This window comes from Poeciliopsis prolifica, unplaced genomic scaffold, assembly GCF_027474105.1.
Source record: "Poeciliopsis prolifica strain line A6 unplaced genomic scaffold, Auburn_PproV2 SCAFFOLD033, whole genome shotgun sequence".
NCBI classification, from domain to species: domain Eukaryota; kingdom Metazoa; phylum Chordata; class Actinopteri; order Cyprinodontiformes; family Poeciliidae; genus Poeciliopsis; species Poeciliopsis prolifica.
Window position 1 is genome coordinate 4,941,388 of NW_026562408.1, and position 143,399 is coordinate 5,084,786.

Below are 143,399 nucleotides of genomic sequence, written 5' to 3' on the forward strand. Positions count from 1 at the left end.
TGAAATCAGGAAATCATTCATCGTGCTCCGTAAATATCAGAGTGGTTCCTCGTCTGCAGGCTTCAAGTGGTCAGAACAGATAGTTGTGGCTTATAAGTGTAAAGGAAGAGATCACTGGGCAGACATCTGTCCCTGCAGGCGTCCGGAGCCTTGTGAGGTTTTTACACAGGTTAGTGATTAGCCAGCTGGGACCCGCTACCAAGGTGACACATTCGGTTGAATATGTGGGGTTTCTGGAACTGCTTCAAGGCAAGACTGCTCCTAAATGAGCGTTTCCAGTGTCTTATTAACATATTCCTTCGTATTTTTGCTGGTTTTAAATAGCTGTCACGTTCTGACTGTGCTAGTTAGTTAGACACACTAAAGGTCTTCTGTTGCTGTGAGAGCAAAAACATGGGAACTCTTGTGTCATGATGCACATGCCAATTAGAGAGAGTTAAAAAAGCCACCCAGGGGACAAGACTGCTGTTGACGTTTCCCTGCACTGATGAAGAGCCACGTGTCTCTCCCTGAGGAGAAAGGGAGAGACAAAGTAAGAAGAGGAGAGATAAAAAGCCAAAGCTGGGGAGTTCCTATGCTCAGGTGTGATGTGGCCTTTTGGTGTCACGGTGATTTATGAGGAACAGAAATATTATAATATTGCCGCTTCAAATCACAGAAAAGGGGAACAACGGGGAAGCTGAGAAGAAGGTTAAAAGTGTGTGTGAGCATTGTGTTTGTGTGGATCTAAGACATGTGGGTCAGACAGGGGGGTGAAACACACAAAGGGCAGCACCGATGGGGTAACTCTAACACTACTGTAGATGGACACAAGCCTTAGAGAAAATGCATTATGTTCCTGATCTACAACAGTTACCAACTCTGTAAGTAGTTTATCTTTTGTGCTTGTCTAAGCTCATTGTGCTCCCACATACATAAACACCAGGATGTTTTAATGCACATAATGTGTTTCCCACAATGTAAAGGTAGGGATCTCGCTAATGGATTTTTGCAGCAATGACTCAACAGACTTCTCTTGCATTAGAGCTGAAGTCACTTTATATTCCAGACATAAAACAGAGAAAACTCTAATTTGATACATAAATAGATAAATAAACCTGAGACGGTGAAGCAGTTAATCACTTTTCTAAAATGTCATTTCAATTATGATTATTGAGCAAAAAAGAAAAAAGAATCAACTGGGCACACACATCGTTCAACCAGACATAAACCTTTTGTTTTCAAACTCCACTGAAGTTTATTTCACACTTCAGGTTGCAACAACACACTACAAATCATCTTTACAGTGAAACATTACGGTATAACTGTTCTTTTCTTTTATTATTCTTCCATATTGCTTCCCAAATATATTTTTCACATTAACCTACTTGTCCACTTTCAGCCTCAGCCATTGTGATTATTCACTCTTCTGAATGAATATAGCCCAGGTGAAATCAAATCCATTGGGCTGCACATAACTTTTTTGTTACTCCAAGCAACATAAATTATGTCCCTAACCTTCCGAGATCATTTCCTGGTCAGCTGTGAACATTTTCTAAAATCCACCTTTTCTAGAAGAAAAAAAAAACAATATTTTAATTTATGGTCTACTTGACAGCGTGCTTCCTTCATATTGTAAAAAAAATGCCTTAATCCTGACAGAACTGCTTTAACTTTGAGGGATTTAGATGACATTACATTTGCATTCTTATAGCTGTTTTTTAAAATGCGATCTTAAATGCACGTCTGTTTACTATCATATATCTGGATTGTGTTTCAGTAGTGCAGGAAGATGAGTTGCTTTGGTTAAATTTTGTGCTAGCATTTGACTTTCCAAAGCATTTAACACTGTAGCATATATAATTTGATCACCGTTTCAGCCAGAGTGCATTTGATGCTTTTTTCACACGTGATGAAAAATTATCCAGTATTTAGCAGCTCTGACATGCAAAAATTTTGACTGCAGTTGTGCGCTGCAGCATTTAAACAAGTACTACTCAAATATGTCAGCTCTAACCTAATAATGAGGAATGGATTGATACATTCACCTCAGGATGCTGGATGCTTGACCTTGCAAGTGACACTGATGGCGCAACCTTATGATACTTAGATATAGAAAAAATGGAAATCTATGATGACACAACATTAATGTGACCTGTCCTAATGCAGCATGAATTTCCCAACCTTAATCCCAATGCACATGCAGTATTTAAAGAATGATTTCTCCTTTTGACATTTTCAGTGTTTATTTTTTTTATTTCAGATACCTATTAGCAAAGGCTTTAGACATTAATATTTAACTCTTGATGAAATCTTGAGCTGTAGAAAACCAGTAGATGTGATGTAAAAATAGATCAACCATAAAAGGCATTTTCAGCTTTAGGATAGAAGGGCAGTGTCTCCTGTTTTTATTGGGTCAAACCAACCAGCAGGACTTTAAAATACCTCCCCGTTGCATCATCCATCACAGCTAATTCCTCTTAAATAAAACATCTACAACAATGCCTCCTGTCTTTAGTGATGGATAATAGGTGATGAGAAGGGAGGAAATTTAGAGTGTGCATTTCATGATGACGGCACCGAGAGTCAGAGAGTGGAGAGATGTTTAGAGCGATGCAGGAGCAGAGCGAGATGAAATAAAAGGGGGAAGAGAGCAGATTAGCAACAGCTATTAGCAGCTTCTAAAGTTATCACACTCATTAGCTGCAATCAGATTGGGCTGGTTATAAAACAAAAGGAGCAGAGAGATACACAGCTTCCAACCAACTTTGCTTTTCATTTCAGCGTACATTGAGGTGCTGCATGTTAATGCTAGAGAAAATATTAATTACTAAACAAAATGTCTTTGTAAAACAACAAACTTACAGTGTCATTTTATTGTCTGTTTTTTATGCTTAAGCTGGTTACAGGATGCTTTGCAGGTGCTTTGTGCTGCATCCAGTTCAGTTCAGACATGTGGGAACTATGTACTGCATATAAAATCAGAAACTAAAATCCTGTGCAGTAGTGCAAACTTTCAGCATAAAAAGTAATACAAATCTGTTTTTGATAATATTTTACTTAAGAGTAAACGAAAATAAAGCTGAGAAGGAAAAGCGATAGGAAACAAAATGTTAAATGAAGAATTTGATTTGAAAGTACCTTGATATGTCACTGAAAGTAAAAAAACATGGAGGTTTAAACTGATGGTCTAATTTGAAGCACAAAACTCCATTTGTAAAGAAATATGGATTTTTTAATGTTATTAGAGGCAAAGGAAAGCTTTTTGGTTCACAAACTTTGAGTGAAAAACATTTCATTCACATCGGCTTGTAATTGTTTGGTGTAAAATTGGTTTTTATCTTTTACACCAGAAGAGGAATATATATATTTTAAGTATGTAGACGGGTAAGTGTACAGGATGTCCTATTTTGATTTTGTTGCCATGGTGTTCTTGATAATAGTAAAACTCTTTTCTGAACCATCTTTTCACTAATATCTTTGGTTGCTACCTAAAAGGAATGTTAAAGTAACACATCAAGACAGACTCAGAGTGACAGATGCTTTCAGTGATACAAAAAAAGTAGATGTATTTTTGGAGGAAAAGGTCAAAAGCAGGACAGTCACCTTATCAATGATGATATTAGATTTTTTTCTCATGTCGCTCTCTGATAGCTGATTGGTTCCGCTGTTAATCATGCAGCGCTGCTCGGGTATTTTCCCTTCTGAAAAATGTCCAGCTCCATTCATCACTGTTTTCTCTGTTGAATTCTTGTTCTGAGAGGTGATGAGTCTGAATTCAGAGCTGGGATATGAGGAGTGACTGTGCATGATATGACTGCATAGATGTCTTTTCATGAATAATTTTCAATTTATCCAACAGTGTGGAAAACACATGGGGACAAGAAAAATAGGTGGAATGGGAAGCAGAAATTGGAACATAGTACTGCAAGCTTGTGTGAATTATCCTTCTTTATGCTTTAATAAAGACAATCCTTAATTACTTTATGAAATAGGTGTCTATACTGATGAGCCGCTGATTAGGTCAAATTTTAATTATTTTTTAAATCTAACCTAAACTGTGCAGCCCAATATAAGGTATTTTGACTGTTTTTGTTTTTTTTAGATTAATGGCATTTGATTGTCTTGCAGTTTGTTGTTTAACAGTTTTGTTCTCGTGTTCCTCCTATTCAGTGGGAGGATGTTGGTCTAAAACTCAACACCCACATGTCTTAGCAGAGGCTTACGCTCTCCCTCCTGTGACGGTTCCTCCAGTCATTTCTCACTATTTATTTAATTATATCTCTTTCACACCAGCACATGACATACTGGATTAAAACAATGAACATATTTGGTAGGACTTATGTTGATCTGAGTTGGCATTTATTTTGGGATTTTTCTTTCTTTTTTTTTATGTCTGAGATATTTATTTTTTTATGGATTTTAGTTGTTTAAAAATTAAACAAAATATTTTTATACCTATGTTTTTGCACCTTCCTGCTTGATTCCTGACATGAACATCTTTGTTCTTTACTGTTCTAGATGGTTTTGCTTCTTATTGTCTCAGCTATGTGAAATCCAGTTTTTCTTGGCACTTGTACATTTACAATGTGTTGCTTTTCCAGCAGAAAATTATGCTTTCAAAAACAAAACTCTTACAAACAATCAATGTTGTGGTGATCCTTTTTTGTAGCAAATTATCTAGTTTTGAGTCTCTTTTGAGTCGATGTCTTATGTTTTAGAATCAGAAATGTATTCTCTTTTTCACTGTAATAAGATGCTGTCACATAAACTTGTTTTATATTGGCACAGAAAAACTGGCAGATGCAGTGAGTCATCATTACTAAAAGGAAGCTTTGAAGACGTGATAGTTTAAATGGCATTTAGGAAGTTTACGCACCACCAAACCAAGTGGACATTATTATATCTTAACAGATTTAGATTTTATTTGTCATGTTCATATACTGAAAAAAACAATGCATTTCAAGGTAAACTTATAGACTCTACACCTAAAAAATGCTTCATTAAGCATCACAGCTATCAAAAAAAAAAATCTGACTCTCAATCAGAATTGTAGCAGCCCATAGTTATTTATCTGTAGAAACATTAAAATAGTAAACATTGGATTTACGTTACCATCTAAAACAGAAATAAAACCCCATCAGAATGATAATTTCTCTTGCTGTCAGAAATTTGAAGACTCAGTAACAATGCACTCAGATTCAATTGAAGCCGTTTTTTCCTGAATTATCATGAAAATAGTAAAAAAGAAAGTCTGGGGCCACATTTTGTCACAGTCACGAGTCAAAAGCCCAAATTTGTCACAAACAATTCTCAATAGAGCCTCTTCTTCTCCGCTGACTGAACTAAAATTGCCTAATTTTGTTCTTACAAGAGAGACAATGCAGCTGTCAGAGACAGAAATAAGAGCGAGGATGACAGCAGTGCAGAGGAACAGAAAGGACTCAGTCGTAATTCAGGAAGGGGTTGGGTAGTTTCACCACTGGAGGTTATTCTGCTCTTGATTCTATTAGGAATGCGTCTGGTATTTATCTGTACTTACAATCTACTCTTGGCAGAAAACATAGTGTTGATTACAGTGAATGCAGTACAGATCTGAGGCCGGTGCGTTTGGGTCAATACAACTGACAAAAGTGAAGACGAAAGGCGGTTTGGTTAGTGCTCAGTCAGCACTTCTATCTTTTTCTCCTCACACTTAATTACTCTGTGACAAGAGGTCCGAACACTTCTTGAGCTTCTGATTGCTGTTCTCTCTTACTTCAGCTCTGCTTAACCTTCTTGATCCACTTACTCTTATTACCTCACGTTAATCTATACTTTCTCTCATCTTTACAAGGTCACCTGCTGGTTGCTACACAAGTAACTAACATCTGTTCCTGAGAACAAAAACACAGATAGGCTTATTAAAGTATGTCACCTTAAAGTTAGAGTACGTAACTTTTATAAAATAGATGATTTTTAAATATTTGTTAAAACCGTCACTATATACTATAAGATAGTCTCCAGCCATCAAACAGATCACCCTGCCCCCAGAAACTGGCATATTTTTCTCAATATTTGTCACATGAGAGAAAAATGTGATCTTAAAAATTGATCTACTATCAAGATTTATTTTCTCTCTGACGCACAGCATTTAATAATAGACATTTGTTCACACTGAGTCCCAGCCTGGAATTACATTAAAGTCATAAAATCAATGCGCTATATTTTTTTGAAAACTAGGTAGTGCAGCATTTGGATTTGGTATGTCGCAGTCTCCAAATCTATCTTGAATTGCAATATAATCTTAAACATGTTGAGTTTAACCCCCCAACCCATCATAAAAACTTCATCTATGTTGTGATGTGGGAAAAACCAACAACATAGATTGATAAAACCTTTACTTCATGCAATTCTTCAGTTATATTTGAACAAAATATTTTTTATATTAGATGGAGTTGAAAAACTCCTTTTATGATTGCTCTCCTAAATGTGGGAACACAATGTTGTTTTTCAACATCAGCTTTACGTTTGATAGAGTAAAAGGAAATTAAAGAACAGAAAAATGGTGTCAAGTAATGTGTACAAATTACTAAATGCCAGTAATGTCTCATCTGTTGCGGAGGCACACAAAGTGCTGCTTGCGCATATGGTTAAAGACTGTGTAAAAAATTAAGGTCAAAACTGTAACAAAGAGGGGGATTTTAACATTTGGATCCATGAAAGGCATCAAATAATTGAACCATGCATGATGTGGAACATAATAAGTACAAAATTATCACTCTTTGTGGGAAAAAATATACTATGATTTGGCAACAGTCCATAAGTTATGTTCTTTGAAGCAATATCAATATAAAATAAATGCATTACATTTATTTTATATTGCATCACATATCAAAGAATTGATCCTTGTCAATTCCTTCCATTTCCAGAAATGCTTCATGGACTACTGCTGCAAAGCAAATCTTACATGCTCTTTGGTTTTCACCCTCACAATTACAGAGACAACATCACTTTTTGGCGATATTAGGTACTTAGAGATTAGAACATTGTGGAGGAGGCTAATTACAGGAAGAGACTGGGAATTATGTGAATTATAGCTGTTTGCTCTACAGTGTGACATTTATGTATTTATCAGTAGAAAAATAGGTGGAGCAGTTGGACACTAAATGGTCTCTTGGCACTCAGCTTACAAATGTTTGTAAGAAGTGTTCATCCTGGTAAATTATTTCATGGACCAACAGTATTTAATATTAATTTTATTTAAGGTGACAATTTTACACCACTTTGTGGGGTACACAGGCATATTTAATAAATCAAAAACACATTCCAATGAGTCTTGGCTGTCAGATCAAAAATAACAACAGGTATGAAACATACTTTTCAATAAGCTCACACTTTTGAATTAAAATGGATTTCTATTGATCTGATGCAATATCCTCATCTTAAATGTCTAGTTGTAAGTGGAAAATCAAAACAGCTGACAAAGGCTTTGTAGCATTATGTTCAGCAGAGTCAGTAAAAATAAGACTCACAGTCACTTTGTTGTTTAATTCTCACATTAAATGGAGTAATTTTAATGCAGCTGATTTCTACTAAGTATATAAAGTTGAAATAGTTCAATCTTTTCTGATTTCTCAGCAAAAAGACTGATTAAAGATTTAGATACATATTTAGTATTTTGTTAATAGTTGCTATATATACAATAAGTGAAGTTACAAAACAGCTGAGTCTAATTTAATTTCAAACATTTCAAAATTTGGACCTTTGAAAGAAATGAGTGCAGTTTCAGAGGCTAGTAAAAATCTGATTGATCCCAGTGTAATCTCACCAACACTTTTAGGGCAAAATAAATTTTTAATATCATGGCCAAAGGATGGATTTTGTGACATAATCTAAAAGTAAAATTTCCACTGCAAGTTTAAACAGCTTACTAAGAAAGTTAGACATAAAGGTTTCTGCTCTTTTCTTTTAAATAAGTGTTAGTGCTCCTGGTCAGGTCCTTCATTGGTTTTGAAGAGTTTGGTTTCCAGGTTGTTCTGCACAATTTGCTTCCTTACGAACCTCTTAAACCGCTGCTGCTTGTTTCAGTGTGTGGGCAGGAGCATGTTTGTTACTATGCACACAATCCAAGGTGAAGGCCAATGGGCTCTCCCACAGGGACCCAACAGACACATATTGCTTTGGAGCTGCAAAGTAAACACAGCACTTTGTCTCCCTCTCTCCATCTCGCTCCCTCCCTCTGTATCTCATTTCCCCAAACCCTGTAAAACAAGATGGACAGGTATAAAGTACAACGGGGAGAGCGAGATAAACGATGAGACAAGAGAAAGATTGGGGAGATAAAATAACTCCTTCATTCAGAGATTGTCCCAGAAGAATGGATGTAGGGTGAGGAAGTTGAAAATTTACTATCTACACTTAAATAATCACTCACTCTTTAAATTTGAAAGCGTTGTACTTTGATTATCAGTTAACCATATTGCAAATGCTGAATGAACATCAACTCGTCATTGTGTTTTCTTATGTTGTTTGCAGCAGCATTAAAGAAATAAGAGATATCACACTCTAATGAAAAAAAATCACAAGGACGTGATGCGTGTAAGAGAATGCTTTTGAAATGTGGCCAACAATAGAACCTGAAGAGTAATTGAAGAACACACTCAGGCTGGAGTCCATGATGAGGACACAGTGATTTGTGGGCGAATGTGGCTACAAATTTGCTGTGGTTAACAACATGGAGGTCGATAAGCCTCATCATGTTACCCTTCAGAAGCAAAAAGGGGAGACGGGAGATGGCCTGCTTGAGGTGGAGTGTTGCAGTCCGTAAGTGTGTGTGTGTTACTTGGCCGCTGCAAATGAAGGGAGTGGAAAAGACGCAGAGCGAGAACGGAACAGGCGAGCAGACCTTTATGATGAAAAGGTCGTCCAAGTAACTTCAAATTTTCAAACTAATCAGTGAGGGACGAGCTGGACACTAGCCGGCTGGTCAGAAGGTTGTGAAAGGTCGCTAAAGGGTTAGAAAGGTCATAACAACTCAGCACAGATCACCCGTCTATCATATCTGACTGTGACCTATCTGTGCTCGTGAGCAGGGGAGTGAGATGAAAGTCTCTGTGTTGCATAAATATTAATATAAAATGAAAAACTGTATTTGCCAAACACATGTCAAAGTAGAAATTAGTTTCTTAAGAGAACATAAATTGGGCTATTTATAAAACAAAAGTAACCGAATTGTTTCAGAAAAATTGTTGGAAACAAGCAGAAAGTCATAGAGGATGCAGCCACATGCAGTAATTACCAAAGCAAACAACACAAATATGAAACATCAACATAGAAAACATCATGGGATGATGAACATGTCTTTCTTATTAACATTTTATACAGTTCTTCAGGGTCTTATGCAACATTACCGTCATATTTTCATTTTTATGTAATTTATTTACTTGGTTGTGTTCAGGTTGTTGGGTGACTGGGGTCTGTCCAAGCCATCACCATAGAAGGGGTTGAGCTGCGGCACACAGAGTCGACATGTTTTTGGATGGTTGAATAAAAAAAAACGTAACGTAATGTTTGGACAAAACCATGCAAACCCCTTACAGAATTTAAAATTTGCAGGTTGGACAAGGGAGAGATCTGTTGTTTGGATGACTGTTTCCAAGTTTAAAGTAGTCATCAATGCTTAAAATGCCAGGATTTTTTGGAGTACATATTGTTTTTCTTCCAGATTCTGCACATGTGGCAACACTGGATCACAGCACAATGATGTGAGTTTTCACAATTCCCCCATTCAGTCATAGATGTAGTTATCATAAACACATGATTCTGGGTTTTTAACACAACTGAATACACAAATCCCTTTTGTGTATGTGTGTATGACTGAAGGACTGGATGCAGCATGAAGCGTTTGGGGTTGATAAAGTGTTATCCAAGTACAGGCCATTTACCACCGATCATTTTTTATTATTAACTTGCAGAATCTATTCCTACATAATACCTTATAAAATGTGAAAAAGATAAGACAAGTATGAAAAACCTACAATAGATCACATCTCACTAGGGGGAAAAAAATCGATGTATTCATAACTCGAGAAATGTTGGCATCTTTACTCTGTCTCTCTCCGATCTCTCCCATCTTCACTCATTGTATCACGGTTCCAAGGTCGGATCCATTCCTGCTGGGCTAACCCCCCAGCTGCAATTCATCAGCTCATCAGGTTTCCTCAGGAGGTGAAGACCAGTCAAACTAACACTCCCTGCCAGATTGCTCTTCTATGGTTGTGACAGTTCTGGACTTTTGTCGCTAAAATGGACCCCCAGTATTTGTGGGAGTGAGGGGCCACTGCTGCATGCAAATATTTAATATCTGTGATCCCATCAAAAAACGGGAATCAATTCCTTTTAACATCAAGTATACCTAGATATAGAGTATGCATACAGACTGCTGCAGGAGATATTTTCTGTCACTCTCCTCAATAACTCTTTGATTAATCTAAACTAATGAGTTACAACAACATTTAATTTTCCTTTGGGATTAAAAAGTATGATCCTCTACAGTCCAGTACTCTTTAAGTTGTTGGAAACACTGAAGAGATGTTTCATAATTACAAAGTAAAGTGGCTTTATTTTATATGAACCATATTTGTCTCCCTATATCGTTGTGAAAATAAAATCCTCATGTCTTACACAGATTGATGTATTTACCTAAGGGTTTTAAAACATTTTTGAAGCATTAATCAGTTGCTGTGGGTTGCCATTACCGATAGTTTTCCATCTAAAAGTAGAAGAAAACAACAAATAATAAATGCTATAAAACAAAGAAAGCCTCAGGCTTAATGAGATTTGTGGACTGACGGCTGCACTGGAGAATTAAAACACAAGAGAAAATTTATATCTCTTGTTAAATTATAAATATTTGTGATATTTCAAGTTCACAGTATGAGGCCCTCTTAACTTGAACTTGAGATTAATTTCCCCAAAGTTTACGGCTGCTCACCAACATTAATCAATTTATTCTGCAACTCAAATGAAAACAAAACATGGTTGTGCTCCAAAGCAGCTAATTTGCAAGTATTATTTGCTCCTGCAACAGTTATTTCCTTGTTGATTGAAGTGGTTTATTTGTCCACTCAAAGCTGCTTTAGCTATGGGGCATTTATTCAAAACTATATGAAATTTAAATGAATTCTGATGAAATGGGCTGATACAATGTCACTGAAGTGTTCGTTTTTTTTCCACAGATCAGAGAGGAATTAACATTTGTCTTTTGCATTCGGGCACAGATGGCGTTTTGTTGTGACTGGGTTAGGATTTTCTTTTACTTTCTACAGTCTGCGGGTTTATGATTTACTGTCTGTTGGGTTTGGATTCTAAAGATCCATCTGTTTTGGTAAGAAATCACATTTCTGTTATGAAAACCGTTAGAATATTTATGTGAGTAAAAGAGGCAGAATTCAAAGAGCATCAGAGTTGGAAAACAAGAAGCTCAAAGAGCAGATGTAAAGAATAACAGTTGTATCATTGCGTAATTGCTAAGCAGTGTGTATCATTGTGTGTGAATAGTTGTTTACCCTGGTCTTTTTTTTGGCCTTTTCATCAATTTGATCAAAGTCATTTTAATTATAGACAAAGATAGTATCAGCTATCAAAACCAACATCGGCAAAAGTTGCCTCATTTGTTAAAAAAAGTAATTAATTGTAATTACCAACACTTTTTACAATCGTGAATTCAAATGGTCTTGAATCACCTGAAACTGATTATTGTCACATATAGGATGGAAAGTGATCCAAACAGAACCTGTATAACAAGATGAAGTAAACCCAAAGACCTCAAGAAGTAAGAATGTCTGGGGACGCTTTGCTGCTTTGGGACTTGAGGAATTTGTCATAATTGATGGGAAGTTGAGGAAAATCTCTTTTCTACCACAAAATTCAGAAAATAATTCTGCAAAGTAAAAGTTGCCACAAAATTTCTCAAGTGACGTAAAAGACTTTCTGTCAGTTAACGCAAATCCATGACGGCAGAAAGGTCACGCAACCAAATGAAAGTCTTCCTTTTCTATTAACTCAGTTGATCTTTGACTGGTATTAAAATGTGTTTGATCTGAAGAAGCAAGTGTGAAAAAAAGAATAGAACAAACCTTTAATAGGATAGATACTTTTTCATAGGAATCTCATCACTGCCATGATCCACTTGTCGTGACTTTGATGTCAACCTCACTCAATTTGCTTTTGTTGCATACCTTAGCAGATATTTGCATTTCTTTTTCTCCAGAGTTGATGGATGCCCATCAACTCTGCACATGTAAGACAGCAAATCCCACGAGAGCAGTATTAATCCTTACTAAATCTTTGAGCTGCATGCAACCTACACCTGACTGGAGGTCTTATCAGTCAGGGTAATGGAAAACCAGTGTGCGTATTGAAGAAGGACTTGGCCCAGTGCACATTTACAAAACACCAATTAAAGCTCTTATGTTAACAATGCCATTTCATACGCTAATCATTTATTAATTAATGAAGTGATTTATGCTAAATGATTGTTTGACAATCATCTTTCATTTTTCAGCTCTTGCTGTTTTTTTCTGGTATTTTGCTTCATACACCAACAGGATTTATGTTCATTTTAAATCTACATCCATTTAGGTATCCAGGTGGGTTTAATGTCATGTGATAATGATATGACACTGAATGATAATTGAAAGAGAAGGTGAAAGATCAGCTCTATACATCCATGCATCATGCAGTCGAGGCCCGAATGGTGCAAAATAATAGCATTTTTTCAAAGTTTTTTTCTAATCTTCACTAGCTTGATGGATTTTGACGAGATTAATTTATCCTTTCAAAAATTTAGGAGAGTTAACAATAGGTTGTTTTTATTTTTATGTTTCATTTTTGTAAATTTTGCTGAACAAGAACTGATTTCATGCCTTTTTTGCTTCATCACTAACAATAGGTCTGATGGATAGGCTGGTTTACTGCTGGCATGAAGCTAAAATCTTAAAAACATCTGTTACACGTAAACTATAGTTCATTTTTTTGAGAAGCAAACTAAAGTTTGGTGTAGACTGATTAGCCATGATTTTCCCATAATTTCACTTCACAATCCTCATTAAAACTCTTAATTCCTGATCATTTACTTTTCTAAGATAACATAATTAATGTTATATTTATGACTGACATATGATTTAAAAAAATACACCAATGTTCAACCAGCACCAGATTTTTTGTCAAGTTTGAATCTGCTGTAGTCCCAGAGGAATAAAGTCCTGCATAGATAAAAGCTTTGCTTGATGCTGCCGACTTCCCCCATGGTTTAATTAAACGTCCCCAGTTTGATCATCCAATTCTCCACAACAGCAGGTGGCTTTTAAGTCATAATGGACCAGCTAACACACCTTTAATGATATCAGTAACAGTCCTTCCCCATCTTCTAAGAAAAAAAAAGAGGAAAATATAAATATTTCCTTGCAAAAGTCTTAAACCCAACTTGATCCCTATCACATTTTGTCATGTATTTAATGATAGACACAAGACATAACTGTGATGCTGAATTTCACTTTGGTTTTACTAAAATATGAGATAGCCTGTAAAGTTGGGAGTGCGGTTGTATTCCACTCTCTCCTGTTTACACATAGATAAAATCCATTACCTTTAGAGGTCAAGTGGATAATGAACAGAGTCTGCTGTGTAATTTATTCTCTGTTCAGATAATCTGTGAATGCCTCAGAGGTTTTTTTTTAAAGAACATAAGCAAACAAACCGCTAGAAAGCTGAGGGGGATGTAATGGGAGGGTTAAAGATGTGATGGGTTATAAAACAATATCCCAAGAAGCATTTTTATCATCTAAAAATGGGAAGATCATGGCACCAACACACATCTGTCAGGACATGGGCATCAATCTAGACCTGTGGTGTGAAAGTCCTTCAGGGCTGATGTCTTGCAACTTTTAGATTTGTTCCTGGTCCAACACACCTGAATCTGATGACTGAATTACCTCTTTTCTACAGCGTATGCTAATGACCTAATTTTCTGGTTCAGGTGTGTTGATTCATACAGGGAGCTAGATGTGGATGAGGGGTCTAAAAATGATGGAAATGATTAAAAACAATGCCAGTTTTCCTTCATAGTTTGTGCCTAAATGTAATCTGAATGATTTATACATTTTCACCAACTGACTCATTTAACAGTGAATTTCCTCTGACAAACTTTGTCTGCTGACTATCGTCCAGAAGTGACAATAAATAGCTAAGTGAGTCTATTATTTTTCCGTAGCAATCAAACATTTGGCCAATTACCGTCAGTGAAATCCAAATCTTTGGGGAGCTAGAAATTTCACCAAAGTAGGGGAAAGCTTTGACCAGATTGTCAATCTTGAATCACAATGCAGCTTCTCCAGCTGGCAGGTAAGCTGTAGCTTCTGTTCCTGTGTGTTTGATCAGTTTTAGCTACAGTAATGCTCTTTTCTGCAAATACTGCTGCTGATAATCATTTATGATGCTGTGGTTTATATGATGCTCTGGTTAGCAAAATGCTAATGCCTCTGTAAATAAATGTTAGTATTTCTTTTTTTTTTTAAAGAAATATTGCTCCTGTTAGAAGGTTAATGTTCGCTTGACATGATGCTTTCTGGGTCATATCTTAACTGGTCTTGTGGAGCAGCTCATATCCTGTTTGGTGACTCCAAGGTATGAAGATTCATATGTGTCAGATTTTGTTGGATAAATTCAGTGGGGTTGTATTGTTCAAGTTCTACTAACATAAGTGGAAGAAAAAAAGCGCAGAAAATAAAATTAAAACTCTGATTTTAGTGTCAGAGCAGTTATATAATTGCTCCATGACCATACACGCTTCTTTCCTGTCATCCACAGCAGAGCCTGTTTGTATTTAGCGACGGCGGAAAGAGGAGAGTGACGCTCAGGCGTCCATCAGCCACATCTCGCAGAGGGAGGGGGCCTGAAGACGGCACTGACTCACGCAGCACGTTGTTGGACTCTTCCAGACCTGCAGCTGAAAACCCGACGGGAGGACGAGGAGGAGAAAGACGCAATAAGAACTTTTATCCTGTTTTTCTTTCCTTTCGAAGGGGATATTCTCTTTAAAGTCCTTCCTGGACAGCATCGTTTTAACTCTGAGCTCTAAACAAAGTCAGAATGTGTTTTAGTTATTCATAAACAGCAGATGGCGGTGATTTTAAATGTTATTTGAGAGAGTGTCGGGACGGGAGCAGGTGTTTTCCCCACCCCGCCGCTTAATTACTCCAAAAGAACTGCAGAAGATTTATTTTTTTGTCCTCGATTTTGACTCATTTACTCAGCTCCAGTTCTTGTTCTTTGCTTCCACCACCAATCGCCTCCACTTGCTTAAAAGCAGCCACCGAGGGGACAAGAGTCCACTCTGGTTCCACTCTGCCTGCGAGCGGCCAAAGGAAACCCAAACACTGAGCTGAAGGATGATACTTCAATAGACGTCCTAACAGCCGCTGTCAACATGTTCCGGCGAGGTAAGACCGAGACCGTTTGTTTTTCTTGCTTGTAAAGGTTTGGCTGTTTGAGTGTGAGCGTGTGCTATGAGTTTTTTTTTTTTTCGAAATGTCTGTTTATTTATATTATTATTATTATTATTTATTATATTATTATTATTATTATTTAGGTCTCAGTTGAGAGGCAGATGCGTCTCGATTGTGTCTGTAAAACTTGGCCGCCCGCTGTCCTTTATCCGCTCAGGCAGCGTCGGGCTGGAGAGGAGATTAAAAATGTATTCACTTCATGTAAAAATTATTCTTAAAATAGCGAATCGCTGCCGCACTGCAGTTTGTTCAGACTTCCCCGCACGATGGGCAGCCGACAGGACCGCTGCTGCGCGCCTGCCTGCGTATTGGAGAGCGTGAGGAAAACGCGTAAAGCAGGAGGAAAGTTCAACATCTAGCGTGTGTTGGGGAAGTTTTTGAAGGCTTGTGTACTACTTTTGGTGTAGGCTCGTGTGCGCGCGCGTGTGTGGATACATTTGCGTGACAGAAGGAGGCGCTGAGCCCAGCAGCGCGCGGGGATGTATTTTGGACTCCTGTCTGCAGTCAGTGCGTGTCGGGAGACGGTGGCTTTCCCAGGTCCCAGGGCCATGAGAGATTATAAAGCGGAGCGTGGAGATCCGCCCGGAGAAAAGCACAAAACAAGCTGTTTACTCTGCCACGTGGTTGCTTTTTGGCTGAACAAATATCAAGTTTCCCCACAATGACCTTGCCTCTCCGGGATTTCACAGTAAAAGCTCGAGTCTGTGACAATGAGGAGGAAAACGGCTCTTTGTGGAGCCTCGTTCATTTGGCTTAATTCACTTACAAAAATCATCAGTCTTTCTCAGCCCAAGCTTGTCTGAGACTCGAAGGACAGCTTTTGTTTTTTCTTTCTTAAGCTGTGCAAACAAAACAAACTATAGTGCATTTTGACGTATAGGTCTGCACAATACATTGGAAATTTTACATGATGAAAATATCACTGCACACAAAAGCAATATAATAAATCACTAGTAATTAATCCATGCTTCCTATATCAGTAATGTTTTCGGTGATGGTTTAATGCTGCACTTTTCTTTGGAGAGCAGTAAAATAGGTTAATAATTGCATGTTATTTTTACAAACTATATAACATGGAAGAAGTTAGACGGGGCCACGTTGCCCACTCAGGAAAAATGTAGTTATTGTATGCCCTATAAGTCATGAAATGACTTCATGACCCAATTTGGATGATTGGTCTTTCTTTAGGTGGACACCAACCAGTGGCTCCACACATAAACAAATGGGACAGATGGCATTAAATGGAATCTGACATATTTCTCCAAGAATAGCCCTATTATTCCTGCTTAGGAAAGCTGAAGGATATTACATCTCACCTTGAACAGAAACATTAATAATGAATGAATGAATTAATAAATAAGTAAGAGCAGAACAAAATTTAAAGTTTGGTTTTCAAACCAGTTTCAAAATATATTGACACAGCCTTAAAACAAAATGACCAAAACTGCAAAAGAATGAAATGGCAAAGTGGAAAAATGTTCATTAGTTGGTCAGAATTTATTTTTATTTTTTTGCAAAGTTAAGCAAATGAATATTGAAAATAACATACTCAAAAACTTCATTTTGCCTTTAACAAAAATGTGACAGATGTTCTGGCAGCTAAATTTGTATTGTATGCTAAGTGACAGTTCGCATTCACATATTTATTGGGGAAGTGTTTAATACAGACCTGACTTCTGTTTATTATAGTAAAGCTACTATTTAATTCTCTTTTATACATATTTTTCATAAATATCTAGATAATTATTTTGATATGAAACTCCTTGATGATTATTAAAATCCCAAAGTAAGAGCTCTGTTACATAGAAGTCTAATAACATATCCTGTTTCCTCTGCATTCTAACATCCTAAACATGCAGAGTAAAAAAAAAAAGCACTTCCCAAACAGGAGCTGATGCAGATATGTAAATGAGCCAGCTCGCTGCAACAGGTACATCAACACACAGCACCTCTTTGAACATGCAATCAAAAACTGCTCAGACTTACTAGCATCCTGTCATTTCTGAAGACCTTAGGCTCAAACTTGACACCAGCACCAGTTCTGTTGTGGTGATTCGAACGTTGTATGACATAGGGTAGGTCAGTTGAAGCACAGCAGTGAAAGTGGTGCACATAAAAGTAAAACTGGACGGACGTGGGCATACTCGGGGGAGAAGGGCGGGGGGAAACAATGAAAACACTGACTAACACGCAGACGTTTTGGAAGGACCTATTTGTGGTGTAGAGTGGTGACTCATCTGACAGTTTTGCCCCCCCGCCCCTGTCACCCCCTCTAAAAGAGAAATAAAAAAAATTACATTTGGGGTCTGGTGAAAGGCAGCCTGTCAGAGAACTGCTTTGTGATGATTACATAGGATCACCTGTTCAATCCTGAGGAGAAAAACATTCTTCATAAGAAATATTGGAAGTCTGTCATTTGTCCTGTCAGAGCGGCGAAACGATACACACATCTGTGTACGTCACGATCTCCGGCCTGCTTGTTTGGCGCGAGCCACAAGCAGAGCGACCTCCTCATTAAGAGGGGGACCCGATCATCTTGATGGGGAGCCGATTTTTCCCGTCATCGTGCGTTTGTATAATGGAAAGATGGGCAAGAGTCCCACAACCTTTCTTTTTAATCTTCCTGTAATTTCAGATAGCAGCCACCCACCTACACCCACATTAAGTCAGCGCTAGTGAAGAGCTGATGCATTGCTTTGTATCTCCTCCCACAAATATGTTGCTGTCAGTCACAATAATAAAATCGAGAGTAATTGTGCAGTCAGGCTGAAATACAGTCATCTATATCTGTCACTTTTACCTGTAGTATCTCACTGTGGTGAGATTAAACCAGATCCAGAGAGTGAAGAGAAGGAGGATAAGTGTTTTTTGTAATGAAAACTCCCCCTATCATTCTCCTCTTGTCTGTCTCTCATTTCTATCTCTGTTTCTGTGCTTGGCCGGTTCTCGCTGCCAGCATCACTCGGAGCAAAGAGAGGCCTGGCAGGCTGATTGGCCACTGACTTGGCTGATTGGGGAAGCTCCTGAAGCTTTGTCTCGTAGTTTGTTTGAAGCCAGATCGCTTTCTGTGACTTGACATGGTCTTCATCTTCCTACAATGCTGTTGTTTTACTTGTCATTCATGCATATAGGCAATGTTAGAACAAATATGCCCTATGTTTAAGTCAAAGAAAAGACTCTGCGTGGTAATATTTCTCTTTTATTTGGACAGCTTTTTGCCTTTCACCTTTTCGTCGTCATTGACGTTTCTGTCTATGTAATAGTAGATTTGTGACTGTTTTTCCGGCATTACTGAGTCAGGACAAGCACCAGATGTCAAACAAAATGCTCTCATACTTTGATGGTGAATACTTTGTTCTACAGAGGAGTTAAAAGTTGACTCAGTGGGTGCAAGCTGTCAGCATCGTGTAGCTGAAATTCTCACTCCTCCACAACTTCTTAATGTCCTCCTCACACCGGATTGAAATGTCAAAAGTCAACCAGCATGTGATCAATCTTGGTCCTCTGTCAGGTATATTGGGGGTGCCTCATTCACAAAGTTTTAATTTTGACTTTTTGAATGTTTACACATGTCCTTTCTTTGCCATGTGGCAGAGTTAAAGGATCGGTTGTTAGTCTGAGTCCAGTCACTTTAAAACCACACAGATTTTGGACCTGGTCTGCATGGCTCAAAGTGCTATTGTACATAAATTCATATGGCACAGGCATTTCTGCTATATAAAATATATTCCATACTGTGAAAAGATGCAAGAAAACATTGTATGGTCACATATTCAGAACTAATAATGGCCTTTATGCTCACGAATGTTTCCAAGGATTTTTGCTTCCCAGATTTGCTGGAAATGGAAGTCATGGAAATTCCTGGATTATTGAAGAGACTGAGTTTTAGTGTGAAGGGGAGCTAAGCTGTCATTAGGTTGTGTGAATGCAACACTATTTACTCCTGTTAACCAAGACATTAGTTTCAGCTGTCTAGGGAACATTGTTCAACAAGACTTTTTATTTGCTGTGACTGAACGTTGCAAACCTGAAAAATATTAGCTGGGATTACATCAAACAAGTTTTGCTTGTTGAGCATTTGTGGAACTGTGCTGTTACAGTTGTTTTTTTGTGCGTTTGTTTTACTTAGACAATTGGACCATAGCTATGCAGTCATGGTCCAGCAGTTGCCAGTCGACTGGTAACTGACTTGAGTGCTCTTCTGTGCTTTTTCCTTGTGAATAATCCATTTTGCTGCTGAATGGCAGACTCTAAATTGTTTTAAAATGTCCCTTTTACCCTCTGCAGATTGATAGGCAGCAACTCCCACTTCCATAAGATCTGTTACTGATGTGTTTCCTCCGAGGGCATTGTGTTTACACACCTGAACACTCCTGAGTTGCAAACTGGCAAAACTTCTGCGTTTAAAGAGGCACTCATGCTTGCTGATGATCTATCAGTCAAGTACACTTACCTGGCAACACTGCCCTGCTCCCTGCCATTTTTCATTCCTCTTGTTGCAGTCGGTGGACTTTTTTTTTTTCATTGAGTCTTTGCACTCCTAAGTTTTTGGTGACTAAATAAAAACACACTTTAGGTATAGGCTTAGATATTTTATAAATAATGTTTTGATGCAAAAAAAAAAAAAATCCTGGATCTAAGTTGATGTACTAATTTTCTTCTTCAGTGAAAAAACTAAAAAGTCTTTGAAATTTGTTGTGTTGATTGAAGTTGTTACCTTCCATTGCACAAACTACAAAACTCTTAGATAAGGTATGTAGGTACGTTTTACTGAGAAAACACTAATATTCCAGGGGGTAAATAAACAAGGACAGCTATTACTTGTAATTATTTTAGAAATGGTTGAAATATTTACCCTGCAGAACTCTCATTTGGCAATCATGCAACATTTAAAGCAGATTTTTTTTGTGTGTATCTTGAGGATGTAGAAATTATGGGTTTGGGAGTAACAATAGGTACTTTAACAGGACTATTGATTGACTGCAGGTCCTGGGTATGGCAGCATTTAATGACATTGGTTGGTTAATCTGATTGACAGCCTTGATTATTTGTCTGTGCACTTTGTAAATTTCCAGAGTCCAGAATGCATTATTTGCCAGTGGATGTAGAGAAAACAAATTATTAAATGAGGGCAAGAAAAATAAAAAAATGTAATTATTGCTGTATTAATTTTTCCATAGTGACTGAGCTGATTTGTGGATATTGATGTGCAGTGACAACTGAGATAATGGCACCCTTGGGAAGTTTATGTCATGCTGAATCTTCATCCCTGTGCTTCCAGTGAAGGCAGTGGCTCAGAGGTGTACAAATGTTGAGCCATTTTTCTCATCCATTTCATAGATTATCTGTGTCTTCCACAGTTTTCTTGTTTTGTCTTCTAATCCATTCAATTCACATGGACAAAAACTACAAATGCCATGCAATGGATGGATGAATGAATCCCTAGAAGATGTGTTGATTTTTAATGTGGTTATAAAAGCGATGCAAGGCGAGTTTATTTGTACAGCAGTGCTGTGGAGGAAAATATGGGAACTAAAGTAAATTCCATTAACATAAAAATGCATCAAAAGAGTAATAGAAAAGACTAAGCATTGCATAAAATGAAAAGGTTTAGGAGGTTGATTCAAAACATGCAAAAATAGCAAAGACCTTATATAGTATAAGTGAAGAAATCTTCAATGATGGTAGGAGCATGAACAAGATTTTAAATTTGTCTCCTTTAAATCCAGAAAGGATTAAGGTTTCTATGCCTAAATATTGTTTTACTAATAATTGAATCAGTTTTATCTGTATACTGTTAAAAGATGTCAAATATTTTTTAACTTTAAGGAGTACTTGCTGAAGGCAGAAATAACCATTTATTCATATTTTAGAAGCGTGTTAATCAGTTTTACATTCTGCCACAACCAGCCCATTTAAGGGGATTCATGATCTTGATATGATCCAAAATGTAGAGGAGTTTGACATCCCTGCGCTAGTAAAACCACTTCGGATAAGTTGCCATCGCCTGACTGAGTTTTATTAAAAATATGGGATTACCACCATCTAATCTGCGGTCAATAAAAGCACACATCAGTTCTTCTGTGTTCAATTTTGAAAGGAAACACTTTTGAGGGTAAAATAGCTGGTTGAGTCCATATCGGCACCAAAGTTTCTTGCGTTTTTAGCCCTGTAAAGTCTAACGCATTTGACTTTATAGGGCTAATGTGTTAGATTGGTAAGATTAGCTATTACCAATCTTTAAGGTTCCATTTGTGGACCAAAAACAATAGACCCATTCACTCACTGATGTTTCCTGCACACAGACTGTGACCATTTAGTGACAGATATAAAATGGTATGCTGTCAGCATACATATAAGTCTTGCTATAAAATGAAAAACATGGCGTTGTTTGCTTCCCATGTTATGATTCTACCTTTGCTATTCTACTCTCTCCCAAATCTGCAGTATCTAAGAAAGTGGCCATGAGATGATGAAGACATGGTAATCTGTTGGGAATTATAGCCCTTTGCTGAAATCCAAGGATCGATATATACGATGGTAAAACTGGGAGTCGGTGTTTATTGCTTTAGCTTAGCTTAAGGGCAAGTGACTTTCTCTTGACTCAAATGTGAAAAACGTCTCAACTGAGCAGAAAACTTCATCTGTGATTAACAGGTTCTCCTGAGTAAAGCATAAAAGCAATTTGACAACAGGATTGCGTTAATTTCACTTATATTTTTACATCCGTTGCTACATACAAACCAATGCATGTGATTGCGATGTGACAGAAGACAAATGTCACATCCTCTTTCCTCCCCTCAGTGCTGACAGCTGTATTGGCACGCATACATTTTGCCTGCAGGCCATTGTCAAATCCAGACTCAAACAAGCTGCTGTTGCTTTTTTGCGTCGCCCAGAGTGTGTTTACTAGCGTCTGTGATCGCCCTGCTGGATGATAATAACATATGGATTTGTGACAGAGTGTTTATGCGGGTCATAAAACACCAAATGGTGGAGTAATTGAGTGCTGAGATTGATCCAAATTTGCTTCTGCAGTACCAACATCTCGAGGCCATAGACGGATAATATGGGGAATATTGTGCTTTGGTAGTACATAAATCAGCAAGAAAATATTATATGGGAGAGGTAAATTATGCTGGATTTCAGATGATGATCAGTTACCTCTAACGCAAGTCACATTGGGGAAGAGGATGCAACGCATCGCCACACACACAGCGAGCGCTCTGTGTGTCAGCTGTGCATATCAATGACCTTTGCAACCACTCCTCCTGCTTCATTTCAAGGTTACTCAGACTCGTTCTGTCTACTGTGTCCTCAGGTCAGGACGCTTTGCCTTCTCAATCCTGTTTTATTTTTATTTTTTCTTTTAGCTACAAGACCCATTTCTATTTTGCATGTACAAGTGATCCACCACTTGTGAAAATTAATTACTGCGAGTTGCGTGTTTCGGCTCCGAGCTGCTAAACCGGTGATCGCTCGCAAACACGGCGTGGAAGAAAATTAATGAGCAGAAACTGTTTTGATGCTACATAAACAAACAGAAACTGCTATAAATTATGTTGTTCAGAGCTTGAAATGACATTTTCTAATCGTCCTAAGGTGTTTTATTACTTCTATAAGGGAAAAAAAAATGCAACTTAGATTTGAACCATCTTAAAAATTAAGGGCTTTGTATTAATTTGTTCTGTAATCCAACACATGGGGATTAGATTGTGTCATTATATGAATAAATAACAGCAGCGGCCCAAACTTCATGATTCAACTTGAAGTGAGCTGAAGCTTGATTGGTTTTGACACAATTGGGACATTGCTCATTGGACACACTGCATTATGAAGATTAAAGAAACACTGTTGTCAATTATTTTGATAGCGCCTCTGTGAAGTTTGAATATGTAGAAAATCTGTTCTCACCATTTGATTATAATAAATGCATGTGCTCTTGTGTCAGTCATCTACAATTTAAGCTTTCTTCATATTCAGATTTAGTGCATTATTCTCAGATATTTTTGCTTCATGGGTGAACTTCATCAAGCTGCTCATTTAAAAATAAGCTCTTGGATTGAAACGGTCAGCAGGCTCAACTAAAAACTTTGATTCACAGTTTTGGCACTGGCTTGAACATTTTTAGTTTGAGTTTTTTCAAATTGCTGCAGTTGCCTAAAACTAACCACTAACTTCCAAGACTAAGGATCATTTTATGTCTTTAACAAGCTTGCAGTGATATGACATCTTTCCACTTCAGGTAGGGGAACTATTACCAATAACTCTGCAGAATATCTATTTAAATAAAATACAAACTAAAAGCTTAGTTTAACAAAAAGGGTTTGAAACGCATATGTGTTGCACTTACAGCTAATTAATGACACGGTAATTGCCTGTAACTTGTATGAAAGTTATCTATATGACATTTTTTGCATTGCTTGCATAATTTTTGTGCATCTACATTTTAAGTCTAATCTTCAAACAATTTCAGCTTACTTGATCTAATATCAGATGGTAGGTGCAAGCCATGTCTCTGAATAGATGTATCGTTGACTATAGTTCAGTGTTTTGCTCTTAAAACATAAAAAAAAAAAAATAATAATAATTTTTTTTGGGTCTTTGTCCTGTTGGAAGACGCATGCCCTGGTACCGAGACCAAACTTTCTAATTCTACTGCCTCAGTTTGGAGTTCACCTTCAATTTCCTTGGAGGTCGTTTTGGGCTCTTTAGCTACCAATCATATTATTCTGCATTTGAAGTTGTCTTTAATTTTTCTCCCACAGTCATGGAGGTTGTGCACTTTACACGTTCAGAAGTTAACATACTTGTATAAAATTGTCTTTTTATCAGCTGGGACAACTCTCTCTTTTGCTTCCTGTGGTCCATGTTTGGTGTTGGACACAGCATGTCACCAAGCAGCACAGTGGCGACTTGTCACCTTTTAAAAAGGCAGACTAAATTATTACATTGCCATGTGGTCTAATCTTTTCTAGAAATAACACTACTTTTATACAGGCCTTTTTCTTTCGTGACTTTTTAAACTATTCTGTTCAACCACTTTTCTCATTTTTATTGGTTAATTATAAGTCAATTTTTATTGTCAGTTTCAAGTTATTTTAGCAAAATTGTGGGCTTTTTGAGCATCAAATGAAGGGTACCAACTATTTTGTCCATATGTGTAACTCATAAAGCAACTGATCACATGATCATAAAATGATAAGGTCACCTAAAGTAGTGATTTGAACCTTTGTGTTGTGAATGTAGTTTTATTCTAACAAAACAATTATTACATTTGTGGAATTGGTACAGCACACAAAGGGGAGGAGCTGTTGAAGACGATGTACTCCATTTCTCTTATAACACTTCACATGATACTTGCCAAACTGCTGCAGTGAAGGTGTCCCTAATTTTTATTATTTTTTTTTCATTAAAAAAAATATGGTTAACTAATTTGAGTACTCTTCAGGTGCTGGCTGTGAAGCCAGTAGGAAAGTCCTGAATAAAGTGCCCAATCAAAGTAGACGTCTCTCCCATCAGGAACATTTCTGATTGCAGGTTCACTTAGCAACAGCTGGGGCGGTTTGTGCATTTTAACGAAGCAGTGTGTGTGTGTGTGTGTGTGTGTGTGTGTGTGTGTGTGTGTGTGTGTGTGTGTGTGTGTGTGTGTGTGTGTGTGTGTGTGTGTGTGTGTGTGTGTGGGAGAGGCAGAGGGTGTGTACGTGTCGATGAAATGGATACAAATTTGCTAAATCACATACTGTTGCCAGAACATGGTGTGCATTTGTTTGTTTGCCTCAGGGATCATTTGGGGTAAATGTCAGGGCTGCTGCATCTGAGAGGAGCTGCACTTTAGTTCAAGCAGATGCTGTTACAGGGATGCAGGACAAAAAAGGGCAGGGAACCAGCCTAAGAAAGAGATGGGAAACAGTCGCAGGAAGGAAATGAGTGATTATTTGGAGACAGACTTCACCTGGGGGGGAAAAGCTCTGCACTCAGTGGAGGCAGAGAGCCAGTGGCAGGTGACTGTAGCGGGGCTGATGGAAGCTGATAGTGTGGGTGTGTGCTTCAATCTCTGCCTCTCAAACTCAGGAACTTTAGTATTTTCTTGTCACCACAGGCGGGAGATGGTTGGATGAAGCAGTCGCTTGCAGCAGCATCCTCATCTTACGATTAAAGAGAATGAGCCTCAGACACTTTTTTTCTTTCTTTTTTTGCTGTTTTTTGAGACGTTTTCATCTGAAAGTGACATGAGAGGATAGATCTAAATTTTATATCAGTGTTTCAAGTACAGAGAGAGAGAGTGGCTTAGCTTAGCATTAAGAGCTGGAGGCAGCTTGGCTCTGTTTAAAGTTTAAAAATACACCTACCCACATCTCAAGCTCCCCGAATAGCAGGTTATGGAAAAGTGCAGTTGTGATTTTCAGAATGTTGATACATTTTTTAAAAGCTGAATTAATTTCAGATGATAACTAAAGATTTCACAGATCCAAATATATGTTCAACATATTTACTTTTCAATACAATCACTTGCATAGAAGCAAAACTGCTGTAAAGTGTCAATATTACAATAGTGGAGATGAAACGGTGGGACTAAGTGACAGAACCTTTGTCTGTCACTTCATTTTATTTACTTAAGTACAATAATACATCAAATATAAACATGCAACAGATGTTTTGATAAAAAAATTAAGGTATTCTAAGATTACAACATGCTGCAAGCCTTTATCAAATTTTTGCTAAACTTGAAAACGTGCATCAAGCTACATGATGCTGGTTGATGTTTATAGACCTTAAATGGTGGGAGCATTCATGCCAGACCCGCTTAGTCCACTTTAATTGAACTCCAGTTTGTTTGCCTAAAATGTCAGGCTCGTTTGAGGGGGTGTGAAGTTGTAATCAAACTCTGATGCAGACCAAAGATGTTCTCTGGTCCAATTAGGAAGCAAACTGCAGCAGAGGGCATTCTGGGTAAATGGAACCAAAACAAATGTGTGCCATCAGGGGAAATGGATCCTGATCAGATGTGGAATGAAGAGCATGTAAAGGTTTTCATTCAAATAAATCCTAAAACAGCTGAAATATGATGCCACTCCATTTTTTAAAAACTTTTTCTAATGAAGGAAGTTGTGTCTTGTTCTCCAGATGTTTTTGTTGCTCAAAGGGTTTGATTCATTTGACACTGTGCCGTGTGAAACCACACCAGAAAGGAAAAGAACCACAAACTTTGCAAAATATCTTACAGCTTGACTGGACTTGTTGGTATATCAAAGCTCACATATGACGTGAAGGTGTAGTGCGAGGTTGGAGAAGTTAGCGGTGGAGGTTAGCCACGCTAACTCGAAATAGAAGGGCACACCGTTGAGGTATTCCACACCTTTCAATTTATTTCTCCACGTGCTGATATTTAAATCTCATACATGAGATAAAATAACGACAGGAAGCCGCACCGCATCTCGCCATCACCGATCATCTCTACAACACGGGAGAGAAGTTCTTCCTCTCTACAACAACAGAACACACAAAAAGGGAGTAGGCGCCCCCTTGTGGCGATACCCATCAATCCCCAGGAACCAAGCAATACATTGACTGTTACAACGTATCGGTTGTTTATAGATTGGCACAAAAGAGAAATACCTTTAAGAAAGATTCAAATGGTTTGTGTCCATCACCTCTTTTACCACATCTTCTCTCCTATGAGGAGACGCTGGTTCACTCTGTACCTGTTGAATAATTGATAGCTGTTTTGGTTTTCCGATAAGGCGTTTGGGGCTCACAGCAGTGTGGGCTTGCTGCAGCCTCTCCCACTAACCCCGCCCCTCCTTTCCTTCTCTTTATCTTGTCTTTTTCCTCTCCATGCCAGTTGTTCTGATATGCAGCCCTCACATTTTCTGTAACATGTTTTTTTTTTTTTTTTGCACAGTTGGGTTGTGGCCAACAACTCCAGATCCAGGTTTTATTTGTGATAAAAACTGACAATAATCCTCTTGTCCTATTTATAAAGAAACATGCAAAACATAAATTAAAGATCCTGTGCATTGCCATGGAAACAGAACTTAGAAATGCATAAAAAAAGTTAAGGCGGGAAGCTGTTTAATATGCCTGCGTAAAAACTGGACTGTGATGCAGCAGTCTTACACTCTTACTACTGTATGTTGCAAAAGACTTGAGGGGCAAAATCAAACGCGGTCCAGGAGGATGTGCAAAATGTTGCAAGTTCAAGGGGCTGAAGCAACATTCTTTCAATTTAAAAACAAATTGTGTTTTACAGAGCAAATTGTGCTCTGTAAAACAAACAAAACATGTCATTACACTCATCACTTTCATATTAATAGGAAGATTTTTATTTAGCATTTTATTGATGGGCTTTTTCATTTTTTTTATAAACTTTTTTTCTAATTCAAAATCTAAAATCTCTAGACTTGTTAAAGGAACTAGATTATCCAACATGAAAAACATCTCCTTGAAATTTGTCAAATGTTTTTACTACTTTTTGGTTTTATGTAGTAAAAACTACATAAAACCCCTCCTTTATTACTAGGTAATGAAGGAGGGGCTGAATTAACAGTTGTAGAAATTTTAATACCTCTTCAGTCTTTATTTATTACATATTAAAAATAAAATATGTATTTTTTGAGACAATAAAAATTAGATATGACATTACAATTACTCTATTGCACACAAACTTTATAAATATACATTCTTTGAGACCATTTCCATAAAATAATTTTTAATATCAGCTCTGCTCAGTTTAAAAATGTATTGGTCTAAAGATTTCCAAAGTAAAAAAATATCAAGTGAAATGCTAAAATGTGTAAGGTACTAATTATTATATTTGCCCTTTTCTATTGGTGTGCTGTCAAAATGTTGTGCACCCAACAAGTTAAATTTATAAATGACATTATTTTTATGATAATCATTCTGTATTTTTAGTCATACATCTCAAACATTGCATCCCACTACAATGAAATTTAAATGAGTCGCCATCCATGTACAGAAACTGCTTGAAACTTCTTTTTTTCTGTTTTCCTTTCGTCCATCTTCGGTTTTCCTGCCCCATATTCTCTGAGCTCTGCATGCAGTTGGTTTGTTCGTTGGCTGCTGCCCCAGCATGGAGGGGGTTGAGGGAGATGGGTTAAAGAGGGAGAAGAGTTCATCAGACCCTGGACAACAAGTCAATTCTTCCTGATTTAACACATCAATCCCCATCTGTCCCACTTTGTTCCAACACACACCACATTGGCTCCAACTTACACACGGTAACTTACTGAGATGCTCATTTCAAGCCTCTCCCCCTCCTAATTTCTGTCTTTCTCTGTACTGCAGTAAAGGCAGAGAAGCAGCAGCAGCACTAGCAGGTCTTACATAACTACCTCACTGCATTAACGAGCCCATCTGCTTCTGACTGGTACTTAAAATTACAGTTACTGTGTCCTCTTAATATGTAAGGAAGCGCCACGATGATCATTTAAAATGTGCTGAAAGCAGCATGAACAGGAAAAAAGGGACTAAATGTTATTTATTTTCCTCTGTAGCAAATTATTCCTAGAATTGCACCAATCTTATTTTTGGTAAAGCTTCATTCTGTCAATTCTGATGTCCAGCATAAAAAACAGCTTTCAAAATATTTTTCTAGCATTCCTGCTGTGAGTGGCCATTAATTTATATTGGGAGCAGGCAGAACGTCACCCATGCAGCTCTGTAGAAGGTTTTATGAATGGAAAACAATTACTGACTTCACACCTATCTGTTAGCATTCCTAAAAGTCTTTATGTGACTCTAGAAAACATTTAACATAATTGTGAAATTAAAAACTTCCAATATTTCTAAAACCAGCATATTTTAGATGGGGTTGTGTGAAAAGACCAGAGCTGAACTCCTTTTGAACTTTCTTGTTTCCACTGAAAGTTTTGCTCTCACAACCTGAGAAAACTGCAAACATTTCTCAACATGTTATTGAAAATCGTTTCCTTTTGAAAAGTTTTTCTTTGCTTGAGGTGATGTTAGGGTTATATATCACTTTTTTCCAGTCTCTAGTAAATTACTATTTTATCAAATAAAATTTGTCTGAATTAAGTTTTCTAGTTTGATTGTTCAAAAACATTTGTGCTTTGCAGAACTTTATGTGCAGTACATAAACAATTTTTTTCCCCAGACCAAACTAAAGTTAATTTCCACATTTTATTTTTATATAGAGCCCAAATTTTTAATTAAAAGCTCCTTTTACGTTCGTAAGCTGAGCAGCCCAGCCACTCTGACGCACAAAATGGCCGGAATTAAAAGTGCTTTGTGGGAGTCTTTCAAGACTCAAGTGCTTCAGAGTGACAAGAGGAAGCAGAGATTGAATGATGTGAAGGAACAGGAAGATGTGGGAATGTGTGAGAAAGCGTTGTTTGTTTGCTGCCACAGCTCGTTTGTGTCTTTGGTCTGAGCCTCATTATAACATGAGGCATGGCGTACGTGTATGCATTCAGAAGTGTGTGTGTGTGTGTTGTTGCACACTTAGTCTTACGTAACAATCAGATGTTCAGCTGGGAGTGAAGTAATGGGAAGAGGGGAACAGTACAGGTGAACTAGGAAGAGATGAAGTTATAAATAGGTGGTTGCATTAATATCTCGTATGATGCATAATGCCTCAAAAAGGTATTAAGCATACCTTTTTGAGGCGTTACTTCACTTGACTGTTCATATTTCTACACTGACTCAACCAAATTTCACTGTACAGTTTGCAAATTCACAACTGATTTGTACATGATGCATTGAAGGCATCATCAAGCGTGATTCCCTTTTCATGCAGTGAGCTTTGTCTACATGTACGAAATCATTCCAACGGTGGATTGCGGCCTTGAATGAAAGGCCTCCTTTATGGCATGTTTACTGTTGTAAACTACGTTTCCTCTTGAATTATGGAGATCTTATTACAGGCTGATCATCACTCACAGCCACACTCCGTGCTGAGAGAGACAACATTTGATATACAGAGCTTTAAATAAAACTGCCAACATGGTGTGGCCATTGCTGATGGAGCTGGTTTTTTTTCTCTTTTTGGGGGTTTTGGTGTTGCTGTTGCCAAATGTAAGAGAGGCGTTTATGGATTATTTATGACTGCTTCACACGCTGTGTCAAACACACTCACTCTTGCTACTGCACACACTGTAAAAATACGAAATGCAACGAAGGTTTGCTGTTCCACATTCTTGCCAACTTAGCTGAGATTTAACAACCAAAGTAACCTCTTTCTGTCACATGGTGAACTTTATTATAAGGATGAGTTTCCTATCACTCCATTGCTGTTTTACACAAATCAGAGAGACAAGTGTTGCTCTAGTTTATTCAACTATTGGAAGTTTGAGAGAATTAGTAAAACTAATGCAACTTACTATTGCAAGTTATTGTTCAAAATCTGAAACTTGCTAAATTTATTTGACTTAAAGAGCAGAAGATGGTAGACACAACTGAATGTGGTGCAAAATTACATTTACCTTTCTGCATTTTGATAGTTCTGCTCATGAATATCAAACCACATAACTCACACTGTACCTAAGCGACATTTTGAGTGGTCCTATAAAACAAATTTACAGCTTGCTTCACGTCAGGATCTTGGGAAATCTGATAACACGGCAGAATAAAGTACACCAGCAGACATCCACGTTGCCTCTTCTTCTCCTTCTTAACTAATGCTGTCTTAATCTCCTTAAGCCGTCAACATGACCTAGAAGTAATGATGGGCAAGTGAGAGGAGAAGCTAGAAAAACTCCTGCCAAGAACATGGAGGCTTAGCACAGTTCATCTTTATGGAGTTGGAAGGACACCATCCGGGCTCGGTTTAACCGCGGCCATTAGGAAAGTCTAAACTCTGGTTGTTTTCTCTTCATGCTCGACTCAGTCCAACCTTTCAAGTCGAACATGTGACCACCACATGAACCACCGTGGGCCAGACCTTTTCTCCAGATGCAATGTCACAGTTGGCCTCTGAAGCCGAACAGTTAATGTCAGTGCGCCCAGTCAGCGAGCGACGTGAAATGATCCGAGTCAAATCCCTGGGTGACAAGATCGGCAGCAACGCTCAGTCTAAACATTATTTTAATTATATACTCGCCTAAAATAAAATTCTAACACAAAATTAATGGACTGTTTACCTGAAAGATTTTATGACTAAAGTTGTAAGGATATAGAGCTACTGCCCTGAGGATCTGGCAATGACAGAGCTACACAGCTGTCCTGAAGATGGGCCGCCTGCCCAGCTGCACCAGCTGTGCCTGTCCAACCATCGCTTAATCAGCCGAGAAGGAAGAAAAGATGGGGGCTGGGAAGGGCGGAGGGTGGGGCGTAAGGATACAGAATATAAAAGAGAAGGTTTGTACCAAAAATGGGTATAAAGTTCAGAAAACAATGGAGGACAGATTTAAGAACTGGATGTTTGATAAAACAAAGACGTAAGCGGAGGAAATGTCCAGAAGGATGAAGACGGGGTATAAAGGCGAGAGCTTCAAAAAACAGGCGATGGCGGTGAGGCTGATAACTGGAGGAGAAGCGATTTGTAAAAAAGGAAATGGAGCAGCTTGAGGTGAAGGAAAAATGGCCCGTTCTGAAGAATGATGAACGGCACAGAGGGCGCTGTGTGAAAGAGATGGACTGAGTGGGAGGGGAGGATGAAGTCAAGCATGTGTCAGGTCGATTTCTCTGCTGGTCAAATCGATACAGCTGCAATCAGTCTTGTAATAGCAAGAGGAGTATGCAACCACACAAAAAGCATAATGCTATATATAACAGCCAGTTACCTCTGTCAGATTTTCACCACTTTCTGGTCTGAGTGTAGGTCATGAGGCAACTGTAAAAGTAAGGATGAGAATAAATCGGCTTTGACCTTTCATTCAAAGTAAACATTGTTAGCACATTTTTGTTTTTCTGTTGGGCTGCATAGGACTTAATGAAAAATTAAGCACAGGGTTTGGTTTAAAGAAAAACACTGTAATGCTTGAGGCGTTTTCTGAAAAACGTAAATTATTCAAACAATTCAGATTGCTCTCCAAGTCTTGGCATGAGGGCACATGAGAAAAGAAACACTCAGTTTTAGATATGTTGATCATTAAACGTTGCTGTAGTGTGTTCTAGCTAGCTAAACCATTACGGTTCTCGAGTTTCTGATTGAACAGTTTTCTTGAGTGTGACGGTATGGGTCAGGTAAAGTGGCCAAGGCTGCAAAGAGAACAGTTTTAGAAGTCACAAAATATGTTTATTAAAAGGTGCTGCTTAATGAGGCAGCATTTGTTTGGCTGCTCAGTTGTTTGTCACTCTTTAACATGACTGCATGCAACTACTCCTCGAATTTCTTTATGGTCTTTTTGTTTCTTCTCTCTGAAAATGTGACTAACATTTTCAGTTCAGCCAACGACTCTGAGAGCGAATCATCCATCTCTCAGGCAGATTTGTGCTTCACTGCTTTAAATTCAGGGCAGAGAAGATGAGTGCATTTGTCTACATTGTTGAGGCAGGTTGTACTTTCGTCCTTTTTTTGTGCAACACTCAGCAACAATGAGTCGACACCAAGCAGTGACTCACAGATTTGTGAATATCAAACTTGACCATCCGCGATAACACACTTGATTGCTGAGATAAATCTGTCTAATCAATTGAAGTGACTCTTTTGCTTAACCTAATCAGTCGGTGGCCATCGATCTGAACACTTGGAAAACTGTGATTTTATTGAACCTAATCAGCTTCACTTTCTTTTATTGATTTAGGTGGAAAACTGTAACTGCAGTGGACAAGTCACAGGATGTATTGCAGTGTTGTAGAAATGTTTATGCCAATTTATTTACATAGAAATATGTGGCTCAGTGGGCTGCGACATGCATTATTGGCCTCTTTAGTTTATAGTTGATGTCAAAGAAACAACTAAGCAATTTTCTCATTGTTAGACTAATTTGTCTTCAGTGTTGGAGTGAAATAAATGCTTATATAGAGAACAAAGAAGCTGCATGAAACGTTTGATTTAATATATTTTAGCATCCTTTCACATGTTAAAACACATCTTCATAAAATTGGACAGTAACAAAAGAACGCCAGGGTTTCTGCCTGCAGCTCTGGATGTGTTTTGGTCTGCATTTTCCTTCACCTACTCTTACCTGCCTTGCCTCTTCCCATCTGTCTCCTCCGCCGGTCTGAGGGAGCTTACACGCTCCACTCGGCAACAGATCGAGACAGCTACATCCTCGCCAAATGTCATCTCACAAGCTTTTCCCCAGACTCCTTCATGGAGAGAGGTTTTTCATGTTCTCACATGTAAGAGAACTGCAACACGACAGCGCCAACTCCGTTTCTAATGATGCTATGCGTTTGTCCAGATCGGTTGGAGCAATTATTTATCTGTGTGCAAAACTATTTATATCCTTTGAACTTTGTCACGTGTTGTCGTGTTGCAATCTAAATCTTGATTGTATTTTATAGGGATTCATGTGATGGACCAACAAAGTTATGCATAATTCTGAATTTTTTTTTTTCCACAAAGAAAATTCTTGTGCCTTGTGTGTGTGTGTGTGTGTGTGCGTGTGTGTGTGTGTGTGTGTGGTGTGTGTGTATTTTTATGCAATTAAAGCTGCAGATCTTTAGGTTAAGTCTGTACCTCCTTTTAGACACTGAAACATTCCCTTAACTTAAACCAAGTCTGTGTGAATGGAGAAGTCCCCTGGACATCAATTTTAAACTCGATGTTTTTTTGGATCAATTGAGGAAAATTTGCTGTAAAATCAGAAAAAACATTTGGAGATTTGTTGATTTTTTTTGTGTGAATTTTCCAGATTGGTGAGAAGCTGGAAGGATTTACAGATTGAATTTGGAGTCTAAAGGGCCACATAAAACATTACGGCGGTCCACATTTGGCTCCCGGGCCTTGAGTTTGACACCTGTGCTCTATGCATTTATATACTATGCTGTGTAGGTGTATGTCATGAAATTTATGTGAATTAAAGATGATGGTAAAAGATTAAAGGGCACAAATAGTTTTGTAAAAACCTATGTATTAACAGATATAAATGCTTTACAAAGATAAAACGGATGTAGACTTTAAAAAGACTTGACTCCTCTTTAATCACCTCAAGATGTCACCAGAAAAGACGGTAATACAATATAATCCACTTCTTCACTCCCCAGTTCTCGCTACCAGCGTTTTTCTATTTTGAAAACAATAATGAAACTTCACAGAAGGTGAAAAATTGGATTAAAAGTTACTAAAATTGTACATGAGCTTTATTTTGTTTACACCTCCAGTATAAGTCCTGCAACTGAGTCTTTTTCCTGCTGCCATCCTTTTCGTTTGAACCACCCAAAACCCCATGTGGTCTGCCGGCTGCGGAGCGCCGGCCTCTCTTAAAGAGTTAGCATGGTAATACCTTCAGGAATTGGAATCAGTCAGTGAGGCCAGAGCGGAGTTAAGTCCTCGCTCTGCTCACATCAAAGGGGACAGGCCATCCACAGCAATCTCCCAGAGAGAGCAGAGGATAAAGGGAGGGGAGAGCCAGAAAGGAATGGGGGCTGTCATATATTCCCTTTATCACAGGGAATTTTACAGTTCAGACCTGATTCAGCAGGGAATTTTACGGGCTGACCGTAGATGGGCAGCTTCAGTTCAAAAGCGGAGCTCTCGCTCAGCGTTTCCAAAGGTGCGTGTGTGTTTGTGGAAAACTTAATTTAAAAAGGCATATTTTATCATTCTGACAGCTTATTGTTTATCAATCCGTCACTGTGCGCGCTTATTCAAGCACTCCTGTACCCTCCATGCAGACTTGCACTTTTAATTGAAAGCTTCTCCACAGGAGTGGAGACATAGATGATCAATTAATCAATTTATCCTGGACGACAATTATTTTTGCAAGTTGTTTAATTTTATTTAGATGGCAGCTTTTTCATTTTAATCATTGCACCATGTAAAAACATTTGTTTTTTGTTTTTTTAATTATTTTTGAAGTGGTCTGTCCACAGGATTTGCTCATGGAGATGTTTCTCAGCCTGACAGATGTTGTAATCGGAGCATGACTAAGGCAAACACATAAGTTTGCTGGATTAATAAACATGGTCTGCAGAGATGATTCATATTCTGATTTAATAGCGAGATGGTCTCACCTCGCGATAAGCCTCTTATCGGACTGAGCATCAGTTCAGGTTAAAGCGCCTCGTATCCCCACTGGTCTGTGTGAACGCTGATCTGGGCTCTTGCAGGACACAGAAACCAGCCATTCATGGTATGAATTTCTCTTTGGAGCTGTTTTTATGTGTTAATATTGCAAAATGTCACATGTGAGTGCTCACTTTGAAAGTTCTGACCACTTTCCTTTGATTTTTCACCTGCAAAGTGAATAAAGTCCTTTTGGTTTAAAGGTGAGTATTTGAGATGACAATGGGCATCAATTTATTTAGCTAGACTTAAAAAGAAAACATCACTGCATTCTTTTCTCAACACATGCAAAACATTTACTGTTCTTGACAATAGCTTTGAAATAAATCTAAAATCAAGTGAAAAAGAAACGTGTATAATACTTTAAAAAAAAAACATCTTTCAGTTTTATGCATTCATCCACAAGCACCATGAACAGTTAGGGAGATAAGGGTGAAAGGAATTGGTCATTTCCTGATCACACATTTTGTATTTTGTTTATATATATTAAACTTGAATCCATTGGATTATGACTGGCCTATTGCATAATATCCCAATAAAATATAATCACAATAAACGTCTGTCATCTTAAAACGTGGCTGCAGATAAATATTTTCAGTTTCTCTCACTGGCCAGAGATTTTTAGTCTGGATGTTAGATACTACTCTTCATTTATAACGTGAGTTTAAATATGTTGCTTAAATAAACTTGTTTGAAAAGAATATTATCACAAAACTATTTTTAGAGAGTTGATCTCCTTATCTGGTTGTAATGAGATAAAACTGATATCATCCCACCACTATGAACAGGAGCTCCTCTCAGTCTCAGCGGGGAAAATCGTGTTTCTCTTTTTCTCTGAAGTTCTGCTATTTCCTGTCTCCCAATAGATCTGTGGCTCTTCTTTGGCATCCAGACTGAAGAGGGTGGAGACAGTGAAAACTCAAAACTATAGAGGACAATTAGTAGGCAATCTTATATTTACTCAGTCCAGTGTGTCTGCACAACTGGTGATCAGTTAAATAAAAGTTCAGCACATTTTCAAGTCAAATAGAACCAGTTAGTTAAATGTTTAGATCTTCAGCAACCACAAAGCTGTTTGAATACATTTCTTACCTGCTCTATTCTTCAAAACCTTTATCCGGTAACATGTCACAATGTGGAAAACAACATTTCAATAAAGTCATAAAGAGTTTTATAGCTTTCATCCCTGATTTATCTAATACTCCTTTCACGTTATTATGGAGTTGCCTTGTTTCTAGGGCATGTGAAAATACTCAGTTTGAATAATTTCTCCAGCATCGCTGTTCTGTGCATCTAAAATTGTCTGATTAATGTGATGTGATCTCCAGCTAAGCGGGGTTGTCAGATTCTTTTTGGACACATTCATAAATAACTTAAGAGTGGCCCTAATTAAGCCACAAAGGTACCAGTGCAACAAAATCTATGTAAATGCTGCATGAATATATCAGTTATGAGCCTAAAGTGCCATTAACTATTTTGTCTATTTCTTAATATTAGTGGAAAAATATTTTATATACAGAATTACATTTTCATTCCAAGATAATAGTCTATGAAAAATGGGAGAAAAAAATGAAGGAAACATTTTACTTGCCTGTAAAATTTTTGTTATCCCAATGCGCACATTGTACTCTCAGCAGAGACTTTATGAGGTACATCTTGCAGCTCTCTGGTTAAACCTACCAAATATTCAGTTAGATCTGTTGGCTATCAAGCCTTTGGGTGCAGTAAACTCAAACATGTTTAAGGAACCATTTTTTGGGTGATTTTAGCAGTGACATGCTGCATTTGCAGGAAGATGAGTACAACACTGCAGTGTTTACATGGTGTTCACTTGTGTAAGGTCCTCAAGGTGCTGCAGTGTTCTTAGAAAACATCCCTCCCACCATCAATCTGAGTACTGCAGCTGGAACTGAGGCTCATTAGACTGAGAACCTGTCTGGAAACATGTTTGTCCTTTTTTTGGTGAAGCTAAAGCTTCAATTTCCTGTTCGTTAAAGTGGCACCTGATGTGGCTTTTGCTCCAAGGTTCAATGTTTTGTGCATTAAGGGATGATTGTGATAAGTATTTTATTTGAGTTTCTGTGTCCTTTCTATCATCTCGAACTAGTCTGCCCCCTTCTCTGACCTCAGATATCAGCAAGGAAGTTTTGCCCACATAACTTCCACTCACTGGACATTTTCTCTTTTTTTGGACCATTTTCTGTAACACTGAGATAATCTCTGCAGATCAGCAGTTCTTTTTTTTTTTAAAGCCTGCCTTGTACTAAGGTTCATAAATCCCCTTTCTTTCCATTTTGGTTCTGAGTTTCTACCTTATCATTTACTGTTTCCCCAATTGTGTTAAAATCCATCTGATATTGTGTACTTAATAACATACTCAGTATGTTCACATAGGTTTCTTGATTACCGTATTTTCCGGACTATAAGTTGCAGGTTTTTTTTTTTTTTTTTTTTTTTTTTTTCATAGTTTGGCCGGGTGCGACTTGTACTCCTGGGCGACTTACGTGTGAAATTATTAACACATTATTAAATTATATCACATGGTATTTTCACACTAAACCGCAAGGGTGCGCTCTAGGCCTGTATTATTCTACCTTCGGAGTTAGCTGAGTTGTTTACAAGCAACACAGAAGATGAAGATTTAGTGATTTGGAGTGATACAGATGGTTTGGTAAACTTGTCAGCAAGTTATTTATGTTATAGCTATCTGAGTAACTCCAGGCACGTTCCCAGTTTGCTATGCGTCATATTAGCATAACGTACAATTATTCAGCCTGTTGCCTCTATTCTATATTTATTATAAATTCCCTTTCAAGATGACATGTCTGTTCTTGGTGTTGGATTTTATCAAATAAATGTCCCCTCAAAATGCTCCAGTGCGACTTGTATATGTCTTTTCCTACTTTATTATGCATTTTATGGCTGGTGCTACTGATACTCTGGAGCGACATGTAGTCCGGAAAATAGGGTACATGGTATCCTACAAACAATGTGGCAGTAGCTTAAAATTTGCACATTTCTGTGGACAAAAAAATACATTTATGAAGCTTTAAACTACCACATTTTAGAGAAAGGAAAACAACCTCAAAACCCTGTTAATGTTCCCTAATGCGCCATTTACAGAAAGAAAACTGGGTAATGAATTGCAAATTTTATTCATGAATTTCATTAAATATCTTAATTGTATGGCAACGCTTTTATGTCTTTCACTGTGCAACTTTTGAAACATACATGTGGAGCAACAATGTACAGTAAAATTTAAATCTGAGGTAAAGGAGAGGTTGCCTGATTCCCAGGGAGAGAAAAATGGGGTCAAATTTGCTGACACTTGCTGCTCGCCATGTGCTTCTAAAACTAATCACAATCATCACTTTTTTTTTCTTTTTGGGAAGAGAAGTGCCAGCCTAAATGCAAAGTAGTCAGTGCTATAATAAATTTTACATGTGATGAAGCGTTCCCAGGAAAGAAAAGCTTCCCTCTGCAAACCAGGCAGGACCCGACTGCATTATTTTTAGCCTTTCAAACTATCTTATGGAGTTTGCCGGCTCAAACTTGCAGACGGGCGGCAGATTGTTGGCTTCGCTGCTTAAAGTTCATCCCACTGAGTGTGCTCATTGAGTTTGTCACCATTGCATCAGGGATAAATCAATCAATTCTCCTTTATCTTCTTGGAGGCAAAAAAAGACTCTGGGAATGTCGGTGGACTGGTATCATGCATTATGGACCGACCAATTAGAAAATGGAGAAGCAGCTTTGGGTTGGGACAGGAATCTGTAGCAGATTGAAACTGGGAAGGATGACTGCACAGAGAGACAATGCATAAAGTCAGATTGATGATGTTGAAAAAAGAAGTAATGGAGAAAAAAAAAATCATTTCTATGCTTGGAAAAATCAATTTGGAAAACAGAAAGCGGTTGATGCAAATGAACAGCTTCAGCTTTTTCAGTATTTTGGATGGAAAACGGTTTTGTACAGTGAAGAGGGTGCTGCTGTTTCAAAATATATAAGCACCATTAGCACACACAGCCACAGCACAATAGCTTAGATAAAGCCACCACATCTGCTGCTCTCTTGTCAGGTAAAAGCCGACCGTTAGAAACATAACGTAGGCGAGGGGATTAAAACATGTTTAAGGGCAGGGCAGAGGTCCTGTCCACCATGCTGCAGTGTTCATTCTATCAACGCCACCTGTAGTTGTGCTGTCCCACTTTTCCGGAGGCTTTAAACCCACAGGCACACGAACACCTGTCTCCCCCGAGGGAAAGGTGAAAACAAAGGACAAGGAAACAGAGTGAGGCCGGGATGCAGAGATTGAGACGTGTAAAATGCTGACAGATGGTGAGGAGATCTTGGTCCCAAGCCACAGACGTTAGTGTGTCTCAGCACGAATACGGAGGTTTGGCCTCATTAGGAGCTTGTTTGGGTTGGACTGAGCAAGGCTGCCGTGAGAGGGAGAATGAAGAAGGAGCTAGGAGCGAGCTTGAAGTGCACTGTGCATTGAAATCAGCTTGAAGGCTAATTTCTGCAAAGACTGCAAGAGCAGGACATCAAAGAAATACGAGAAACACAAAGCTAATGGGCTCGGTCACGTGCTGGACTATTTGGGCAACCTTGGCTGAAAAAGATCATTTTAGTGGAATCTTGTTTTAATAAACGAATGCATGCATGAAACAATGCAGAGTTTCATTTTGCATATACATCATTTAACTTCCATATTACAGAAAATGGGAAGGATCAAAAAGCTGATGCCAGGCCACTTTTTTTGATATTGTGACATAGCTAACTAAGCTGGTATTCTGCTAGATTCATCAGCCTTGTACTTTTGTTTGAGGTGTGCCGAAGCTGCTATTATGCAGATGTTGGTTACATGCATTAAAAGGGAGTAAATTGGTAGAACAATAAATGCTTGTTTACAAACAAGGTCACGGAGTTTGTCCAAGAATAACTTATTTTATTTGCCAAAAGTAAGAGATCTGTTTGGAAAAGAAGCGCCAGCATCCGTCAGGATTTTACCTGCTGTAGACACAGTGATCAGGGTTTTCTTAATCTGTAAAATAGAAAGAAGAGTTTTGAGCTAATCACTGGAGAAACTTTGAAGTTACTTATATTTAAAAGCTTTGAACAAAGTTCGCACTGACACTCTAACATTGAAGGCTTTCGGTCTCTTAATCTTTAGGAGACTGAACAATATCTTTTTCTTGCATGTAAATATTCTTGAACATTAATATAGATAATAATTTAAGGTTAAAAATTATAAAACTTATTTAATAGTTTCATGAGACGTGGTTTAGTTGCTCCAGTCGCTCAATAGCTTCATTTTTTTTTTGTTGTTTCTTTTTGCCAAACTCTGCATTTGTCCTGAATACATTTAATTCCTGAAGAAAAGTAGAGAAAAGCATTTGGACATGAAATGCTAAATCAACACTGCTGTACATTTGTGGATGCTATAAGGACTCTTGTGTTCAAAGATAATTAAAAAGTTGTGCAGGCAGTAAAGTAAGTCTTTTTTTTTATAAAGGGTTAAAGATTGAGTTTATCTCTGATAGTCAAGATAACTATACATTTTCGTTACAAATTCAAGGCAGAGCTTATAGGTATTAATTTTTTTTATACCAATGGATTATCTGTAGACGGCTATAAAGGAGACAAAGTTCATATTCTATACACACACCTGCTTTATTCACTTCCCACCTCTTTTTATATTCCTTAGGGAGGCCTTTGAAACAGTTTGTTCTTATTGGATTTCTAGGGTTTTTGCATCAATATGACCTCTAAGGCACCCTGTGGAGTTTTTGACCACCGCCAGCACTTTGTAATGCTACTTTACAAGTGGACCTACTTTTTAAACTCCATGCACAAAGCTGCAGGTGAGAAGGCACACTCCTCCCACAGTTCTTGCATTATTCAGTGCTTCACAGTTGGTGGAAATGTCACGCTGGCAAAGGCACGGAAAAAAGATTTGAAGACCACATGGGAGTTTAGAAACCTAAAAAATTATTATTGGGAGGTGATGGTTAAATACCCACAAATTGGATTCTGACTGAATTGTTGCTTTTTCAAAGAAGAAACTGGAGCCTATCACAGCAGATCCAGGGTGAGACAAGTACCGAACATCCAGGTCACAAGACATGCTCAAAAAACACCCACACATTCACTTAAAAGGTATATTTAAAATCTTATATCTGTTTTGAACTGTGGGATCACTAAGAAAACTGAACTGAAAGATCTGCATAGATAAAATTGCACTTCAAAACAACCAATCAAAACTGGTTAAAAATGTTTCTATTACATTTTGACTGGGCAATTCTAACACGTCAACATTATTCACCTATTTCTATTGATTTAAAATAATTTTAATTATGCAGAATGATTCATATTCACCTTGTATTGCATTTCTTTTGACTGCTAACAAACTTAGTTTCTCCTAATATTTTTAATGGTTGGAGGTAAAAACTCATTGGTTTTCACATAAGCTTGGGTCCCATAACTCTTCATAACTATCACAAATCCAATCTGCAAGAAAAGCTCAGTAGTACTAAGCCATATTTAACTTGAAAATTCTTTAATTTTTGGACAGGATTTGCAATTAAATCTGCAATTAGTCTCATCTTATCTCGCAACGCCATGCAATTAATCGCAATTGGATTTTACCATCACTTGACAGCCTTATAATTGCTGGTATAAAGACATAAGATATTATCCTTTCTGCTCCCCCCAAACGTCTCTGATTAACAGCAGAAACGGTATCGATGCTGACACTGCAATTACCCCTAATACACCGTTCCACTGCTGACATGTCAGCTGGGACTGTGGATTTCTCCACTGCATACTTTCTGCTCAGTTATGAACAATTTGGGAGAAGCGGCTTATCCCACGGAGTATAAAAACCGAAGAATCAGCCTTTTATTTACAACTGCTGGTGGTTGTTGCTGCTGCAGCTGAATTTTCCTGAAGGATGTTCATGTTTTATAGTGTCTTTGGTGGAAATGTACATTGCCTCCCAAAAGTGTTAATACTCCATTAGGCTTTTCACATTTTGCTGCTTTATCTCCAGCCATGTCAGTATTAGCTATTAAAACTTAATTGAATAAATACAAATGGCTGCATAAATGTCAAAAAGAAGTAGAATACTAAATGGGTTTCAATGTTTTTTGAATACAATTTATGGTTTTGCTAGTCATGGAATAGTCCAGGGATGTGGAACTCATTTTTATTGTGGGACATAAAATGTATTGATGAAACTCATTAAGAAACCTCAAAAATATGAAGAAATAGCCGCTTCTGTACTTGATGAGTCCTTCTTAAAGCTAATAATTCCAAACGTTATTACACTGATGTAATTTTGCAAAATACATCAGAAAACTACAGAGAAAGATTAAGGCCACTGGAAAAATAAAATAATTATGGCTTTAGTCTCGTGAGGTAAAAAGTCAAAATTCTGAAAACTTTGATGAATTGTACTTTTTTTTTTTAAATATTTTGACTTCTTATTCTCAAAATTTTAACTTTCTATTTATAATTTTTTTCTAAGAATTTTGTCCTTTTTCTCAAATTACATATTTTTCCTCAGAATTTTGACTTTTGATTTTAGATTTCAGAATTGTTTTCTCAGAATTTACCAGAATTATTCTGACTTTTAATCTTCTGAGAAAAAAAGATTCAGATTTTTTTTCCCCCTAATTTTCTGCTTTCATTTAATTGATAAAATATTACTTAAGCATACAATGATTATTATTAAGGTTCTATTTACATGTCCCTGTGGGCCACATAAAACTTTATGGCGGGCCACATTTGGCCCCCGGTCCTTGAGTTTGACACTTGTGGCATATGCTTTCAGTTGATTTTAAACCTGGACTTTGACTAGATGTGATTATGATTTCACTTTCCAGCTGGAAATTGAACCTCCACCCAGTTTCTTTTGCAGCTGATTTGTTTTCTACTAGTATCGCTCTATATTTAGATCCATCGTTCTCATCAATTCTGTCCAGCTTCTCTGTCTTTTTGTTAGAAAAAGTTTATCGTCTGATTTCCCTCACAGAATTTTACATATACACACAAAAGTTGAACTTTTGTCCCATCGTCGTCTTCATGATGCTGCTTGTTCACTAATAAAGCTTGTGTGCTGGTGTCCTGCAGCTTGTAGATGCATCTCTGCTTGAACGCAGCTGAATCAAATAATGAGGACATAAATGTTAGCAGCCTTCTGTGCAACCTGACAGCATGTTGAGGAGTTATTTCAACCATTTGATTCAGGTGTGTTGCACAAGAGATAAAAGAAAAGCAATCCCCAAGGACTGAGATGTCTGTGTCATAGAACAGCTGCATTGAATAAAGTTATACAAAGTTCTTTAGTTGGCAGTTATTTGTAGTAAATGTGGCGGAATATAATTACATGCCATCTTTGTAGATTCTTCTTTGCTAAAACATTTGTAAACGTATGTGTCACGTCCTCCCTGTGACTAAATGTGAGATGGTTCAAGAGAAATGAATGCTTTTTCAATATGCCCTGTTTGTTTAGAGCACACTAGTTTCTATCCGAAAGCATGTTTGCTTGTACAGGGGTACAAAATTCAATTCGGTGCTCAACGGCTCTTTTATATTTTATACACGTCTATTTCAGCCAGTGCTCTTGACATGAAATCCTTTGCAGAAAGAAGATGAAGAACTGCCAGAGTTCTAACAGATACACTGAGGTGAGGTGTCGCTAAAGAAGGAGACGGCTCAGGCGACTAAGTTAAATGCCCGAGCATATGCATAGACCTGGGTCAAAAGCACATTCAGAGAAACTTTTGAGTTCACAGAAACTTTCCAAATGGTTTCTGCTGCTTTTTTTTTGTGGCTGACTCCTCAGCGGATCAGACCCGATGGTGTGAATCCCTCACATCTGGTGAGGTTAAACTGAAACCATCAGTCTGTGCAGAAATAAAGTCACTTACTTTTAAAATAGGAGACTTATTGTAACCCTTTAAAGATGCTAACATAAGTTGACAGAACTATATTCCTCAGTGAGTGTTGTTTAGCTGTCTAATTCACAAGGAGCAGCACCCCTGAAACATAATTTGTGTAATCTCTCTTTGCTTATAAATGCAAAGATCTACATCTTTAAACTAACTTCATGGAGCAGAAATAACTCCAAATTTATGTCCATTTTCTAATCAAAACCAGCACTTCTATAATACTTCAGTACTGACTGTTTAATGCCTTTGTGTGAGATGCTTTCTCATCATCTTTTAGTTTTCATTGCCTGGAGCTTCATATTAAATCGTTTACCCGTATGCTGCAGACGACTGCCAACGCGCACACGCAGACACACACTCAATCCTGAGACACAATCTAATCCTTTATTGTCCCAGTCCACATCTTCTTCTGCAAGGCCGCAGGAAGAAGGCTTTTATGCAAAAAGGGCCCCAGTGTGCCAACATGGAGACGCATGCGTTCATGCATATGTTCACGTGTGTGTATGCGAGCACACACAGTTTGTGCCCCAGATGTAAAATGAGCTAATTGCAAGAGAGATTTTGCAGATGTTTCCATTATAATCAGGCTTAACATCCCCTAATTTCTATTAATTAAACACCATTTAAAAAACATAAAATATGTGCTCATTCCTGCTAGTTTTTACCTCAGCCACTTTTGCTCCAATGTTGCTCAGCAGCAAGAGACTAAATGGTCTAAAACTTCAACAGTGACAAAATTTGAGAAGCATAATGGTGATATAAAGTCAGAAACATGATAGATTCATATTTTTACAGGAAAACAGTTTGAAATGAAACAGGCTTAGAGTGCCTAATGCATGGTGAGATTGAAAAAATTCTAATTTTGACATTTTATAAAGAAATTTCATGATTTGAAAAGGTTTTTATACCCTGAAGACTTATTCACATTTTGTCACAACCACAAACTTAAAGGTAGTTTAATGGACAAATATTTTATTAGTTAGACCATCAACAATGCATAATTATGAGGTAGAAAGAAAGCAAAGCATGGTTTTAATCTGTTTTTTTTTTAAACTACCTCCATCCTCCCTGAGTCTAGCCAAATTTTATGAGACAGCCATATTGGATTTCAAGATTCGGCTTGGAGAGAAAACTTCTGACTTCCACATTTGTAATTACGTCAGGGACTTTTTTGGGTTAATTATTCTAACTTTAGCACATAATTAGCCGACATCCTTGAACTAATCTACCATAAAATACACTTAAGTTTGTGGTTGTGAAGAGATAAAATGTGGAAAGAGTTCAAAGGGTGTGAAAACTACTGCAAGGAACTGAAATTGTGACGTCATGTTCATCCACTATGTTTGTTTCCTGTTTGAATTGTAACTGGCTGCATGTAGGGTGCAGTGGATTTACTTCATTAGTGTGACTGAGTTCGACAGACAGCCAGAATCTAGGTCTTCCACAGATGTGTCGGCACATTCAGTGTGCAACCACAAACCCACTGTGACTCGAGACGTGTACCAGGATCCTGTCATCCGTGGCAGCTCTGTCCATTTCGGGTCCATCGCTGAATCACAGTGAAGAAATCCTTTCCGTTACTGCTGACAAATGTAACTCATGTCAAGATTTTTCAGACACCAAAACAGACACAGTCTCCACATTCACTCACATCATTTCTCCTCATGTCTCTGACACCAAACTTTGATGGGGAAAAAAAGGAAAATCTCAGTCTTTGACCGCGGCAGGCTGGTTTCAGAGAACTTGAAAGGACATAATTGCTCCAAGTTTTAAACACAAAACCTGTTTTTTCTTTCAAAATCTTCATAATGGGCTTTTTCATTCAATTTGTGCCCCCAAGTTCTACACTTGGATGTCTTTAAAATATATTTAATGCTAAATAATAACTACTTGGTTTCTTCTATGGTACAAATCCCAGAGCTAGTAAGTCAGAGGTACAACAGCAGAATAGTAATAATGATGAAAATGAATTATCCTTTGTCTGCTGTGGGAGAAAAATAAATAAACAGCAGCTGTGTTTGCAATAGCTTTTTTTTTTTTAATGAAAGATGTTTTAAATTCTGCTTTAACTTTTCACACTTCACTGTTCTGATAAAAAATTCAACATTTAGAGCTCATAAATATATTACGCCTCTGCACTGGTTCCTTTAAAGATTCAGCTTAGAAGGTCGGCCGTTACACAAAGGCGATAAGTGTAGAATATGAACAGCATTCAAATGCAACTGCAATAAAAAGCTATGTGTGAAACTAATACCTAAAACTACTACTTAATTGTTTCATTGCAAATGCAGTGCTATTCTGCTCTACAATTAAGTGACAAAGAGAAGAGTTTTGAAGAGAAGAAATTAATTTTAAAGTATTATCAATGAAACCATCTTAGAAAGGATTTTCAGATCACTTTGGAAAAAAGGCTTCCTATTTCTACCGTGTAGAAAAAAGAAATAAGTTTGTAACACATGCAGTGGAAGGGTCCCCCTCAACAGATGCTGTACTTTATTAGTTTCAGGATTTTATTCTCAGAGCCATCAGTGCATAAAGCAGAAATTCTCCAGATCATCACCTTATTATTCAGCATCTGCTCAGGCTTGTCTCATCCCACATTCACATTCAGAAGAAAATGTTGCCACATGCTGAACTCGCAGAACTTCTGTTTGTTTCGCAGCAAAATGGCCTCAACTTCATGTTTTGGCCTTTTATCTCTATTCAGTGGGAAGCAACACAGCTGAGCAAGATTGATGTTAAATCTTTGAACAAACATTTAAATCAACAGGCTAAAATGGAATACAGGATGAAATGGTCAGTGACCGCATTCTCTAAACACCAAAGAAATCCAGCAAACATTGCAGGTATTTCAATTAGATTTATATCAGTCTCAGCCTCCCTAATTGTTTTTACTCGCTGTGCAAGAATAGAGCTAAAAATTTGTTTATTACTGCATCACCAAAGAAATAAATACATTATAATAAAGGTATTCAGCTGCCCCACTTTCATTGTGAGACTGTTAAATACTTTTGTCTTTAATCGAGTCTTGAAGAAATGGAGGATTTTTCAGCAAATAAATTTTAGTTGAACAATATCAGTTTGTCCTCTTGTCATATCTTACAACAAAATATCTGTTTAGCTTGTCTTTCTTTTACCACAGACTGATATTTGAGCCTTTTCAGGCGTCTGCCTCTTAGTAATTCAGAGCTTTGGATTGAAACTTGCAGTCAGATGGGGACTTTGTCTGAATTTGTTCAGTGTCTGTCGGGGTTCTAGCCAGATGCTCCAGCTTCCTTGCATTCTCCAAAGACTTGCATGTTGCTTTGGGTGGGAATCACACATTGGCTGCAGGCATGAGCAGCATGCATAGGCTGTCTCTTTGTGCTAAAAAGCCCTTTTAAGTGCTGGTAATGTGCCTGGGGTTTTTGTTCCTTGGACCCGCTGGGAACGCGTCAGGCCCCAACTACCCTTTGCAATAAAGCCAGTCAACTTAATAAATGAACAGATCGATGCACCAGGCGGTGGTGAAAAGTCAAGCATTTCAAACACAATGTGTAAGTCACAAGGCACATTTTTTCAATCCATCAATGTTTGCTTTGAAAACACACCTCTGTGGAAAATACATAAAAACAGTCATTATGTGTTTTTCTTTCTTTCTTTTTTTTTAAATGGAAGAGATGCATTTGATTCCCAGGTGTTGGTGTTAATTGCTGGGTATCCATGCATTGTTCATCCTGCAGGGTCATGCGGGACTGGTCCCGATCTGCAGCAGTCACTGGGAGAGAGGCAGAGTACACACATTACACTAGTACAATGTTAGGAGAGGCAAATGTTTTATGTTGCTGCAATGGTGAATGTTGTAATTGTTTGCATTGATGTTACGCAATTATAGAAACATCTCATCTATAACTTAGCCTTTCAGCAAAACCCACATTATTATTTTATTTTTTTACAGGGATCTGTTAAAAACTTGGGATATCCAATTAGGATATTGAATAAAAGTTACTGAATTAAAGGTTAACTTTTTATAAACTCCCAGGTTGGATCCTATAATGTTGGAATGTAAGATTAAGACTTTCTACTTATGTTTACCAGGGTTGCCAAAAATTGTCAGGGGTGTCATAGATTATTTTTTCCAAAATATTCTCCTGTTGATATGATATTGTGCACACATCTGTTACATCTGATTTGTCTGTAATATAAAATGCAACAGATCCAAGTTTACAGTCAGAGAAAATGATAGAGATTTAAATTTTGAATTGCAGATTAGATTTGAAAATGCTAAGACTTGAGAATAGTTTTCATTTTTGAAAGCTCAGGCCAAAATGATGCTGCCTCAATGGCCATGAATGTAACCAAACCTACAATCGTAGAAGATCTTGGAAACTTTAAGAAATTAGGTCATTCCTTAAGATAATCTGAACTGTTGTATTCAGATGAAGTCGGTGCATAGCATCACACTGAGGGCTTTGCATTAGATGGATGAGAGCTGAGATCCCCATGAGCAACTTTGATTTCGTTCAAATTTCCTTCAAAGCTTTGTGTCAACGGATGCCTGAAATTTTTAAGAGCTGAGCAGCGATTCTCAGACACTGAGATGTCAAAGAGGATGAGGGCATCCACCTCATCAGCATGTACTCTGGTTCTCTGGAAAAGGCCACTGCTGTTAGTGAACATGAGTGTGATGGAGGCAGGCACCCCATGGACACGTCCTCTTTCTGTTGCAGTGCAGCTAAAACATCTGTGAAATTCCTAATAGATCTCCCAGCAGTAGCCGACTTAGTGTGAAAAACAGACTCTTACATTAGAGGGTAAAGAAAAAGGGACCCTCCAACATTTTAGAGTTGGGCCACCTTGCCAACATTGTGATCAAAAAATTGATTCTTTACACAAATGAAAGCTATGAACAGAGCATCATGCAATTACCAGAAAAAGCAGCGGAGCTTAAAGCGGATGAAGCTTTTCCTCCGCTGCCACCGTCAGTGAAATGTTGATTGCAGCACCGAAAGGTGCTGTGATGTGTGCTGCTGTCAGACGCTTGAGCTCCCTTGATCCTGTGTTCATGGTGCTGCATGCCAAGCAGTTGGAGAACATCCTATGGATTCTACCTAACCTTAACGTGTTGGGAGTGCTTCACAACGTTGCAAACCCCAGCTGAATCCAGACCCTTTGTGGAGCGGATGATTAGAAAGAACAAAACGCCGTTCCCTTTTCAGCTCTGCTGCCGTCCCTGCTGTGGCAGATGACTGAGCTATGAAGAAGAAATCTGTTAGGTCTTGATGAGCTTTTGAAATCAAGTGTGATGCATGGAGTCGAAAGCGGGGGTTCATGGCCACCTACGTGCGCAGCCTTTCTTGCGGTCACGTCCCCTGAAATAATTAAAATGATACAATTTATTGCTGTGAGAAAAGTATCTGCTCTCTCACTAGCTTAAGCATTTCAGATTGTGAATCACATTTTATTGTTAGCTAGAAATAGGTAGAGTAAAATACAAAATATTATTTGTTTCCAGATTAATAATAAATATTCAATCCAACCTGACCCAATGTGAAAAAAAATCCATAAACCTTTCTTTTTTTTTTATTTTTTGCAAATGTGAGCCATGGATGTAATTGGTGGCCAGTATCTTTGAGATTGTTGGATTTTGTTCAGGATCGTTTGTGATGGTTTGGATAGTTCTTTGTCATCAGTAAATTAAGTTATTTAAAGACAGTATTTTTTTTAAATTCGGGTTGTTTATTAACAGAATTTCTTAGATGTTCTTAAACATTAGACTTTTACCAAAACCTCCTCAAAACAAAAAGAAGAGATGCGTAAGGAGGAAAAACCTTTTCACAGTACTGCAGTTTTTAATGCCTGAATTAACATTTCCTAATTAATCTGGTAAAACTGAAAAATACCAAAATAAAATAAAAAAACATGGTGCATCATGAGAGCTTTCGCCCTTAAATCTGTGCTGTTAAACGTGTGAAAGTATTTCAGCTTAGGTCGACATGCTCATCCAACACTGTCTTGGCACAGTGCAAACCACATGAACCAAAATAACTCCGAATTTAATTATGCATATTCTACTTATGCAAGCAAAACCACAATTACTCATCAACATGGCAGCAGAATGTTGTTTATGAATCATGTGTGTTTTGTAACTCGCTCTTTCTGTTAAGCTATTCATTAACATGCATCGTGACAAATCTGAAGCAACCATTCCTGTCCTCAACTGGTGCAAACATCATTCAGGTCACTGGTGTGTCTTGGCCAACTGATCCTAAGTGATAACACTGTGGAGTTTCTTCTGCACAGGATATAATCAAAAAGTCTTTTGGCAAGGCAACCTATGGAGATAAATTTAAAACAACTCCATAAAAATGCGTATTTTGGCGTTTGATGGCGTAAATTAACGGCCTCTAAAGCTTCCAATGTCTTCTTTGACAAATGTTTTGCATATTTTAGTTCTGTCCTCGGTGACAACCTTTTCACAATGTCCATGCTCCTCATTTGATCCAGGTGCATTAAATCAGGGAGAGAACTAAAACATGCAGGATGCCGGCCCTTGCTGGGGACTTTGGGGACCCCTGTTTTAGAAGTTTGTTTTTGCCCAGGTTTTTAATCTCCACCACCAAATAAATGAATTTACAACATGGGGTATGGATTACTCCACCCTCTACACACATTGGCGCCCATGGTACGCATTTATTTCAGAAAACTGTAAATAAGTTTTTATTTTATTGCAGCAGCAGAGTCTTGCAATTAATCTAGGCATGTAAACTCACTGGGGGGAAATACAAATTAAAAAAATAGTTTTTTATTGTTTCCTATCTTTTTTTCAAAATCAATAGTGCAGCAGTTTTTGGCACCCTGTAGTTTATACTTTGAACTCTCTTTTTCCAGCAGAATAGCACAAAAATCTTCTCTTTTAATTAAAATGGAGCATGCAGATATCTTTATTTCATTTCTGATGGACCTTTTCTATGTTAAATCTAAGTTTATGTGTCCATGCTATGCAGGATCTGGTGCCTACTCTCTTTGGAAATGAGGCGGTAAGCCTTGAGAGGTTGCCATAATGGAGCAATAAATAGACACACAGGACTAACAACCATGCACAAATGTACAGAAACCAATTAATCATACAGACATCTTTTTGCATTGAGAGAGGAAGTTGGGAAACCCAGAAATATACTACACATGCACAGAGGAAAAAATGCAAACTCCAGGCAAAAAGACCAATCAAACCCAAACCTTCTTCCTTTGAGGCAGCAGTGCTAATCACTGCCTCACCATAAAATATACATTTAGGTTGAAAGCTTTTAAAACAGTTTTACCAGGAGCCCTGATAAGTGTGAAGGGAGGTGCAGTGTAATCATAATCAGAGCTGTGGTCGTGAAAATTACCGGCAAATATTCTGATTCTGTTACGTTCTGGTATCAACATGTCTGACTTGCTCTGCGCTCATCACATGTCAGCTGAAAGATTCAAAAAGATCAGTATTGACAAGTTAATGGAAAGCACCACTCACATCAACAGAAAAACAGTATGAAGTGTCGACACTCACCAAGATGTACTGACCATTTCTCACTGAAGGAAAGAGTTCCTTCTACTGTATGCTCACAGTCTGTTTCACTTGCTGATCTTTGGGGGATATTACTCAAAGGTGGGATTTAAAATGTAAGTCTGCAAAATAAAAGTTCAGAGGTGAAGAGGATGAGAGTTTGAGATGATGTAGGAAGTAGAGTATAGCGGAGGAAGGGTAAAGTAGGATTATGGGGGGCTTTTCAGTACCGGGCAGGAAGGTAACAGGTCTTTGTGGGATTTGACTTCTGATCGGGTTCTGGACAGAACATGCAACAGAATTGTGGATGAGAATCTTAAAACAAGGTGTGGGAGAAAGGCAAAGACCGCTGGTAACGTGCAGAATAAAGTGAATTCAGACATATGTTTATGTGGCAACAGAGAGAATTCAACAAGAGAAGAGAGATGGACATGGCATTAATAATAGGATAGAGAAAAGTGTTTAATTGCATTTGTAATTAAATAAAGATAATTTATGTATAATAAAAGTATAGTTTTTTGTTACCCAATTAAAGGAAAATGCTTAAAACAGAAAGAAGGGATACCAAAACTTACCGCAGAGGAGCTCTAAAAATAGTTGGGAAGGGATTTTAACCAAATATTGACAATTATAAAGAAAGGCAAGAAACGGTACCTAAAGCAGGAGTCAATAAGATGAAGAATATTCTGAAAACAAATATTAGCTGCAATCACTGGGCTGTTTCTGACCTTAACTAAAGCTGTTGTGGAATAAGTAAAAACTTGTTAAAAGTTGATCATGAAAGTGAAAACTGTGTGGAATAACAATGAGACATTCTGAATTCAAAACATCTTCAGATCATAGAAACGCGAACAGTGGACAATAAAGGTCAATGCTTCAAGCTAAGCAACAGGCTTATTTCTCTCTATAACGAGGTTTAATTCTTTGGAGCTGTTGATCCAGTTTGATACAATTTTAAGAATAATAAATATGTAGTTCAAAATATGTTTGATCTTTGTTAAAAGACTAGATTTCTATGAGAATCAACTGTAAACATGTCCAATCATCCAAAAGTTTCAATGAAATGTTTGCTCTATTATGAGGTTCTATTTGCAAATCACTATTCTTCACAGCTTCTTTCCTGAAAAAAGGCTTTTGCTTACTGTTGCATCACTGGGTAGTTTGACCTTCACTGTGCAGAATGATGTATGCACAGAGTTCAGACATTCATCATTTACAAGCAAGTGAAGGAAGGAGGAGGGAGTGGAGCAGGGCTGGCTTTCATGTTCACCAAAAATTGATTAATTAATTCAACATGTTTGCACAGGACCAGGTTCTTAACAACATAATTCGCTGGCCTCAAATTATATACAATGCGACATTGTGGAAAAAAAAAAAAAAAAACTGCTTTTAAAATGAGCAAGTAATTGGTTTAATTATTTATGTTTTCCAGAAAATGTAAAGATCTTGTGAATTATCATTGCATAGGCCAATAAATCCTGTTTTAATTAAACAGAGGACCTGTCAAAGTAAGAGTCAGGAGCATGGCTCTGTGCTGCTGCTGAAATGAGAGGGAGCTATTTTATTTATGAGTTTTGCTTTTGGCACGATGGATCTTTCCACTGTCACATCTCCATCAATTACTACATCAAATGAAGGAGAAATGTGTCCTTGAGCTTCACACCAAAGCTCAAGATGTTTTATTAAAATGTGAACTGTCCTTGTGTATTTAAAGAAATGAATTGTAGAGCAGAGGTACAGCATGTAATGCTTGTTTTAGGTAGAGCAAAGATAAAATACCGACTCCAAGACTGATATTCGGTCAGCTTTTTTTTCCCTTTTTATTTCTCATCAGGAAAAAAAAAAACACATTTTCAATAGATTTTTGTGCTGAATAAAAATAAATTCTAAATATGTCTTAGCACTAACTGTTAACTTCAGTATGATTTTCATTTTCACAGACATTGTGCACTTAGCACTGCCACTGCTGTCGTTTTAAATATGCTTCTGTTCAGTTCATTTGTTCCTCTGTGGTCAGTGCGTCTCCCTCATAAAGCAGAAACTGTATTCTCAAAATAATCTGAAGAACCACTCAACAGTTTTCTCATACCTGTGTTCGCTTTGCACTTTTAAACCTTTGCTGACACACAGTTGGAGGTTCTGATGTATTCTGATTGTATACGGAGAAATGATCAAATGTTTCTTTCAGGGGGAATAATTACCTGATTTTCAATTTGACGCGGTCTTAAGTAGGTCAAATAGACTCTCTTTGTTTTTCTTTGACCATATAGTAAATGTTTCATGTGTGAAACTTTAGGATTTTTGTGCTAAGAGAACAAAATTTATGTTGCACCGTTAATTAAAAAGACACTATTGTGTCTCAAGATGTTTCCCAGCTAATTTACTTTGCATACAAAATAATTACATTTTCCAGTAAATGTTTAAATATTTACTGAACTGTCTCAGTTGTCTATCGGCAGAAAATAACAACGCAGGGAGATAGTTCAACAACACAAATAAAGTTTTACCACGCTGTCCTGCAAATTGTTCTTTCCCTATTACATGCTTCGTTTAATTCATTTTAAACAGGTGGTTTTATTAAAAGTATTTATAAACCGTTATAGTGTTTTAAGCAGATTTTGTAAATCCCCCTCTGGTACAATCAAGAGATCTGAAGCTGCTTATGAAACAGCAAATGCCAATTATACATTAAATGCTATTTGATGGGTGATTTTATGTGCTTATCAGATATTATTTTATTGCTATTAAAACCTAAACTTTTAAAGGTGTTGTCTTAAATTAGGCTGATTTAAAGATAATCTGTCTCAGGAGTTTTGAACATGCCACTTAAAACATTTTAATTGCACGCTGGTCTCCGCGTGTCCGCCTTCCAGTCATGATGAAAATGTTATTTTTCTTCTAAGTGTTCCAAGACAAAAATGGCTCAAAGCTGATAGAGTAACAGCAACACAGTTTGGTGAAAAGCCCCAGTGCTGTCCCCAATTCAAATCTGTTGATTTGAACAATTTTTATATTTATATTTATATTTGGGAACAAGTTGGCAGAGAAAATAGAGAAAAAGAAGAACACATATAACTTTCTGAGAACATTTTTATTTATTTTTTTATCCGGAATATACTTGTAAAAGAAATAAAGAAGTCACCACAGCATTGAATGAGCGCAGAATGAAGCGGCCACACTGCTTTGGGTAGCATTCCAAGCTGAAGATGAGGAAGAAAGTTGGTGACTGGTGGCAGAGATGTTGGATTGCAACACATCCGAAGCAATCGCCACAACAACATTCAAAAGAAACCGAGGCACTGAAATGGAGACAATCCATAATTTTGTCTGTAAATGCTAAAAGATAGTCCTCCACTAAAGAAAAGGGGAAATGTTCTGTACTTTGGGATGCACAACTGTGCAGAAAAATGAGGGAATCCTTCGTGTGCCATTGCCTGAAACCTTAGCTTAACTTGTTAGAGGAACTTTGGGTCGCTGTGGGATTAAGTAGTCCTTTTCCTGTTGGGACTTGGGAACACAGACGAAGCTGTAAAATGCTTTAGATGATGTTCCACCTACAGAGAAGCACCAGCTTCATGTCATCCACCTCCACCACATATTTCCTTCTGCAGAGTTTGAAATATTCAACAGGGTTTGCACATATTAGGAGATTAATTACCACTAATATGTATTATTTACTCCAAACCCTGCCCAGTAAACGTACAACTTGATCTGTTTATCTGCTTTTGTCTCTTTAACAAGTTAAGCCTCCGCCATTTCTGTTTATGTGACAGTGCGTCTGATTGTGCCTCATTGACCCCTGTCTGTTGTTCTGTTTTTGGCTTCATCATTTCCTTCCATCTTGTCTCTTTTTCCTCTGTTTTTCCCTGCTCTGCTGTTTAAACCGTCACAGCAGCCCGTCAGGCTCTCGGCACACAGGTAGGCTCATTATTTTGCAAGGCCAGCTGGTAATTAGCGGTACTTTAACAAGCTTGGGAATTGCTCCGAGTCCCACCTCTCTTCACCTCTTCTTTTCTCTCACCGTAGCTGCTCTCTCTCCCCCTCAGCTACACTCTTTCCACCATCCCAGCCGCTCTCTCTTGTGTTCCAGTTTCACATTGCTGCTGAAATCAGGTATCAGATAAACGCTACAGATTAAACAGCTTTAGTTGCTGAGCCCCTGCATCCTCTTCTGATTGCTCGATTATCATGCAGCCATTGTAGGGCTGTGTCCTTTAAATAAAAACAGAGGAGGGAGTTTTCACTCTATCATATCATATCTTGCTTTTGTTTGTCTCAGGCGAGTCACTCCGGCTGTTTACTTGATGCTTTACCACCTTCCTTTTTCAATCTGATCTAATCTTATTGCCTTGTAACATTCTAGTATTCAGCTTCATCATGCCCCCCTCTCCTCCACCACCAGCTCCTCGAGGCTCTGCTTGCTATGCGGCTCACACAGACCTGTCTAATTACAGTGCAATGGAAAAAACGGAGAGATGGAACAAGAAACGAACAAGACACATCCATCTCTCCACACCTGTCTTTAACTTTATTTAGTCTTCTATCTTTACCTCCTTTCATTGCACACTCACACACACACAAATGCAAACAGGCTTTCCGTTGCGTGCTGGTCTCATATCGTCCAGATGGGCGAGGAAGCTGACAACATGAGCTGTTGTCATCAGCAGATTTGAGAAACTGCTATAAAGAAAAAGAAAGAAAGGTGAAACAGGAAAGGCAGGAAAGAGAAGTGTGCTTGTTTGGTTGGCTGTGATTTATGGGATCAAATAAACAGACAGGTTACTTTAGGTGAAATAAACACACCGGCTAGAAAAAGTGTTCGCATTTCACCCCTTTTCACATTTTATCACTCTATAATCACAGACCTCTGCTTTTTTCAGGAGATTTTGGAAAAGAACCAAGATGTTCATATATATTTAGCAACCTTTACTCTGAAATCCCTAAATAAAATCCCTTGCAATTTGCCTTAGGAACTCACCTAATTGGTATAAGAGGTGCACCTTCATGCAATTTGATCCCAGGACAAATGCAGCTGTTCCTGGGTGGCCTCTGAGGTTTATTAGAAAACCTCAGAGAGCAAAGATCATCATGTTAGCCAAGGAACACTCCTGACATTTCAGGGATACATTTAGGGAGAAGCTTAAAGCAGAATTAGGTTAAAAAAACAAAAAACAATATCCCAAGCTTTGAAAATCTAATGGAGCACTGTTCAATTTATCATATAAAAATAGAAGCGTCATTGTTTGGGTGCAAACTAACCAAAACATGACTGTCTACCAAAACTGACAAGCTGAGCTAAGAGATCAATAAGCAGCCAAGAGGAGGCGCAAAGAGCCACATTTCAGGTGGAGAATTAACAATAGTTGTGCCACTCCACAAATCTGACCTTTCTGGAAGAAATGAAAGAAAAAAGAAAACAGTTATTGAAAAAAATTCAGAAGAAGTTCAATTTAACATTTGGCACAATATGTGGAAGAAAAAGCTGTGGTCAGATTAGAGCAAAATAGTTCATTTTGGACAAAGAAACAACAAAAAAGTATCAAAATGTTAAAACAACTTTTGCTCTTCAGAGCAGCTGAAAACATATTAACTCAAAAATGGATAAAACCAACACTGTAATTTATTAACAATCTACATCCATAGCAAAATATGGTGGTGAAAGTGTGAGGCTGTGGGTGATGAGCTTCTGTAGCAGAGGCTGGTCAGAGACAGGAAGTTGGATAAAACTAAATACAGGACCAACCAGGAAGACAATGGCTTCAAAAGACGGGATTGTGGCAAGAAAATGTACAGAAACATGAGTTTTGTTTAAACTATTTTGTTTCTCTAAAAAGTGAACAGAAATTCATGCCACACTTTTCAGATTATAATTTTTAAAAAGCATATGTCACTTTTCAGGTATACACTGAATTTTTCAGTTGTAAGATAATACGGATCACGTAGAGTATGGCAGTCTGTGTTATATAAATACTTTATAATTACTTTGGTTTGTTTTTTGCCTCTCTCTTTCTCCCACACATGCAGCTCTGGATAACCAGGAGGTTTCCAATGGGTTCAGTGGAGTAGCTTCTTAATTTTTTCCAGAGCTGTATATACTTTTACTTAAGTGTCCTTGAGCAACACACAGTGTCTTTGCCACCTCGAGGGATCCCGCTGCGTTCTCAGCTCCCTCTGCTGACCTTCGAGTGCAGAAGAGACGGTGAGAAGTACAGAGAGTATCCCTGCAGGAGTGAATGAACTCCCTCTATTAAAATGAGATGGCTTACAAGTTTCTAAAGCCCTGCTAAGTGGTGTTTTCCAGTGAAGCATCCAGATGTGCGTTGAACCTGCTCCCACTGCCTTTTGAGCTCACATGGCCCCTGAGCAGCTCGGCTTCCTTGGCCTTTGTTGCAGACGGGAGACCTCAATTAATTTAGGCTGCTTGGTTGGGGCTGGTTGCCATGCCGGTTGGTGATCAAATCACACCGCGCTTTTATAACCTCTGTTCCCCTCGTTGCTGCCGTTACGCTACATTTAGCCCAACAGGCAGCTGTTATTGTGTTTCTCAGCCTGTATTTGCTGCGAACAGATGACACGCTCTCCTAATAATGCTGCTCATTTATTTCCGCAGCGGAGGACGTGTACTGTAAGTGAAACTAACCAACTGCTACGTGAAAAACAGGAAAGACAGAAGCAAGACATTTTTCCCTATGCTACCTTTTTGTGGTGTTCATTAGTTTGAAGGCCATTTTTTATTCTTTTCTTTTGAGTTGATTAAGATTTTGTAACATGATAGTTTGAAATACTGCAAGAAAATCCTGGGCTCATCTGGCAAATAACTTTTTCAATCAAATTTATACATCCTGTTAATGCTCTGGTTTTCTTCAGGTATAATGGATTCCTCTTAAAATGATACACATTAGGTTCACAGGTAATTCTTAATCACCAGTACGATCAATGTTGTCTTCCAAAGTTAAATGGACTGGACTAATTTAACACTTTTCAAGTCATAACAACAGCACAATGTTCTTCAGTATCACATCCATCCAGTCACTCTCACACTTTCATACACCGATAGCTCTAAAAGCTGATTACAAGATGGCTGCTCTTTTTATATTAATGAGTTAAACAATCAGTGATTTCCTTTTAATGTTTCTATACCAATAATCACAACTCAGTTATGCCTGAACAGACCACTTGGGTTTTCTAGTGAGAAATGTTACATTTTGTCTGAATTTAAATTAATGTTATGTGTTTTTGAGATGTTCTGGAAAACGATTCAGAAAGTTTAACAGCAGAGTTGGATAGTAACTAGTTACATTTACTCAATTATATTTGAAAAGATTTACTTTTAAGTCTTTACCATCCTGAATTTTTTTTAAATACTTTTTTGTTTTCGTTTTCTTCTTTTGCTCTTTCATTTGGTTTGTTGTTTCTAAAGTACTTTGAATTTCCTTGTTGGTGAAAATGTGCTTTATAAATAAGATTATCTTACTTTACCTTTTTACTTTTGCATATTTTATTAGGATGCATCGTTACTGTTATTTCAGTACATTTTCTGAAACCAGAAAACCAGAAACTCCCCAGTTTGTGTTAAAATTACGTGTTTTATGGTGAAAGAAACTGATTTGAGAAAAAGCTTTCTTTTTTTTATTTAAATCAATTTTCTTCCTTAATATACCAGAATTTCTTTAACTGTATACTTTTGTCCATACTGCAATTTTTTAAATATTAAATGGTTGATAATTTGATGCACTTTTTGACTTTTTACCAAATTTACTCCTCTGTAATTTCTTGGTCGACTACTTTTTACTTCTACTTGTGAAAAATATGTAGTAGTGCTACTTTTACTTGTTCAGTTTTTGAGTATCTCCCCACCTCTGTGTGACAGTGATGTTTTATTCACTGAAAGTAAAACATAAAGAAACTAGCTCATCAGAAAATGGATTATAACATAACCAGTAAAAGCAGGGAGGTTACCGCTGCCTCACTGCTGTTTCTGGTGGCAGAAGGAAATGCTAAGGGTGTGTGTGTGTGCGCGCGTGTTTGTGTGTGGGTGTGTGTGTGCGTGCGTGCGCGCTCGTGCGTTTGTGTGTGTGTTTGTTTTTCACAGGGATTGCAGAAGTGCTAAAGATGGAGGTTAAGGTTGAGCTAATGGTCGTTAAAGGCTCCACTGTTTATCTTGTCCTTGTCAAAATGAAATATAATCCCCCGCGCCTCCATGCATGTGGCAGTGGCTGTGTGTTATTGCAGTGGTCTTGGTCGTCCGCTCACCTCTGAAAGCTGAATTCCCGTGTAGCCACCGCAGCGGATCATTGGGAAATTTAATTACCCATCTGAAAGCTCTTTCAATCAGACAGATTACTCGCTCTGTCTTTGTGTGTGCATCTTTTTACTCTGTATGCATGTGCATCAGGGTGTGTTTTTCTGTTTTAATGGTCAATGTTTTTGCGTGTGTTAGCACAAGCTGCCCACTGAGCACCTCGCCAGGGAGCCCAGAGAGGCAACACACGAACATAAACAGAGCTATTTTTTAAAAAAAGAGAGGCTCTTTTCTCTCACAAGTGAGAGTAAGATTAATGGAGGTTGTATATGATCGATTTTCATCATGCAGAGACACGTTTCTCACAAAGAAAATCAAAAGAATACTGAACCTTTGATAATGAAGGACTACTTTTAGCTTGTTTAGTGGCATTGCATGGTACACATACATATCTCACAAAGCAACATTATTTTTATAGGGTAAAGCAATTTATTCCTTCCTTCTTGATTTGTTTAAGGTTTTTCTAATCAAAAATATCATGTAGATTGATGATCTATTTATTTTAAGCAACTTTTTTAGCTTTAATTATGCTAAAACACTGGATAGTTAAAATTTTGAGTTGGAAATGTGGAGCTTCATTAAAGCCAGATCCACACTGACATCCTATAGTTCTGCAGGTATGCATGGATTTACATCTGGTTAATACCTGCTGTTCCCGCCGTCAGAAAAAGATTTTTAGTCCATAACCTAAATGCACGCATTGATGAAAGATGGGTTGTTTTTGAAAAACATCTCAATTTTTTGTCATTTGCGGGCTCAAGAGCCACTCACCAGTTGCTAAGGGCAGAAAAAACAACAATAAGAGATTTTTGCTCAGTGATTTCTCAAAATAAATAAGATAAAGCTAAACTGTGCAGTAAAAGTTCAGGTTGGTTGATTCTAAACAATTTTTTGTACTATCAAAATGATTTTGGACAGTTTTAAAATAGACAGTCTTTCTGTTGCAACTGTAAGTTCAAAGATGAATCAAACCGTATATTTTTCCACATACTGCAGAGGAACCCTGTAATCAGAGGAGCTCACTCTCACGCCGGCCTGTCAGCTCTCTCTCTTTTTGCACAGCAAAAAAAGAGAGAGAAATCTTCTTTAAGTTACTTCACATTTCATTCCCGCTTTTTTCTCCAACTTTTTTTTTTTTTTAAGTTCGATTGACTAAAAATAAACATATTATTAAATTAAGCTGCTTATGTCTAATCACCCAATTTTCTGGGACCATATGTTGATGATTCAACTTCTAAAAAGAAAAAAGGAAAAAGTGAGGAAGCAAAAGCTGAACCTGGCAGGCCTAAACTGAGTAAGCTCCAATTGCCTCATTGCCCGGGCACCAATGCATACAGTAAGCTCATGTGAGAGGAGATGGAACGGACGGCGGCTGGCAGTATGAAAATACTTTTTGCACCGTCACAGGCCGGATTACTCTCAGATGAAATTCAGGAATGTGAAATCTCCTCACCATGCCCAACTGATCCATGGTTTGCCTGCTGCTTTTGCACCCCTCCGTTGCCTTGGGCGCACACAGAAACAGTGCAGATCAAAGGGTGAGCTAATGCGCAATGTTGCAACAAGATTTTAATCACGAATTTTCATCTGACAGAATAGCGTCATCTCATGACACAGTCAGAGCAAGAAACGCATTGCTGTAGCGTTTCCGATGGAGGAATACGAACGCATTCACATACGCTGAGGAAGTTATGAGCTCCGAGTGACGCAAGAGATAGTGGGTAGAAAAAACACAAACGAGTGAAAAAAACATTTGTGAGAAACAAATTTTTCAGCAAAGGAGGTTAAAAACATCAGAGATTTTGAGAGAAAGTTGCACTCAAAATTTCTACTTAGTGATTTTTGTAACAAGTGCTTGCTTTTTAAGATTCTCAGCATAAATGAGGATCATCCTTAATATGACGCTGCACTAGACTCTTCTTTTTCATTCCCCAGGAGAGCTAAAAAAAACTCCTAGAGGTATGCTTACCCCAGTTTGGGAATCTTAGTATAACATGCAATATGTTCATCAGTGTAGAAAGAGAAAGTCCTCAAAAGGGCTGAACGCCAGAGTCTTACACTCTTCACAAAATGCAAAACTGTGAGCCATGACGTATTCTGCCAGATTTTAAAATCTCTCTTTTTAGCAATTCGAGAAAAACACTCACAGTTGGTTTGCCAATTTCACATAAACAGAACATGTTTTGGTGAAGACAGCTTCCTGTACATACCGGGATTAAATCACAGATGAAGCGATGAAGAGCATTAATTATTCACTGAAACTACAGATTCACTTTCTGGTCACTTTATTTGTACTTTTACATACACTTAATTTTCTGTTATAAGTCCAAACATCTGATCAAAAGCTATTTGTGTGGTTGAGAGAGCAGAAAGCACGAGGCCAGCTCTGTGGCATAAAGACAAAGCACAGGATATTTAAGTATAAAGAATTACCTTATTTTTGTTCTCCAACAGGATCTTTTGCATAATTTATAAGTGAACACTTAAAATGTTTACTAAACTTAACTTTCACATTTACAGTTTATTTTTCTTACAGATTTGACCTGAAAACTTTGCAATTATTATTCTAAACTCATGGGTCTTTCCCTTTTCACTCCTTTTTTGTCGTCTCTTTTGTTGAGTTGTGCAGCAGTAGTGAAGCGTTGTTCCCATTCTGGACAGTTGGGATGACGTGACATAACTGTACTCACATGCTCATGTGTAGCTTCTTGTTAGTGTGCGCTGTAATTATCCACTGTGGCCCTTTCACATCTGACATCCTGTATGAGACGGCATTCATTTGCGTGCTCTGACTGTACATTCATTTCACATACAGACAGGGACTGTCACAGTTAACAAATTGAGTTTGAAGTTGATAAATGAGTCACATCACTGCAGGTTTCTGTTGCTACAAGCTTCTTCTGTGAAAACAAATATTTGAGATTTTAACTCTTGCATGAATGGCATTTAAAAGCATCTTCGGAGCCAAACATTAAAGATATTAAATATATGTACGTTCATCTATGAAAACTCATATTTTGAAATGATTTCATTTATGAAATATGTCAGTTCCCTCTCAATATGTTGGTTTGTATATGCAATACTCAGCTATGTTCATAAACATTGAACATTGAGAGCTTTTTTTAGCATATCGTCTTATAGAATTTGTATTCATGTTCTTTAAATGATCTCATAAAGATTAAAGTAGTTAGACCTACATAGGTGATATCTTACTTCTGGGGGAGAAAAATGTCATTAATGAAGCCAGTGTTTTATAGACCAGTTATGTCTTCCCAACCTGGAAAGGTTTATTGCGTAATATGCAGGATGCAGCATGATTGATTAAAACTTTGTCTAAAAACTTGATTGTCACAACAGACTCTGAAGCATTGAAAAAGTAAAGTGCATAATTGTTGTGGTGTGATAGTTACTTTTGACATAATTAAGTCATCATCAAAACATTTCCCTGGTCGCTTTCTCAAAAGTTGGGAAGATATCTAGTTTGACTCCAAACATTTGATCATCTGAAGAGAGATTATAGGAACTTAATATTTAGCACTTTGGGGATTTTAGTCAATTTTTATACTCAAATACTCAAACACTTGCATATCGAGAAGAAAAGGGAAAAGAGAATAACCTGGAAATGCAAAAGTATAATTTTTGTAACAGTTTTAGATATAAATAACTCAAGGTTTTCTCAAAGTGACCATGTTTGTGTAAATGAAAGTCTAGAATTTCACTGTTAAAACATTTCTATCTCTGGACAAATGGTTGAGTTTACTGCAAATTACTGCTTTGCCATACTTCCAATCTTTTTAAAATGATTAAGCCCAGTTTTATAAAGTTTATACTGACAATTTTGGCATTTTAATGTTATGTTTATTTACTCAGTAACGTGTCTCTGATGCTGTCCAGTTGTCCTTCCTTGGTTGGAGCTGGATGTTCTCCACAGTCAAAACATCGAGAATCAAATTGTCCGTCCACTGAAGCTCTTGTGATCGTGAGCCTCTCAGATGCTTTAAAGTGTGAACCAATGCTCCACTAATGTCTCCTTTGCATAAGCTCTAGATGCACATGGATGCAGATCGCTGAGTACGACCTGAACATTCAGCCCTCTACTGTGGAGGTGTGCAGCACCATTAAAGAACATGTGCTTCTCAAATCCACACTGTGAAGTGCAATTATCATAATCTCTTTCCGTGTCAATGAATGAAGGCTGGAATTTGGGATTATGCTGGTAGTGCACGTCTAGTTCACAGCTCGATGCTCCACATTAACAATAATTACTAAAATGCTCATTGTAGCATATTTTCTCAAGGCCATATACCATCCAACTCTGCAGCACTTAATTAAAGTCTCATAATAATGAGTTTATGTGACTCCTACAGATTTGGTTTGGCGCTGGTTTGATACTGTTTAATAGACAAATGTTCAGGATTTTTTAGGTGCTTTGAGCTTTTGTTTTGGAACGCTGTTAGCAAAGTGCTTCATTGGACACAAATAAAGCAGGTGGAGAAAAATGTAAAAAGACGTAGATTAAAAGACAAACATACTATCCATCCAGTTCACATGGGGTTTTGTAAATTACTTCAAATCGTTACTGCATTTTTATTTAGACCTCAGATTCTCACTGTGTCGAACTCCTCTTTGTTTTTAACATCTTTCTTCTCTTTTCCTTTTTCCTCTCTTTCCTTTTCTTTTATTTCCTTTTCTCTTCTTGCTTCTTTGACCACCCAGTAACCTACTGCATGTCACACTTTATTAAACAAACATGTACTGTGCACAGGGGCAGCGAAGCGCCAGTGGGTTTCCACAGCTTATAATCTTATGTTCTTCCTAAAAGCCCACCATATTAACATGCTCATCCTTCTGCAATGCTTTCAAATAACCTTTTGGTGTTCAGAGATAAAGTTGTGATGTCAGTGGTATTTACTAAAACAAAGGGAAATAACATCCAAGACGCTCTTTATTTGGAGTTGTCCTTCATATTTTACAGGAATTAATTTAAGTCCTTTTGCAGAATCAGCATAAACTCTTTATGTTCCTGGATTCCTGTATAATAGAAACTTTCTGCATAAATATTGAATGTAATGTTTGATATACCAGGTAATTTTCCTTCAAGATCGTCTATTATTTTCTTTCTTGTTTAAGGCTAAACATTTTCTCAAAACAATGTTCATTTCATACACTCAGCTGAAAAATAATACACATTTCATGAGTTGCATCTGACTCCCCTGTTATTTTGTGAATCTTTTATGTGCTTTACTCTGATGAGCCTGCAGCTTTATAGGATTTATCTTTACGCTGCATTCACAAGACTTTGCACACTTTTAATGCCACATGGAGAAACCTGGTCCAAAATGACATCATTATGCTAACTACAGATTAAAAAGTGAAATATGTATTGTAAAGCTGAAAATCGTATGTATAGCAATTTTGCGAATTCTCTTCTTCCTGATAGCTTCATATCTTTTATTGTTAGCGTTGTTCCCTGCACTTCTACACGTCTACAATCTCCATTTTCAACCTGCTGTAATTTCTGCCTCTACCTTGCTGCGAGTAGAAAGCATGCTGTACTAAATCCTGATAACCTCTTACCTTGGCTAAGCCAGGAAACAGCCCTACGAGAAATGAAACATGAAGCCAGTTATTTGATGCCTTTCTACTTATCTGTGCGCAGTAACATTCATAAAACCCCCGGGAGACACTTGCAGACATACACATAATGATTTAAGCACCAGCCTCTACACTTGAATGACTGCGAGATTGAGCATTTAACATGAAGATGATCCTGTGACCCTGAAGTAACACATCTACTCTTTCACACCGCTGGTCAATTCTGTATATTGATGTCTGTCTCTATCTGATGACTTTGAGGAAAGAGCGCCTGTGTGGACAGGACCTCTGGAAGTGGACGTCTGAGATGGGGGCTCCTTTCCCCAGGGACCTCTTCATCTGAGACAAAATGGACGGTCTGTCACATTGTGCTGTGTCGGGCAGAAATACAACTCTCACTGTGATGGCGTCTCACTTACCTTTTCATAAAAGTTCATGAGCCCACCACATTCATTTGCAGTTAAATGTATGATGCTAGATAGATGTAAATGTGACGTTTTAGTAAAGCAGGGAAATAGCCTTAAACTGGCATATGTACATGTGCACCATAGTGAGGAAATTAGTCATTAAGCTAAATACAAATTACCACACGTTTGTGTTTTTGTTTCCCTCCTCCTTCCTATATTTAGTGACTGATTTTATGGGGCTAAAACGATAAAAGCTTAAAATGAAACCCGAAAATACGTATTTGCAATTAAAGATAGAATTGCAACTGAAAAGATTAACACTGACTGTAAAATCAATGTACCGAAAAACATGTTTTTGAAAGTGTTACAAAATGAATTGAAACTAAATATACACATTAAAGCAAATAACTCAAACAATGTTCACATTGACATTGTATTTTTACAGACACTTTTCAGTTTCTGTGCTCTGATGCCGTTTTGGTGCTTGCAGGCGCCCTTGAGAAGAGCAGGCTGCATTCACACAGGGCAACACTAGTCAGTTTCTGTGTTTAACAGCAGTACTTATTGAGCCAACAGAGATTCAATCCAGTGGAACAGCAAAGAAAGATAACAAGGTTATTTCCTATTGTTCAGAGGGTCCACTTGAACTTGAAGGAATTTATCATTTTGTTTCACTTTCAATTAAAATGATTGATCATTTAAAAAGAAAAACACCTGATAAAACCTTCAAAAATACTTGTTTGGTTCTCCTCTTTACCCATTTTGCAAATTAAATGGAAACACTAATATTAATATTGGGCGTTTGAAATATTATAAACCTGTAACAGATACAGTTAATATATCTGTAAATGTCTTGGGTGTCTTTTGTTCCTTGTTTAAGTTTGCATCATTCAAACAAATATGCAGAAGAAGAGCATTAATATATAAGGGGCTGTATAAGTCCCCTTGGGAGAGGTCACTTGGACTTATGTGATGGCTGCATTAATGCAGGAAAGTACATTGAGACTTTAGAGCAACATATGTTGCTTTCAAAATGACATCTTCCAAGGACATCCATGTATTTTTTAACAAGACAGTGTGAGAACATGGCTGCAGAAGAGAACAGGTTCTGAGCTTCCCAGACCTGGGAAGAAAATTTGAATATATATTTATGAAGTGGGGGAAATATCTGTAATATTTTCTTTTACATAAATCACTATTTAAATGAAATTTATTTACAAAACCTGGCTGTCTATTAATATAAAGGACGCTGAAGGCCACATGAGGTAAAATAACCACTTAAAATGCTTTGAATTCATCCTGGATATTTTACTAAAGCAAAAGTGACATTAAAAAGTGAACAATTTCTGTGGAACTAAAAGTTTGTTTTAAGAAGACAAAACATAACACATCTTGAAATGATTCTGCCTTGAAATACAAACTTGGGAAAATATTAACAATCATGTTATTCCTGTTTTGATTCCTTTCCATTCTAACTCAAACAGAAAAAAAGCAATTTTCCTGAACACACAAACTCTGCAAATCAAAGTTTATGCTTGATTTGTCAGGCTGTCCTTGTCACCCCTGTTCTTTTTCTGCCCTCCCTGCTTCCGCACTGAGTCAAATAGATAATCAATAGCCTTGCGCCGCTTTGTTCCCCTGAATACTAGATAATAGTTAGAGATGCCAGAGCTCTGAACACACCTCATTAACCACTGGTTGCAGTAGTTTGGGTTTTACAGTGCAGCATTAGCCCCAGTCCACGCTTAGACTAATGTACCTGACATACGATACAATGACACAAATATTTCAGCCCTGCTGCCAATAGCTGGATGACAAGGAGCTCATCGTGTTTGGTTATTAAAAACAGACAGACATGTCTTGCTCATCTAATACCTCTCTGATACTACCTGTTGTTTTTTATAGCAGTAATACTCATATAGTGTAGATTTTTATGACTTTGGTGTTTGTAAGTGAAATTAGTGTCACAAGCTCAGATCAAACACTGTAGCCTCATGTAAACAGAAGTATGCCGGAAGCAAAATGAAAACATTTATGTGGGAGGATGAATTTATAAAATGTGCAAGAGGAAAAAAAAGGAAAGTTAAGAAATGTACGAGACACAGTGATTGATGTGCAAATAATAAAAAAAGGGAGACAACCAAAGGATAGTTTCAGTGCTTCTGCTTTTGTTGGTTTTGGTGCGTTTGTGTGTGTTTTTCAATGAGACAAAGAAACCAATTTATCTACTTATATGTTGGTTTTAAGACAAACTCAGAGGAATAAATATCACTCACATGTGACACAGGATCAGTGTAATATCTCCTTTTCTGGGGGGAAAAACTGAGATCCTATTAAAAGTGGGAACAGATTTAAAATATGGAATGTTTTATGTTCCTAACTGTGAATGAAAAATGAAAATTCTCAGTTCTCTGTAGTGCCAACGATTAGTTAACACAGTATATTGCACATTCATGGATCTAAAACCTCTGCAACATGGGCAGGCAGAGAAAAAAATAGCAGAAGGCTCAGTACAATCAACACAGAAACAGGCTATTACAAGGCAGAGTTATCAAAATGGAACAAATAATAAGCAAATTTTCATCCCCAGTTATCAGGATAAGTTGTGTCTACTTCTGCTTGTTGTTTGTCCCTGTGTCTCAGGGACAAACATTGAGAAAAGATGACTATAAGATATGATGAGACTAAGCATTGTGTGTGTGTTTGTGTGTGTTAACTTACATCTCATATTCCAACCCCCTTTCATTGGAGAGGCTCCCATGCTGGACTGGCTTAGAGTAACTCCAGAGTGAATACACAAAGCTGTTAATTTAATCAGTGTTTTGCATGTGTTATGTGTTTCATATGTGCAATAAAATTAAGGAAGCAGATTGGACTAAATATACAAAGATGTAAGGTTCCATAAAGTTCAGACAATACAAGTAATTTGCATTTTGTAGGACCTCCAAGTTCTGCTTGAACAAAACTGCTAAAATATCTTAGACAAACATTTTAGTGTTTCAAGAAGGAATCACATTTAACATGACTTTGTTCAATCAGAAAAGGCTACTGATGTTTAAAACTTCTGCAGATTGAAGATGATTATCCTGTACTTTTCTCTGAACCCTGAGAGGTTTTTAGTGATTTTCAACCCACCTTCCTGGTTCTTTTAGTTTTGTTTGTTAAATTATATTCCATGTTCTGAATTTGAAACCAACTATATTTGCAACAATTTTCAAACAATCTAATTGATTAGAGAAATGTGCTGCAAAATCAGAAGGCATAATCTGCTGATATTACCTCATGTGACATCCTTGACCTGTTTGTTTTAATTTTGCCAAAAGTGCTTTTATTGCCTTTGGCTTTTTCTTTATCAACTTACCACCTGCTTTCATTAGGTGGGAATTGTTTATTTAAATCTTTTGCTGCAAAAATTCACTAAGGAGCCCAATTTTTAACTATTTTATATCCAGATAATTTCTACCTTCAGTTCCCCGATCTAATCAACAGTACATTTCTAAAAATGTGTTTTTTTTATTTCCAAATTACAGGTTTTCTCTTGATTGAACTTCTCAGCCCACAAACTTAAATTTGAGATACTCAGTTGAATTATGCTAAAATAATTTTAAAATTTTATAGAATAAAAATGCCTCATCAGTTTTATTGTTTCTCTATAGTTTTATTATCAGTGATTATTTAACTTATATTCATTCTGTTTCAACCTGGTGTGACAGAGAATTTCCTTGAGCGGCATCGAGTACAACACACAATCACACTGCGCCACAAAAACAGATACTGTCACTGGATATATTTTTGATGAAACCAGTCTGCACAGTGGTGACCAAGAGAAAACATCAAAAGGCATTCAAGACTTTAGAAAAGCTCTGGGGACTTTCTATGATCTACATCTGTTAAGAAGTTTCTGCTGTTGCAGTTTCACTTCCAGTTGCAATGCCATAGTGATGCAATGGGCACCACACACCTGACAAATGAGCCACTTTTTCTCTGAATATAACTCAATTCCTCAAAGGTTTTATTCAATTTAAAAGAGTTTTAAATTGTATGGTTTTAACGCAGTTTGATGCCATTATCTAGATATGCAAGTTTTTTTTTTTTTTAAATCGATTGTAATATCACTGTATGCAATTTCTCTGTCACAAAGGAGAGCTTGGTTATATGGAGGTCGATAAAATACCAGTTGCATTAAAATTCTGCTTTGCAATAATATAGTTGACCAGAATGTTAATGCCTTGTCACCACATTTCTGCTGTTTTTTGCCCATATTGTAAAATAAATAACATTACAGCTGCCAAGATAACATGTTCATTGTTCAAATGCAATTAGTATTAAAATGAGCATCTTTTTGTCAGTACATAAATGTATTAAGAATCTTGATAACCCTGTTCTATTCCTGTCATTTATTGACTGGAATTAATTTTGTTTCGTTCTTTCAATTTAAAGTTAAACAATTTGCGCAACTTCAAGTTCATTAACTATGAATATCTATGCCTGACCCAACAATGTACTACACCATGTGTGAATTCCTGGCAATTTCTTTTGAGGTGTACAAAGATATATATATATATATATATATATATATATATATATATATATATATATATATATATATATATATATATATATATATATATATATATATATATATATATAAAGTATACACAGCTCTGGAAAAAATGAAGTACCTACTGCACGGAATCCCATTGAAAACCTCATGATTATTGCACCAAATATTGATGTCTGAACTCTTCTTGAGTTAAAACATTAATATTGTTGTTTCTAAATCAATATGAAGTTGTTTTCTTTGCATTGTTTGAGGTCTGAAAGCACTGCATCTTTTTTGTTTTCCTGGTCATTTCTCATTTTCTGCAAGTTCCAAATATTTGCTTGGAATTTCAAAGGCATGTTGTTCACAGAATAATAGAACAATGTTTATTTTACTCAAACATAAACCTACAAAGGGTAAAAATTAGTGAAACTGGTCATTTTTCCACAGCTGTGTATATAATGCAAACAATTGATTGGTTTACAATTAATTGTCAGTTGATTGTTAGATTAAAATTAGCTAGAACTTTCAGTGTTCTAGTTTGGCCCCCAACCAGCAGAGGGCGCCACTGGTTATCCGTAAGCAGAGCCAGTTGATACAAGAATAAAGATGGCAGGGTCGTACAAGAATGGGAGAGAGAAACAGGCAAAGGATTCAAAATTAATTTTATGAATGCATAATTTCAGTGATCAATCATTCCTCAGTCCTCTGTCAGCTTTTAGCTAAATTTCATAAGTCTTTTTCCTTATAATATTTTTTATCCAGTCCTTATCCATTTTTTTTCAACAGTATACTCAAAAAAGGCCTTGGAAAAAGTGCATTTCTGGGTTGAACAAGTTTTTGTTTAGGTTCACCTAACAGAAATATCACACACAGCATAAAGTGGACTGACCAGAAGTCAAAGCAAACCCAATTCAAATAAAGGACCATATATCAAAGTTTGACCCTGAAATGTCAAACACAATAATAAATTGAACATGTCTATTTTCAGCTGGATTGTGACTCTTGCATTTCATGTAAAAAATGTGTAATACACAGTCACAAATGTAGAAAAGGAACAAAATGATGTTTTTTCCATCTGCAGAGATGTAACATCTTTCATTCAGTTGTATATCAAACAATGCTGCTCTGAGCGGCTCTGCATCACATTAACTTATATAATCCGCCTCTTTGACCCTTTACATTAAATACTCCCAGAGCCGACACTGTTCAACAGACAGAGGACAAATCCCCTGATCAGTTAGCCATATAGATTATGTTAAAAGAAACAACAGAGACATCAGAGAGAGGCAGCCAGACAAGGAGGGGATGCACATATGGGTGCAGAGGAAATGACTAATTTGGGTTTTTATGAGAGATGAGGAAGAGAAAAAGAGAATGAAGTGGAAAAAAGAAAGCAGTTAGAGAATTATATCAAGAAAAGATTAATCTCTTATCAAATTGAAAGTTAAATATGAGTTGAATTTTAGCAACAATTACATATAGTTGCAGAAATTACTACTACAGAGCTTTGCACAAGATATCTTGTCTCTATTATATTGTTTTCCTGAGTCTTTTTTGACATTGCACCAACCTCAAGCTCAGTCACACTTTTTTTTCCTCCCCCTTTTTGACTCTCCCTGTCTTCACCTCTCCTCCCTCTGAATGAACAAAGGTTACCTTTTCTCACTTCTGCTCAGTCTGGCAGTTTTATTTTGGCTCCACATATCATGGTCGCCATCTGCATCAACTCCTGTTTCTGCTTCCTGCACTTTGCTCTTTCTTACTCCAAGCCAAATTCAATCAACAGTTTGATGCCTTCTTCTCATAAGATGGTAAATTTATTTATTTCTCAAGTAAAATTTTCTCCTTTTTATTTGCCGCCTTCTTGATTTGACTGCTTCTCTTCGCTTTGCCCATTTTAGTGGACATTTCCTCAGCAGAAGGGAGTGTTTGGCAGCAGCTTCTGAGCTGGGGTCCATCAGTGCTGGAGTGCAAAGACTCAGCTTGAGAGGTTGCATTGGGGGTTACTGCAACGGAGGATCTATAATTACCTCAGCTGTCAGTCAAATGGCAGTGTGTCCACTCCTGCACACACACACACAGACACAAAAACAGAGGTGGGTAGGGAAACCAAAAATTGTACTGAAGTAAGAGTTAGAAGTATCCATCTTAGAATTTACTCAAGGAAAAGTACCAAAAGTATTTGTTAAAAAGACTTCAGGAGTACTCAGTATCTGATCAGACTATTTAACATTTAAAAATGTTTTAAAAATTACACATTTTGGCAGAAAAAACATGTATCCAAATATATTTTCTATAATAAAAAAACAGATAAAACTAATACAGTCAGACACACATATTATGTTAGAATAGAGTGAAGCACTTCCAGTGACAATATTTAGTATTTGTGCATCTTTTGGACTTTTAAATGCAAAGCTTGTATTCGAAGCATTAAGTTTACATACTATAGGTCTGTGTCTGTTTCTGCTCCATTTTTGGCTTAAAACATATTTATACTTTATTTAGCAAAGTTACCTTCAGTGGGTACAACATCCAGAAATTTTACTCAAGTAGGAGTAGTGATACTTCATAGTAATATTGATAAATTATAATTAAAAAGTACTGTGTTGCAACACTGATCCTACTTTATTTCCTCTAAAAGTAACTTAAGTAAATGTAACTGTGTAAAAGTAATTATTCACTCTTCTCTTTAATTCACTAATTCTAAATTTTAATTTCCTCCCTTGCCCAAATTTTTTAGTTTTTATAAAGGACTTTGATGACCAATTTACAGCGAATCCACAATTTTTTTCCTAGTGTTCAAAATGTAGATATGAGATAATGTTTGACTCAATGCTGGTGTAACAGATAAAGACTTGTAATTGCTTGATTTTTGTTTGCATAGTGAATGTCTCACAGGAAATCTTTTGCCTTTGCTGAACAAAAGGAGATTTTCTTGGTAGCTAAAGGCCATCGATGCACATTTCTAATTCACATCTGTTAAAGGAGACCACACAAGGATTTTCTGATGAAGTGAATAATTCATGAGTCAAAAACTAACCTGTAATTATTATTTTTTGTTCAGTAACTGTCTCCAGATTATTGTTTACATTTTAGCAATGGATGGATGTGATCACTCTCACTGGAATATGCAGCTTGAAAATGCCTCGTGTGAAATCTGTAATTTTGATTTTCGTCTTTGTCTGGGGTTTATTTGACAGCTTCAACATATCTAAGCTGTCTTTAAGTGAGATTAAGAGCTGGCATGAAAGGATCAATTAAAATCATGTTTCTGGAGCCACATCCTGAAAATTTTAATATGGCAGGAAAGGAAAAACAGAAGTTGGCAAGAAGAAGAAAAGTTTTCCTGCCTTGGTGTTTTGTGTTGTAGACTCACAAACTAGTGTATAAATGTGTTGCAGAAGGACATTGATACATGGTTACAAAATGTTTAAAAACTGAAAATCTGCTGTGTGGTGTGTCCTTTGCAGAAACACCTTTAGCAGCAGTTTCACTCTCTTGGGGTATCAGCTTTAGAAATATAGAGTCTAAAACTTTAGAATATTTTTCTTTCAAGCTCAGTCACATTGGATGAATAGAGTTTGTTAAGCTAATTTTTTAAGTGTTGCAAATAATTTCAAAGCGAATTTAGACCAGGACCTTCTTACACGTGAATATGCTTTGATGAAAACCGTTTCAGCGTAGCTCTGACTGTGTGGAGACTTCAGGAAGCTGAGAACACCGTCTCAAGTTTTTTGCTCTTACAGGTTTTCCTCTTGCATATTCTTGCATTTAGCTTTCCACGTCTCCCTCAACTTTGATCAGCTTCCCTGCTGCCGACGAAGAAAGGCATTCCCACAGCATGATGCCACCATGCTTCACAGAAGGGTGATGTGAAGCATGTTACTTTCCACCACATATAGTGCTTTGCATGTTGTGGTTTGGTCTCATCTGATCAGAGGGACATTTTTCTCTTTTTCACAAATAGCTCCCACATACTTCATCTGAAATGAACAATCAATGCACAGTCATGTGGTTTTGCACAATTTTCATTCCACTTTGAAAGATGCAGTGTTGTGCTGATCTAAAAGCTTGATCATCTAAAATTATTCAAAATACATCGAGGTATGTTGTAGTTATGTGACAAAATGTTTAAAAGTAGTTTCACTCCAGACATGTATGAAAACCATTTACTATGAAAGCAAAATGCAGAGTTTTTCCAGCACCATTCAGAACCAGGATAATATAAATTCTGGTTTTACACAACTATCAGCTTTCAGCAGCAATCCAGTGATAGTTAAAAATGCACTTTTTATGTTTTTCATTAAGTTCTTGCCTGGAAGCCAGTGAACAACACAACATTGTTTGGATTGCCACTAACGTAGAGATGCTTGTGATGCTGAGTGTGGATTCAGGGAGAGATGTGCTAAATATTTCAGGTGATGTCCTCACAGGCATTTGCTGTACTGAGAAACGAAAGTGAGAGAGAGAGCGAGAGAGAAAGAGAGAGAGAGACAGAGAGATTGAGACTATTCATGTGTAACAACTAAAAGATGGATGAGGACAGATCAAACTGAACCAAAATAGCAATAATGTGGCAACAACAGCTTCTGATCTTTGGTTTCCACAGAGGAACGATCACATTATGCTTTCGTTGAAAGTGCGAGCTGAAAAAATTCAGATGGAAAACTGAGCAGCTCCCAGAGAGCCAGCTGATGCTGATGCAAACTGACTTTTGCGTTACATTTAGTGAGAAAAAGCAAAATCACCCCAGTTAATATTTATCTGAAGCATTCTTTTCGGTCCTTTTTTTTATTTTCTTTATCTAATTTGCTTCACTTGTTTGTCTCGTTATATCTCAACTGGCCACCACGACAACAAGTGTTTGCCCGGTACTCGGACTTAAACCCACCGACAAACACAAATTCAATATTTGAAGACTGTCTTCTCCATCTTCTGTCTGTCTCAACATGAAGGTGCAGTCAGCCTCAGACTTTCACACACAGAAAAAACAGAAAGGTTGTAGTCGCCGGTTTATTATTTACAGCCCCCTCATGTTGTAATCTGCACAGAGCTCTGTTCTGATACATGCAATGCAATCACTAGAGGAACGCCGTGGGAGGTCTGTGCAACACTGGGAGCGGCACGGTGGGGAATGAAGCTTGGGAGCTTATGGACATTCAGCACAGCTGTTGCAGAACAAAGTTTCATGTAGAGCAACAATTCTGCATGTTGTTTACTGGCAGAGTAGTAAATCATGCCGCGCTGCTTTCATGTAACAGGTGTTTTATTAGAGACAGTGGAAGCAGAAAGGAAGAAATGAAGGGAAGGCAATTCTGGTGAACAGCAAAGTGAGACTGCAAAGTTGTAGTCAGAAGTTTGCACTATTAAAATACATTTATGTCAGGCATTAATAGGCAAATTTGAACTATTTCCAGGTGGAATAGAAAATGTATTTTTAGCATTAAAGAACAAGAACAGTGTTTGAATTTATTGATAGTAAACTTCCACTAATATGTGTGAAAAACGTTTCTTAGAGAATTTTACTTCAACCACATATTTCCTCATTGCCGTCATTGGACTCCAGACATGATTCTGGCTGGGTATTTGACCACTCTTCTTGGCAGAAGTAGAACTGGTGGGCTTCCAGGAGCAAACATGGCTTTTAATTTAAGTAGTTACCATTTTGAATGTGGTTGTAGCTTTGGGATCAGGGTTTGAGAAAGCATAATGTAAGCTGTGTTCAGGATTCTGCTTTGCTAGAACTCCCTGGTGTGTTCAGCTTTCCAATCCAAAATGTTACTCTTAGATAAAAGGACGTTTTTTAGCCTCTGGAAAAAGGCTGAAATCTATAATACCCATCCAGGATTAAGGCACGAGTTTGGTGAAGGCTACAAAAAAGCATCTGGCTTATTTCAAGCTTAGCAATTGAAGCCTGAACATTTACCAGGACGTTAAAGGGAGTATATGTATATATTTGAGCCTCCATGCATAAGTTTGTTCTTGTATGGATTGGAGAAAATACACAATAACTTCAAACCAATGCACCAAGTTTCTTGCTTTTTAAAAACTTCTGAAGTCATATTATATAATCATTCCCCCCAGGAAAAACAACGGCACACATGCATGGTTCAACTTGTGAAGTTAAAATGACATTTATTCTGGCAGTATGTAAACTTCTGACTGCACTGTAATGCTCATATCCTTTTTATTTTAAAATCGACACAAAAATGAAGGTTTTTATTTGGCTGAAATGCGTCTATGGACTCCGTTGCTGTTGCTAGAAGCAGCTTGCTTATCCTCAGTCTGCTGCATCTGTTCCAATTATTGCTTCGCCGAAAAAGCCCGGAAGAGCATTAAAACATTAAGAGATGGCATTTGAGTGTCCCACAGGCTGTGGCTGTTTCTGGTGGGCATGACTAAATTGTTGACCGTTTCTGAGTGGGAAAAAAAAGGAGTCAGTTCGGGAGCTGAGCAGCCTCAGTTGCTGCCTTGCAAACCGATAATATGAACCCATTTCATCCCTTCATAATCACATCCCGGCTCCTCTGTCAGGTTTTGCGTCTCCGTGAGGGAGAGTTTGTTTAGTGAAGGTGTGATTTTGTAACCACCACAAAGCAAGAATTGTTCAAAAATACAGCAGAATAATCTCACTTCAGAGCAGCACTCAAAACTATGAAGAAAACAAAGTTAAATGTTAAAGAATGTCACCAGGTTTTTCTATGAGTAAAGTACTGCCCAGACCTGTAGTCATCCTGAACTTGCAAAGAGCAAAGGCATTAATGAGTCACACGTTTCCTTTTTTTTTACAACTGTGTTGAGGTTTTGACTCATTACATGACTCAGAGTGTTTCAAATGCAAAGATTAATCCAATTTTTTAAGGAGGATAATGATTTTGCTCTCCAAATGGCAAAGCACCCGGTGCAGCTAAGCATAAACAGGTGCTAAATGTTTCACGCCTCAGTCTTTCCCCCATTTACACTGCTCTTTACGCTAAACCCCACCCCATCCTCTCCTCTCTCCCAGTTTTACATCACTCGTCCTCTAATCGGACTTTCTTTTTTTCTGTTATGAGGAGAGAAGGGAGAGCATTTCCAGGAGATTTGAGAAGCCCATAAAGTAAAGCGGCTCTCTTCAAAAGGCAGCTAAGAGGCTCAGGGGAGGATGGCAGTCACTGTCTTCTTCCAGAACATGTGCCTCAAAGCAGTGACATGGTGTCACAGTGAGAGGAGAGCACATGCGACAAGTGGAGAATGTGAAAGGAGAAACAAGTGAAGGAAGAAAGAGGGAGACAGAGAGAGAAAGAGGAAGATGGAAAGAAAAAGAAGAGGGGGAAAAAAAACTTGGTCAACTTGTCATCCATTATAGATGGCGTATTATTCATTCAGGCCCATCCAGCCATGTGCTGTGTTTCTCTGCAGCTTTCATCTTTACTCCCTTACTCAATCTCTCTGAGAGTGTATCTGTCTCTAGGCAGAAAGTTCACTGAGCTGTATTTTAGGATTTCCATAGAGGCCACTCTGCCATGCAGAAAAAAGCAGAGTACTGTGCAGGTCTCACATATTACACATATATCCGGCCAGAGATTCTCACACTTAAGATTTTGAGGCCAAAGGTCAAGAACAAATGATGAGCAAGCCATTTTATTTATTTATTTTTGGCTGGAGTTTACTTGAAACATGTTTAAAATAATTACTTTTCATGCTTCAACAAATAAAGTTTGTTGAAGCATTTATTAATAAATAAATAAACTGAGCTTTTATGTAACATCAAAAGAACAAAGGTAAAAATGTCAGGTATAATAATTAGCAACCTTCACCAAAACATTCAAAATCCATGGATGTTTTTATGGGTATTTACAGTTCTCTTGGTTTTTCATTGGGGCCCAAAAATATGGTCAGAATGTTTCTATTTTTTTCTACAGGTCCTGTCCAATTTGGCAAATATAAAAACCATAAAACCTCTCCAGTTTGATGAACCTCAGCAATGTTTTATGTAACATTTAAAAATAGATATATGTCAGTAAAGTAGATTTTGTTTTTAACTTCTGTTTTCCAGCTTCGCTGGCCTGGATAAGAGATCAGTTTGTGAAGAGCCCACAAAAATGCTTGTTAAAAAGTTGGTAAATTGATCTAAAAAAAAAAAAGATATCATGATCTGGGTAGTTAAACTCTATTTCTCCAATATGATTGTCCCAGCACAGAGCAAAACAGATGGAGGATCAGGCATTTGCTGGATGGGAGATTATACTGATGCTATGGTGACTGTGAGTTGTCACCATAGTGGAAAAACAAACTGGTTCTTCTGTACAACCAGTTAAGAACTGGCTTTATCCCCAGTCTGATTAAGAACTGAATTTGCAAAGACATGAACAGGCGTGTTTCTGGTGGTCGTCTTGTTCCTTTCACTTTTCAACCATATTTCCATGTTGTAAAACTACAGGATCTATATTCCTGTTTTTCTTAATTCAAAATTAAAATGTTTTTACAGTTATATTATCAAAGATATACAATTTCAACTGTTATATGTAAATTTCTTGAAACCAGTCATGTTTCTCCAATAATAATAAAAAGTAGCAAACATATTTTGTTTGGATGTAAAGCAATCTTTTAAAATTAAAACTCATGTGACCTTAGAGTTCATTCCACATTTCATTTTATTTTCTTACTGTTAGGAAGTCTTTCTAATTCAATTCTTAGGATATTTTTGTTGCACTTGTTTTAGTTTTTCTTAGGTTTCACAAAATATACATGTTGCTTTTTGCATGCTCTTATTATTAATTAACTTTAACACGGAAAGCTTGAGGAGCCAGACTGATTTTCCATTCAGTCCAGATCGTGATCTGAATCCAGACTTAAATTGCAATAAGGTTAAAGACAGATCATTAACTACCAATGATGATGTTCCATGGTGCAATCAAATAAAAATGTGAAATAAAATTAATAAATCCAGTTTTGCTTTATTATTAAAATGGCTATTTTTGCTACAGTGTAATCATATAATCATTGAAATCAGCCATGAAACTGTGACCACTCAGCTTAAAATCCAGCATTCAATGAAGTTAGTCTGAATAATATTTGTGACAGATGTATAAAGTATTTTTGGAGGTTAATTGAAAGCACCTTCCAGCCACCTCTGTAAACAGCAAACCTGTTTGAAGTCATATTCTGAAATTGCTTTCAGAGGCAACAACTACTTTCAATGTCAGCAGTAATTCTCTCTAATTAAGCAAAACAAAAGGTATAATCTGTGCTTAAAGCAGTGTTTATTTTTGTTTCTATTCATTAAGGGCTTAAGGCTTTGCGTTATTCATTTGACAAATCGTGAAAGCTGCTTAGTTTATTGGTTCAAAAATGGCAACAGAAATTAAGCACATATTAAGTTGATGATGGAAGAGTTTCTGTTTTTAAAATTGGCTGTTATTAATGGGCCGTGTTTTACTCTTGGATAGGTACCTGCTTTATACAGACAAAATCATACAAAAGAAAAACATTTCCATATGTCCATTTATTGAATGTAATTGCACTTTTTGCTCTGGATAATATTTCTCTTCTATAGTAAGACACAAGCAAAATGAAACTTTTCTTATTTTACTTAAATAATACTTTTAATTAAGATAAAATTTATTTAACCTCAGTTCTTATTTAAGTTAAAAAAAATCTTATTTTTAAGAATTTCAAAATTAAATTAGCAAATTAGGAATAATTTTTTAATTAAAAAAATATGTTAATTAGCTCATAAGAGCCATGTTGAATGTGTAATCTTTATTCTCTATGATCTGTAAAATAAGGCTCAGGCACAGAAATTTGTCACTGTTCTTGTACCACTGATCTTCAAATGAAATGTTTTTAACGTTTCCAGTGTTTGTTTAAAAAACTACATCAGTTGAGTCAGCAGCATCTGGCATGTATGAAACAGTCATACTACATTTTCATAAACACCAATTGAGTCCTAATAGATCGCTCACATTGCACAGGAATTTCCATTTCACATATTTACATGACTGAACAGATTTAAAACTGCATATGGTTTTACAACATAATGCAAAAACATATGCAGTGTGGGTTTAACAGGAGACAAAACTGCTAAACAACATTTCCCATGCCAGAAATGGAAAGCATCTCTGTTTTCATTATTTATATGGCAAGATAGGCATAAAAAAAATCTGTTTTATGTTAGAAATGTATTTTTAACACTTATCATGATTAAATGTTCCACATAAAAATAGCTACGGTTTAAAAATGTCTCAAAGAAAACTTAAAACACTTGATGAACATTTACTGACTTAGTCTAATTAGAGTCAGATTTATTTCACAGCAAAAAGGTGACTGCTGTTAATTACACTTAAGTGTGTGGAAAAAAACACTGACTTGGAGATCACTGACACTCACCCACACAGAAACATGTCAGCAAAAACACAGAGCAGGCAATTACCGCCTCACGAAAAATAAATAAAGCATTTCTCAGTTTCTGTCAAAGTTGAAATCAGTCAGTCTTGTTGCACTTCCAAAAAAAAATCTCATGATAATTAAAAATACTCTGGTTTTACTTGTGCCAATTTATTCTAACACATCCAGACTGAGACACTTATACAGTGAATGGATCCAGGTCACATGGACAACCTGCTTTCTATTAATCTTGCTTTCATTTGGTCCATCAGAGAGTCAAGATCTTTTACGTTAAAGTGAGCCATTAGATGTGCTTTTAGTAGGTGTTAAAGTGGTTGTTAGATTAATTATCAAAACACTTTAGTTTGATACCATTTGAGAGCTCTAGATGTCTTGATGTCTCAATGCACTATAAGAGTCATTAGGAAAGATTGAAATGGTTTAGAGAAGTTTTACTTTCAGTTTTAAGACTAAACTTGGACAAGATATAAGTTGCAAAAAAGTTTGATTTTCTACAAAATGTTTATAGACATTGAGGGTGCAATTGTGTTATTATCATCATTACATTTTGTTTGTCTTTGTTTTATTTTGAGTTATTTCTGGTAGCATTCAGGAAGAGGTGATGTTAGAATGTCAAAACAATACAATCTTAACCAAGACAGATTAAGATCTGTAGTTTCACAATTCTTTCATCATTGAAAACTGAAATTATTATACAAAGTGTTATACCAACCTTAATAGTGCCAGTATTGTTGCACTTGGCTTGATGACAAACATTTGCAAAATTGTTGGTAGCAGCTTTTTCTATTCAAAGTGTCTTCTCGTATTTCAGCTTTTTTGCTCGTTTTGTGTGTCAAGTGTTGCTTTTCAATTTTGACAAACTGCGATCGCGCTGCATGTTATCAGCACTTCCTCGTCCTCTTCACCTGTTGGGAACTTAAGCTTCCTATCTGTCTGCTGCAATCTGGTTCTCCTCTCCAAACAGGAGTCTTGTTTCTGGTCTAATGATTAGAGTACTTCCATAAACTATTTATCATTCTGCTGTATTCATGTATTGTAAGACAAAACTGTGTTGGGGATAAACTGAGATGCTTCAACCAACTCGAAGTCGTTCAGAAAACTTGTCTTCACAAAAGCAGGCAAGTTTTTCTTCTCATGCTGCCCTGCAACTCTTTCTTTCACTTAGAAAATAAATATTGTTGACATAACTTTCAATCCTGCCACATAAAGTGTGCCAAGTGTTCGTCTTCGCTTAGCAGATGTTTCTCACTTCAGATTAAACTGGGTGTTTTTTTTGTTGTTGTTTTTTTGTGAGATTTGCAGCACTTGGGTTTTAATAAAATATATTTGTTGTTATTATGAATTTGGTCCATGACTGTTGGGAAAACATTCAAAGGTTCGGTGTCAGATGCCAAGGCATAATTTTACCTGATTTAGGCTTTTGTAATTCAAAGGATTTATGTTCAGTTAGTCACAAGGGTGGTTTATTTTCTGTCTTCCTGTTTATACACACACACACACGCACGCACACACACACACACACACACACAACACACACACACACACACCACACACACACACACACACACACACACACACACACACACACACACACACACACACACACACACGCACGCACACACACACATGTAGAAATACTTTTTTTTTTAAACTAACTAAGTTAGTCCTACACACAGCTTAGATGAAAAATACCATCCAAGTCTGATATAACTATTCTGTGGTTTTCGAAACATTCTTCACATTAAAGTAAATTACAATTCAGTTTCCCAGCATTCCAAGTTAACTCGAGGAGTGTATTAGTTAATAGGTGGAAAGGGAACATTTTGTTCATAGCTGAGCTTTTTGGCATGTTATTACCCTGCATAGCAGCTAGCAGCTGCTGGTAAAACCAGCTTGTGACAGCTGTCATTTCAGACGACAACATCTGCTGTTGACGGATTATGTTGTTCTATTCAGGGTGGATAAAAATCTGCACAGAAAACCACAGATGTACACGGCACAAATAACATGCTTGACAGGCTTGTCTGTAACTGGCCGGCTAGTCTTGCTCAGTAATTGGTTTAATTGGAACTACAATCGTTTATGTAAAGGGTAATGTGATACACAATCTGCTTAGTTTTAACAAAATGTAACTAAACACTACGTTCATTATTTTGTGTATGTATCTAACTGCATATCTATATCTGCTATTGAACTTCAGCTGCTCTGTCATGCACTCCACATAGTCCTTGTGCAAATTTGTCTGTGTGGTTTGTCTTAGGCTCTCAGCGGAGAATAATTCTAGTTAATTGCTTTGCTGTAAAATGTTGTGAGGCCGATCCTCTGGCCTTATGGGAAGGGATGTAAACACCAACTGAACACAACAGGGAGTTTTGTGGATACATCTGAAATGGGCGTGTGTGTGGTTGCCTGAGAAGAAGTGTTATGCATCAAACTGTAAATGCATTTTTAGAAAATTTCAGAGAAAACAGACAATGTTCTTTACTACAGATAGTAAATATGTGCAGTAAATGCACCCAATGGAGACATGTAGTTTCATAAAAGCACAAAAAAAATCAAATTTTTTTCACACTGGCTCAGCATGCAGGACAAAAAGCAGAAATTTCAGTCTCATGCGTCACACGAGATTCATAAAACATGCTGATGTCAGATAGAAGACTGAAAACATTTGTGGGTGTTTCATCTAAGAGCTTCCCCTTTCTGTATGCGAACACGGCTCTGGAACAGTGAGCCTATATGGCCTTTGAATACATAAGAGGGGATTTGTGCCCATTCTTAGCTCTGTGCGCGCTCAATTAGGGTTTTCAGACATTTGTTTTTTAAATCAGCTTCACTTCAAAGAGGACACATGGAGAGCTGGGGGCCTCTAGCATCTGGGTTCTAATTGAAGGAGAGACAGAAGAAGAGATACAGAAACACTAAAATTTGGAATAAAAGTATCTGTCTGAGTTGAGGTTCAACGCAATCGTCATGCTAAACTCTAGAAGTAGTTTTTACTGATTTTGTGTTTGTCCAAAGGTGCCATGAGCTGCTTTAACGATGAGAAACTCTGGTAGCAGAAGGAAAAACAGGAACATCCAGCAAAGCTTCTTAACCACCATCAATACTGCAATTTAGGGCCTTGCAGCATCGGTCAAACCGAGCTCAGGTAAATAGAAAACACATCATTCCAGAGAGGTGGTGAAATTTGTGGAGGGGAGAGGGACTGAGAGGTGGAATAACAAGGCAAGAAACAGAGGACTACAATCAGAGTGTCATCAAAATGTGAAAACAAAACAAAAGAGAAAATCAAGGGCTTAAAGTGAGAGTGGATTGAGTGAACTGGGGGGATAGTGCCAGACATACCTACATAATTCATTTCAACTGGGTGTGCGGTTTTATATTTGTTTCAGTGAATTTTCTTCTTTTTGCCAAGGATGTGTTGGTGGGGTGGCTTGTATATGCTTCTTATAATTACAATGTAGTTTGGAGATTTTGCATAGCAATACTTTGGTTAAAGTTAAATAATGGTTGATATCTAACTTGGGAGAAAAATCTGTCAATGGCCATTTGTCCATTGTGTTATAATCTGGTTGTGTCTCACTGGCTGTGCCTTAAAATTATAAGATTTAGTTCAGCTTAGGATTTTTTTCAAGACAATACATATTTATGTCTTGGGCTGTTGTTAGCGAAACGTTTTAAAAAATGACAAATTCAATAGATTTAGCTTCTGCATGAGACTTCCCCTACTCATATCAATATTTATGAAATCACACAAGTTTATTACCTGGAAAATATACAGGTCAATGTTGCACACAGCCATATTAACACTGTTGGGAGATATACTTCAGCTACACAACATAGCAGAAAAACAGACAATAAAATCAATGGTAATGCATTCAAACAAAGCCAACAGCCAAAGTTTTACAGTGGTTATATTTGTATTCTATATTAATTTTGTGATTCAGCCAGAGCCTAATTGTTGGACCATAAATATATTAATTTAACAAGAAGGTAGAAACTAAAGAAAGCTTTTCTCTTATTTCCATTTGAAATGCTATGATATTTTTTATGAATTTGGTTTTAATGATTTATGATCACTCAACCACAGTCAGAACAAATTACTGTAAGAACGTTCCAATTCTTTTTAATATTTCATTGTTTCTTTAATACTAAAGAAACAATGAAATAATGAATATGCTCAACTAACTCTGCACATTGGTTCTGTTGAATCTTGTAATTATTTGAAGCACAGTGATCAAAACCTTGGTGGGGTTGTTTTTGGGGATGTGTTTATAGGGATGACTGAAATGGGTTTCTGTGTTTCCACTTGTGTGTGCATGTGTCTGAAAGTGTTGAGTGCTTCACATGTGGCCTTGAAGAAGAAAACCAGAGCGTTGATGAAGTTGTGATGAGTGAAAAGGTTACTCCTGTGCTGCAAAGATCAGGGACGTGCAGCACTGTGGGCACGAGTGAAGCCACACCGCTGAAAATAAAACGTTTCGATTTCAATTCAGAATAATCCTTCTGAAGAATCCTCATCCTTGTGTGTTTGAGATGGTAAAAATTAATGGAATTTAAGATATGTAGAAATATAAATGTTCTAATGTTAAGCCCCACAATGCATGTCTTATGAATGCCATCCAATCATGGAATACATTTTTAAAACAGTTATCTGTCATCTGCAGAGACTGACACATGCAGTTGTTGCCATGTGATTAACTGATCCAATATTTGTGAGAAGATGGATTTCTGTTTATTTTGTGTTCGTTTGTTGCTGGGGAAGTTGGGTTGTTCTTTTCATTAATTCAGGTTATTTTACCTAGCAGGTTGTTATGCATTGTGTAGTCATTTAAAATGCATTTAAAGTCTTGATCTCTTTAATATTCTGGTTACAAACTTTGAAGTAAGACAGTGAGAGGCGAATAGTTACTCTGTTCTCATGCGGTAGCGTACTTTTAATTTTTAACTTTTTATCCACTATCCCAGTCAACATGCATTTCAAAAAAGAGGTGCATCAAAGACAATACATACACCTCAGATAATTGATGTCTCTGAAAATGTGCTCTACATATTTCATGCTGTGATCCATTTGACATGCATGGGAAAATAAGAAACAACGTGACAATTATGTATTTTTATAAAATTATCCTATGGAAGTCAACCATGAATAATTTGTCAACATTAATTTATCTCAAGTTGTTATTGAATTAATTTTATTGGGGAAGGAACAGCACAATGTTTTCTGTGTTTAAAATAAACAAAAGTTTCACACCTTTGTGTTTTTGTATCAAATGTAGTTTGCTTGTTTAATCAAATCTGAACTTTGACAAATGTGTCGTTTGGTTTTGAAGGCAGACCAAACAGCCTCCTGTTTCCCTTTTCCTTCTTGAATTTTAGTTGTGTTTGTTGAGGTCAGTGTGAGCTGTCTGCTTTCAAATTCTATAAAATGAAGACTCATTAAAGAGTCCAAGCTGGGTTACCACAGAAGAAGTGCTACCCACAGGGAAGAATAGAAGCAATTCAGTCTTTTTTGTCACCTAAAACCCTGCTAACGTTGTTTTGTGTCTAAGCACGGTACACTTGAAGAAGTATTATTTGCAGACTCTATAAAGGATTTGATTTTAAGTTTTGTTACCCATGAAATGTTTAAACATGAACACTATTTCTTTCTAAGCCCCATGTTAGCATTGCTCCATCATGCTACCCTCAAAGTAAAGTGTTATATTTAGTGATTTCATGGGGAAAAGTGAGCATAAAGCTCACCAGCAGAGATTATGATTGTGTTGCCAAAGTACTTTGAAAGGTTTCTCTAAGTGTTTTGTTATGTTTCGAGATATTCTTCATGCTGTGCCTGAGTCATTGCTGGAATCTATTGCAGCCACTGTGAATTCAAGCTGCAGAGCAGCTTTCCTCACTGTAGGAGCAGGTAACAAATTCTTCAGTCATTTTTTTTAATCTTACAGATGGTATGTGCTTTGAAACTTGGGCACAACCAAGAAGATAAAAAAAAAATCTGAAAAAAAAAGATAAATAAATAGGCCTAAACTTTATGTATGGAGCAAAAGATCAGAAGCTGCACAGCAGCCAGAGATCCGGACTTAATTGAGAGCTTGACCAACAACTCTCAGGTCAGCCAGAAGCCAACACACTTTTCTCTGGTCATTAGTCTTCATTTTACTGATTGAAACAAAGTGTTAACCCCTTTTGCTCTCCCAATTTATCTTCCTTTATTGAAAGATCTCTGTTGTTTCACCCACAAGAAACGTTCAAAAGTATCAACAAGAAGTGGGAAGCAGAGCTTGCAGTGCAGTTTCCACAACTCTTGAAATGTTTTAGACTTTCTTAAACTTCAGTTTCATTTTTGGGGCGTTTATGTGACAGACCAACAACAACAAAAAACTAATTATTGGCTTTCAAAATGGCCTACAAATAAACAAATATTGAGCCCATTTGTTTTCATCTCCCTTCACTCTGATTCATAAAATCCTTGCCTAATTTGCAAATTGCTATTTATTTTGAACACTGACAGAGTTTTAAATGAAGAGATCCAGATCTCAAGTAAGGGAATTTAATTTAATTTAATAATAGAGAAAAATTATATAAAGTAATACAAAATATTCAATTGATGGGTGAAATTAAATAAGAAGACCATGTATAATTTTCTTCCACTTCAGTGTTATCTAGTACTTTAAGTTGGAACATAAAATCCCACAAAATACATTATAGTTTGTGGAAAATGTAAAGAAGTTCAATAGTTTTAGCAGAGCTCCTGCTATGCTAATGATTTTGTAAAAGCGTCACATTAGAAACAACCTGTCAGCTGAGATTTTGATTGAAAGTGTTGATCTAGACATTTCATTCCAGCTCAGTACACTGCTTTTGTAGTTGTGCTCCCAAGTCAATCATTTTGTCGCTTTAGGTCTCAGATTTGTCAGCTGCTGGATAATGTGATTTGGAACGTAACTGATTGCATCAACAGCTGCCAGATCTGTAGTTGTTAAATAAACGCTCCATTGAGGGGCTGTTTAATTGGAGACCCGAAGCTGAAATCTCACAGTGGTTTTGTCCAACTGTGCTGAGAAGTGGCCAGCTTCTGTCTGCGACTGGCTCTGTCAAGTCCAAGTGTCCGGTGCAAGCCTGTTAGTCTGGTGACAGATGACATCTGAAACATGACACTGTGGTGTAATGTACACATTCACATTCTGTGTTAGCAAGCCTTCATCTCTTTTCTTAAATGTGAAGCCAGCTGGTTTACAAGTGTAATTTCAGTGCATGGCAAAATATTTCCTGCTCTAAGAGCCTCCAAAACAAATACCGTGCAAACAAGGTGGTGCACGCAGTCACTATGAGAGGTCTGTAATAATAATTCCTGCTATACTTTTAACAAGCTTTGTAATAGAGACAGATGGGAAACTAAACCAACAAGAGGGAGGAGAGTAGAGAAATGGTGATTCATATCTGTAGTGCTGAGCGGATTGAAGGGAATGAGATATCTTCCAAGTGCTGGGAGACAAACAGCTATTAAGAGGAGAAGCAGTTCACCCCCTTGCTGCACTTTCTCTTTCTCTTTTCATTGGGTTTTGGGAACAGCTCATTTCTCACAGCTTTCCACATAGGACATCTGGCAAAAAGCATTTCAGATGCAGCGATGGCCTGACATGGAGGGCAACCCCTCGCCTGCCTATCCCTAAGCTACACCACTCGCACATGTAGATAAAAGCACATTCAGTAAGTGTTAAAACTGCACTCGTACTTTTATGCACATGATATTTTTGCAAGCACAGATTCCCGCTGCCAGATCGGCATCAATCAGTGGTGAAATTTCTCCTTTCGTTCCTAGACTGGTGTGTGTAATCTGTGTCAGTGTGTGCATGTGGGCCTTCACTTCTCCTATGAGTGAGTTAACAGGCAGGATAGGAGGAGTGCAGGTTGTCTGCTAATCACTGGGATGATGCTTTGATACAAAGTTATTTTGCTTCGAAAGACAAACTTTTCACTGACATTCCACTATTACTGATATGTAAGTTTATACAATCCACGATTCACGTCTCACTTAAGAAAGATGAGAAAAAAATGCACAATGACACAAATGCATAATTCAAAAGGTGTAATAAATCATCCCAGCTAAGAATGATTTTAAACAAATGCTGGCAACACTAATCATTGCAACTGAATATTAAAATTCAACGTGCTTGAAACGTTTCATTACTTCACTCTCAAAATTATTTAGAAAAAAATGTTCTCTTAATTCTGTCGAGTAAAAAATGCTAATCAATAAAAATATCAGCCTGAATTCAATCAACTCCCTTTATTCTTGACCTGAGTAATAAGTTTTAGAGCTGCACCACATTAGGATTGTAATATTAGTTAATTCACTGTTTTGAGGCTTTATTCAAGAGGCTAGATATTTTATTGAAATGCAGAGTTTGTGTTTGTGACAGCTGGAAATAAAATGTCGCTTGTCAAACAAAGAAAAGGCAGCAGGTTTGCCTCAAAGTACAAGTTGTTCTTTTCAATAGCAACACATTCTCATCTGCATGCAGAATCATTTTATTAACATTTAATATCAGTTTTTGAATTATTAAATATGGTTTAAGGAATGTAAGATGCCCATTGCTAAACCCAGACACTGTCCCAGCATCATAAGAATTGACTATTCAACTTTGGCATCAACACATCCATTACTACACATCCCCTCTCCATTGCTAAAATTTCAACAAAATCTTGAGAGCTTTAAAAATCAATCCCCTAATGATTAACTCAGGAAAAAATGGATGAAATTGGAATGCTTGGAAGGAAAATTTAAACTTAAACTTAAGAAATTATTTGCTTTTGGAAAAGTGAATGCATTGTGTAGCCAGCTTAGGGTTTCACAATAAAAGCTCAAAAGATTTAACTTCCCTGCGGTCTTAAGAGCTGGGGTCATTTAGACCCCACAGGTTTTCACTCTGTCTGCAGTCCAGCATGGCCACAATGACCCCCTGTGCGCTTTTACAAAGCTTTTTTTGTGTGTTTTCAGAAACTGATCATCAGACAATAGTGAAGCAGAAGGCAATAAAAATGTCACAATTGTCTATAATTCAAAGTCATGAGGTATCTAGAATATCTATCAACCCTAAATGAGAACATGTATTTATGAAAAGAACAAGTACTCAAGAAAAGTTTAAGCCAATGATTTAGATTATAAATTCTTTAAGGGAAGAGGTTAAAAACTGGACATTTTGTCAAAACCATTACCAAAAAGCTTCAGACATTTCCAGCAGTAAGTATCGCTACATTCTCAACATAAGGTGGCCTAAGATGAATTTCAACATTTGTGCTCAACACCCAAGCTTATTATTGAAGGAAATATGAGAGAATGGGGCTGGATAGAGTCCGCCCTATAAAACCAATCGGCGGCGTGATGCAGTCAGTCCTGAACTGGAACTTTTAAAAGTATTCAAAAGGTATTTGAAAAGTCAGGTTGGAAGATAAAGCAGGTCTGGTACAGAATGACTGAGAGTGAGGCAGAGCAAGACAGAAAGATGTGTGGATGTCGATCAATGCGCCCAAAGAATCTGAATATCAAGCTAATTTTTAACTCATTTACAAGTTCACACAAATCAGCATTTTTTTCCCCTTTTTTTCACAATTATAGAGCAGGTTCTCACCGGCTTTCTGCCTGTGTAAATATCCATTTTAGCACCATTGCAAGGTGATGCCACACCTTCTCATAATATAAAGATGTATTTGGTTTCAAGTCACCTGCTGGTCCAAATTTCCTCTAAGATGCAGAGAGACAAAGACTTGTGCTGCTGCCAGCTTACATTTTTCCACCAATAGGTCAAATTTAAATTGAGAAAGCTGTGACCTGCATCATTTGATTACACATCTGGTATGTGTGTGCGTGCGTGTGTGTGTGTGGGTGTGTGTGAGTGTGTATGTCTGAAGGAGAGAGAGAGTGAGAGATGAGGCATGGGCAAAGTTTTTCTGTGTATAATTAGAACCTGATTAGTGTTGAGATAAGCTTAGCCTTTCAAATGACCCAATTACCGCATGTAAATAGGGTAGAGGTTATTTTGGCATTTGCTCTCATCTTTTCTGTCTCAGTCAAATTTGCGCACGCACAAATACACAGCAACATATGCAGCCATACTGGTCAGAGTTGTGTGTATGCGTGAGTGTGTGTGTTTTAAATGGGCCACTCTGTTAAATTTTGAAGGGATGTCAGAACGGCAGGCTGCTGGGACCAAGGGAGAACCCAGCAGAGAATCAGACCACTGAGGCTGTCACACATTCGTAACTGGACCACACATGACCAGTTATTGAAGGATACCTTAAAACATGGATGTCTCGCAGGTCTTTCTGAATTTGTCAAGCAAATGAGGAACCAGAAAAGGTTCTTCATGATAATAAACACATTTATGTCATTTCTCTTTTACCACTGAAGAGAGAAATGTAACATTTTTGTTTAGTAGACTACTAGATAGAAGGACCCGCTATTAAATAGTAGTGTGACAAACTTATGTCATGTACTGAATTTGAGGTTATATTCAAAAGAAGGAGATTCTGATATGTTCATTTGTTTTTTAAGAATAAAAAAGTTGTCCACAGTACAGTTTGGTTGGTTGTTAAGGATTTAACAGAGGAGAAATATTAAAAAGAGAGACAGCAATCAATGGCAGCTGTAAGACAACAAAATAAAACAAATAATGCTTATAATTAACAGGATTTAGACTCTTTGCATCAGCTAACAGCTCTGGTAAGGAAACAATCAAACTGTTCATGACCTGTACAACTGTAAACAAAATATTTTCTTTTACTTAAAAGCCATCTGTCAAGTTGGGGTGCAGACTAGAGTGCCATTGCTTTGAAAAACATTTTAAAACAGGATATTATGAGAATCCTTGGGATGTCCATACGGGACACCATTCCTAGATAATACAGTTTGGTCCATGCACAGGACACTAAAGGCTACGAAGGCGAAAAGGGTAAACTTGTGAAACAGTGTTGTGTCTCCTAAGTATTCTATCTTTTAAAAGTACAAAAAACATATGTATATTCCTTTATAAATATGCATAAAGGAATATACATATTCCTTTATATCGGGTAGTTGTGCTCAATAGGACTCAGAATTGGTGACTGGGGCGGCCATTAGAGTGGAGTAGTCTTCCAACATTGTTTGAGTTACCAGTTTGAGATGATTTGATGGTTTGTGTGATGGTGCCTTAGCTTGCTGGAGTTGTTAGAAGATGAGCACAGAGCAGTAAGGACCAAAATATATCAACACAGTCAGTAACAGTTCTTAGATAGGCTGTGGTGTTTAGATCAATGCTCAGTATTGAGCGATGGCACTGAAGGCGTGCAAATGCCTAATTTCCACTGAGCAGCAAGGCACAGGTTGGTGCAGTCTGGTACGCTGCTTTGTTTGTTTCCATTGTAAAAGTAACCGACCAGTACTGCACCATTCCTGGGCCACATTCTGTTGTAGATACAGAGGAGAATGGTAAACTATGGTTAGGGTGGAGCTACCGGTGTCACACAACACAGTCCATTGAATAGAAAAACATCACCGCTTCCTGTAAGAACAAGACGTACTGCAGTAGTGGTTCACATATGTCGTTGCACTAGTATGACGTGTTAGGGATTTGGATTTATTCCTGCCTGCCCAGCGAGAGTCCAACTGACAGAAGAAATGTTCTTCTGAATACAATGGACCATAAAATAAACCACTAAGCTGTCTTGCTCAGTGGAAAGAAGGCAAGTATGCCAAAAAAATACCCCCACACTGTTACACCACCACTAGCAGCCTCAGTTTTTAAACTCCATATTATAATGCACAATAATTATTATATAATGAAACTTCTGCCCTGAACAGTTTTGACGAAGTGCTTCATAGGGTTGAAATTTGAACTTGTCACAACTGCTTTGCTTTTACACAAGTCCAACATTTTCACTTCAGCTTTTGTTGGACTTTGTTCAGCTGCTTGTCAAAATCGCAGTGATGATCAAGTATTGCTGTCAGCTGGCTGTTGACTTTTTTCATTTTGATGCAGCTCTGCTGGTTAACTTTTTCTAATTATATTTCCCTTTTTAAATTCAGATGAGACAATCAGCTGTGTAGTAATGTCAGACGTTTGGTCATTATAAACTTACCAAGATCCTATTTGATAAGGCAAACTCTGCTAAATTATGAAGCAAATACAAATTATTATGGAAAGGTTTGTTGATAATTCTCATCACACAAATGCCTTTTTAATCTATTAATTGTGTAATAATTCTATTCTTCTGTCTCAATTTGTTTACCAAAGATGCCAGCGATGACATACAAAATAACTGATTCACAGCTTAACATTTCATCTTGATTAAAGTGTGACTGATGTTAATCAAGCATCTAAATATACACATTTGCGATACAGAAGATGCGAAGAAAGATCCTCAAGATAAGTGGGTCGCAATCTGGTTCTCAGGGCTCACTTGTCTTTGTTCCAGCACACATGATTCTGATCATTATATCACCTTCTCATCATCATCAAATGTTGTAAAATACACTTAATTGCTTGTTCATGTGTGTCACAGCTGCAAAATTTCTAAAAAATTGCTGCAGGTCCTGTGGACTCAGAGCTGCACTGCAAAAACACTAAACCTTACAAGTACTTTTGGTTTAGTTTCTGCTGTGAAGATCTTAGTACACTTGAAATGATTGAAACTAACTTATAAGTAATCTGTACTGCAAGGGTTTGACGTCACACCTGAATGTATTTACATTTAAGCTATTTTCATACGTCTCTAATCTCAAATTTTGCCACAATGTGGTGTGTTTAACGACACATTTTATATGGATTCATGAGAAATTAAGGGGATTTCTGTACTGCTTCTCCCACAGCACACAACAGTAGCATCCTGAGGTGAGGGAATCTTAATCAGGAGTGTCAAAGTGAAGCATAAGATAAAGCTAATGCTGATCGATTTGGAGTATACATTCCTCAGCAGCACTTCCTATGTCCTCTCTGATGACTAAGTTGTAAAATTAATTCCACAGATTTTTTTTATTCTGTCAGACGAAAACATTTTTTGTAGGATGGCTAAGTTGGAGGATGTTTTGTGTCAGTGACATACAGTGTTATTTAACAAAAAAGTCAAGTGATTTCATCTGTCCCCGTCACCGTCAAAGGAGGATGTCTGCAAAATTTAACAAAATCAAATTTCTGCTAATTTATACTTTTCCATCTATTATAATTTCTTCTCATAACATGATCCGGGTTTAATGACAAATCATGTTGTACTGTGAGGATTTACAAAAATAGGTGAACTTACGCCTGTGATTGAGTGTTTTCTAGCATATATACAACAAAAGTGGATATAAACTGAGAAGACTGCGTTGTAATTTCTTTTTTTTTTAAATCTCAGTCCTTCATAATGTTGACTTTGGAAATCACTTTATAAAAATAAATTTCAGTGGATGAAAGGTACAAATACAGCAGAATAAATGCTCTAGCTTTGACAGGACAAAAAGTAAAGCCCAAAGTGTGTGTCTCAAATGTCCCACATCACAACTTTACCTTCCAAGTTGCTGTACAACTATCTAACAGAACCAAAAATGAAGACAAATTTGTTGTTTTATCGTCTCAGTAAAGAGGTTTCTTCTTTCATGCTGCTTGAATGCTTTTGTCTGGGGTCACAGGAGGAGGACTTTGAACAAAAGTAGCTATGAACAACACCAAACAGTAATTTGTCGGCCCCAACAAATCAGCGATGCAGAGCTGTTGGTATTGACCTGATTTGTCTCCAATATGAAGATGGATGTAAAGGTTATGTACTGTGGTACATGAGAAGGGAGGATTATTTGCTGCAGACATTTTTCAGCTGTGTCGTCGAAGCAATGGCGCCATTTAAATCTCTCATTAACTCTGCTAGAGATTTATTATCATTTGAATGAGCAACGCTAAATGATCTTGGGATTATACTAAGCTAAGTCAACCACTAACAAGAGGGAGTAGCATCTATATTGAGCATCTGAACTATAGCTGCACTTCTCTCTTCTTGCATCCCAGCATATTCCATGCTATCATAAAGTTTTTATTTATTTATTTTTTATATCTTTTTTTGACTTCTGTTTTGCTGTACTTTTTTCTTAAACATCCCCACTGCTGCTAATTAGTGTTGATTGTCTATATCTGCTTGTGGGTGTACTAGCCTGCAGCTTGGATCTAAAGAGCACACATTTTGTTTCCATTAAATGCTTTTTTTCTCCTTCCTTCTGTGACAGTGCAGCTTTGCAATGACTGAGAGCTTTGCAGGTGTTTATCTGAATCACCCTGCAGAAGGTCACAGTATTAGATGCCAATTCATCGGAAGTCACAGTTGTGTTGTTCGCCAAGCAGACAGACATTCACACACCTACCTATATAATGGTCTCTGCTTCACAGTACATCCCTGTCATCCTCGTCTTCTTTTTTTAGCTACAGTCTCACTCGATCTGCTCCTTTTCCCTCCCACACCGCTGCATTGTGCCTCTCTCCTCCTGCCTATGCTTTCATGTTGTAAGAGTTCCTCATTCCCTTTGAGCCTTGTATTGCCTGTTCTCACTCTCTCCGGCTCCTTTCCCTTTACTTCTCCTTCCTTCTCTGACTTTCTCCTTGTGTTTACCAGAGTGAGTGGCAGGTGTCTCCTGCAGATCCCAAACTGTTGGTGGAAGGCGGCTGTATCGACAGCCTGACAAGCAGTGCTTGCGCTGCTTTGCCCTCCTCCCTATACTCTTCATAGAGTGTGTGTTCGTGTGAGCACATTAATGACTGGTGTGGAGGAATGAGAGTAAGTGAAAGAATGGGATCTTGTAATTGAACCCTGGCTGTGCTTGATGAAGCTTTCAGCAAATATCTTGCCAGGAAAGCTGAGATGAAAATGTAGACAAAAATCTGAGGGGAATGGACTCTAGGATTAGAGCGAGTTAAACACACCAGCCATGCACATATACTAGGAAAAAGAGAAAAGGACGTTATGATTTCCTTCATTGTAAGAGGACAAGGACTATGTTGAAATGTGACAAAGCAGCTTTTTCTGTTCCCATTATCCTGTGAGACTGTTTAAATTTGGTCATATTATCAAAACCTGCAACACTGGGATTATATTTATTAACACAAAGTAGTGCATAGTTGTGAAGAAAGGGGGAAATGCATGTGTTTCTCAACTATCTTGTAAATGAAAACATGAACAGTGCAGCATGCATATTTTAACAGTCCCATCTAACCCCTGAACAAAATCCAGTGCCATTAATTGTCTGAGATTAAATTCAAAAGTTGAAATCATGGTTAGCTTATAACAAAACAGTTGTAAGACTGAGGTATAACTGCATATTGCCTAAGACATAGCCAAATACATGTGGGACAGTATTAATTAGGACAAATGTTCCCCCATGTCACATATGTGCACTACTTTGTGTTAGTCTGTCACATAAAATCACAATGACATACATGGAATTTTTGTGGTTGCAATCAGACAAAATCCAAAAAGAAACCTTTTTCCAAAGCACTAATGAGCTGGTTTGATGTTATTTTGATAACTCCAAACTGCTTTCAAATTTCATGCATAAAATTTCAAGTTCACAGAAGGTGTGAACAAGAGTGTCATCGACTCTCCTTTTAACAAGACATGGAGTGTGAAAAATTAACATTTTTGGAAAAAAGTTTTTTTTTTCCCTAAAGTTTAATATAAGAACATGCATCTTACAAACAATAAAAATAAAGGCTTCATTTTTATTTTATATAAATATATTTTTTTTTACAAATTTATTAAATTACTGTAGGTTTGGCTTAGAAATTCTGATCTTTTTACAACCAAATCTAAAGTTAACATGGCTACTTATTCAGTAATGTCACAGATCTACAAGGTGTTTTATTTTTTCATCCCATACGTTTTCTATGCTGTAGTTGCATCTGTGACAACTTAATTGAAAAAAATGGTGTCAATGACACACTGTAAGGTCTGCAAAGACAGAAAAATGTTTTCTGAGCAGGATTGATCTAACAGTTTTGATCCAATCCGTAGAGATGAGGTGGAGACTTCCTTGGAAGTCCACTGAGAACATCCAACATGAGTGTCTGTCCCCACTAATGCAAATCCTTGCACTCAGGCTCATACTTCTTATGAAAGGCTTTCCAAGAATAGGGAAATTCGTTATAGCAGCAGATTATTTTCTCCCCTCCAAGTATTTTTCTGGGCGTTTTAAGCTTTAATAACAGACAGCTGAGAGAACACAGTAACTGAATATAAGAAAGATGAAGCATAGCAGCAGGCTGGAGCTATTTCCTTCCTTTAGTGCCTCCCACACCTGTTTCAAGGAAACCGACTTGCAAATGATTCACAGCAAATATAAAACAATAATGTTGAATCACATAATGCTTTTGATACAGGACCTGCTTCTGAAAATATTTTAGTTTAAAGTGGTTTTCAAAATGAGCTGTCAACTGAGCATTTTTTTCTAAAACATACTCGGAAACAAATCACAAAGTGAATCTAACACCAAGTCATTTGGAAAATGTGCTGTTGAAACAAATCATCAAAGCTCGTAAATAAGATGTTTCTCATGTTGGAGTAACATCAGCCTAACGATTTCAGGTGCAATTAACCGTGCGTCTTCAGGGTAGAAAATAAGAAAATATAAAAGTAAACAAAAACATTCAATTTATTTACAAGAAAGTTAATGTCTTCTGGGATTTTTACTGCTTATCAAACCTCATGTGTGAAGGTAGATTTTTTTAATTGATACTCAGCAAACTGAGGAAAATGAAGCATATATTGAGGCATAGTAAAAGTAAACATTAACTGCAGGAGTCTTTTTGAATCGGTATGGTCTTCTCCTTTCTGATTATTGAAGTTGATTTTAGATGCAATTAGGGTGCCACTAGCTGTGCAGAAAGAACAAGGGAGAGAGGTTGAAAGTTATTGCATTTCCATCCATAACTTTCAGCTCAAACATTTTGCAAGCAGCAGTTGTTTTCTTGTTGTCTGGCTGGAAATGTATCTAAACCAATAAAATGATCTAAGGGACTGTTTCTGATTCCTTAGACTCGGGGCGCACTGTTATTCATGTTTCAGATGTGGCACAGCTCCAGCACAGCATTACATCCTCAGCATGCTGTCAAGTCCTGCAGAAGCCTGATAATCACTCACTTATTTAAGTAAGGTATGTGGCTGCTAAGGACATACAGGTCCTGCGGATCAGGATTGAGAACCAATAAAGTGAATCAGGATGTCATGCAACTTCTTGATGTGTCCCACATGCAGTGCACTTGTAATAAATGATTAATTATTTTGTCATGGATAACAGAGTCCATCTAGTTATTTTAGTTATGTATTATTTAGACCTAGTTATCTCCGGTATGTTGGCAGGGAGAGACAGAATACCAACCCCAAAGGACTGACGTTTCACACCTGTGATTAATTTACTCTAATGGTTCTTAGTAAATTCTATTTGGAGTCAACCCAAGTCTCTTCTGCTTTTATCAACTCTAATGTTAGTAATTTTGTCACAAGGCAACTCCACATTTGTTTTTTTTTTTTAACCACCTTCACATCCGTTGCAGATTTCCTACAGCAATTCAATTTTCTGCAAGAGAAATTATTAATAAACAATTGTTTTAACAACATGTTGGCACTGTTCTCGATACCAGAGCCACATAAACAGCTTCCATGACAAATAGTGCAATCTCACTTTTTCATGTTTAAACATCTGCAGTTAATTTACAAGAAGAGATGAACATCAGTCAGCCGATATTTGCTCAGATGGCAGACAATAACTTTGTCATGTCAGATGAAGACAGCAAAGAGATGATCGATATGGAAAGAATGAGTGGGACAAAGTGGAAGTCAGATAGAAATGATGAAAAAATTTTAAAAAAGCATAACTGCAGGGATCAACAGACGGGAGTGAAGAACTGAAACCAATCGGAAATGCAAACTTATGTTTAGAGCTCTTATTATAAGCATGTGCCAAGCAGATTTCCACTGGAGACAATTTATTCAGTAATTATAAGAGATGTAGTGGAGAAACTGTCTTCTTAGATTCAGTTTGTGAAATGATACGATGAATGAAATATAGAACCCACTCGACAAGGGGTTTAGATTACATTTCTTACAATATATGAGTTCTTTATATAAAGTTTTTTCCATAAGAAAATGAAAGACATATGTACACAATCTATGGTTCGTAACCTTCTGCACACAGTTCTGATACAAACAGCAGTTTTACACCTAATTAGGAGACACAGCAGGAGAGATGAAGCAGAGGATGAAGATAAATCGGGAGAGGAAGACAACTGTTTTGGATACAGCAGTCATTGAAGCAAAACAAACAGGCACACAGGACTGAACCGGCTAAATAAAAGAGAAGAGAGAACACGGCGATTAAATCCTGACAGCCTGCAGGGATGAATACCTGCTATATATTTATTTTTCTTTAAAAGCAAATGATCACCTATCCAAGAGACCCATGAGACTAATAAATGTGTGTGAAACCGATAAAAGAATAGCGTAGCAGTAGATGATATGAGATGTAAATGGTGTTTCATTGATTATCTTCATTATAGTTCTATTAATTGCCCATCAGTCCGCTTTTAAGTTTTCTATTAGTCCACGAATACAAAAGCATCACATGTTTGTCTTCTGATGTGACTTTGAGGCATTTGTTTGGTTTTCATGATGTCGGTACATCAATGCACATGGCATGGATAAGTTGCGCATCTGTGCAGAAACCATTAAGGCTAAATGATTTTTCTACAGGTTTTGGAGAATGTTGTTCTACAAACCAGATGGCATCTTTTGTCTTCCATGTGAGATTGTGGCAAAGTACATCTGCAGCTATCACAACAACAGTGTGGTTGAACTTCAGCAGCAAGAACGCAAACATATTTCACTTTCTCAAACATGAGGTGGTGATCCAGATCCTTGATGAATTTTACTTGGTGAGCAGCTATTAGACATAAACTCTGCAGCCACGTCTGCAGTGAGATTAACAACTCCAGTTAGCATTCATACTTCTTATGAACACAAAACAAACAGCAAATTGTGACTTTTTTAAGTTTTAACTCAGATGTTTATGGAATATTTAGGATTTTTTTTTTTGCCCTAATGTTTTTGAATTAGGCCAATAAAAAAGTTGGTTACCCTGGAGACTAAATGAAAGCTAATGGAGATTTGATTATCACTGACTTGTTGCTGCTGGTGAAAAATAAACCGACTGAAGATGAGACCATTTTGATTCACTGTAAATTTCTTATATTTATATATAAAAATAGAGAAATAGTTTTTGTATGTTTAATATTGTTTTATGTAAACTTTAACTGAAGTATTCAGCAGATAAACAGCTGAAACTGATACACGCTGTGCTGAAGGTTTTAAAACAGTTTAGTTGTTGGAATTATTTATTGTTGACTCTAAATAATTAATTAATATTCCAGAATAAGCATGTCCAAGCTCACAAATAATTAAGTAGTTGTTGTTCGATCACCCTAATAATAAATATTCATTAATTAATGCAATATAAAAGTGTTGAAAACATGTTGGCAAAAAAACTTGGTAAAACAATAAGATTATGTCAGGACTGCAACTGTTGTTTTAACTTCTTCTGAGAAAATGGCAATTTGTCTAATGCAACATATGCCTTGTCAGAGACAAACTGGCAAACATTGCTATGTACACATTATGTTACCAGGTCACGCATTTGTGGGATTACACTCTGGAGTCCTCTCCTGACATTTGAGAACATGTTGTTCTTTAATACACCACCACTGCTGCATCTGTCAATCACATCTGCCGATTACTGTCACATGATCTGCTTTACTACCCTAAGAGGATGTTCATTAATATAATGCAATGGCTACTAATCTCAGTGCTATTAGAAAGACCAAACATGTATATGTTTTAAATGTTAAAAGGCTCTGTGCTGCAGTTTCAAATGAAATAGGGTGGACAACAAATGTCCCCGCTGAGCTGGACAAATGATGTTCAGGTTGGATTTTTATCTCTGGCTCAATACAGATCTTACTCCCAGATCAGTGTCTCTCCAATCTGTGCTCTTTCCACCCACTTTTTTTCTTCTTCTCTCGCTCTCTATTTCCAGCTCTAAGAAACATCAAACACTGAAGTGATCCAAGGCAGGCAGGCAAAAAAAAAAAAAAAAAAAAATCAAATAAATATAAAAATAAATGAGTGAGATGAGGAGAATCTGATAGCAGAAAAGTAATACCCACTTCAGAGGCCTGCTGCGGATCATTTCTACCCCCCAGCCTTCCAGACCCCTCCTTTCCTCGCCCTCCCTTCTCGTTCTTTCTTGGTTTCCCCTTATTGTGGGAACACATTACAGGTGTGCTGCGTGTTCACTTGTAAGCAGGAGAAACATCGATTTTCTGTCAGTTTCGGAGGATAACCAAAGGATATAATGCTGTGCATGTTAGGCAGTCGGGTATGCAGCGCTGTCACGACGTTTGCAGGGAATGTGAACATACAGATGTATGCACCTCTCTTATAACTGTACCACCGACAATAAAATTTATGGAATGGCTTGTATTTTTTTTAGAATTTTATTTTTGGAAAGGTAGGCAAACCTTTGAGAATTGTTTAAATTTTGAGTGAAAATCATGTCAGTAGTATGTCTTTCCTCTGCATTGAACATTTAAATCCTTGCAAACCAACATTAACACGTGTTTCATTCAAGAAGTGCCTGATAATAGAATCTCTGCTGTCTGAATTTTATTAACTCTCCTCTCTTTCCCTTTTGTTCGCTCAGGTTATGGCGGGGTGGAGTTGCTGCTGGTGCTGTGGGGCCTGGATCTCTCTATGCCCTGCCCCCGCCACTGCATCTGCTACACTTCACCTAGCACCGTTTCCTGTCAGGCCCACAACTTCCATGACGTGCCCGAGGGCATCCCCGCTCAGAGTGAACGTGTCTTCTTGCAGAACAACAAGATCCAGCGGCTGCTCCGCGGCCACTTTTCGCCCACCACCACCATGCTGTGGCTTTACTCAAACAACCTCTCCTACATACAGCCGTCCACGTTTCATGGCTTTGACCGGCTGGAGGAGCTCGACCTGGGGGATAACCGGCACCTGAAGGCCGTCGCCTCAGACACCTTTATGGGTCTGGGTCGGCTACACGCGCTGCACCTGTACCATTGTGGCCTCATCAGTCTGCCTCCAGGGATCTTTGCTGGTCTACATAATCTTCAGTATCTCTACCTACAGGTGCTTGGATAACTGCCAATTTTTAATCTCTACTGCTAAATGTTACATAATACTGTAGTGTATTATGGACTTACTGCTAGAAATTTGACACTAATGAAATGCTAACAGCAGATAAGTTAATTTACCCACAGAAGCTTGACCATGCAAAGCAGCACCAGGAAGAAAAAAGATAACCAAATGCACAAATCATTGCATAATGTCCAAGATATTATGTTTTCTATTCTATTACACTAACCTAACTACATTTTTATGTATTTTCCAAATTTTGACAAAAATATCCATCATTTTGTTTTAAAAATATAATTTATTCACTGACATTGTTTAGTAAGGGAAACTGCATTTTAATCTGTCAAGCACCCAGCAAATGACAGCATTAAAGTCACAGGCTCATACGTTTGCACTTTTAAGCAATTGGTCATGAAATCTACAAAAAAGACAAACTAGTTTATTCGACATGACCCAATTTTCTACTGATTCCTCAAACTGAAACAAGCACATAAAGACAAGCAGCAAATCGTTTTAGTAACCTCCAACATGGCTCGGTATTTTCGAGCCTCTGTGAGCTGCAGAGATTACCAGTAATCCTGCAAACCTGCAGAGTTCATCTTTTGCCTGAAATTTATGGAGAACAAGTTTGTGAATGTAATCTGTATGACAAGACAAGCATTTATGTTGTGACCTAATCCAAAAATATTATGTTTATTATTCATGTGAGGTCAGGAGACTGCTGAAAATAAATCTTATTTCAAAGCCTATTCCAATTAAGAATATTACTCTTTACTGGAAATAACATAAAGGCTATTAAATGATGAATGAACTATTACTAATTTCAGATTCCTTCTCTCCTTTTTTCCTTCCTTCTTTTCTTCCTTCCTTCCTTCACAGGATAATCAATTAGAGTTCTTAGAGGATGATTTATTCATCGACCTCCTGAACCTAAGTCATCTCTTCCTGCATGGGAATCGGCTTTGGAGTCTTCGCCAGAACACTTTCCGAGGATTGGGCGTCTTGGACCGACTCCTTTTGCACCAGAACCGAATCCAGTGGGTTGATCGGCAGGCTTTCCATGACCTTCGGCGTCTCACCACGCTCTACCTGTTCAATAACTCCATCACTGAGCTATCCGGTGGCACCCTGATGCAGCTGCCGGCCTTGGAGTACCTGCGTCTAAATGACAATCCCTGGGAATGTGACTGCAAGGCGTTATCCCTCTGGGACTGGCTGCGAAGGTTTAGGGGCTCCACATCCACGCTGATCTGCGTTTCACCGCCGGAGTTGGCAGGAAAGGATATGAAGATGCTGAAGAATGAAGAGCTACCCAGCTGCTTGTCGAATGAGGGTCACAGAAGAGGTAACTCTGGAGGGGAGATGGAGCATGGAGACTCTTTAAACCACCTAAACCGCCACAGAATCCATCACAACCATCATCAGCGGCCGTACCTGCCGCATGGGGACCAGTACAGCTTGCCTTCGGCCTCACCCCTGCCGCGTCCACCGAAGGGAAGCCGCAAAAACTGTACCCGCCGGGGCCGCAAGGGAAAAGGGGGGCTCAATGAGGTTCAGATACTTCAGGAGGGGAATGAGAAGGACTATTCTCCAGATGGAGGTAAATATGATATGTCTGCATCTTCTAGAAGGAGAAACAAGTGCATCCCCAGAACTTCTGTTGGTCCACCAAGTGGAGTCCAGAGAGCTAATAACACTGGATCCCATGCAGCAGCATTTATTCCCTGTTTGTCATCAGCTCTGTTTCTGTCAATCTATTTTGTGATTCTGCGCTGAAACAGAACCCAGACACTCATGTGCTAATGATGCAACCTTATTATTAATTCTCCTAAAAAAACACCCTGTCCTGGCTATTTAAGGAGACATGTGGACAACCAAGTGTGTACTTGATACTGTTTGGGAACATTGTAAAGTATTCCTGCAGTAAAAATGCAGGGATTCTTACGTGTCAAAAGATGGAAGTCAGGGAGCGCAACTCAGCCCACTGTTTTGATGATGTCAGCATAGAAACAACAGGGAAACTTCTGTCTCTTTGGCATCAGTCACTTCATCAAAGTTATGTACTCATGAAAACTGTACAGCCTCATGAAATAATGAGCCAATTATTCATTCAAATTACAGTGAGTGCACACAGTAAGTATCAAAACAGTTAACCCTCTTGACTCAATAGTGCTCTCACAGCACAGGCTTGATCTGTCACTCACACTAGGACAAAGACAGTCATTTAAAGCTGTCTCTTTGCTCACTCAACAGCACCTTAAGATCAAGAAACAAAGTACCGCAGACACTGGTGGCAGGAAAATGAGTCATTGTGAAGAGTTGCAGCAGTAATAGCTGTAATCACTATCAATCCGCCGGCAAATTGCCTCTGCACCCACGTCTCACAGCAGTTTTAATGCACATCTGTACACTTTGGCATCTAAATAATACAGCTGAAATTGTCACACAACAATATAACTGTCAGTTCGTCAAAGCAGTCCAGTCGAAAGCGATCATTTGTCCTCAACTTTGCATACCAACCTAAAAGCCAGTTCAAGCTAACAAATCATTCTAAAAGCCAACTGGTCTCATTCAGCATCCGAGAGTGAGTGAATATTCCTAGAAACTGTTGTGTAACTGTAGGTGGAAAGTGGAAAAGGAAAATAAATACTCTGAAGCCATGTGGATACAACAAAGCTAAATAAAAAGAGTGCCTAATGGGAGCCAGTCATCCTATGAACAACATCTGGAGGCGAGAGACAATTTCATTCACTCTCCAACTTGTCTTGGTTGAGCACCTCTCTGCAGGCCAAGAAAAAGGGATTTAGTCTCAGTCATAAAAGTTCTGATTCAATGAAAGTGATGTGCGCTTCCCTCTGTAATGCAATGGAGGTCTGTGTATCATTCAAAGCACCATTCAGTCCAAACAGTCACAAGAAACAGATTCTGTGTCAGAGGTTTGATCCGCCTCTGTTGAGTAAAAAGTGAGGTCAGTGTGTGACGAATGAAAGCGCTTGCGGACTTCTCTTCTCTGGTTTGTTAACAAGGACTTGTTGATCTTCAAGCCTGTTTGAAGAGCTGGATTTTATCGCTGCTAGGTCTGAAGAGAGAAAATCCCTGTGACATGTGGAGGCTATGTGCTCTTCTCCAAGAATTACCCATGACAAAAAAGAACAGTGGGATACAGCATACCCTTTGATAACAGTGCAGTTCAACAGTGGTCTTCCCCCAGAAAATAAAAAGAGACCAACCACCTTCACAGCTCACTGCAAACCCAGGACTCTCATTTGGTTTTTCTAGACATCCTGTTTTTCTGTGCAGCTCACCTGATGTCTCCACCACTCAACTGAAATTGGTGGAAACTGATAAAACAAATCATTTCATAATTTTCCACAGCAAAACAAAGCATTGTCATCTTTATTTGAACTAACTGCTCCTCATAAGTAGAGATGCACCAACATATTAACAGTCACAATATTTTCAGCTTGAATACCCCCATTAGGCTACCAGCCATTTGTAAACTCAAATTTGATTATTGTTCTGGTTGCATCTCAGAGATAACTCAAAAGTTAGCTATTTTCAGGATCAGCTGAAGATAGATCTAGATAGATGTCATATCACCTAAAGTGCATAAATTCCCAAAGTGAGTCAAATTAACCATTTTTTAAACTTATTTTCTGAGGTTAAAAACAAACAAACTACAAATGAGCAAGAGAAATAAATATTAGCAACTAGATTTTCACATTACACTATTGATGATTATAGTGAACTGGAAAGAAGTACTTCCTGATTGATCCACTGGTTCATGTCGCCCTGCAGTCAATAGGTGAGAGGTGGAGTCCATTGACTACTGGAGTAGAAACCCCTCAAGTGAGCCAGAGGTAGTAAGTGAGTATTGAAGTGCATCTGCACTGGTTTGTGCTCTATGCATAAAGGAGAAGGTGAAGAGAAAGAACATTACTGCAGCTTTTCTATCCTTTTGTTCCTGAGAGATAATTCATCCACATCAGGAAAACAACAAGCCTCTCAAAGAAGCACAAGCTGACAGTAGCATTGAATGAAATTTGGCTTAATATGAGTTAGTGATCCATTCATTGTGTTTCATTAACATGTGGCGTTGTTGTCCACTTTTCTGCTGACTCCCTTTGACACCATTGTGCATTGGAGGGAAGGTAATTCCATTATTATTTTGTTACTTTGACCCAGAATGAACAGAAGGCTAAGGCTCAAAATTGGTAGCAACTGGAAACAAAGGACATCTAACAACAGACTTGACACAAACACTAGACAGTCGAGACAAGGACCCAACGAGGAACAAGGAACACAGGTGGGATTAAATACCCAGAGGGTAATCAGGGAAACGAGACACAGCTGGGAACCATCAACTGGAGACTCGATAGACACATAAACCTAAAATAAACACAAAGAAAATCTTCACAGTAAAATCAGTGTCAGATTTTAGCTTTACAAAGGTGGAGATCAGATGAGCCTCAAAATTCTGACTGGTGCATCTCTACTTATAATTAAACAATAATTAAGCAAAAAAAAAAAAACACAATTATGACAGGTCATTTAAAGAAGAAAAGCACAAAAATTGTGATCCGGTTTACAGATTACCCCAAAACAAGCAGGTTCGTATTGGACTCCAGAGGCAGGGGCCATATTTGTACCCCAGCTTGTGTGTGTTTCCCGCTGAGTCCCACCTTTTCGTGTCTATCTATCTCGATGTCGGGAACATTGGGCGGCCTGTCACTATAGTGTCACTGTCCTGACAAATAGGATTATAGGTCCCTATATGAGTAAACTTTGTTTGTGCTGCTGTAAACCAAGAGGTGATGTAAATTGTGTCTGTTTATTCCTGTGAGAATGACTTTTGTAATAAAACAAAAAAGAGAAAAAAAAAGAGAGAAGAAGTGAGACTGTTGTGTCTCACTTGTTCCCATGAAAAATGTACAGGGAGCTGAAGGCTGGAACTTTGTTATTTTTTTAATATTCTTATAATTGTTTTGGTTTTTTGGGTGGGGGGGCTTTCAGTCTTTTTGATTTGCTGAGTCACTCCAGATAAACAGCACACTGCAGTGTCCTATGTGCTTCTCCTCCTTATCTTTTTCCTTACTTTCCATTCGTCATCCTCTTTCTCCATCTTTCCTTCTTGTTTCCCTTTTCCTTCTCATCTTCCTGTGCCGCCATTCTCTCTTTTCAATAAGCACACACAGACACACACACACACACACACACACACACACACACACACACACACACACACACACACACACACACACACACACACACACACACACACACACACACATATCTGTGTATTATTTTTCTCTTTTCCTTTGTGGAGCTCAAATGTTTTCTATGTGGTTATCAAACAATGCCAGACTGAAGCTGTTTATAAATAACATTAAACAGATAGTGTCCTCAAACGGCTGAGGTGGTCTCTTGTTTGTCTGCCTCCTTTTGTTCGGGCAAGCGTGCACATCTGTCCGAGTGTGTGCTTAATAGACATACCTCTAAATGAGCCCTGAGGCTGCATGATAAGGCAATGAAAAGAAAGAAAATCATCAAAAACTAAAAGGCAATAAAAAAACATAATTGAATATGTGCATTCATCTGCTGCAGAGGAGGAAAAATACATCCACATTTAATAAAGATAGATGTTGCCCCCCTCATGTCCCACTTTTGACCACACACTTAGCAGCCTCATATGAAATATGCATCAAAGGACACACACACTCACATAATACACGCCTGTCAAGGTGTATCAGCTGTGACGATTAAAGGGCGGTGTCTCGTGTCAGGTCAAGGTAAGGTCACGTAAGGCACTGGGATGTGATTGTTTCCTCATGCTTTATATTCATGTGTTTGTCCACCATGTAGGTCCGCCTGTCACAGCACATCCAGCCTGACAGCCGGTCGGACTGCAGAGTGGAAGTGGTGTGCCTCTGAGAAAGTATCACTGCTCTGTTTGTAAAACAAAGCTGACAATGGGGAGAGAAGGAGACTGAGTAAGGACAGAAAGACAGAGGGGTGCAGCTATCTGTGGAAGAAGTGTGAGAAGTAGTTATCAGTGCCAAACAGACCAGCAGCAGCCGGGGGAGAGGAAGCGAACCTCGCAGGGCAGTGCTTGGTTGGATGCATAGTGTCTGCATACAACCGGAACAAGGTGTAAAACTTACACTCATTAGTAAAAATAAATCATAATCGGCTTTAACATTTTTAAAGCACACAGGTAATTTTATAAACAGACTTTTCCAAAAAAAAGAAAAAAAAAGATGTAACACATGTCATTGCCGCATATGCAGGTTTGACTCGCAGTAATGTTTACAGCAGCTCTTTACTAAAGGCATGAAAAGTATTTTTCCCCCTGGGGAATTTTACTGTTTATCACACCCAAATGTTTGCGATCAAACACATTTCAAGATCAAAGACAAAACCAACAGAAAAAAGGAATTTTTAAATGATTTAATGTATCAATTTAAGTCTCACAAGGGAACAAATGACTCAACCAAGCACAGAGCATAATTCAAAACTTTTATTAAAAATCAGAATGATCACACAAATGTCCAGGACAGATCAAATTGAGAAAAAGAGGTAAGAGACTGAAGAGTTAAGTTCAGATTGTCACTGAGTCAGAGATCTTCAAATCCAGGCCTTGAGGTCGAGAGTCCAGCAACCTTTAGACGTATTCCTGATCCAACACACCTGAATTACCTCCTCAGTTCTCCAGACTCCTGCTAATGACCGGATGATGTCACTCAGGTGCCTTGAAGAAGAGACACTTCTAAAAGTTGCAGGACACATGTCCTTGAGGACTGCAGTTGAAGACACTTGCTCTGAATGATGAATCAGCCGCTTCTGAACTTATGAACCTTGTAGTTCTTAGGAGAAAGTTCCAGGATTGTTTCTATAAATCATTTGTCTAAAGACAAATCCTGTCGAAAGGGCAAAGATGTGATAAGAAGGCAGGTGAAGGTCAGAAACAGAAACAGGGAGTGAGAAGACCAGGCATGGAGAGAGCTGAGAGTAAAGGTCAGAATAAATGCCTGTGGTCTCTGAAGCAAAACTGCATTTTGGTAAACAACATTTCAAACCTAAATTTAATCATTTTGTGCTAAATTGTAAAAGTGTTTGAATGAATGAATGAAAAACAAGTAACTTATATTTGGACTGAGTTTAGTTCAGAACATTCAGCTCCTGAGCACTGTAAAAATAAATTCAATTTTAATCTATATAAAATGAACTAAAACAAACTGTAAAGGTGAACCCACACAACTGCACACAGCAGCAAGGCCATTAAGAATTTGTGAATAGTATTATTGACTGTTGTACATGCATATGTACTGGTAAAAGTGTGCAGGCATCAACACTCTTTAAAATGAGTTGCTGTCTCTTGGTACACTTGGATTGACTCAACTACTTTAAAGACAATGTTTCTGACATGTTAAAAGTTTCCTTTGGAGCCAACTGCCTGAAGGCTGGAAGCCATTGATCATCAAAGAACTACTTTCTTTTTCTGTGATGCTTTGCCAGAGTTTTACTGCAGATGTCTTTCGCAGGATGGTTGAGAACCTGCCTTTAGTTCACCTGTCTGCTGTTGCATTCTCAAAATAAACACTTGGTGCCATTGAGAGCATAATTAAGACCGCCATTGAGATTATTTAATTTCCGAGGCAGAGCATTGCAAAGTAGTAGAAAATCTGATTTTTGTAACCGAGACGGATAATCTGGCACCAAATAAGATATGTCTTTTACCTTTGCTTGATGAGATGATAGTTTTCAGGTGGAAGAACAACATAACAGGAGCTCCCCTGTTAATTATACAATGACTAAAAAATAGCTAAGCATTTCTACATATCCACTTTGGTACCTTGTGCACTATTGGCGATTCTTCTAGCAGTGGTATTATTATATATATATGTTATATATCTCATTATATATCTAAGTTTAAGTCTTCTTTACTTAGGAACAGCCTTTACACCAACTAGTTTTGTTCTCACCGTGACCTGGCAGTGATGTGTATGGCATGTTCACTGACAGGAACGAATAATGAATGGCTGAGTTTCCAACTGGCTGATCACCTGCCAGGACAGATCAAGGGAAAAATCTCCTGATTTCACTCACCAGCAGATTTCTCATGATGCCTCTAAATAAAAAGACATTATATAAAGTTCTTGTTCTGGTGTTGTTTACATGTTAAAATACCCCAGTGACTAAGAATCTGATGGTATAACTGCTAAGGCTCTGGGGAACAATATTGCTTCTGGTTCAATTACTATAATAAATCATGTTAGATCAAGCAGTCTGAACATTTTGCAAAAGAATGTTTGTTCCTCTCTTTTCCTTCTGTAAATCTCCTTTAATACATTATATTAAACAGCTGATGATTCCTAAGAATAACAATTATTGCTGTTTATATATAAGCAATAAGACTCATGAATAACACTCAGCACTTTGAACTTTGAATGTTTTCTTATTTCCAGACATGAGTAAAATAGAATTGTTAAAGAAAGACTGACAGGGATGGAAGAAGAAAGACAACAACAGAAAAAAGAAAGAAAAAACTCAAAAATAGGTGATAAAAAAGCCACATTAAAGCTGCAAGAAAAAAAAGGCAATGAGGATTTGGAAGCCAGTGAGGCCATAAATGCAGAAGAAGAAAGGTGAGGAAGAAAGGAAAGTGGGATGAATGTGACATATAATAAATAAAATGTTTGGACAAAGGGAATAGCAAAGTGAGTAAAGAGAGAAATAAGAACAAAGCAAAAAGGAGAGTGAGGAAAATACTAAAGATAAATGACTGGGGTGGTGAGAGGTAGAATAAATGCATAAAAAAGAAACAAACATAAAGGAAAAAAATGATATATAAACAGAAGTTGACAGGAGGAAAGGGAAATCAAAGGGTAAAAAGGCTGGTGTTAAGAGTCAGAGCACTGTGAGAGTTTACGGAAAGAAGAAATTAAAGAAGAGAGGGATGTGAGGGGAAAGTGAGAAATCATCCAGAGACTCATGTACGCAGTCTCTATGATCAAACACAAGAACAGCTCATCCAGTCCCTAAGCTGAGTATCTGAAATAGCCGCATGTGAATATTTATATATGCCTGTGTTCCCTTCCAAAGGCAAAGGGGCCAGGCAAAATTGATTTCTCTCAGTGTGAATCCCACAAGAGTTGAGGCTCAGTAAAAGAAAAGCAAAGCAGGAAAGAGGAAGGGAAATGGTAGAAATGAAGCAAAGTCTGAAAAAGCAAATTGTCTGTTTCTGCACAATAAGCTGAACCTTAAAACTATGAGACACAATGTCCAAAATGTAGATGGTTGTTTTTTTCCATCACATTTCTGTTGTACCCAGAAGAATGCAGGAAATTGCCTGAGAGCAATGATTTTGTTATTATTCCCATCACCATACGAGCACATTGCTGGTCTCACGCACCAGCTCACATTGCTCACAGTGCCCTCTTGTAAGCACCATTTAACACCAACCATCTTTTGGCTGCCATAACTCCATGAGGCTACATTACACTCATTACAGGCAGATATCTGCTTCAGATCGGAGAAAGATCAAAGTGTGGCACCCTGCAGAGTCTGCGCATGAAATGGATGAAACCTTGAGCTTAAACCGTGCTGTGTATTGTTTCAAAACTGTTCGAATTGCTTCATCAGACTAATTTTTCACTACATTCTGCTGTACATTACATTTATATGTATGTAATATTCTTACTTATATGTTGAATTTTCTTAGGGATGTCACTTTGTCAAACCACAGTATTTTCACATCATAAAATTACAACCAGAGGCAGAGTTGGATTCAGTCCAACAAGCGGATTTTTATCACCTTGCTGAGCCAAGGCTTTGCAGCCAAAACCATCATCAATATTTTTGGATGAGTGCAGAGCAGATGGATGAACTTCTGCCCCTCGCTGGCTCTAAACTGACCAGACAATGAACAGCAGCCAGAACTGCAGGTCTGAGTGCAACATTGCAGAAGGAAAAGATTTAGGGCCTGTCAGTCTTGTAGTGTGTTTTTCTTTTCTAGGATATGGATGATTGGCTTATTGACTTTAGGGAAGGTCTTGTGAATGACTGAGTAGAAAAACTGCACCTTGCAAAGGTATTTACCACCCTTCAGCTTTTACACGTTTTTACACCATAACTTTCAGTGCGTCTCACTGGGAAATTATTTGACAGAGCAACACAGTAGATCATAACAAGTGGTAATTGAATAGTACATCATTTAACTTTTTTTCACTGACAAAAAAAAAATATATTCCCAAAGATCCTCGGCCTTAAAATGAGTAGCTTAGGGACGATTCATTCAGCTGCTGAGAGCGACTCAGAAAGAAGACGATGAAATTCTATGCTTCTTAGTCTTCTACTTCTTATTTAATAGCGTCTGGCATCTATATGGAGCATTACCACCACCAACTGGTAAGGAGTAGTGACAGGTCATTAAAACTATGAGACACAATATCCAAAATGTGTCCATGCTTTTGAGAAAGTTTACTGCTCAAGAACAATTGTTAGAAAAGATTTAATTTAGGGTCTGAATATAAATGAACTTCTCATTTTTCAGAATATTTTTCAAGAAGTTTTGGCCTATAAAATCTTGATAAAATACACTGACCACTGCAGCAGTAATGTGACCCAATATGGGCAGAGTAGGTTGTGAAAGGACAGTAATTTTAACATATTCAGCCTTCCCTTTCTCAAGGTTATGTAAAATGCTCAAAAAGCTGGATTTGGCTTGCTACCTCATGTCCTTGTCTACTCTGGCACAAGCTGTAGTGCAACACAGTTGGATTCATCATTCTTCATCTTGTGTGTGTAGCAGGGGAATTGGATCTCAGTAAATGGACACCAGTTTTTCTCTGTCCTCTCTGGGACCTGTCTATGTCCTTGGATGTTTTACTTGTAGGAAGAAATGTGCAGCTGTTGTTACAGTAATATGTGCAATTTTAATTCTGTAAATCTGCACAGACTATCCAGGATCAAAAACTTATTTTCTGCCTTACTCTGTTTCTCTACACTACTGGAATATTGAAGAACTTGATCGTGGAAGGAAGGAACTGGAATACAGATGGAAATCCTAAAATAAAAAAAGACATTTAAGCATTCACACAAGTTGTCTGAGGAAAAGTACACGGTTTTTCAGATTCACAAACTTTGTCACAATCATTTAAAGAATCAAATTTTCATATCTTTGCCTTGCTGAGTTACGTTCTTGAAAAATACAACGAAGCAAAGTCACAAAAATCAAATATGTAAAAAAAACCTTTTGTTGCAAAATAAAATTCCCTTTTAACTAGTTATTACCAAACCTTTAGAATGCAATCAGTATTTACATTGCATTCCATTTTGAACATGGCAAGTCTCATTTTTGCCATATCTAGAAACATCAGCGCCTTTATACATAGTAACATGTTGTGTTGCTGCTTAGTTTTAGCTCAGCTTTAATATTTTTTTTTTACAGACGATTCAATATATTTCTCATGCAGCATATAATACATCAATTTATGGAGGTCCTTATGATGGAGAGTTGACCATGTCCTGCTCCAGGAAAACATCCCCAATATATGACTGTAATCCCATGCTTCACAGTTATTATGGCATTTTTTTATTGGAATGCAATATTTTGTATTCAAATGTAAACTCTTCTAACTAAAGCACATTATTTCAGACGTCCTGGTCTTGAGATTTCCTTTGGCCGACTTTAATCTTTCCTTTACGTTTCCCTTTTTACGCAGCAAATATAGAAAAATAAATTGTGCTTTATCTCTGATTGTACAGTAATGTATTTTCATGATAACATTTGCAAGAGCTTTTTATTGGTTCCATGTTGACATTTTAGACTTTTGGAGACTCATTTCAGCATCTTGCGGTCTGCTGTCATGGTGAACTTGCTTGAATGGCCAGACTTAGGCAGTTGTTTTGAACATCCTCCACTTAGAGAATATTTTCTCTTATCTAACCTACAGTTTTACCTGGCAAAACATCTTTATATTAGTTCCTGCATTTATACACTGTTATAATGTTCTTTCTGAAAACCTCATGCAGCTCTTTAGAGCTCGTCATGGCGCTTATTCTGACTTCACTACTAGGAGTTTGTTATTTAAAAAAATAAGGGATGAGTGAAGTTTCTCTGATATCCAAAACATCGGAACTGTATTGCTCACACTAACTCAATTTATAATTTTAAAATAATGTAAAGATTCATGGATTTTCCATTTATCTAAATGTCATTCTCAGCTGACTGAGAAATGAGGAGGTATCATGTTACTATTGAATCCAATTAAACTGAACTTATAAGAACAATATGTTTTAAATATGTGATTAAGCTACCCTGCAGCCTGCTAGCTATTAAAAGTGAAGGCAAATAGTAGTTCTCTTAGTTGTATTTTTGTCTGCTTCCTTAAAAACGATTAGCATATCTCAATAAAGCTTCTTTACCAATGAGCTTTTAAATAAAGAAATTCTGCGTGCTTAGCTGCCCTGAGTGAGCTGAAAGCATTCCTACAGGAGACACACTGAACCAACAGCCTATCTGCACTCTAATTTCATCATTCCCAAGTTAGACCATACTCAGCTCTGCAGAGAGTAGAGTAATGATAAATTTACTCAAAATATATCAGATTCCAGGCCCCAAAACCCAAAAACATGCGTCACACGGACCCAGTGGATTCACTCCACATATAGAAACAGAAAACGTTGTAGGTGCTGGGATATTTCGAGACCTGGTATGGATGACTTTGGCCAAGAACTATTGACTACAAATAGGACAAATATTGACATAAAAACCCTGGAATATTAAGCTTCGTTTAATGTAGTGATAAAGAGAAGACCATCGACACAATGGAAATCTGCAAGTTAACAATGACTGCAGCTGTAGCTGCAAAAAGTGAGGAACAGCAGCTGCTAAGATGTAATTATGATAAGAAAAGGACAGTAAAGAAAGACGTTAGGCAAACCTTTTATATTCATTTAAATTATGTAGCCGATTATAGTTCAATACAAATAACATGGAAAAAATGTTAATGTGACCACGTAGAAGTTATCTTTATAGTCTTCCAACAATTAACCTGTGAAGAGATTTAAATGTAAAACCAACTGTGTCCTTTAGAGTTATATAACTCAAATTTCATTCTGGACTGTATAGATTGAAATTGTTAAATAGCTTTTATATGGCAGCCAAAACAGCTAATAGAAAAATGTCCCATTAAAGTAAATAGAAAGTTTTTTTTTGGCATGATAATAGCAGACAAGAAATTATTTCACCCACAGCCAGCCAGCGAAGAAGCCCAACCAAAGTTTCATCATCGAGTCCGACAGACAACTGTATGAGAATAAAAAAAAAAAATTATGAACTGAAAGGTCATGGAATAGTTTGTGTTTCTGTGGGGAAATAACTCTTGGACGTTCCAGCTCTGCAATAACATTCCTAAAACAGATGACACAATCGAAACAAGTAGTGCTGCTGACTGGAGGCATAACCTCTGCCCCTTCAAACCCTGGATTACATAAGACTTTACACAAGAACTGCAGAGCATTTTTGTTTTTGAACAAATTACACCACAGAACAACATTTTTTAAAATCTGGATTAGGCCCACCTAAAGCGCCAAGTTATTATTTTTTTCCTTTAATATATTTGTTGCTACTTATTTGCAGGCATAAAGAGGAATTAGAAAAACAGATAATTTCTCCAAAGCATTTTTGCAACACATTCTTCATTCAGCTCTCCAGCTGTCTGCTGTTACACTCTGCAGTGGTGACCTGCCTGCACAGCCTGACATAAGTCTGTCCTTCTCTGGAGATTTGAGGACATCATCTGCTTAGTCCCCTCCTCACAGAGGTTCAAACCACAGAGGTGTAAATCACCTCTGTGCGGTGGCTTCACACATCTCAATGCTTGCCTCAACCTACAGTTAGTTCAGCAAACCTCAGGTGCTGTGGTTCTGGCTCAAATGCTACATCACAAAACCTTCAAGCTTTTAGAGTTTCTGCATATGATGCACCTCTGCACTAAAGTCTGAATTGTAGATTGAAGTGCTCTGAAAGTCTATTTTTGGTATGATTTGTGACTGGATAGCGGCTCTGGAAGTGGGAAAAGAAGGCTTTTCCCACTTTGAGAGCATAGTCTTCTCTGTTGCCGGTTTTCCTTAATCTTGTTTTGAAGTTTATTTTTTATTTTAGGTTCTTTTTATTTTATATTTCTTGCTTTTGACTCTTCATATGGACAGTTATTGTTGCAGCCACTGCAGCACTTCCTATTGGGATGTAACGGTCTCAATGAGCACCAGCAAGTGTGTTAAAGTATTGGGGAGGAAAACAATAACAATCTGTATCGATTCAATGACATGAAAGGAAGAGCCAAAGTCAACTCAGTCAACAGGAGATTTGTGGTGCAATGACCACTGTTACAGAGACTTTCAGATACCTGGATGTTTCCCAATAGGTATTTAAAACTCTGAAAAGTAAAAGTCTAAACAAGCTGACCAGGTCAGAGACAGAGTACAACAGGTACATTGCTTTTTCACTGTCTCACTGGTTCTGCAGTCCAACGTTTTGCCCCTACAGTCCATGGCCTGTATGAGTTTTACCATTTCAGGTTAATATTGATGGGTCAACATTAATCCCCCAATTCATATCAGAATCTTTCAGTTGATCACTTGCAATAAAGACCAGGTTTAAAAGGGGCAAATGGCAACAAATCATTCAGTACAGGGTGCTAGTACTCTCTGTCCTGCAAGTTTTAGATGTTTTCCTGCTTCAGCAAAGATGATTTTCTTTTAAATGTATCTCCATGATTTGTTTATGAGCTGCAGAGATATAGAAAATAATGTAATAAAGGTGTTGAAGCAGACAAACAACAAAAGCATGCAGAATTGTGTCACCCTCATTATGGGAATTGGAGAGCTAATAATAAGGTGTCAAGAACATCTGGAATATTAGCAAACATCTGTTTCCATTATATTCACGCTGATTAATGTATGAATAGCAGAAACTTTTGGGTAGACCCAACAAATGCTGGGTTAACCTCAACCAACAGTTAGTGAAAAAGATCACTAGTTGATGGTAAATAAACTTAAGCTTTGATAATAAATAAAAATGTTTCATAATAAAATTACCCACATAAGTTAAAAACGTCATATAAGCTGAACACTTTCACCTAAGAATATGTGTCTAAAACTATGTTTGAACTATGTCAAATGCTGAAAACTGAACTAATAAGGATTTGAATTTATAGATAAACTCAAATCTTCATATTGTGTGCATTTAATTAGATTATGTGTCAGAGCTGGCAGATGGAGAACATTGATATGGTGGGTTGAAGTGCAATTTCTTTGTCCTCAAATACTTCTGCATTGAGAAGAAACTGATGAAAGTCCATCGCATGTTTTTTTAATGCCAGTTTGTTGCAGAAGAGGTTTTACATGACCCATTGCGTGGGCGATTAGCAGCTGTTTTAGTATGAGGCTGTTGTATCTAATGCATATAGGACAGAATGCTATTGCAGGATCTTGACTCCAGCTGCTATTAGACTCCTTTTCAAAAAGATTTTATAGCATCAGTGGCCTTTATTTATCACTTGATGGGAATTGAGAAGTGCAAGACATGGAGTAAATGGCTTGGAGTCAGGAATTAAAACCAAATTTTAGCCTCAACCTGCCTTTGCTATCAGGCTCTTTAATTCAGACATGGGAAAGAGTCCTGGCTGTTGTCCACAGTTCAAGAGGTAAATAATCTCGTCTCCATGCCATGACATGTGTGAATGTTTCCAATCTGTTCTGTGTTTGTGAACGCAGCCATGCTAGTGTTTGCATTGTTATCCTGAGCTAAATAGATCACAAATCTAAGGATGGCAAGGCAGAAATATACAAAAGAAAAAAAATCCAATGAGATGAATTGAATAAAAGAGTCATACCACCTGGTGTTTAGGCAAAATACGCATTTGAGAGTGAGTTCATTGAATGTTGGCAGATTAGTTTGCATAAGCTATCGCTGCTTTTAGCAGAGTTTGGCAGAGGTTGAGCTATCTTTCTTTAAACCCACTGGATACCTGTGGCAACACAGATGCTGTCTTCTCAGGAGCAATCAATTCATAATGCTCACAGCAAAAGCAGCTTTAGAACTACTGAGAACATCTTGAGAAGAAAGCATTTTTCAGCAGATGCTGAGTAACCTGCAGCGGTTCATTCTAGTGGTAGGCGTGGGTTACAGATAGTTTGAGGTCAATGACTTGTTGTGTATTTAAAAATAACTCTTTGAAGCTGAGAAACTAAAAATTCAAGACTCAAAGGTGAGTCTTTAAAGGTTTTCTGCAAACTATTTTCTTTCCATAAATAAATAAATAAACATAAACAAGTAATGTGAATTCATATTTAAAATTTTGATGGTTTTGGAAAAGAAATTGGAGTCATAGACATATCCTCACATTTGAAGTAGGATGTTGAAAAAGCTCATTCTTGTCATATATGATGAGAAGTTGTGGGATGGCAAAATCTTGGTTACTTACAGTGAGATTTATGGAGGTGTTCTTTATTTTCCATTACAATCCACATAAAAAAAACATATTTTATTTATGCCAAAACTATGTCCTGCCAAGCTACGTGTGAGCATTAAAGAATAACATGAATATACCAAAAAGTATCAACAATGTATGTCACTTTCGCTGCAGACGGAGCAGAGCTCCTCCGCTTTCAGTGTTGATTCTGGTGTTGCCCCGGTCCGGATTCCCCAATCAAATGTGTTTTCCCAACCGCTCCACACTGCCTCAGCGAGCGAGGAAAAACACCCCTGCTGTTTTTTAGCTTCGAGATGCCCCTCATATCCATGTGACACAGGGAAACATGCTGCGAGCACATTTGGAGCGGTAAACAATCCATCCTGTTGTGCTCAACATGAACATTAAGTAGGGAGATGAAAGGGTGAGCTGACACAGAGCTGCACTTGTAAAAGAAAAAGCATTGCAGTGTTTGAAATTGGCTGACTAAGGTTTTTTATTGTAAGTTTATTTAGAAGCTTTAGTGTTAATGCCCATTTCAGATTTATTTGCATGATGGAGAGATTAGAAGCACGCAGACAACTCGCAGTTTGTTTACATTAGCATACTTCAATAACTGTATGATAATAATAATACTGAGGTGTTTAAACCACAGAAAATAAATAAACACCTGCAAAAACACTCTGAATTAACAAAGACATGACAGGAAAATAGTTTGTTAGCTGTGTTTTTTTGGCTTAAAAGACAAACATACTGCACTTTTATTTAATTGAATTCTTACGTTTTCAGTTTTATAAAAATAATTCTATTGATTAAATTTCAACAGTTGTTGCTAATCTCTTAATACATGAGCTGATATGGAAGGACAGACAAAATAGTGAGAATAGATTGAGCGAAATAATCATACAGTTCAGTAAACTTACATCTATTGCAGCAGCAAGAAAAGTGGAGAGCTGTCACAGTGAAGAACGCCAGAGCACAATAGGGTCAGTCTGGCCTCCAGACAAACAATACTGAAACTGTCCTTCTTAAAATCAAAAAGGACTTTCGTCTGGCCTCAGATGGCAGATGATGTTCGGCTGTAATCCTCTTAGCCTGGAGTGGAGGTTTAAATTCTGCACTTCTCAGTTTTCACCAATTTCTGCAGAAACTACATATGGAGTTGTACAAATGCCTTCTTCATAATCAGCTTTTTGAAGGTTACAGATATCAAATGGGGTCAGGAACATAATTTGGTTTTAAAAGTCTTTTTTTATTATTATATGGAACATTTGTTTTAACAGTGTCTCTGCCATAGTATGCTTTCCTCTGGTCTGCAGGGATTTCATCATCCCACACTTTTGTAGTTTGCTATGTGTGACTGACAAGTGATGGTTTTATGTAACAGTCCCTCCATGTGTCGAACATAAATAAATTATACAGTCAGTTGGACTGAGTGAAAATGAATATGCTTTTAGAATTCATTCAAAGGCTCAAATTTCAGATGCTGTCAGAAAATTTTAGCTTTAAATACTATTTCTGAGAAAAGTAATTTTTAGGGTCTTGAATGGAGGGTAAATATTCTAACTTTAGAAATGTAAAGGTTTGGCTGGGCATTTTTCTTTTTTAGATTTTTCATTAGTTGTGGCTGATCTTCTTGAGGACACTTTCGATTAAAGCTCCTATTAATTAAACACTGAGTGTTTTGAAAGTTAAACCCACATAGAGAGAATGAATGGGAGAAGGAACAAGAACTTAAGTGTAGGTGGCATTTGCCTGGAGCTCTTGAATATGTCAGAAGAAGAAAGAGTGCTCACATAATGGCGGCAAAACAATGTGAAAGCAGGAGTGGAAAACAAAAGCGGAACAAAAGAGGTCTTTGTCATTCTCCTCCTTATTTGTCTCTGCTCTTCATAACCTCAACCTGTTTATCTGACTCCTGCTGTGGGTTCCCCCGATCCATCATGGTTTAATGTGTTTTTATGAGTCTAGGACACTTGGGACAAAAACAAATACCTTACAGACAGCACGCTGACTTCAACAACAACAAAAAAAAGGTTTTGTTCTTTTATAAGTGTCTGTTGATTTAATATTTCAAGACAAGCCTGATACAGATGAGTCCCCATTATGTTTATGTGATGTGTTTTTGCAGGGATGTAAGCCATGATGTATATTTTAAAAAATATTAGTGTTGAGGGGAGGGGAACTAACCCATACTCCAATGGGTGCACATTTATAGTGATAAATGTTAGCATCCATTAGCACTTATCAGTTTGTTTATGGACTTAGTTCGCAGAGTTGGTCATCTATTTACATGCAGAGGTGGCATCGTAAAAAGTAACCCTGCATACAATATTTGCATTTTTTCAACCAGTAAAAGCTTCCGATTAGTTCAGTGTCAGGAATGTGGGTCAGACAAGCTGCATATTTATCTCCTTTTGTGCTTGCATGTTATTCATAAAACCAATAATAAGACTTTCCTTTAGATTCTATAGGTTTGTGTTTATAGAACCTGTTGACTCTTTTACATTTTGTACACTGGCAGTAAATATTCAGAGATGGTTTTAAATGGAAGTGTAGCACATAGCGCTAAATAAGGAAAAACGATGAGCAGCACCTTTAGTGAAAGAAAAAACCCTGCCATGCATTTCCTAATGAAAATACTGATGTTTCGTTCTCCACATCAAAGCTGAAACTGGTTAAAGGTCCCATATCCTCCCAGGTATAAAATATGTTTTGCAGATTTCTAGCACAGAAGTGATGTCAGCATGGCTTTCTGTTACCAATAAATCATTAGAGGAAAATGTGAGAATTAAGAGACTCGTTTCAAATAAATTTTACAAATTCACAGCAAACGAGTGGTTTTTTTTGACATCCTGACATGATCTTAATTTAGTCTGAAGGAAGGTAATGCCTGGGTGTATTTTGTCACTTCAGAAGAAACTCAAATTTACCTTCAGAAAATGTTCAATAAGAATCATTTGTCCTGCATCGTTTCAATGCAGGACAAGAGCTGCATAAAGAGACTAATGAGCAACCTATGATACATTTTAATACCAATTAGTGATACTATTTTGAAACTAATAGAAAACAAACCAGAAAGAAGAACAGCCAGGGACTGTGCTAAGAACAAAGATACATAAATGCTGAGCTTTCAGAGAGAGGAGGATCAGGAGACACCTTGCACCTGAAGCTCTGCTGTGTTTAGATGTTTCACGAGTTTGGATGTAACAGAGTTCGCTGTCAGTGCTGTCTTCAATTACTTTACCGTCCACAAATGACTGACAAATTATCAATGAAGGATTTCTCTGGGTGCAAAAGATATTTCTCAATAACTTGTCCCCACACACAGAAAGAAAAAGGAATCCGACACCCGTTGTCACTCAGAGTGTGTCTGTGAAAGCCGTATTGTTTTTGGTGGACGGAGGAGTTGTCAACTGATTATGTGGGAGGACAGCGAATTGACAGGATTTGTCAGTTTTCACTCTGTGCCTCCCGCATTCCTCGTTTGTCCCAACCACACAAACACGTCCAGCACCATCCAAGCAGTTACATTGATGAACAAAATAAACCAGATGGCTATGAGGACGTAGACATCCTGATTTATCTGGATTACACTGTATTTGCACCTCATCTGTCCCACCTTCCTTTGCGCTTTCCTTTTCCTCTTTCAAACTATTCATGCTCCTTGTTCCCCTCATCACTCTGTCTTCTTGTGTCACACTCACCCACTCCCTAACTCTGTCACCTCTTATGTCTCACATCTCCGTCTCCACCTCCCTCTCCTTTGCTGCCAGATGCCTACAATTCACATTCAAAGTGTTTATCCCTCCCGCTGTTCCTCTCCTTCCTCCCACCATAACACTCCTCATGGTTCCTCCTTCTCTTTCAGCTTGCCACTTTGCTTTCTCCTTTCCTGGTTCACTCTCCTCTTCATGTCTTCTCCCACTGTTTTTCTGCCTCCTCCTGTGACTCTCAGATAACCGTCTTTGCCGCTGACACTTTCAACACTGTAGGAGCTACAGCGATGGAGGAGGGTGCAACAGCCCATCCGTGTCGCCGTACGGCTCCCTCCACATCCTCCTTTGTGGATTCCAACCATCGTTTGTTCTGCAGCAGCTTTCTAAGATTCATCGCCTTCTCTATCTATGTCAGGAAAATCCCTCCAGTCTGGATTTAGGCTGAGGAAGAAGCTTCTAAAATCACAGGGAATTAATGCTGTGCCTTGCCAAATCTATCTACATTTTGTCACAGTTTAACCACAGACCTCAACAATTGTTGTAGGTATTTTCCTTTATAGGCCAGCTCAGATGAATATTTGTAAAACACAAAGAAAATGTGCTAAAGTTTGTTCAATTTTAACAAAAACAGAAATCATAAAATCAGGAAATTCGTTTTTTGACATATGAAGAAACCCCCTTTTTTCACTTGTATGTATGCTGGAATATGTCTCTATTAGCTAAAACCTGTAGAATTTGGCTTTTCTGTTTTCCAAACCAGATGAAAATGCGCCACATTTGAATGGGAGCACATTTGTAGATCAGTTTACAAGTCCTGCTAGTCTTGGATTTTGATCTTGACTTTGACTAGGACATTCAAACATAAATCTAGCTGTGTAATGAAGACACAAGCAGCATTAATAGGTACTTAATTATTTTTATATGTAGGAAGCCACTCTTATGAATTCTAACAATTAAATGTAGATTGTTTTAGAATAATATTTTTCGTTAATGAGTTTGTTTTATCTCCACACTTGTTTTATCAAGGGTTCAAAATTGGGAACTCCTTTTCAACTCTACTTTTTACTTCTAATTCACATTTAAGCCACTTGTTAGTCTTAGTCTGTGACAGGTGTGTTGTATCCAAATTAGATATACAGAGTTAAGGGGTTGGAATTGATGCTTTTGTAAGTTTGTAGATTTTTATGTCTCTAACTGGGACATACCTTTTCCATATTGTTAATGTTGTAGTGTTTTTGTAACTTGTCATTGTGTTTCGTTGTAGTGTTTTTCAATTTGTTGTTGTGTTTTTGTAATTTGTGTTTGTGCTTTCAATTTGCTGAAGTGGTTTGCTCCTCAGGGCCACTGTAAAAGCTGCTTTTTGTGTGTGTTGCCTTATTTTTGTAAATTTTTCCTGATTTCATGGTAACATCAATCTTTTAGTCCAGAGTGATCCTACAATACTTCTCAAAGCTTTCTAAAGGCTGCTGTTACTCTGCAGAACTGTTGATCAAAACAGGAAACATCTAGTTCATTCAATGTCAAACATAAAGAAATCCATTTGGTTTTTACTCATTAATGTGTCTTTATCCATCTTATATTTATTTTTCCAGTGAAAAGTGTCCTTTTTGTCATCTGCAGAGGCGTAAACATGAGAAAATTTCTTCATCTAAAAAGAAAAAAATCTGAGAAGATTATATTGCGTTGCCTTTTACTGTGACTCACCAAAGCATCGCTATGTTTATTGGGTCTAGTTCGACTGATTTCCTGACAGGTACCTTTACTGAGAGTGATGAATCAAAATCAGCTTTTCTAGACACACTAAAATAAGCTCAAAGGACTCCTGTTCCAGGCCTTGGCCTTCACCTACCTTTATGTGCTGCAGTCTTTGTGCTATTTCAGTTCATAGTTTCGTTTGTGCAGCGAGTCAGCCGGGGTTGGCTCCAAATTGCTGGCGAATGTTGCGCTACCTGGCTTCACCGTCCAGGTTGGACTGACACAGAGTCCTACCCTGCCAATCCTTGGACTGTCCTTGCTCCTGCTTTCTGTTTAAACACGGTTCACCTGTCATTCAGTTTATTGTTACTTTATTCTTGCTTGGCAGATAAACCGATCAATGAAGCCAAAAATCACATAATATGGCAATTTGAGCCATTTTAGTGACTTTTTGCAATCACCCTGTTCTCTCTTGTAAAGCATGTTATGTAAAGGCGTCTGTTTTCATGACAGGTGAGGTCAATCAAATGTTCGGATATTCTTATCTATTTATTTTTGTTTTCTTTCTTTTTCCTTCAGTTTCTGGAACATTTTTTTGTCTGTTTTTTGTTTTTATACTCATAATTCAATCTTTGAGCAACCCTTATCAATTAAAAAGTAATGTTTAATAAAGTTTATCTAATATTATAATCTGATAAATTCAGTTTTCATGAGATGTAAGCTATAAACATCAAAAGGACTCAAACTTGATAAAGTAACTCTTTGTCAGTGTGTAAATAATCAATTTAGTGTATTAAGTTTTCCTTCTAATTTGCAAACTTTGAGTCAATTAATAAATTATCCTTTTGATTATATTATTTATTGAAATCTACCTGTATTAAGGTATCTAACTGACTGTTGTGTGGAGGTGCTCAGAGAAACTCCCAGCATTTGTTGTTTTTTTTCTCCATAGGATTTTCTACAATGAGTTCAAATGCAAGTCAAAACACCCATGTATGCATCCGCATACATTCACACACATAAGGGTGAGTCCACTCTGCAGTGCTCTGGCGGCAGTAGATTGAGGAGGTTACAGCAGACAAATACAGCTGGCCAGGCTTCTAACAAAACAAGAACCCATTTGTTCTGCAAAACATACACGTGTCCTCAGAGCTTCAGACGCAAAGAAGAAAGCAGAGATGAACAAAATGGCTGCATGTTCTCTTTGCTTTGAGTCTGGGACACTAAAGCCAAAGTAATAAACACAATTATTTTTAAAAATGCATGTTTCAAAATGTACCTAAAAGTAACTTAAATCCAAAGTAGTATAGCAACAGTTTTTGGTTTTTTTATACATGATACCTACTTCAAAATAATCTTCATAACCAGCTGAAAATAATGATGAAAAAAAAATGCAATCCCATCAGAGTTGCTATTAAGCCACAAGCCTGTTTCTAACATTCTCTTGCATTGAACAGATCAGCATTATAAGCTTTGGATCTAAAAATCCTCTATTTTTGGCTTTTGGACTGACTGAGAGAATACTGACCCAAAGCTCTCAAGTTCTTCTTTCATACAACAAAATGCTCTCCATTACAGTCGAACAGAGTCATGCTGTGTGAAGTGAGACTCCATCTGGCTCCATCTACAGTCCTCATTATTCCTGCCTGCCCACTGGCCCAGCACCACACAGGCAGCTATTTACTGATGACAACTAACTTACTCCACAGGCTGGGGAACTTTTGCTCTTGTTTTCTTCTCTTGCTGGCAGAATCTCTCTCTCTCTCGCCCTCACACACACTCACACTCACACACACACGCCTGCAGACGATGACACACATATAAAATACTGCTCAGGTTTTACTGTTTGGGTTTTTGCACACAAGCATGGAAATACACACCCCTTTTTTGTCTCTGGTGAATTATTCCTGACAGATAGTTGTGCTTCCTCATAAATTCCAACCTACATTGTCTTTGCGTCCTACTTCTGCCCAGCAGTCTCTGAAATCCCAGACGGTTCGAATGCAGCACCACCCAGCCAAATGGTACACACAACAAAAATAACATTCTTATACAAAATTATTCTAGCTGTAAAAACACAAAATATCCTAATGTTTCTTTCCACTAGTTTCATCCCTAATGAACTGTTTGAGCCCATGAAGAGAATTGTTCCCAATGTTTCTGTTCTGCGTCGTGCAGAGAAAAAGCTAATTTCTTTTCAGATCATAGAACAAATTCTTATATTGGGCTAAAAGATAAACTGATGAAATATAAAAAGTTACATTCAGATGATGAAAATTTTCATTATGACAATGAAAATACAAGTCCAACACAACACAGTCCAGCAGAAAAAGTACCTGCCACCTTCGACGTATACAAGCTGCTGGCCGACATTTGCAATGACTGTTAATCAAACTCCTCTTTACAAAATTGTTCAGATTCATCCACATTGGCGTTTTCAACCCTGAACAGCTTGTCTAGGGTCTCGCCACAACATCACATCTTCTATTTTTCTAGCCATTTAGAGGCAGAGTTGCTGTTTTTGCTCCCAGCTTAACCCAACTGTTACTGAGGAAACCATCTGATGATCAGACATTCTCTCTCAGGTTTTTTGGGGAGCAGAATTCATGCCTAGTTTTGCCATGGAACATACATTTTTCAAAAACTTTTTTCTCAACAGTCTCAAGACTTTTTCCCAAAAGTCTTTTTTGAAACAAATATAGGATGTGGCATTGCTTTCTCTTTTGGTCAGCTTTGGTTTTCACCTTGGAATTAGATACTATTGTTGCCCATTTTCTTTCTTATTGTGGAGACATATAAGTACTTACATTATCCTTTCTGACCTCTTGGATGAGTTATTGATGAACTTTTGGAGTAATTTTGGAAGGTATGGCATAAGAGTATGCTTCACCATTTTCCCTTGGTTGGTGGATCACTGTGGATCACTTTGATGCAATCTCAAAGTCTGCATCCCTGTTTAATAAATGCTTGACAGGTTCTATTTAACTCACTTCTTCGCTCCACAGTTGTAGCCCTGCCATATGTATTTGAGCAACACAGTGAAGACTGAATTCCCACAAACACTGCTTGTTGAGAAATGCGATAAACAAATATAACAAAATGTTTTACCTGATAGGGAATTTTTTAGTGAAGTAGGTAAAAAGTGACACAAGAAGTTGCTCTTTGCAGACTCAAGATGAAGTCAAAACTCACAGTTTGTCATGGCATACCTGCACACTTTCTATGGTTGATGTTTATATGAGTTTGAGAGCTGAAAAGGTAATGAAGAGAAGCAGAGAGTTGAGAGGTTGTTTGACTGATACCTCAGTGAGATTAAAGGAAACTAAAGTCACTCAAGTGGCAGCATTGTTTTTGCATTTCAGCTGCCTACATGAAACAATGATCTCAGCAAAACACAAAAAAACTGCTCAGGGTTCATAGTAAAGAACTCAGTTAATCCCAGGAAGAATTGTAGACACAGACAATGAATATCTCAATTTGCTCTGTATGTCACTTTGAACTTTATGAACCATTTAAAATAGCTTGACGTGAAGGATTAGCACATTCACTTAACCAAACGATCCCAATTATAGTAGTTATCTTTTTCTCAAAAGGGAATTAAGATTACGAATTGCTTAGTTTAACTTTAAAGAAGTGATCTAACAGTGCATGGAAATATTTTACTGTCTTGTGTGAAAGAATTGAATGACAGAGCAATGGGTTATGAACACATTCCTTTGTTATATTTCTATAAATATTAACAGAAATAAAGCTTTTCATTGAAGTGGACAGAAGTTGCATGCAACTCATTTCTGTGACTCCACATATTTAAAATACACAAGCTTCCTCTAGCTCTGATTAGAGCAAGTTATAAACTTATCTACAACTAAGCAGATTATAAAAAAGCTTGATGAAAGCATGGTTTCTGGTCATGCAAAGTTACATGGTGTAAATAAAAAGTTTAAGGAGGATGAATACAATGTAAGTTTTTATCTATCAATAATACAGTTTACTTCCAACATGTCCTTCCCAGAAGGCAGTTAGTGAGAAGAAATTACTCAATAAGTCTACCATTTCAGCAGTTTCACAAATTAATTTTCTTGTTCATGATAAGACTTCAGAATATACCCATCTAATCTTTTTAGCTCTGATTGTCTTTGCTACTAAAAGGTGGACTGAAGGATTGATTAGATGACCATTATAATTTGTTAAAGATGTCCTTCTGCAATCTTTCAGCAGCACAATAAGCCATTAGCTCTTTGAATAAGATGACTACAAAAGTATCACTCACAAAATATGCCATTACTCCTCTATCAAGCACTTCTTTTAAAGTAAGATAACCCTTTCCCCAATCACATGGCAAAAGCACTAATAGGCGAGAAAGTTCTTTGTGTGAAAATAATCCATAGTTACTCTTCCTCTTTTTAAAGTAAGTGAAAGATTACCCTTACAAATCTAAAATCTCCCTGTGAATGATTTCAACATTTCATTCGTTTGAAAGTGAAATGGGATACAATTAAGCTGAACTCATTAGCAGAAGGTGCTGGATAAATGAGACGGCAAAGGACAGAGGAGAAGGGGATTCTAATCAGACTGATGACAGAGAGACCAAGGAGAATAACTGTTGTTGTTCACAGGACTGTTGAGTTTGGTGAGGGAAAAGAGGATGCATCAAAAACATTTAAGCTCTCACATTTTTCAGATGGCATTTCATGCATTTAATTTAACATGACAGAAATATTTGCATGCATGTTTTGTTTTGACAGCATTTATGTTGGAATTGTCATTGTTAAATTCTACAAGCTTTCAATATGAAGACGTGCATTTGTGAGCCTACTGTATAGTTTAATGAGCGCTTTAATTTAATTTATGGTCAGTTCTGAAACGAGCTTGAGAAAGCTTGAACTGTTCCAGGATTTCAACACAATCTGAAGTAAACATCTTTTGAGGCAAAGGAACACAATTAGGTCAAAATTACAGAAGGTGCTGAAAAGTTCTTCAAAACTCTGATTACATAAGGAAGATCATAGATTTTATCTTCTGCAGTAGTGGTCGAATAGTTTCTACGTTGCAGGTTAAGGCAAATTAATGTATAATTGAGGTTTTGAACTGTTAAAATAAGCAGCTATGAATGTTGTCAGAAAGGGTCTCAAGTGTGGATTTTAGCTATTTGCGGTCTCGCCCGGTGAATACCAGAGGTCCACTGTCCAAGTACTGACATTTAATGCCAATGCCTTATTTGCATTAACAGCATGTAATTGGATAAGATTGTTCAAGCTGAAGAGCTTGAAAGATCTTATTCATCTAATCAGACTGTAAGTAAGTCTGGACTTTCAGTCTTGCCAATCAGTCCAGAGCAGACCGATTCTGGAAGGTTGTAGAAACATCCAGCATTACGGTTATTGCAGCGTTTAAACATTGAAGATGATTGTAGTTTGTTTTTTACAGCAGATGTGTTCCAAAACAAGTTTAAGGAAGCTTAAATTGGTCACTATGCTCTTCCAAGCCAGTGTTACATTATTTCACCCATTACATGCTTATATTTTTGCTGGGCTACTGCGTTGATCGCCTCTCCCTCCAATATACTCCAATATACACACAGAGGAGCTCTAATTTTGTCATCCTGGTTGCATGACTAAATGGTCTAACCTTACAAAAAGTTGTTCCGAAGCAATCAGTCTGATCCTCACACAGCTCCAGGGACCCATTCGAGTGAGCACATAAAGTAAGTGCAATTTTTAAAAAAAAATCCAAATAGCACAGTACAGGTTTGAAAAGAAAACAGATGAACGACTGCAGAATAATGAAGGTAAAGTGGTGATTAAGCCAAGAAAGTCTGTCTAATTATGCAAATGAGGTCGAGGAGGGAAAAAAATCCACTTTGTCTGCACAAGAAACCATTTTTTGCCAAAAGACTACATGATTGCCCACTCTCTTTCACTGCAATGAATAATTTTTCTCAGGGAACAGAAATGGAATGACATTTAATCAACATGCAATCACAACACATGCATTAAATAAAGGTTGCACACATCCCATCTGGGTTACTTGTAACAGACCCTGGAGGATCTGTGCTTACAAAAACACAAAAAACCTGAAGTAAAACAACCAATATGTTGCACCCACCTCCACAAGATGTATCCTCAGTAAAAGCAATAATACTATGTCAACCTGTAGCTACAGGGAGAAATACTTAGGAGTTATAATGCAATAAAAATATTTTAAACACTGATTTCACAATAGTTCAGAACCTTTATTATTTTGCATGAAAACCTTTATGGAAAAAAAAAAAGATGCACCATGTCTGAGTTGGTGAGTCTAAGTTAGCCCATAATTTGCAACTTTTGTAAAAGACTTCTAAATTGCCTTAACTTATTAAAGCTAATATTTATCTTATACCTCCAAAGTGGTGTAAAGGCCTGAATATAACTTATCACAAATGTTTGATTTATTTGATTGCAAATGCTACTTTTGGTAAAAGTAGCTCAAGTAGATTTAGATTCATGAGGCAGTTGCTATGTTGTTTTGGAGAGCTGTTTTCCTTTTAATAAATAGCATATGTCATAAAAGTGCTTCTTGTATTTACTCTTGTTATAATTTATCATGAAAAGCTTAAAAAGCTGAAAGCGGAGATATTTTGGACACTTTTTTCCACACAGTGAAGGTTTTAGTTATAAACAATGCTTTACCCTTGTAGGGTATGGAGCAGCTTCTTGGTAAAACTACTTTCTGACAAGAAACTTTGTGTCATCCAACAATGTGACTTTTTCTCCAGACAAAACTAGGACGGTCAGTCAGCTGGAAGGGCAAACATCATTTCTTTGGAGGACAAGGACATGTTGGTGCTATGATTGTGTTGTGATGTTGCTCATCTTAACTTCCTTCTGCTCTCGTTCACTAAAATACACAAAACATTTTTTAAAGAACTGTATCTGTTATGTAGACTTTATTGTCTTCATGTCTGGATTTAAAACTTCACAACACAGAAACCACAAGCTTTTTAATAATGCAACAATAGCTGCAAATTCTGGCTGTAGATAAATACACATTTTGCTCTCCCTGTGGTTTTGCATCTCACAGCTGCTTTTCACACAACAAATCTCAATATCTCCCATTGGACTGAAGGAAAAACGCCTGTAGTGTAATATAGAGTATTAGAAAAAAATAGCACTTGGAAAAATTACCCTCCAAAAATGTTCTCTCTTGCTAAGAGCTTCAATTGTATTTGTGTTAGCCTTAATGATACTGCTCTTGCAGTACCAGTAATGCTGAACAATGAGCATTGTTCAGATCCTAAGTTTCTCAGCATTCCTGCGTTAGTCTCTACTCTACCCATTCTCTCTTGTGAAGTCCTTCAAAGATCTTTTCTTGGGCTCCCATTATTCTTCTGCAAGCTTTTCATCGCCTCTATTGTCAGGACAAGGCATAGGCTTTTTTAAAATTTATTTTAGGATATCAGTAATTAGTAGTATTGTGTTTTTAATGTCTGCTATTTGGTCAACACAGGCTGACCAAATAGCAGACATTAAAAACACATTTTCTGCATATTTTTCTGAATAGACTTGATTTAATCTGAAATATAATCTTCATCTGTTTTCCTACCCTTTAAAATAAAATTTAATACAAGGGTGAGAAACCTTCAATTACCACCTTCTGAGGCTGTGTTTAGTAATGTGTTCTGCTGCATTGTGAGCTGAATACCCCCCTGCACTGTTAATCTGGCTGAATAACTGAGCCACTGACATGTGGTGCATCTGTGATTAGCCCCGTCCCTCTGGGAGGGAGATTTATGAGGTTCAAGCTGTATTGTTTTAGTCCAAATCAGATGTGAAGACCTGCAAAGCTCAGTATAAAGCAGCATTTTCTGTGGAGCTGGCTCTTTTAAGCGCCTTCCTTAACTCTTTGTTATCCCTATAATCCTGCTTAAATTGTGTTTGAGGCCATAATTAAATATTAAACAGCCTAGTGAACTTGGAGAAGCTCCCCTCCATAATACTTAACTGGTGTGGTGCACGTGTGATGAATCAATACACAAAACAGATGCAAAGAAGAGAGCTTTTTGAGTTCACTATGTACTGCATATTCAACATGTTACTTCTCATAAGGGTGTAATTATCTTTGTGGTGTAAACCGGATAATTAGCCACATCTCCACTTAGCTCACAGCTGGAAATACGGAGGCGAGGAGAAGAAGAACGCAGAAACATTGCTGCATCTGTTAACTGTGACTTTGTAGAAAGTCCTAAACAAATTAATACAAACCCCATGCCAGTGGGATGAAAATGATCCATAAGCTGTTCGAATGATTTCCATTCAGAGTTTTCTTGCTTTTTCTGAAGCATACTTGAGGACGGAAGAAAAACATGTCACATTACATAATCACATATTTGACATACTCATATTTGAATGTACCTTGTCACTGCAAACCAAGATTTACGTCTGAATATTTTTTGTTTTCCTTTTAACTTTGTTAATCGTACAGTTAAGCCTCAGTTAAATTCTAATAATACTAATACCAAGAGTTACCATAGGAAAAATTATGTTTCATTAACAAAAAGGAGAAAAATGTCTAAATTAATGTCCTACTTTATTCATACCATCTTTATACAAACCTATTACTGGCTACTACAGCCACAAAACTCCTGATAAAAAATGTGTAGATCTCCTCTGGTGTCTGAGATTGAAGAGTGAACAGGCTCAACACAAATCATGCCACACTTTTCAGATTGTTATTTGTATTACTCCTATACTTCACATTTATACATTACTTTGTGTAGGTCGGTCATCAGTACTCCCTACTGTGCTGTAGAAACTCTGACTTGAAATTATTTATCCATACAACCATGTTTGTGTCTTGTGACTCAGTATTTTTCCTCTGATTTTGCAGTTGCTGTACGTGACAAACCAACTTAAAAGATTCTGCGAGACCTAAGGATTTATGCCAATTCTTCTTCTTTGTACTGTTATCTGGTGATTCACTACAACTTTGAAAAGGAGCCCATAGTAATTAAGTTAAGTACCATTTTAATTTTATACATAGCAACAATGCAATGAAGGACACCGTAATTAAATCAGAATTTTATGGAAGAAAAATCTCTATTTTCAGATATTTTTCTAGGAACTCTGACTCTTTTCTTCTCGCTGGCAGGTAATGGCAAAGTGGAAGACGTTATCTCACAGCTATTCCAGCGGGTGAATCTAATCCTGTAGATAAGCGCGCAAACAACAGGATCTATCACAGCCATATCACAGTGATCCGATTTGAGGTTATGAAGATAGAGGCTTAAGACGGTTATCGACTAGCAAATCCTAAAGACACTGCAGGTGCACAGAGATGTGGCTAAACGGACCAACACAGCTAAGAGATGGCTGCAGCATATAGAATCATTAGAAAATCTAAAATAGATTATTCTCCATTGAGATCCATGTCTGAAAACAACGTTACATACACTCTGCATTCTGCTCACACTCCCTCTATTTTCAGGACCATGGAGTTTTTAATATATTTTTGCTGTAATTCCAAGCGAGACCAAAACGTTAAACCCAAGCTGGAGACTTTAAAGAAAACAGACTGCCAGAAAAATGCAGACAGAATACAAAAGAGGACAAGGCAACAGGGACAAAAATTTATATGCAAAATATTAATTTTATACCATATGCTGTAGCTGTGAACTGAGAAAATAATGGTGCAATGAGATGCAGCTCCGGAGAAGGCAGCAGGTCACAAAGGATGATGAGGGAAATGGAAAAAGACATTCAGTCATGGTATGATCGGATCTGGAGTGAAAATGATCATCCATTCAGATCCATGTTATAGCAAATATTTGGTCATTATTATATATGAGAAAAACATAGTGCAGACCATTGGATGTCGAGTTCTTTTTAAGATATTTTTATCTTATTTTATCTTTAGAAAATAGTTTACTTTGAAATAAACCCCCAAAATTTCCCTAATTTACTACAAAACAAAAACATTTTCTCACATATTTTTTCAAACACTTTCTTGTAAATGAAATGATTCTTCATGCGCTCTATGATGGTGAGTTAGTTGGTTCTGCTGCAGCAAGGCGTCCCTAAACCATAACTAGTCCTCTGCTTTGTTGTTTAGATTTATTTGTCCACACAATTTTCAAGACTCAGTTCTTTTTTTTATTTCAGTCTAAACTTCAGTTTGCCTTCATGTTGTTTTTTTTTCTCCTTTCAAGCCTCCCATAATAGTTAAACTTGAGCCGTCTTTTTCTGTTTGTACAGACATGCTCTTTCATATCAACGGCAGCAGGAACCTGCTGCAGGTCTTGTTATAGTTTGGAGATTTTTAGATTTCTTTTAACATTTTTTTGCTCTTGGGAGAAACTTTTGCTCGAGGGCCAGGCTTTTGGGCATGTTCACAGTTTGATTCAAACATCCTCTGCTTAAAATGTATTAAATTGTTAAATGGGTGAAAGCAGTTAAAGGGTCAGTAGAATTTGTTTTGGAAACAGTTAGTGCCATTTTGTAGTACAATCAAGTAACAACCTTGTCGTGTATAATTTATTTTTTGTGAGAAAAATGTAGGATAGAAAAACTGAAAATCCGCTTAATAAAAAAAGGAATGCAGAACCTTTGCTTTTTCACTGCTTTACTTATATAACTGACATGTTTTCGGCATATTGGAAGATTATTGGTGGTGCATAACCTCCTACAGTTTACTGTACAAATAATTATCAACTTTTCTATTAATACCTACTCAATGTAAGCATGTCAATGGTGTAAAGGTTCATAAAATACAACTCACATTTTCCACTGCAACGTTTTCACAGTTGGAGTTAATTTAAGAAAGCAGAAAGCCGATTTGGTCTTAACACCTTTCAGACAAGCTGTTAACCTCAGCCTCCAGGACTAATCTGTCTGACTTGGAAGTAAATAAAAATGACAAGCGTCAACCACTATAGACAAGACCTGCTTATGACCTTAAGACAGAACTGCACCGCAAAAATGTGGCACCGTCACTTCAATTGCTTTTATGTTATATCCTGGAAAACTGTTGATTTGCAAGAACAATTAGAGATATAGGTAAACAAGAGTATATTTCTGAGCAATTTTCCGTATTCACACTGCTTCACCAACAGAAGCTGTACACTGTTATAGTATGTGTGTTATTTAATAAGACATAAGGGTAAAAACAATGTCAAAAGTGCAAAAAAACAATTGCTGCAACTGTTGTTACTCTCTGCAAGCAGCAGGCATGTTGCATTTTGAGTTTAGGGTTGGTGAGAAACTTTCAGTTTTATTATTGAAAGTATTTCCATTATTTTATGAAAAGCTGCTATATTTCCAGAACTTGGACAGTGAGAAACACTCACTGTCCAAGACAGTTATCTTGGACCGTGAGTGTATCTTCTTGTTGTTTTTATTTACGTGCAACTAGAAAAGTTGAAATGTTGTATTGCTAAAAGTTAAACTGTAAATTCATGAGAAAATGTAAACTTGTGAATATAGTTTTATATCTCTGTAGCCGTTGAACTCTTAGAATCAGGTTTAGGGTAAAAAAAAAAGCTTTAATGTGTGACCCGCTCCAAGTAAAATCAATGACATCTTCAGACTTGCTGAAATCACATAAATGTTGCTGACCCAGTCTGGCTTTCTCTGTGTTTGCTATATTGTTGGGAGCCAAAATGTCACATATTAAACCCTAGAAAAATGGGTTTCAGTTGTTATACTAGTTGTGAAGATTGCCAGGATTGCAATTTAGCAGTTTCAATGGTGATGCCTTTTTGGGGATTGTTTTACCAGAAAATCACTCACAGCCACTTAGAGCAAAATAAGCTGCCTTTGAAAGCTTCAGTTTCCTGTTTAAATTGAATCTCTGAAAATCTGCTTGGCAAGAGACATTAATAGTGTTTCATATGGCATGCCAATTACATTACATTACAGGTGATACATTAACACAACTATGTATTAGTTCAGTCATGCAAATATTGAATAGAATCGTTTGTTGATGCATTTGTTTTTATTAAGGTTGCATATTCAATTATTATTAAACCTTTTAAGAAAAAGGAGTGAAACATTTTCTTTTAAATATTAAGGATTGAAACGTTTGAAAAAATTGTGTCATTTTAAAATGTTTTGTCATTTTGCGGACAAAACAAATCTCTTTTCACTTTTGTCTAAAAAAAGACCAACCACAGATAAAAATAAATTACATACACACTCACAATCCATCTGCATGTTTCAGGACTCCATGCACCAGAAAACAATTTGTATCAGCAAACACAGGGAAATCTAATTTGACAGCCAGTGATTGACACAATTCCCTCTCACCTCCAAATAATATATTTCTCATAATCACACCCTGCTTCCAACTGCACTTCATGCCTGTAGCAGCAAAACATCTAGAAGTCAGCTGTCATAGCATGAGGGCATTTCTCTGCACCACCGACTCTTTAGAACTGGGCCCAGAGACACCAATTTGTCAATTGACAGCAGTCACAAAAGACCACAATAATAGTGTTTTGAGTAATGTGTGCTTTCACACATTTTTCTCTTTCTGTTGCTCTAGATCCCGCTGCCCTCGTGAAACTGATGTTGCTTCTCGACACCCAAAGGGCAATAAGCTCTAATTTTGGCTGTGAAAACATTCAGGTAGTTTAGCTATTACACCAGAAGGTTACATAAAACATGTAACATTTTCTGCACACTTACCCAGTGCTTTCCATTCAGTGTTTGATTACTATTGTATGTTACTTTTTTCATATTTAAAAATTGTTTCAGCAGAAAGAAAAAAAAATTAAACCAAACTGAGCATTTAAAAAAAAAGCAACCTTTTAAACAACAAGAATGTTAACAAGTATGGCTAAGCAAAAAACTAAATTTACTTTTCCACCACATAGAACTATGAGTATGGCAAGAAAGGTAAAACTGTCTGAGTTTATAGTCAATAAGAGAACAAGTAGGACACCTTCTTGTAAGCTATAGATATTATCTAATTAATCGGATAGCATGTCAGGGAAAAGGTTACTGTTGCCCATAATGCATATAAAAATGCAGTGTTTGCTAAACGCTAAGCAGCCTTAACTCAATGTTGGTCAGGCAGGAAGCAAAGGAGGAATATTTAGAGAATTGATTCATATTCACTGATCTGTGATGTGCTACTATTTTTTCTTCCAAAGGTTCTGGGAATGGAGTGCTTTTGAAATAAAAATCTTTTGAGCATGACAATTACCCAAAACACATGGGCAAATCAACCCTGAAAGGTTCATGATGCACAAAATCATTCTTCTTTTGTGACCATGCTAGTCTCCAAATCTAAATCCTGTTGGGGTGAAGCAGGAGAGAGGACCCTGGACTCTGAACAATGCAGAGAGAATAAGCAATATTGTAAGCTCCAGTATGTAAAATGTGCAAAGTATTCACTGCTGTGATGCCAATAAATTCAATTGAAATCTGTCAGAAAGAAGTCTGTTTTGTAATATAAGTTCATGCTAATTTTTCTCTTAATTTGAGTCATTGAGCTGCAAACCAGGAAGTTGTCTTTGAGTATGAGGGTTTGCTTATAATGAAGTCTTCGGTGACATTTCATGCAATGTCTTTGATGCCACTCGGAGTGTTCTTTAATTTAATCCCCAACCTGCTATGCATGCATGCTGCACAAACATACTACTGTCAGCTTGATGTGTTGTACCTGCTGGGATCGACCACCTACATCCACCTGCTGCTCTGTACCCAATAAGTCACTTAAAAATCCATCACATATATGCTGTTTCCAATTACTCACTGTGTTATAAATATGCTTGCATTTGCAATTTAGACCTTTTTACCTTTGAAGAGTTATCATGCATAAGGACTGGCACATAGTGAGCAAAGTGCATTTTGTCCTTGGTGTCAGCATGGCCTCTGGCTCTCCAAGAGCTCCAGAAAAAAAAACACACACACACACACACATGCCTTGAGGCTAAATGTGCTCATGATGGAGAGGGATGGCATAGAATAGGGGAGGTTAATTTAACTAGTGCTGGATATGAGAGAAACAATGAAAGGAAGTACAGAGAGGGGGAAAAAAATCAATGAGAAAAATGATAATTCTACTGAAAGCTAAATCTGCTGTAGGTGCCCACTGGACAAGAGGACAAAGGACAAGACAGAGGAAAATAGAAATAAATGTGGTATTAAAAGGGAATTACGTAAGAGTGAAAGTTAGCAAAAGTCTGCACCTACAGAATAAGAAAACATGAAAGAAAAGAGAAAGCTGCAACGCATCTGTATTTCTGCCACTTGAGTCCTTTATGAAAACTTGGATAACTAAGATCTTAGACACATTCATACATCCAAACAGAGAGAGCAAGAGAATTCAGAGCCTATAAATACCCCAGTGAGCATGAAGTGTCCTTGATAGCAGTGAGCTCCTTGAACAGAAAAGGCCTTCAGACTGTCTATTAAAGTCTCCTGTGAGGTCCATAGAGAGGACTTGGCAAACGAGTGAGGACATTCGTCTATCTGCCGCTGGTTTCGTGTTGTGGATGAAACCAGAATGTTCAACTCATGCACATCAAACCACAACATGAATATAGTTGATGGGAAGCTCTGTTCTGGCTAAAGTGATGTTTTGTGTTTGCATTCAGCCCTCTGAGGATATTGAATAGTTTTTGTAGACACCTTTTGCCACATTTACCTCTGTTAAAACTTACAGGTGAGTCTCCTCCTGCTCTAACCCTCCGGTGAAATCATTCTTGGTCCTTTCTTCTTTTCAAAATACCCTTAGGTCAGTCAGATCGGACAGAGAGCATCTGTGGACATCAATTCAAATCAAATCCAAGTATTGGCACAGATTGTCAGATCATATGTGGCCCAAATTGAAAATCAGTGAGTGCAGATCGACATCTTGACACGACATCTTGTTATTAAACTGTGTAAATAGCAGAAAATTATTTACAGTGGTTATTAAGATGTTTCATTTTGATCTTTTGTGCTTTGGGTTTCTGAGTTTAGTTTTGATTATTGCACTTTTCATTTATTTTGCTTCACTTTCATTTCCTTGGTTATTTTTTCTGTTTGTGTTTCTTTCTGCAGTGTGTATGTTTCCTCTTCCATAACCGTCCCACCTGCTTTGCAGCTATCTTTGCTCCCTCAGTATATTTAGTCCCTGCTTATTCCTTGTCAGATTTTTGTCTCTTGATCTTCTTCTTAGTAGATCTGTGTGCTCTTTGTTTTGTTATCCTGCTCACCCACTTGTTATGGAGTCATGTTTTTAGCTTGCTTTTGGGTCTGTGTCACAATTGTTTCAACACAGAAGTTGGATATTATTTTTGTTCTGTTGTGTTTGTCACCTAACAAGCAGCTTCAAATTAGACAGACAGGCAGTAAGAGTGACAAGTGAAAACTGGGCCCTTGTGAGCTAGTTTAAAACTTCATGTGTGAACTTCAAACTAAAACTCTATTCCACAGATTGTTTGTCAATTATACAATATTATACAATGCATACACTCAAAAGCAAAAGAAGCTTGAACCAAGTTTTGTCATTGTTAAACTGGAAGCTTGCTTAAATACTGATCTTCAGCTCCTCTCCTGCATTGTTGGGTCTGGTGTCTCTCATCTCCATCCAGACAACATCATGCATATCCTCTGTGGAGTTCAGGTCAGATGAATCTTCTAGCCAATCAGCACAGTCAGTGATGGGTAATCAATGAGGTCACACCTAACGTCAAACTCTGAAAGGTTAACACCAGCCAGCTCTCTGTCCAAGAGATAGAGCTGAGGTTTCTTCTGTTACATAAACTTTTTGTGGGAGACAAACGTAAGGCCAGCAGTCTTGCTCATTTTTCTCATGGCCTTATTCTGACATTTTTGTACCCAAAAAAACTTATAAATATCTATTGTTTTAGTCTTATTTACTAGAATGAAAGTGGATTTGGGTTTTTTGTTGTCAACCATGATATTCTATTAAAAGAAATAAATGCTTCAAATACAATTATAGTGTTTTGTTAAGTTAAGAAAGCATTTTGTTTATTGCTCGGGATGACTTCTCTTAGATAATTTATTAAGTGTTTTAATTTGCAAGGTCCATCTCTTCACACACATCAGTCGATTATGCACTGATGAAATATTTGATACAATAGAGTCAGACATAAACAAAATTACAACCACAACTTTTAGATAGTTATCGATCTGTTATATTATCATCAATTGAGATAATGACATACGAGCCGGACGCTTTTCCTGAGAAAAGCAGAATGTCAGAGAGGCTCTTTGTGTGTTTCTAGATGTGTGTGTAATAGATGTCTTTGCTTCCTGTCGGCCTTATCAGGGCGGCTGCAGCACATGAGCCTGCACTGACAGCAGCCTTCACCGAGTGTCAAAAATCTTGGCTCACACTGACTCTGTTACTCTGTGTTGGCCTCCTCGTGTGTAGCTCAATACAAGAAGTATTCACACCTAAAACAATTGTCCAGAACTCCTTTCTTAATAGACAATTCTTTTTACTCCAGCACTTTATTGAATCCTTATACATTTGGAATAAAATTAAATGTTTTAGACAACATTTTAATTAGCAGAGATACATGTGTATTTGTTCATCCTCCGTTTCTCTAAGATACTGGTTTCCATAGCCTTTTTTTTAAACCTTCTCCTTCAGCAGTTTGAAAGACAGACATGGTAGGCAGGCTTAGGAGGGCTTGACTGAATTAGTATATATCAAGATGGAAGAGTGGATGGACTGATCAGGGCTGCAACCTGTGATAACAGAAGCCTATTTTCATTTCCTGTCTTTGAAGGTTTACACTCTGCAGACACAGTCAGTGCATATTCAGTCCCCACATTTCAAGAATAAAAAATGTCAGTCTTTAATGCAATCCCGTTCTCACCTCTCAAAACTTACAAAGAATAACTATTAAGAAAAAAAGTAATTTTCTCTGATCTCCTCATTTTGTCCTTTAGCTTCCCTCTTTGCTGCAATGCCTGGCATCTTAAAATTCTATCGCAGATAAGGCTTTAAGTTGGAAATGACTTTCTGATCTCATGGCTTCCCTTTCAAAAATTCAATCACTGCACCTACAGGACTTATTCCTCAAAGTTTTAAAATAATAAAGAAAACTAAATTTCAACTGGAGTGAAACAAACTGCTGTCACATTTTCGGTAAATGACAAAACAAAACTTTAATCAGGTCTTCTATGAATATCAGAAATATATTCATATAGTGAAATCTTGGCACTTAGTTAAGAGCAGCACATGAATGTTTCATATCCCAGAGCTTCACACAGTGTCACAAGCAGTAGGTAGGAAGTGGCAGTCATGGTGCATGAAGTGAAAGAAAAAGCGATTGTGGTCATCATACATCAGGGTCATGATCATTAGCCACACCACAGGTTGGGTATGTCACTGCCCCAGGCGCTCTCTTTCAGTGTCAGGTGAGGTCAGAGTAAAGAAAAAGGTACTTTGCCATGCTGCAGACTCCAATAAGTTGAAAATACCATGCTAGTCGTAAATGACAAATTTACCAGTGATCACAGGGCTTTGTTTTTAAAGATTTTCACTCCGGATTTGACATTTTGTTCCAACTTACTTCCATTCCACAACTGCACTGGAATAGAAAGGAGAAACATTAAAAATGTCATTTTTACATAAGTTAGTAGTACACCATATTGTCAGATTGTTGCTCTTTATGATGTAGTTTTGGGCAGGTGGATGTCTGAATTCTCCATCAATCTATTTATCATAATCAAAAACCACAACTTCAGACGAAAAAGGATTTTCATTGCCATGAAGAACAAAATAACTGAAGTAGAAAACAATTTAACAGCTAGGAAAGAACAGTAGAGGGAAGTAAACAACAGATTAATTCATCATGGCAAATAGTTAGTGGGAATGACGTATTAAGCAGCAAGAAAACATTTAGTCTTAAAGTTGTTAGAAGCAGAAAAAAAACAGCTAGCTTGTGGATTTCAATGAGCTTGCCAAGCTCTACGTATGGTTGTTAAATGACAGGTTTAGTACATTACCAGAGTTACAGTATATACGGAGCATTCTTCCTCTGCACTAATAAGCATATGTTGAATGTGCAAAGGAACAATAGCAAACCTGAGCGCTGATGCTTGTTTGGGTCGTATGGATCGATTTTACAGATGAGTTGTTGTAGCTAAAAATAGGAGTTAATCCTGATTCTGAAAGAAATCTGTCAGAATACATAGAGCAGTCGGGGGTCTCAGGCTGACCTCTATCTATCTTGAAAGAGCCAACAGAACTGTTGGTCTGATGCATCACATTTTCTTTCACATCACTAGACAGCCAGATGCTGTGGGCAATGTTGAGGTGGTAAACCTATGTCCTGCCGTCTTTGACACATACCACCTATCTGAGGATTGCAGCAAAGCAAACACACTCATATGTAAAACACCAATCCTCAACAAGTGAGACCTCTTTCTGCAGCATAATGCACCATACCACCAAGGCAAAAAATATCTCAGTAAGAGGTTGAGGGACACAAGAAGACTGATATTTGACAAATTGATTTTGACTGCAAATCTGTTACAAAACCATCCAATCAAGAATCTGAGGGATGTGTTAGTAAAACAAATCCAAACCATTGAGGTCCAAACTAACAAGTCATAGACGTTTGGCTGGTAATATAGTGTTTAAAACCTCATTTGTTGAAGTAATCAACAAGACAGGATTGTTTTATCAGTATGCCTAATCAGTAAATTATAATGCGTTTTCAAACCTTGCAAGTTAGTTTCCTGTTAAATTTCCCATAGAACTCTCAGTGAGAAAGAGACGGTTCTTGCAGATTGCAGGGAGCCACTTTTTCTAAAACATTTAAACGTGAATCTGTTGAAACAATATTTCAAGATCACTTCTTCTACATTCTTCGATGAGCTAAAATGCATTTCTTATTTTGCATGATAACAAAATTGTACAAGAAGACATTCAGTTAATTTCTTCATGCAG

The 143,399-nt window shown here is 37.5% G+C and overlaps 1 protein-coding gene across 1 annotated transcript; it reads left to right on the forward strand.

Annotated features, from left to right (window-relative positions):
- The first annotated feature begins 14,936 nt into the window (after window positions 1-14,936).
- On the forward strand, window positions 14,937-108,015 carry LOC129373624 (reticulon-4 receptor-like 1). The gene is made up of 3 exons (XM_055051652.1): window positions 14,937-15,461; window positions 102,153-102,607; window positions 103,493-108,015. The coding sequence occupies exons 1-3, from the start codon at window positions 15,449-15,451 to the stop codon at window positions 104,387-104,389; spliced, it is 1,365 nt and encodes a 454-aa protein (XP_054907627.1). The 5' UTR covers window positions 14,937-15,448; the 3' UTR covers window positions 104,390-108,015.
- Window positions 108,016-143,399: the final 35,384 nt, after the last annotated feature.

What these genes read in the sequence shown, in the direction of transcription:
- LOC129373624 (XM_055051652.1), top strand. An exon ending in TTCAGTATCTCTACCTACAG is followed by an intron (nt 102,608 to 103,492) that starts GTGCTTGGATAA and finishes CTTCCTTCACAG; the next exon opens with GATAATCAATTAGAGTTCTT.